Genomic DNA, 144,179 nt, shown 5'->3' with positions numbered 1-144,179 from the left:
CATTATACCTTGACCACACTAAAACACTGATGAATTGGTGATTTTTACTGTGCAAACCAAGTGGAGAGCTGCTCAACGTCAAGATCACACAGAGTTGCCAATTAACTGTCTCACTTTGTCAGATTGTTTGTACTGGTCTATGTCTGATATTTCAAAACTTTCACTGATCCATTTCTCTAATTTTTTATGTTTTCATACAAATCAACATAGTATCGGGTTGGAATTTCCCTCACGGTCAAGCACATCAACAATTAATACTTTACTGTATTTTGTATTTTGTCTTTTACGTGTCTCTACAATCACTTTGCCCAGACAGGCTATGGTGAATATTAGGCACACCGATAGATGAGCTTTTCTAATCAACATAAGATAATAAAACAGTAAACAATTCGATCACATTTCAATGGCAATATCGCGAAAAAGTTCATTTTACACCGTCTTGGGGGGGGGGGGGGGGGGTGGAGGAGGTAATGCTGAGACTAAAGCTAAAATCAGTGTGCCAGCTTTTCTGTAAAGAGAATCCATTTTGATTACATAAGTCCAGTTTGCGCAAGTAACGTTATACCAAGTAATCATCTTCATGGACATTGCATCTGCACTCCTTGTTCAATTTCTTGTTCTGTTCTTGTCTGAATAAAAAAAAAACAAGAAAGAATGATAACAAATTTCAGTCAGATATTCAGACGGACGTGAAAATCAACTTTAAAAGACATTCTGTGACTGAGTTTATCTTAAATTCAAGATTTCCTATTTTGTTAATATTTTTCCCTTTTTTGCATAATATTGTGTACTAACAAGATTATGCATAAACGTGAATTTTTTACTGCTGTTAGAATCGTGGCATGAACGATACGTCATTCGATTACAACAACGCACATTTTAGCTATATTAATCTGACAAGGCCCTTCTTGCGCGTTGTATCCCTGCCCCTCCCGACAATTTGATGCAAGAAGGTACGACGCAGAAATTACATGTAAAAATGAAATTGTAATATGTTTCAAATCAGATTATTTATCGCTTCCAAGAAGAAACGCTGTTTTGCCTCGCGGGAGTTGACATTATGATATTCGTAGCATTTTCTTCGCGATGACAGGCTTAGATTGGATTGTAGATCTATTTGCAGCAACGTATGCGAAATTCCTCTTCTTTGTTTTAGCAAATGTAACTCTCAAAAGATGTTGCCCCTTGCATTCTGAACGCTAATAAAGCTTGTCTTTGAATGCTTTTAATTCGTTTGAGAAATCAGCATCAATTTTTCTCATTTCCTATTATTGGCCTTGATCCTGTAAACGGCATCCTTCAGCAACAAGTGGAGAGGGGTGAGTCTGTAAAACAATACAACTAAAAAAAAAAGAACAAGCTTATCATTTGAGTAAGCCTCTTAAATTAGAGCATCTTGTTTTATTTGTATCACTCATGTGTCATGTCTGTCCCTATTGTGTAAGCGAGTTTTATATACTGTATGACTATGTTCCAATGCTATCATGTGCGCCTTTTTAAACCAGAGGTGCGTTCACACCATGAGCTTTCCCTTGTTTGAGCTTTTTATAAAAATGTATGAGACAGATTAAAACCTGAACATCAATAAGATTTGGCTTCCTCGACACTTTCCTGTCTGGGTTTAAACTAAAGACTTAGATTTATCGACAAATGTGCTTTAGGGAATGTCACCATATACGTCACCGCTCAGTGGTTGGCCAAGGCAGGTTAGCAACCGCAATACATCCTTTGGACTGCATTAATATGCTACAACCAGCTATTGTGAGTGCGTATTTCCTTGCTATATCCTTATGCTGCGCTTCTCACGTAAATAAGAATTTGTACAGGGCAGAAATGTTTTGTGTTTCCAGTGATGATGATATTTGACAATACGGGTGAATCGAAATGATTGGCAGCCAAACGACATAATTTAATATAACCTTTTCACTCCTTTTATTCTTTCTCCTTATCCTTTTTCGTTGTCTCCGTCTGTTTCTTTTCCCATCTTTGTCGCCTTAATATTTTCTTCTTGGAAGTACTGTGGACTCTGTAAAAGAGATCCTAGTACCGTGGACAATATCTATCAACCAGGGTACATATAGGGGTATATACCTATTAAAGATGGGGTAATGGTAATGGTAATGCCCTATTAAAGGAGAGGTTGCCTTTTTTCTTTTTTTTTTTGGTAGGTTAGAAGTTATATAGCCTTAATTGGGTAAACCACTTTGCACCTGCCATTGTTTTCTGTATTCTATTACTTTTTATTATTATCATGGGCATAGCATCATCATTATCATCATTATTACCACTGCCATAATCATCTACTCTCATCATCGTTGTCTTCGTTTGATCGATGCCAATTTCGATTTATGCGGGATTTACGTATATATCACAGTAATAGCTTTGACTCTTGTCAATTGGATTAACATGGTTTATCAGTGCAATTGAAAAAAAAAAATCAGAATTTGTGTTTCAGGAATGTAATCACCATTGTCACCATCGCCATACAAAATTGTAGATTTCATAATTTCATCGTCATCATGATAATTATCATCCTCATGCACATTGTCTTCTCCTTGCTTTCCTCTCAAGAGCAATTGACAGAAGAGTCACTGCAGAAAGAACTACAGGGGTGCCAGAGAAAGATATGCCTGTGCCAGGAGGACAGCCAGAAGAAGATAGCACACTGTACCCAACTGAAAGAAGGTGAGAAAAACATCCAAAAAATACTTGTTTTCATCTCCTCCTCCTCCTCCTCCTTCTCTTCATCCACCCTCAAAAACAGGCGAACAAAGAAAGGAAGTGATAAAGCTTAGCACTTTCAATGTAAATCCATTCTATGTTCAATTTGACTTTGATGAATAGCATAAAAGCAAACAAACGGGATGGCGAAGCTTTCATTAGAATCGGACTAGCAATAAAGATATGAACTTGATTATGGATTTCAGGATTTCAAGTTTTCTGCCTTTACAGTGATCAATCGCTCACATGATGCAACCTTGATTAGGTGATGATCGCGAAGCCTCCAAAGAATCAAATTCGCTTGTACGTATATTTTCACTGAATTCATTTTAATTTCATAGCATATCCTTTGCAGCTCCAAGATTTGTTACAATTCAGCAATTGTGATTTGTAATATGTATATATGCAAATCATTACGATAGTTGTGATGCATCATTCCCTTGTATGATTTGCAGACGTGATCGTAATCAATAATCACCGTTTCGCGAAAAAGTTTGAAACTCCCATATTCCACGACTGTCTTCATACTCCTTTTTTACAGGGATACAATAAAAACTTTTACTGTTCTGATTGTTTTCCTCCTCTCTTTATATCAACGTCACTTTGAACATGCAAATGGGCTTCGTTTTCCGCAAGACGGCGACGTACTTTCGTAAATGTGCTCTAAAAGAAATTAACAATCCATATCTGTTGCAGCTCGTTTGACATTAATGCCACTTTGACTATAATTGATGTGTAACGTACTTTATCTGTGATATGTGGCATTGGTTTAAAATTCAGGCACACTCGCGGGACTATTAATTGTCACAACGACGAAGCGAAAGCCTCTTGACCCTGGTGAATCTCGCGAGTAGGGAACACCAAAAAAAAAAAAAAAACAACTTAGCAACACAAAACCAGTATCAAATATGGTCATTTCTACATTCACCGGGGCATTCCAGTATAGTCGCCGCCGGTCACTTTTGCCCGTGACATCGTCATAGCAACAACAGATAAAAACAGTATATGCATTAAGCATTTCACCTCTACACACACACTTCCGCATATTTCAAGACACTATGAATCTCTCTGCAGTTTGTAGTTAAGTACTGCGTCGGGGAGAAATAGAGTGGTTGGGAGGCCATTGGGGTACGACTGAGGTGCTTGTCACACTTCTTAGTGTGTTGAATATCAAAACTATTGATTTTAGCAGTAGTCGGGATTTCTTGTGGGGGCATGCGGACCTGTCGGGGTTTGTTGTCTTACCTGAGCGGTCATTGATCTATTGATGACCATATCATGGCGTCGTCGTCAAATGCGGAAGCTTTGGAGTCTGTGGATTAGTGGTAACGCCGAGCACTTTGGTATCAGACATTTTCGAGAAGTCTTGCCACAGACATGACAGAACAGAAAGAACAAAGCGAGGAAAGGAAAGGAGGGAAAAAAAATGTAATTTGGTAACACAGAGACCCGACATACTTCTCCTGTTTTCTTTGGCGTCAGATGTCTCCTCCAGGCAACCAAGAATGAGTTCAAAATAAACCACAGTCAATTTCACTTCACATCCATTTCAACTTCCACGTATAAACATTGCACAAAATGAGCACATAGAAGTTTGGAACATAACTGATGATTAACGCACAATAATACAGTTGTATGTAAGACGATTACAGGTCGAGATTATCAATTTAAAGTAAATGCTGAATATACAACCTAATAGATGCAATATGAAGTGTAAATAACGTTTAATCTGACGAAATAATGGGATGGAAAGACACAGAAATTAAAGTGTCTGTGTTATAAGTTAAATCTAACCAAGAATCTCACTATATAAAGTTAAGTGCATTGGACGAACCTTTCCTAAATTGTTAATGAGCCTGTGAAGAGTAGGACACTGGGGAAAATGAAATTTCGCGTACCTTCCCTCAGTGTTTTTGAGGTGTGAAATCTTTCGGAAATTCTGATTGACCTATATTCACAGTCCAATCCTTGTTTCATTTCATTTAGATATTTTCGTATAATGAAAAAAAAAACAACTTTTGAACAGAGGTCTTGCATCACCTTTCATTTTTCTTGTCAGAAATATCTGAGATCGTCAATCAAAATGCCGAGATAAGGTTGAAATTCGAGAGATCGCAAGCCGAATGGAACAAGAAAAACAGGTACACAAACATCGACATTATACAATAGTCAATAAAGTTATGGACTTGAACTGTTTTTTGTAAGCAGCAGTATCAGTTTATTAAAAAAAGAAAATCACTTAAAAAAAAAACATCTCTAAATTACTTTGAATTTAAGAATGTTCTTCTTTTTCACAACCACTAATACTTGTAAGAAAGGAAATTCGCTTTAAGGGATTAATCTTTCACTTGACACAAACATTGAGTTATTCGTTGGGTATTCCTGTATCTTTACATCTTTATCTTCTTTTTTATTTCCCTGCAGACTCATTGCGAAGTACAGGAAAAAAATGGAGAATTTCTCCGAATCTGTTAGAAACATGGAGGCGCTATCTACCGACCACACGGAGCTCAACGAAAACCAGCGAGTTATCGATGACTTAGAGCGCGAGAGTGAGTGTAATAACAGGCGCTACATTTTTTTTTCCTCGCTAAAGTGCTGCATAAAATTGAGTATGATGTGTTCCCCAATGCATAGCGGTCACTTTGATCTATATGCCCAGATGGTGACAGTGTCATTTTTAAGTTTCTCATAGTCTCAAGCGTGTACTGCCTCACATTTCAGTGGGCAACACATGAAGACCTAAAGAGCATATAACAAATGGCTAGCATATAGCATAGTTGCAATAGGGAGCAAAACGTTATTCCAACCTGAACAGTGGTTTGTTTTGCCTTTACAGAATCTGTTTGCCTTTGAATACTGTTTGCAATGCACAAGTTAGAAACTGGACACATATCTTATATACTTGCTGTCGTTTACACATCGTTAAGTTTTTGTTACAGTCAGCAATAATCGCCGAAATCAGTAGTTTTGTTGTTTTAGTTTTGCTTCCATTTTGTTTTACGTAAGCAGTTTTCAAAATACATTGTATGTTCAGTTCGAGTCTGAAAAGGAAATAGAGGTTAATGTTCGAAATGTTTCCCCTATACGTAGTTAAAGAATTCGACTGCGTCTGGATTAGATATCAGAATCAATTACTGGGACAAGGTGGCTTTAGTATTCTATCCCATCCATTCCAAAACAAAAACGCAAACAACAAACAAGACATGCAAAAAAAAAAAAAGATCTGTATAAGCTAACATCAAGGTGTGGTGACTTAATGTGGACTTTATCTTAACCTGATTGTAAAGAATCCTAAAAACAAACAAACAAACTAACTCTATAGCTATTTGATGTGGACTGAAACTCCTGGCACTTTTTTTTTTCGCTCAACTTTCACGGACTAAATGTATACGATTTTCTGTACCTTTACAAAGCTGTGGAACGCTTTCCTTATTTTTTCTCGAAAGGTGTACATGTGTGTGTGTGTGTGTGCGGGGGAGGGATGGGTAGTTCGTCGGAGAGCAACTGTTCCTGAGGAGGAATATTGTTCCGATTTAAGTCTGTTTTAATGTTCTTTCTTTGTGTATGATGCTGATTGTAACGAGTATAATCCTTATCAGGATAATGATTATTATTACTGTACTCTCCGCATAATCGGGTAGGATCGGGCAGCCCGATTAACAGAAGAACACGTCTCATTCACAGTTGACACATGCAATGTGTGTATGTATATTGCATTGAACACTGCACCAAACATCTATATACACTGTATGCTTGAACACGCATGCTTGCACGGCACATTATACATACTGTACCTTACACTCGCTGAGTCACGAGCAATTTACACTCTTTTTACAGACAAATATGTTTTCAGAAAACTCATGTTTAATCACTCCCTAAATGATCGGTCTCCTTTGCAAATTAAGCAGAGAATGTGATTACCTGATACACATACATTAATTGTATTTTCATGTTTAAAGCGATTAGCCATGGAAAATTTGGCATTCATGGTTTCTTAAAGTGTTTTATCTGCGATAAAATGTGGATAGGAAATTATATTAGAAGAACATTATTTACCCATTTATGCGGAGAGGAAACCCGATTATCAGGCAAAGTTAATGTGCATTGGAACTGATTTTGACATTACTACCCAATTAAACGGAGTACCCGTTTAAGCGATACCCGATTACGCGGAGAGTACTGTATTATCATTATCATCATTATTATCATGATTTCCTTGTGGAGCCAAAAGAGCCTTACTCAACATGTCTTAATCAATTGTATGTGTTCGTGAGCGATTGTACATGTTTAAAAATGTAAAAAACTTTTGTTAATTCGACTTTTGGCCGCACTGTCGGCTTGTTTAATGAAAAAAAAAAAAATCAATTGAATTGGATTGACTCCCTTTTAAGCGCGAGAGCATAAAATGCCTGGGCTGGAAATCACTAATTTCCCAACGATGAGGGCAGTATTAAAATTTCAGTGTCACCGTTATTTGCAGGACCGGATAGATCACAGGACGAGCTCGACTCCCCATATATTGCCTCAATTTCCGTCGATTAATAAAGCGGATTAAACTATTCCAAAGACCATGAGGGAAATATTTCCTAATTTATGACTGACTTTCATTCGGTGATTCTGCCGTCAGGTGCCGAGTAGCGGTCCGGGCTGCCACAAATGCTTTTAGAATGAAATGTTATTACGTTCTAGTTTGTAGAGATGACAAGTTCCTCAACTGGCTGGGAGGGAATAAAAGCAGGCAGCAGGGGAGAGTTTCGTTTTGGGGATTAGAAATTATGTAATTTGGTACATACCTGTAATACAACCTTGTATCTATTTACTAGTATTCTGGAAGATGGTCCTAAAAGATATAGCGGGAGACAGAGCGGGAGACTCTAGGCGTGAGACTTGGAGGTCTAAGGGGGGAGGGGAGGTTGTAGTTGATTTTCCTAATGGAATGTAAGTACCTGTTTGTGTGATGGCCCTATTTTGTCTGTTTGTTGTTACTTCCATCCGTATAGGAGATACCCTGAAAGCCGAACTCGTGCTTGACCAAGAGAGGGGGGAACTTCTCGCCAAGGTCCAGATGGAAGAGGAAACTCACCGACTTCAAATAGCCAAGGCTGACCTTCAGCAGCAGGTTAATCATCTTCAGGGGGAGGTGCGTTTACTTTGAATATTGACATAACATTATGTTGAATGTGATGATTATGAAAAATAATAACTCTAAATAGCAACACTTATTATGATAACAAAAACAACGGCAAGTATAACAGCTATCGTTTATCATACCATGTACCTATCTCTGCTGTTTATATTACACGTATCATTATTTTCGTTTATATTCTTACCATTAATATTTACTAATACAAATATGAATTTCATAGGTCCTTTTTTTCTACATTTTGTTAGAAATATTGAACGCATCAAAATGTCTGAAAGCTTTGTATTTCACTCATTCGACACAATATTGTTCATGTAAAACTGCGTTCTTTTGGTCCTTGGAGCCCCCTGTAGACTGAACAATATTTCAATTATTACACATCAGTTTATCCCTTTTACTTTGTTTTTATTTAGATTGATATAAGATCCATTCTGTCATACATTTACCGTTGACTAACTATATCATTAAACCCTCACACTAGATCATGAGGGAGACGTCCAAGCAGACCAGTATCAGACAAGATATCGAAGTCCTGCAGGTATGGGAAAATACATGAAATAAGGACCAACATAAAACAATGACACCAAAAGCAAACTTGCACGTTCATATTCAGGGTCCATATTCCCCTTTACCCTGAAGCTATATTATTAATGGAGAGATGTACCGTTTACACGTCTTTCCGTCACTTTTGTCCAGACGTATCCAAAAAATGATGATATGATGCATCACTTTCGAAACAGCAGAGAGATGACATATTATTATTCCCCTTTCCTGTGAAACATACATGTATGTAGCAGTCTGCGCCTCTTGTGCTGATCGTTGATATACGGCACTGAGCAGCCTTTTTTTACACCCCCCCCCCCCCCCCCTATAAGAATTTCGGCCAAAGTTGGCCAGGAGCCCAATAGGGCTCACACCACAGAAAAGAGTTCTGTGGGCTCACACCTGTAAATATAATGGAATATCCCTACCCGCATCACAAAATTGTATCCAAGATACTAAATTAAATGAAGAAAGCAATTAATTAAAAATCAGAAACGGCAGTTTGGCAAAAAACTGAAAGCTTCAGATATTGAGTATAAATTCTTCTACAAACTGCATTTTGGTTGGAAGATGAAAGCTTTTCTCATGGAATTTGAAGGGACTATAATTGTATATTTGACTGGTTGCATGTACAGAAAATGTGATTTTTGTTGTTGTTGTTGTTGTTGTTGTTGTTGTAAAAAGAACTCGTAGCCTGGCTTTACGAACCCTTGGACAGTGTTTGAGTTGAACAACCCTCTTGGAAATTTGATGGATGAAAGGGTATATCTCACATTTTCAGGGTACCGAAGATAAAACATTTCATTTCTCCCAGGCATTGCCAGGTATTTTACATAATCTTTTTTTTTTTTTTTATTTTAACACACGTCTCTATGAGGAAATATTTACCCGTGTGAGCCCAATACGCCCATTCAGTGTTAGCAAGGGTCTGCAATGACCTCTGGGACAATAGACTACTACGTATGAAAACATGGATCAGTCTTTGTTAACCGTCTGCGTTCTTAATTTCCTGTCCATAGGTTAGTGTGTGAGATTTGTGCCTGTTTGACTCATTAGATTTTGGTCGAAATGAATACGCAGTAAATTCCAAAATGGACCCGGTTCATGTCCAGTAATAGTGCTTTCATGAAGACCTATCCAGGTTTTTCACACTGTACCTCAGTTGCAAGTCCGTCTCAAGAGAAGGTCTGCTATGATCTTTATCTACAACTGCTCAGATTTTATCTGTGATGTCATGTTTGTCCGTGAATGTGAGGCAAGCTTTAAAGTGGTACAATAAGCTATAAAAAATTATGTGATCTTCCATTTTAATAACTCTTAACCCATCAAGTACAAGGCAAATTTTGCTTTCCGACATTATCATGATGTCTTCAAGAGACTGACAACTCTGATTGTGCTTGCATACTCTCTGCTGGAAAATCATTTAATGGAACTGGTCAAATCTATTTGATTTGATCTGCAGAACATCAGCAAGAGACGTTACAAAAAAAAAAAAGCCAATTTGAGACAAAATGTCGACTTTAATCCTTTTGAATGTGTAAGACCATAGTAGGGATCATATGAATAGGGATTTTTTTTTTAACCTCATGAAACACTACGAATAATTTATATTATCAATGATAAGAGAGATTCACCATCAATCCACAGAAACCGAGTTCCAGGACTTGATGGTCAAAATGTAATGTTTGCCTCTGTCTGTCAGTGTTGAACAGTAGAATGAATCGACCGCAGTGCCTTGTGAGAAAATCATGTACATCGTCGGTTGAAATTAATATCATACATTGTATTCGGCGTGTTGAGATTTATACTACGCATACTGCCTATCCAACCAAATAATCTGCTCGTGCCTAAGCTGGTAGGTTTGCGCCCTCTACGAGGACTTTCCGTACAGGCTGACGAAAGCAGAGCGTGCTTCAAGTCCAGACCTAATTTCAACTATTCTCATTTCTGGGCAAGTCCAAGATAACACGCACGTTACGTATGGGACATTCAGAGACTTTTATGACCTGAAAGATAGTGTTAATGGCCTTTGATCATATTGAACTTCATCATGGTGATTGATATCTAGAAGAAGTATAATCATGTAAAAAATTGAGAAAAATGACCTTGACAATTATATTCTAGAAGAGAAAATATGTGCCGTTACGTATGGGACCAGAAAAATTTTGTTTTTCTGAACATTTTTTTCAACCTCAAAACTCTCTGAAAGTATATCATTCTACAACTTGTAACTCACTGTGATGAAAGTCACAACACTCAAGATTATCACAGGTAAGTTTCATGTCATTAGGCAAAAAGCTCTAATTACAGGTTCTAATTAAAGACAGACATGACATGTTACGTATGGGACAGTTACGTATGGGACAGTTTGTCCCCCATTCATTTAGTGTGTGAAGAACCATGTTTATGGGTACTTTGCATAATTATTGAAGTAGAATCAGTTGAAACTACTCAAATACTGATTCAGATTGTCAAGGAAACAATATTCCCCAAATATTCACCATCATAATCATATTCAATCATATTTTTATATTTTTATGACCAACCTGGGTATGCATGCCCTTTGTCCCCCATTCGTTTAGTGTGTGGAGAAGCATGTTTATGGGTATTTTGCAAAATAATTTTGCAAAATACCCATCCATACAAATTTTTGCATAATTATTGAGGTGGAATCAGTTGAAATTACTCAAATACTGATCCAGATTGACAAGGGAACAATATTCCCCAGATATTTACCGTCATAATCACATTCAATCATATTCTATATTTTTTATGACCAACCTGAGTATGTATGTCCTATTTTTATCAGGATAGTTACTACTGAAAAATTGAATACCTGGTAGTTTAAAGTGTTTACTTCCATTGATGAAGGGCAGTTTGCCATTTAGTTTCAATAAAAAACTTGACACAAGAAATATTAAGTTTAATAAATAAGCAATACCTGCTGCGTGGAACCCCAGTGATCGAGTACACCGTAGATATATGATGTCTGTCTAGCAGTCAGGTCATTGATTCGAGTCACACCTCAGTATGTATACCCATGAATTTTGTTGTGGCTACTACTGAAAACTGAATAAGGACAATTTGTGTATCACTTGCAATAAAAGAAAAAAATCATTTTACTTTTTTTTTTATATATATATCACAACCATATGGATCTCCATCACATAAACTTTGAATTCCTCTAGTCTTAGGATTTTATGCTCTTAAGTAATTCATAGAATTGGTTTCCAATCATCTCTTTAAATGTTGAAAACTGAATCCCCATTTCTACAAAAAACATACCATCCCTTTAACCCGTTGAGGACGAGTCCCGAGTATACTCGGGCAGGTGTCTATGGGAAATGCGTGTTGTAGCAAAATCAAACCGTCCTCAACGGGTTAATGCTGATTTTTCATTGTGTATTTTGCCATCTTCCCCTCCCCCTTTCTGAAAATTGTTCAGTCAAGTTCATGTATTGTTTCAAGTGTCTATAACTCAAAAAGTAGCTACAAAGTTGGGATGCTTTCTCCAGGATGATTGACCATTTGTGTACTGAGAGACCTTCCCAGCTAGCTACATGCATTCACATGCAATATGTATGAGGATGTCCCATACGTAACGCATTTGTCCCATACGTAACATTATTTCAATGCCTAATAAAAATTATTTCTTTTACTTTTTTTTTCTTTTTTCCCTGGTATTTAATTTCTCTAAACAATAAATTAGAACTTTCCAAAAGGGCATTAAAATAACCTTAGCAATTTCAGAAAAAACCTAAAAAAATGACCTCATTTTGTTACGTATGGGACATCTCATGATAGGACACGAGCTAATTTGCATAATCATTTGCATAATCCCTAAATTTTCATACCAAGTTAAACTATGTGATGAACTTCTTATGTCCACATATTAATCAAATATTATTTGCTTTCCTTTGAATTAATATGAATTTTTATAAATGTCCCATACGTAACGCTGTGTTTCACATATATGCAAATGAAGCCCTTGAAATTTGCATAAATTTACATAATATCATTTTTTCCTCCATGGAAATCAAAACTTCAACTCATAAGCTTCAAAATGATACCAAACATGTCAATATTGAGCAAAGATGAAATTTTGCCTTCTGAGGGGACCTTATCTTGGACTTGCCCTTCTACAGAAACGTAACCGGGCCCAACTGACACGTCTCAAGTGCCAGCTAAAAGAGGCTCAGGTGAGAAATTGGCAGTGGAGCCGAGAGGCAAGCCAGCTTGAAGCCCAGTTGGATCAACTCACCGCTGCATCGCAGACACTCCACGATGAGTAGAGAAGAATAATTCGAATGTCAAATCGTGCAAAATTCAAGTAGGAACCGTTAACAGATCATCTCTTGTTTTTGGTTTGTTTTATTCTATTGACTATGCTTGTGAGTTGCTTGAGACGGAAAAATGGATACTATGTTATTGTAATGATGTTGGTTTTCCGACTTGTGGGAATGTGTGCGCACGTGGATGGTGAGATCTAGTACACCATATCTTATGCAGATACAATTGAGAATTCCTAGGGATATTACTTCAGACCAATTCAACGCAATGTCCATGTTTGTACGTCCATATTGACTGGTGTATTGATATGTAGCCCCAAAGCCCGTGCGATGGGATAATCAGAAATACAGACAGACAGACAGACAGACAGACAGACAGACAGACAGACAGACAGATCGATAGATAAGATAGGTAGGCAGACATAAACATTGATTGTAGGTTATTTAAACTGATGAATAAAAGATGGATACAGGATGCAAAGTGAGACGGATAAGGACCGATGAAGACACGAATAAAGATGAATTTTCTGATAAATGTGGACAGATAGTTATTGACCGATAATTACTATAGGCACTCTAAAATTTGCTTGCATTATATCACCTATCTTGTTTGTGCACGATGATTATGGTATGGAATATTACTTGTCTTAATGAAAACGGAAAACAACAACCCTAGAACATGTTCGTACATACATTATTCCCAGCATCTGAGCACACACACGCACACACACAAAGAAGAATGAATAAATAAATCAAGAAAAAAGTAAGAAAAAGCGATATTATGTCTGTTTTGCTTCTTTATTTCATTGATAAATATCTTGACGAATCGATGATAGAGTATTATTTGTTGTCTCATTATCGTAGCAAAGAAAAAGTCAAATAAAAAATATGGGCATCACAATTGCCCATTCATGAAAAAAAAATTGTGAATACATACAAAAGGCTGAATACCAAATATTTCCAAAAGAAAGGTATAAAAAAGATAAGTCTGTAGAATATTTACCATTAATAGTATGTGAAATTTCTTCAGATTTAAGGAATATTCCGTGTTGACAAGAAAAGGAAACTTTCTTGAAAGACATTTTAAGAATATAAATGTTTCATTGTGTCCTTTAAATTTTCTTTACATTGCGCAAATTCGCGGAATCAATCAACGTAAAAAGACGTTCGGGTGTAGTTCCTATATATACACATACTGGTTGCAAGGACTAGTAGTACAATGTGAATTGCTTCCATTTTTTAGATGGAAGTTTTAAACAAATGACATGTACAAGCAGGAGTAAAACGAATAAAAACACAACATTTCACATACAAAATTGTTCAAGCTTTCGCAGCTACAATAGAAACGATAACTCGACAATAAGTACCATTGTGACGATTAGTAACAAGCAACCACTTCTTAGTGTACAGTAGCATGTAGTTCATACAATAACGTACATTTGTATAACAAAATCAAATTGCAATTAGAAGCATTTTCTCGCTTCACTTCCTTTACGGTTACAACGTGATTTCCATATGGATGTACACTCTGTTTTTTCCTATCTCTCTCTTTGTCATAACGTAAGCAAATCAGTGAGTATTAGACACTCTACTCGGCGAGTGAAATGTAACATTTAGAGCAGTTTAAGAAGCCTTCCTTCCAAATTACACTTTCGAATATCAGATGCAGCGCCCGCAGCGACGGACACGCGCAAGACCAGCTTGTCACAAAACATCCGCGCTTTTTACACGGCATGCTAGTAATCCAAATTAACGCTAATCATATATTTAGTTGCATAGCACGCTGCGATTCCTTTTTAATTCCAACAAAGCGAAATGCCAGATACTGTCACTGTCAAAAATCAATTCATGAAACTAAACGTATTCACACAATAATCATAAATCTAACGTTCCCAACGTTAAACACAAAATCATGGCAACATCAACTGCGATTATTATCACAAAAATTACATGATGTGTAAGCGCTGCAAAGATGCTTTTGTGCATCTGGGAGCTGTGGACACAACACAAACAGTGAAAGACGAATGGTACAGCACGAGGAAAAAAACACAGATCGTCTCAGCAAAGAAGAAAACTTACGAAACTTTCTATATAAAAAGTGAAAAGTTTGCAATGACATACGTATAAGTTTCAAGTACTGATATACACAGAATAAAAAATGAATATTCAAAACCATTGACCATTCAGTTACAAGGAAAATAGACAATCTAATGTGTTGTGTATCGCTACTGCGGTATAAACAATAAACACTAACAACTCACAACACACACACACACACACACACACACACTTTCTCTCAACAAAGGTGCAAAGCAAAATGGTATAAGCATATCCAGTCGCAAAACTGTGGTGAGTACATAAAACATAGTATAAACTTTTGTTAGTGCAAAGGGGAAAATGGGTGTTAATGTTCCCAGGGGAGTTGTATACATGATAATGTATTGCTAAAAGTAAAATGTTTTTATAGGCCAATGGCTTCATGAAAATTGGCACCCTTAGCAACAAGCTGAGCTTGTAGGGTACTAATAAAACTTTCAGAACGTGTTTCTGGTTTGTTGTCTTTGATAATGAGGCGGGAGGGTACAGAAGAAATTAATGCGAATATTTGCCAGCGCGGGGCAAACATCACTTAAAATGGAGATCGTCGAAACGACAGAGACACTAAAACCACTGGGTTATCTATAACGTTCACCGTGATAATTCACAGCGTTGAAGTACAGTGATGTTCATACGGAAGATCAGATACCTGTGGATCTTAATAGCACAGGTCTATTTACCAAAGTAAAAAATACCGCGTCCTGAATGGACAGCGCAGAGTAGCTGCATGTGATTTTGTTTTCTCTCACTCTCTCATTTTGATTGTTCTTTTCTTTTGGCGCAACTGACATGTGAAGTACTCATCTCACACAAGTACCTGGTGATATAAAAATACTTTCAGGTACATGCCCTATAAAATGATTGTATACTAGTAGATTGTAAACGGTTTAACAATCTTTAGTGTCTCGTACATGGTGAACAAAATGATTCACGAAAAACACATTAACGGTGCCTGGATTAGAGCATCTCAGTGATCCATCCATTTTCTGCTCTTTTATCGAGTCCACTGGCCTATGATAATACTTTTTCGCCAAACACCGAATCACAGCTGAAACGTAGTTCTTCGTCCGCTACTCGTACTGCCGGAGGGGGAAGCACTTCTGGAATTGTTCAGGGATGGAGGCATGGGAGGTTGTGGGGCAACAGGCGGAGGGGGTGGGGGAGGAGGAGGCGCACCGATCGGCGCGGAGTCGTTGACGCTATTAAACTGGTGACCGTTCATCTGGAGAGGTGGTGGCGGCGGGAAGGAGCCTGGGTCGGCAGGGGAGGACTGGGGTCTGGCGGTCGATGGCGGCGGAGGAGGCGGAAGAGGAGCAGCAGCCGCGGCCGAAGGTGGTTCCGAGGCCTTCTCCATGGCCACCCTGGCTGATATACTGTTGATCTGTCCGTTTGCTCTCCTCGGAATCTTCTCATAATCGCTCTTGCGCTTATTGCTGAAGGACGTCACCGGCACTTCTGCGTACAAATACTCCGGGTCGCTGGGGATCTCTATCAGCCGCGCGTCCCCGTTGCTGTTGGGTATGTGACCGTTAGTGGCGTGCCCGTTCGTCTGTAAGGTCCCGTCCCTACCCAGCGTCCCGCTGTATTGCATCTCCCCGCTTATCCCGTCGTCCTCGAACGCCCGGTTGAGGTAGGTGAGATTGTCCACGACGTCTTTTCCCTTAGATTTCTTCGGGGTGTCTTCAGCTTGGCGACAACAGCAGCAGAGGAGTACGATGAACATAAGCACAATGAACGCTCCAGCCACACCGCAGCCGATATAGATGAGGATCCAGTGAGTCTGTGTTAGCTTGATGCCTTCATCAATACCTATACCAATACGGTGAGAAAACGAAAGATAGGACATGGAAAATGAGTGGTCTTTTTTCCACAGCCATAACAGGAGTTCATCGCTGTGATTGACGAATACAGTACAAATAAAAGATACTGTTAAAGGAAAGGATCTTGGAATTCTTCATTGGCAGCTGTGATTGGCCAGGACGATCGAAATACACTATCCTCGATTCATAGACGACAATCTTCAATTCTACTAAAATGTACAGAGACTCGAGAAAGGCAGTATATCAAAGAGTGGGACAAAAAAAAAAACTGTTAACACGCTTGGGCCAATCGTTCAAACATTAATTCATCAACGTCACCAAGGTTTTGATTAAAATGATATCATTAAAGCAATGTTTTCACTTTTCGACAATTGAGAGCATTCCACAAGCATCAAAGGAGTAAATCAGATGGAGACTTACAATCAGACATGGAGGTCGAGCCAGTGGAGTCCGTGTTGCCGCTAGGACATTCCGAGCACGATGTCTGCCTGGTTTGGTCCTGATAGTTTCCCCGGCGACAGTAGACACACACGTTATCACTGTCATCATAGTACGTTCCTCGAGGGCAGGACACTGTAAAGGGAAGAGTTGGAACATACCAAGATGTATTATTTTCATGATTCCATGTGTCATGAATCCTTAACACTGTTTGACTTTTACCGAAGGTATACTTATTCACTGTACTCCGAAATCGTCAAAGACTCAGAATGGATTTGGGTTCAGTTAGTTGTTTATGACATGACTTCACCTTGAAAAAGAGATACACATGAAAGGATTTTGTCCAAGAAAGGGGCTAAGTGAACCAGAAAAGAAGCATTGTCAAGTGGATAATCAAGCAAGGGCTACTATCCTATTCATTATAGAGTGAAGTAACTCTTACAGTTACGTACTGCTTCCAAACTTGTGCGTTAATAAACCTTGCACCTGATTAAACTACATTTCAAATATGATGCATAAAACTTTCATCAGTTGGGGAGATGGTAGAAGCCTGAATCTCCTATTGTACATTTCAGGTCATTTTTCAAACTTGCGAATCATGTCACTGAATAGAAAGGAGTATGATGTTTATCAACGCCTTTCAGAAAGCCCTGGTAGCAAAACTTCAGAGTCCGAACTTTATAGTAGTATTGCATATAATATCGCTTCTCGGACAATGATTGTAGTTCAAACAATTGGATAACGAAACTAAATTTCTTCTTTTTCAAATTATGTTCAGAGTCTTTCACTGCCTGAAGTTGAAGTTGCATTTGTGAGCGATGCATTGAGCTGGAAAAAAAGGAAACAAAGTTGAATTACACATAACCATCAGCTGCATCGGCATTGTAAAATCACGTAGCAACAAACTTACCACATCCAGAACCGGAAGTCACCTGACCGCTCCCACAAGACCACCGGAATTCGCTGTCCACCTGGGTATTTGCTGGGTTATTGGTCACTACTTGGCCGTCGACGGTCAGCTGGAACTCACCGTTGTCTGCGACGTCCATAATCCCGCTCGCTATGGAATCGATGTCGCTCTCGACCTGGCCGACGTCCGACTGGCTCGTTGTCGACGAAGATATACCGATGTCGACGGTTAGAGCCGGTGAGTTTCGCCTCCTTCGAGACAAGATGGCGTCGACCATGACGCTCCTTCTACGCTGAATGCTGTTCTCAAAGCACTGGGAGCTCACGTTGTCACACGCCGTTACTGTTCCACTGGTACAGAGATCGTTTGCCGCGAGGGTGTCGGTCACATTGCTGCTGATAGTTGCTTGCAGTGATTGGTTCTCGCTGGGACACGTTGCCGTTGGCAGCGAAAATGAGATGGTGGCCGTCTTAGATAGACCTGTTCCAACTTCGGCACCTACGACATAATGCAAGTTTGCCAGAAAAGATTGCATTTACCACACTCACGTTGGATCATACAACCACGTAATTAACACAGTCATGCGTTCTGGGCGATGATAAAATTGTGAACCCGAGTAAATTGTTAAAAAGCCCAGTGCCACTCATAACAAGTAAGAAATGGTCATAAAAGTTTCTCGATTTTCAGTTCCGGTCGAGTTTGGATAAAGACAATATTGTACGTTAACAACGAGAAGTTGCGAACATCTTTTATAGTTCTTTGTTTTTGAAAATTCGTCTATTTCTCACAGCGAATGACAAATAATTCAGTAAATCATTTAATTCACATGCTTTTTTGAGTGCCAAAATTCCTCTAGCAGAAAGTGAACGCAGTTCAGATTTTTTTTTTTTTTTTATACATAGTTTTATTTATCAAAAGTTGTGACGAGTCGAAAGTTAAGGCAGTATCAAAGCATACGCAAAACGACTTGACTATAGGGTATTTTATTTCGGAAGTCTCGAAAGAGACTACGATGCATAAAGAGTAATAATAGGAGAGCCCGCACGCGCGTCCAGCAATACGTTCGCGTTCGTTCCAGCCGACAGGAGGTTCTCCTGCATAGCTCCGCGGTTTGAATTTTTTCCATAAATTCATCGCCGGAATTTTCCTTCTCGCGAGAAAATTTTGCTTCGCCGGTCATCCGGAACCTACTGAGAAGTGTTTTCACGCATCTTTCGAGCCTAAACGTCACGGTGGTTCGATAAATATGAGCTCGAAAGAGCAGCACGATCCATCCTTCACTTTACGTGCTACACGTGGACAGGAGGTCTGTGCCACGAAGTCAGAGTTACCACCACCAGCGCCTCCCTCCGGCGATGCCGGTACGGCGCACGTACAGAAGAATGTGAGCATTGGAAAGGCTCAAGATTCAGGGAAGAAGACGATGAAGAAAATTCCCAAAAAAAGCTCCTCATACGGTATCAAAAGCCCCTTCCGAGGATCGGGCGTCTACCTCCGGGGACGTTAGTTCTCGTCTAGACAAACTTGAAAATCTCCTCGCCGAAGTGGTGAAACACCTTCCCCAATCGCATGATAAAACCACTAGCCGTGCTGCTGTGGTACATACAGGCACGTCTACATCGAAATCTACAGCGGAGGATTTTTCCCGCTTGCCTACTAACGTCCGCCATTTTGTTGGGGACGATTTTGATACGTCTACGTCTGAAGACGCAGAGCGTGATGGACCGTTCGATTTTGACGAAGGGGTGGAAGAGGTTCCCCCTGCTGCACAGCTACCACAGTTGGCAGCCAAGTATGCTATCCCCCTCGGGATTGGGGAGGCAGTTGACGAAGAAATCGCAAAATCGGTGAACTACTTTATTGGCAACAAACTAGAAGATAAAGCCATCGAGGAAACGGTTGAAAAATACCCCCCCCCCCCACCGAGCAACTGCCCCCAACTCGATACACCTAAAGTGAACGCTCCCATTTGGGAACACTTGCAGTCCGTCACGCGTAATCGTGATTTGAAACTACAGAGAGTGCAGAAATGTCTGACTCGCGGTATTGGGGCTCTTCTTCGCTCTCTCGACGCGCGAGATTATTATCTCCGAGTCTCAGCAAGACGCACTTGCTCTATTGAGTAATGCGCACTTTGAACTGAATTGCGTGCGGAAGGAGCTGATTAAGCCGGACATCAACTCGGAATACGTGCATCTCTGTAAGCCTTCTACACCAGTCACGCAGCTGTTGTTTGGTGATGATCTCACAAGACAGATGAAAGATCTAAAAGAACAACATAAGACCTCTGCTGGGGTCATGAGGACCCAGCAGAAACATACTTCCCGTCCGAGCGGCTCTTTCCATCCGTACAGACGGCCCTTCAACAGCGGAGCTCGCCGGCAGGCTCGCGATGCGGGCTGGACGGGCTCGCGTAGCGCTGCAGCCTCACGCTTCGTGCATGGAACGGCAAATCGTCCTTTTTTAGACCAGCGCTACCAGGGGAAGTCGCGACCTCCCCCACAGCAACGGCCACAGAGCAGAGCTCATCCACAGGCCAGAAGCAAGACTCCCCACAACAAGTAACCCAACAGCCCGCCTCTGAAGAGGTAGGAGATATAGATTCAACATATTGCTCATTTGACATGTCAGTAACTGACCATGATGCATTTCTACCTTATCTAGAAGAACGGTATTCTAGATCTCCTCAATTTACTAGATCTATAGAATCTAGACCTACCACTTCATGTGTAAATGACCATCCAGTTGGAGGTCGACTGAGGCTTCATGCATGTAATTGGGAGAAGTTAACTTCAGATCCCACAGTACTAGCTACAAGCTGTGAATGGCTATAAACTTGAATTCAAGCCTGAATGTTTTCCACCTGAAAGGGTTAATCCTTTGGTTCAGTTTAAAGTAAAGAATGAAGATTTGGCCAATATCCAAGCTGAAATTGATTCACTGGCAGCCAAGAATGTTATTGAACCTTGTTCACATGAAGTGGGGGAGTTCATCTCGAACATTTTTACCCGCCCTAAGAAGAATGGCAGCCTTCGGGTCATTCTTGACCTCTCAGAGTTGAACAAAAGCCTAGTCTATCAGCATTTCAAAATGGATTCCATCCATACAGCAACGCAATTTATTACACCAGATTGCTTGCTAGCCTCAGTCGACCTTCAGGATGCTTACTATTCAGTACCAGTTGATCCGCAGGATAGGAAATACCTGCGATTTGTGTGGCAGGGCAAACTTTGGCAATATTGCGCACTGCCAAACGGGCTTAGTACAGCACCGCGTTTGTTCACAAAGCTTCTCAAACCAGTTTTTGCTCATCTGAGAAGAGCAGGTCACATGGTAGTGGGATACCTTGATGATACTATCATTATTGGGAAGAGTGAGGCTAGCGCTCAAAGAGCAGTCGATGCTACGACTGATCTCCTCGAAGACTTGGGGTTTCTTGTCCATCAGACTAAATCAGTGTTAAAACCCACTAAAGAAATCACCTTTTTGGGATTTGTCCTTAACTCTGTGAACATGACAGTTACTCTTCCTGAATCTAAGAAGGAAGATATCACTGCTGAGTGCACAAGTCTGTTGCATGCCACAGAATCCTCTATCCGAGAAGTGGCTAGAGTAATAGGGAAACTGATTGCTACCTTTCCTGCAGCCCAATATGGGCCCCTTTACTACAAAATCTTGGAAAAAGAGAAGATTTTGGCATTGAAGGCCAATAAAGGTCATTTTGATAGGAAAATGAGCTTATCTAGTAGAGCCAAACAGGAACTTAAGTGGTGGATTGATCACATACACTACACCTCTAATCCTATCGACAGACCCAGGCATACAATAGAATTGCGCACTGATGCGAGTGGGTCTGGTTGGGGAGCAACAGACATGTGCACAAACATAGGGGGACGATGGAATGAAGTGGAAAGAGAAAAGGCTGTTAACAATGAGATAAATTATCTAGAAACCCTTGCAGCAGGATTGGCATTGAAGTCCTTTTGCTCTAACCTGAGAAATGTTCATGTTCTCATTAGAATGGATAATACAACTGCAGTCTCATATATCAACAATATGGGGGGCTTCAGATCCCAGGAATGCAACAATTTGGCACATGATATTTGGGAATGGTGTATTGAAAGACAGATTTGGATCACAGCCGCCTACTTGCCAGGACGGCTCAATACCACAGCAGACTTCATGTCAAGGAAGTTTAATGATCGAACAGAGTGGATGCTTAACAAAGCCCAATTTACTGAAGTGGTAGAACATTTCGGCCTCCCTGAAATCGATCTTTTCGCTTCCAGACTAACTGCACAGCTACCCAGGTATATCACTTGGCAGCCTGATCCTTCGGCAGAGAATGTAGATGCATTTACGGTGGATTGGGGTCCATTATGGTTCTATGCTTTCCCTCCCTTCTGCCTTATCCCTAAATGTCTGCAAAAGATAAGGGCAGATAAAGCCACAGGGTTGTTAGTAGTACCAAACTGGCCTACACAATCATGGTTCCCAGCACTTCAGCACATGCTGACTGACAAACCACTTGTCCTATGTAGACATGCACAACTTCTTGTTCAACCTGTGTCTTTTATGCCCCACCCCTTACACAAACATTTGGATTTGCTTTGTTGCAGGCTTTCAGCCAACCCTTCAGGTCGCAGGGATTGAGTGCAGGGACCGTCAAGGTCATCGTAGCTTCTTGGAGGAAATCTACACGACAGCAATATCATAGCTTCATCAGCAAATGGAAAGTTTTCTGCACTGCCAACAACATTAACTATCTCCAGACCTCATCGGAATGGGCACTAGAATTTCTTTCAGACTTGTTCCATAAGGGAGCCAGCTACGGTACTATAAACTCTGCTAGAAGTGCACTGGCTTCTTTTCTGACACTCACAGACAGTTCGTTTTCCATAAGCACTCATCCTCTAATAACTAGATTTGTGAAGGGAGTCTTTCACTTACGACCCCCCAGACCACGCTACACGGAGGTGTGGGACGTTAGAACTGTCCTCAACTATCTGAGGAGGAAATCACCTGCAGGCGAATTGGGTTTGAAAGAGCTAACGTTGAAAGTGACAATGTTATTAGCGCTTCTCTCAGCACAGCGGGTGCAGACATTGAATGCTTTGAGAATAGACAAGATGACATTCAAAGACAACTCTGTCAATTTCGTCATTGATGACTTGTTAAAGCACCACAGACCTGGTAATACAGGCCAAGTCGTTAGCCTCAGAGCGTACCCTCCAGACAGACGAGTTTGCATTGTACGATACCTTCGAGAGTATCTGAGAAGGACTCAGATCATTAGGAAGGACCAAAAGTATCTGTTAATAAGTTTTTGTAAACCGTATTACAGGGTTTCTACCCAAACTTTGTCACGATGGATTAAGACAGTTATGACAGAAGCTGGGATTGACACCAGCTTGTTCTCGGCACACTCCACGAGAGCAGCCTCAGCGTCTGCTGCCCAGAGGAAAGATCTGCCTGTACATGAGATTTTGGCACAGGCAGGCTGGAGTAACGAGAAGACATTTCAAACATATTACGCGAAACCTCTCAGGAATGAGAATGGGGGTTTCAGCCATGCAGTATTATCGTAAAAGGTAAAGCCATACATTGTACCCCTTGTGGTAATTATGGTCATTGGCACAGTTCTGTGTGGCCAAAAAATGTGACTACCAGCTTCAAAGTCTCCTATTATTACTCTTTATGCATCGTAGTCTCTTTCGAGACTTCCGAAATAAAATAGAAAATTTAAATGAGAACTTACCTGTTTGAAATTTAAATTGTATTTTATGAGGAAGGCGAAGGAAGAGACTACAGTCCCTCCTCTCCCACCCTTCTTCATAATCTCAGGTAGTTCTCAATAGCAGTAGGATGACTGCTGGTATTGGTATTCACATTTTTCGGAGCTACTAATATTGCTGGACGCGCGTGCGGGCTCTCCTATTATTACTCTTTATGCATCGTAGTCTCTTCCTTCGCCTTCCTCATAAAATACAATTTAAATTTCAAACAGGTAAGTTCTCATTTAAATTTTCTATTTAAGGGAGCTCCGACTTTAAAACAAGATAGCATGATGACTGGCCTCGGATTTGTCATTAAACTACCGGGAAAATGAAAAAAATGCATCACTGTATAGCATCAGCCTTTGTACTCACTTGCACAAACGCCGGACGAGGGTTTCGGGTCCCAGAACGAACCGGCGCTGTCGGCCACGCAGGTGTAGACCAGCTCGCTGCCCAGGGCGTTGACGTAACCACTCTCGCACGACACACGACATTCTCTCGTCGACATCGCATTTATTCGACACGTTACCATGGCATTCTCCACAGTGGGAAGAGGATCGCAGTCATATTCTGAAAGAGAAAGTGATTGTCACAATATGTATATGGATATATTATTACTTGTGACCAAAATATGTTAAAGCTAATATTACTTTCCCCACCCGCATTTGATAGAATTAAGTAGGGTGCTCTTTCATTCAGCTAAATACATGAAAAACTTGTTAAATGTCTTTTATATAATATTTTACACTGTTGCCCTACTGTGACATCATTAATTGCTGTATATATAGTTTTCTTATCCAGCAATGACGCACATAACTTTACCATTACTTAATCTTACTTAATATTACTGTTGAACAGATTATCTGACTTTCCTAAAAACGTCACTGTATCCACATACATATTTATGGTAAATTCCCCTCTAAGAAAGAAAAATGAATTGAAAAGTGCCCTACTATGTTTTCAGAGAGAAAAGAAAAAATTGAACAGATTTGAAAATACATTTTGTAACTTCATTAACCAGGGCCAACCGGTGAAGAGTTGACGTCACTTCAATGACAATGTTGTAAGCAGTCATAGACACACATTCATACGCTTGATATGTTGACCGTCTGCATGCCACATTAATCTCCTGTAAATAGTTGTGTGTTTGAAATTTGTGCGTACTTGAATCACCGACACAGAAAGAGCCAATTACGATGATTACCTCGTTGATACACGGTGACACTGAAGACACACTCTTGGTAGTTTGCAGAGGAGTCGGTTGCCCGGGCGATGACTGATACGCTGGTCCCGTCCGCTGTAAACGTAGACCCACTGTTCCTTGAATAAGTGATTGTTGGATTGGGATCAGCGAAATCGGATGCTTCAGCTGCAGGCCACGTGACTTGCGCGCTGGTTCCGGACGTGATTTCTACTACATCCTGCGGGCAGGTGATTTCTGGTGACTGGCGATCTACAGGGGAAAAAACAAAACAAAACAATGGAAGTCATCCTTGTTGCAGTGAAGCTGAGAAATAAATATGAGAAAGTGTTCCGACAATGTAGAGCAGCAGGCAAGGCAACAGCGTAAACCCCCAGTGAAATCAACTTTTCTGAAACAAATCTGTTCAGATATCGGTCAATATTCATTGCATGCTGCACCACGAGCAAAACAAACTACAACGCAGTACGAAACGGACAAAAGCTATCATAACTTTCTACCTTTACAATACTCTGTGACAAAATACAGCCTTACAAAACGCTTTTTCATCTGATGATGACACATGACGCCTGTTATATGGTTAATATGATTTGTATATTCGAGGAAAGAAAACAACATAGTTTGCTAAACTGTCTTGCATAACAGAGAAGAGTACGGTATGGTAAGATACTTTACCTTCCAGGCGGACGGTGAAAGTACAGTTCCGCACATTCAGCCCGTCGACAGCTTGGGCCACGACTGGTTGGCCCGCCGCGAACTCGGGGGAGAACTGCAATTCCGTGACCGCATTCAAATCGGGCCCGACCACAAAGGACACGGGAAGAGCTTCTCCGCCGATACTCCTCGCTGTGATCATCTCGAGGTCGACCACGGCGATGCTGCTGTCAGTCTCTAGGACATACGTGATGGTTTCTCCCTCAGGACAATTTTCAAATTTGGGTCTGTAATCTGCGAAAAGAAGCAATGACCAGCGGTTGGATTATCACACCACTATGGCCATCTATCTGATCACAAAAAGATGCATCTGTCATACATGGTTTAGATAGTATTACCACGTCTTTTTGACAAACAAAGTTTCTCTTTGAAAGTTAAAAAAAAAACAAGCTGCAGATTCCTTCTTAATAATAAATGAAAAACAAAAATGTTCGGCGTGATATCATACCTTATAACATATGAGCTAGCATGACTGTCAATACTGTTTTAACGAGTCAGGATAGAATTGCCAGTCACTGCAAGACCATGAAACATTATGTCTCCTACTACCATAACTGATAGAAATTGTATTAAAAAACAATGATGATACTGCCATATATTCAAATTCATTAAATTTGTCAATCAGTTGCAATTCTTCCAAATAATTGCAATTGACTTCGAAATGCCGTGGTTCTCAAAATACTTCTTCCAAATTCTCGATGAAGTTAATGGACTATTCTGCAATTAATAGTAGCATGTTTTAAATTTATACTTGTGGTCTCGAGTGAATTAATAGTTTAAATATACAAGTGTTGAACAGTTTTGTAAGGGATGCCATGAATAAACCTACATAACAGACTTCCACAAAGTAGCCGTAGAAAGGAAAGTAACATTTTGATTACACATAGCTAAGAATGATGTCTTACTGTGACTTAGCCAGTATCAAAGAACACAGCGCAGAGAAAATGACAGGCTAATTATGATGTACAAAATACACAATAATCTTACTCCTCTTTCAGCACAGGACTATATTATCAAACAGGCTACTCAGTTAACGAGAGCCTCGCAACCACACTCCTATCAGGTATATATTCGAGAACTGAATCGCATCGCCATTCGTTCTTCCCAAGAACTGTAAGGAACTGGAATTCCCTGTCGTCAGAAATTGTTTCAGCGCCATCTGTGGGATCATTTCGAAACCGTCTAACGGTTGATCACAGTGGCTAGTATTTTCGTCAAATTGTCTATGTGCTTGTAAATATCTGTAAATAAATTGTATTATAATGTAAATAGCACCAGTCTGCAAGAATCTTCAGTCTATTGAAGGAGGCAGACTTAATCAGAAGAAGAAGAAGAACAACAACAACAACAACAACAAATCACGGAAAGCTGGAGAAGATGAAAAGCTATAGGTATACCTTGCTCACAGCTTGGACCGCCATATCCCGGTATGCACTGGCAGACACCATTAACACATGTTCCTCCATTTTGGCACTCCTTAGCAAGACACAAATCTATGAACAAAAGAGACATGAAAATTTAACTGTGATTCATTACTAAGCCCCAGGGTAACGGTCAAGCAGTTTTCTAGAATCCTAACACCAGAAAACGCCAATGAATGTTAATGCTACGTACGGAGAGCCCATGTAACAAATACTTTACTTGCTATGACAATGAACTACCTTTTGGCCACTTTTTTTTTTTTTTTTTCAAAGTAGCCACATAGAGTAAAAAAGAAATCTTACATTATTCGAAACGGATATCAATAATTTAAAGGGGTTCCAAAAGCCATGCCCGACCTTAAGGAAGTACAGTAGATGCATCTCCAGCCCCCCCCCCCCCACACACACACACAAAGTCCATTCTGATTTACAGTAATTCACCCATTGAGGATGGACTGATTTTGCTACAACACTCATTTCCCATAGACACTTGCCCGAGTATATACTCGGGACTCGTTCTCATCGGGTTAAATCAAACGACATAGGGAATCGCATGACAACTTTCCTGTCTCCCTGATAAATCACATAATCATCTGGAGTGACTTCAGAGCCATAAAAGTGTATTACCTGCTCTGGTGGAGGATGGAGCAGGGCCACTGGTGGTGGTAGGTGGACGGGTGGTGGGCGGGGTCGGAGTGGTAGGCGGGGCTGGGGTTGTAGGGGGAGGGGTAACCTCACAAGAGGAACCCGAGTAGCCGTCCGCACAGTCGCAGAAGTGCCCTAGTTGGTCACCTCGCCTGTAGCAAGAGGCCCCGTTAAGACACGGATTTGGATCGCAAGGGTCTATTCCTGCAGGAGTAGGAAATTATTCACATGTGATTTATTTCTACCATAGTTTCTTATAAAATGATGGCTATGATAGCAGAAATATGACATTAGCAAAAGTAATGAAATTTCAATCCTGGCAATGAAAATGATAGTAGGAATGAAAAGAATAGTGATTTCATATAACACAGACAACATTATACCTGCATACTTATAAGAAGACGAGTTTTCATCCAATGAGAGTCATCACGAGTGGTCAATATAAATCTAAACAGATGTACATTGATATCATTACCATAAATAATCTTGGCACAAGTCTCAGAATGAAAAAAAAAAACATAAATAATCTGCTCAGAACCCTGTGTCTATATTCGTCTTTCGAACAAACAGTGCAATAGTCAGATACAGCTGCATATAATTTTGCATGCACTGTAAATCCAGACACAGTCGACGCAGTTGTCTATACACTTGGCGGGTCATGAACAAAGAAACAATGTCAAAACAGCTCAACAAAAAGCTCGTAGCTTCCCAGCAAAATGGGTTTATGTACACGCTTGATCGGGTCACGATATTGGCCTTCGTCAACGTGCGTCGAACCAATACATTTACAAGCACGATACTTCCACTGGCTTGACGTAGGTTGGGTGCGCCGCGCTGTATAGTGATATTATTAATAAAACTATGGCTTTTTTTCATGAATGCAGGGGAGAGTGCATCGACCCATTGCTCGGCTTTTATTTGTTCGCGACATAATATAGCGGTCGTAAATTTCGCTGCAGATATTCAAGTATTCTACAAAACAAGATAAATTGATGACATAGGGCAAAAGCAACATGGGTCTGAAACGAATGATGGCTAATGTGCGTAGCTCGCCCCATTAGGCTACCTAGTATCATTCAGCCCATATTCTAATTTTGTACCAAGGCATCGGATGTATACTAAGCCAAGCTAAGCATGCTAAGAAATCTTCAAGCTGTCTGACTGTTGAAAGCTTGATCCGTGGTCAGACTTTAAAACTACATCTTGGTTTCTTTACTTCATCTCTGTCTTTTTTCTTTTTCGACAGTTTTTCCTTTCGTTCGTTTTATTCCATGTGAGCGAAAGTGCATTAAAATAATACATGATTGGGGTTTAAATTTGAATGTTTAAATAAGATATGAGTAACAGTGATGCAAGAGTGGAGAGGTGTGTGGCGCTTTTACCGACTGTCTACCTCTTGAGGTTATCAGCAGTGTGAGATAATTTCCTCTCCCAACAGTCATCTCGTAATCATTGCATATAGCGCTCATGACTATCGGTACAGCAGTTTATCGAAAATCCAACGTCGTTGTTCCCCAGTACCTTCAAATAGGTGCTGACTTAACTTGCTTATATTGAGTATATTTCAGCACTTAGAATTCAGTATGCATGTGTCTTGGTGATAGTTTAGGATAGATCTGTACAAACATCTCGATTGTCAAGACTCGTCTTTGTTATCCTACATTATGCATAAAACTTGAATATGTCGTCACATTGTGCTATTGATCATTGAGACGCAGTTACCACAGATGTCCAACTTTCGAGCGATAAACGAGCATAGTTACGAAAGCCCCTTCAAAAACTTTTATCCGTTTTCGTTTTTGATTTTTTCAGCTTGTTGATTGGCTTGGGGGTTTCTGTTTTGTTTTATTTGTTTGTTGTTGTTTTGCGAACGCGAAACAATAACTGATATGCACTTACCTGTCTCGCACTGTGCACCCGTGTGCATGGCATCACAGGTGCAGCTGAACTGCGTCCCAAAAGCTCCGGTATTCTCACACTGTCCACCATTCAAACATGGGGAGGAGGAGCATCCCACTGAAGTGAAAGCGATCCGAGTCACAGTTTTAGAAATAATCAAATGTTCAGGAGACTATGTAACGAGCCTTACTAAAATAAACAGACAAAAATTTGATAGCTTATCTATATAGCGAGAGAATCACAGTACGCGTAATATCCAGTTCTGCTTTGTGAGAAAAAGTATGTGTTTGTCTCACCATAATTACGGGTGATTGTGATACCTATTGTTTACGTTTTAAAAGAATATGTCATGGGCATGTAGAGAATGTCAAAAATATTACGATGTTCCAAGAAGAACACGAAGATGGAGGGATATGTGAAATAGATAACTAGTCACGTAAAACATCTTCAGAAACTCACGGGTGTGCTGGCATTCTGGCCCGCTATGAGCAGCACCACAGGTACATAGATAGTTGTAGTCTACGGTGACTGTACACTGGCCACTGTTTTGACATGGAGATGGGTTGCATGGATCTGCAAACACGAAAACATAAAAAGGACAGAATACATTTATGTTTTGAAGTGCCATAAAAGGTTTATAACTTCCAATTCTTTTTCTTTTCTGTCTTTTTGTCACGAACTACAATTATTATAATGTTGAGAGGTTGAGAATGTGTCGCTTCCTATTGGCAATATTGTTTCTACCGATGCGATGCAGATGATAATAAATAATCTTCTCTTACACCAGCTGAAGGTATGCATCACTGTGTCAGATTCATACATCATATCAAATGTGATGTGTTCATCCACTGGATGCGATGACCTCTGGCAAAATTAGCAAATGGGAAATCAGCTTGCCATATCTTTTTTAATCATCTGAATTAATTGCTTTGTCAAACTGGTGTTTAGGTCTTACTCTGCTGATGCTTCTGGTGGGCTTCTGTCGATTTTGTTTTTACTTTGTTTTTGTTTTTCTTTCGATATGTCTATAAACTACAATATGCATAAACTGACATGATTGTAATGGCGTATTTACCAGGAACAATTTTGCAGTATCTCAATAGCAGTACTGTTGATGGGTGTAAAATCATGGCGTGCTTCATTATGTATACATGAGAAATAATACCAATATATGAATAGAAGTTTGTAAATTGCATATAAATGTAACGTGTAAACACACACAAACACACATTATATTCTTATACACAAATAATACAAACAAATGTATAGATAGGGGCCTAACTAAGGTATAGACAAAGATATACCAGGTAGATTAATTATATGCTCTATATTATCACAAATACACTGCACTCACTTTGATATTGGCACCGCTGACCAAGAAACTCGTCGGTGCACACACAAGTGTAGGTGCCACCACTCGACACACACTGGCCACCATTTTCACACGGTAAGGATGTGCAGGGATCTACATAGAGAGATATTACCACGCAAGATGTTCATTAGGTGTGAAGAGATGTCTCGGCGCTTTCCATCATAATTATGATTATCATGATGGTGCTCACTTTTCGAACCCAATCATGTTAATGATGACTACGCTAGAATGACTGACATTGGGATATTTTATTTCATTTCTGTCCCCATCTCCTTCCGATTCTATTACGACAGACTTAGAATACGTTTGGTAAGTAATAATGATACAAAACTATATAATAGACAACTATTACTGGTAGGAGATCAAAAACATTAGGTGATATTTGGAAATCAGTGACCATAATCCTCTGTACCCGTGAAAGTGAGAAAAACCCAACCAAATGTCTCATATTAAAAAAATCAAAAACATCTCACCAACTTCCTGTGATATTGGTAAACTATATATGTCATGCAACCAAGTGAAAACTTCTACCATATCGGTGCTCTTTCACAGGACACACAACCACAAGAAATGGTGAAAAAGTCGATGTGTAAGTTGGTTAAAATGACAGTGCAATTCGCCTTACAAACAAAAAGTTATGTAAATAAGTGAAATTAAAAGGTGCTGCTTAATCAAACTATCGCATGTTTTAGAACTGAGAGACGGCGAATCTCGTCTGATTTGTAAACTGAGACAGCAACTTCCATTATATTTGAAGAAGAAAGTAACAAGAGTACCAATAGGTACACTCTAACACAACGTATGACGTACAAAGAGACTAAAAAAAGTACAGAAAATCTGCACATTTTCAGTTATGCACTCTTTATGCTATACACAGTCTTGTTTTAGTTCGCCAGTTACAGTGACTGTGATAATTATGGTGGTCTATATTTAATCCGTATGAGGATATCTTCAGTCCCTTGAGGGACAACAATGCTAATGCTGAGAATTACCAACGTAAGGGAAGGAGAATAATCATTCTGCGTGATGTAGTATAAATGCTCCAAGGCATATGGCTGAGAAACATTTTAATCGCCAGTATTCTATGGCAATGTTGTCGTCCTACAAAGATTGCGCTGGCAACAGCACCGTGTACTGTGGCTTTCTTGCACTTCCTATTCCAAATCAACGAAGGCCGGTCCGCGGGAAAAGGTGTACACACTTTAACACATCGGAAAATATTGCCCCCCCCCCCCCCCCAAAAAAAAAAAAAGGAAAAAAAAAAGAAGGAAAAAAAAAGAACACGGAGAGGAAAAGTAGACAAACAAAACAATGTAGTAATATTACCTGGTGGAACTTCACAGTTAGTTCCGGTATAACCACCACTGCAGATACATTGGACATTTCCGACCGAATTTAAGAAGCAAATTCCCCCGTTGTGACACGGGTTCGGTGTTACGTGACATGGGTGAACTATGTCGGGTCAAGGAGGGGTTAAAGGTTAGATACAAAGAGAGAAAGAGGGTAAGAGACGTGGGGTGAGTGGTGGAAAAAAACCAAAAAAAAAAAGCAAAGAAAGATTGAGGTTTTGTAACGTTAATCGTTAGCAAAGATATATATCGAACGTCTTTTAAATTTAACATCAGTTGTCGTCTCCAAGAACTCGAAGCATAATTGAATTGTGTTGCTTTTAAGCAAAGATAAATAAAAGTAATTCTCGACTGGGTAATAGAATACTTTACGAAAGCAGAAGGATTTTAGGCGGCTATCTCTCAGCTTTTCCTTTTTAAACTCACACTTTATTAAATATACTCAGATTTTTTTTTTCCAAGAAGAAAGCCACAAGATTAAAGCTGAAGCTACGCACAGAAAATATGAAAATTGCCCCATTTATACGAAAAGGTAAGTGTAATGGTTAAAATAGCGATGCTCGATAAAAGTAAAATGAAAAGATAAAAACTAAAACTAGATGCAGACAATTTGAAAATTGCCCCCTCTATACGCAAAGGATAAAAGTGTAAAGGTTAAGATAACAATGTTTATTATGCTCGATTAAAGAAATACACAGTCGGTGATGATCATAATATCAACAAACACATCCACCATCACCTATGTGTATACTGATACATTAAAATGAAAGCGAATAGTATCATTAATTAAATCTAATTGTCTGTATGCAGTTAGTTCACCAGCAATGCATGCACCTGCCTTGTAACAATTTGTGAGTCTGTATACAACTGGTATACTTGTAAATGAATGAAGCTCTTTTCCAATCAATTATCATCTATTGGGTCAAAAGACAATTTGATTACTTCCTATTAATAGTGGATATTATTTCTTGTCTTGATAGCACTTAGTAAGTATGAGTCAAGTCTAAATATGCGTTTTCTTTGTCTCATGCATATAGCCTGATGTGTCCAAGAGAAAAGTTGTGGATAAAAAGTACATGTACATGTATATCGTGACTAAAAGATGTCTGGGGAAAAATGGAAAATAAGCTCGATTCATATTCCCTCTTATTGAATTGTCTACCCCGTGAAACTGCTAGTCATCATACCTATGCTCTCGGCAGCATCTGCAATCATTTTTCTTTCCTATAGAATCTATCACGTTGCACACTAGTGAAACGGATAATAGTTTATGTTTATATCATTCGGACACGACATGGCTATATAGGATCTTGTGATAGTCCTTCTTGTTTGTTTTGTTCTGTTGTTTTGCTTGTTTATAATCATGTATATTTGTTTGTTCTTTGCCGTTAATACAACTTACCTGGAGACTCCGTAACCGTGGTTTCGACAGTCACATCGATGATAGTGGTGGGTACCGGGCAAGCTTGATTGATTTCATATGAACCGTCCAGACACTGGCAGACGTACGACCCGGGACTCTGACCGGACCGCAAGCACTGGAGACCATTGGGCCCGCATGTGCCTTCCGCACACACGTCGACTTCTGCTCATGCGCAACGGACGAGAGGAAAAAATGCAAACTAGGACTAAAACTAAGCTGAATAAGCTTGAATAAGCTATCATTAGCAAGGAATGTGATTGTAATCGTGTAAAAGACCTATTCGGTTTGGGCGTTATTTTTCATGTTTACGTCTATTGCAGCCATGAGTGGGGGAGGGCATGATTTATTATGCACTAACATCGCAATGCACCTGACTCATTGCACAACCCATTGATTCATCTGTTGTTATTGTTGTTTATTAAGAAAACATAAATGGGGCAATAAATGGGGACTCAGGCTGTTCTTTTTTCTGGAATCCTCGGATCGAACTATGGCCAACATAGTCATAGTATGTTAGCCATTAGTGTTTTAAACCCGAACAATAGGATCTATAGACAAGGAGTGATCTGGGACGCAGTTGCAAGACAGCATGACAACATGACAGCAAGCTTTACAGGAATGCATGACTATGGCCGGTCAATGCAGCGGTGGCAATCATTGAACTACATAGCAGAGAAACATACCAAATCATCAGCTCGGCTGCGGCTCTGTACGGGTCGCTAAATACTAGTACAGGTTAAATTCTACTGCAGGAAACTAAACTGGTTAGACAGTTAGACAGGCAGCCGATATGCACAGGGTTTTTAAAATGGCCCTCTCTAAGGGGGATTTTTCATTCAGTGACTGCATACTGCATGTAGCTCCTATAGACAGGTGGCCGCTAAGGCAGGTTTGATTGAATTCATACGTTTACTGTTTTCCAAGGTATACAGGCGGAGCAACCAAGAAAACCGAATTACTCACCGTCGCACACAGTTCCCGTAAAGCCACTGGCGCAGATGCAGTGGAACCCTCCCGATACCCGATTGCACGTTCCACCATTGTTGCAGGGCGACGGGTTACACGGATCTAATTGCATCACATTTGAAAATAAAACACAAGAAAATGCTCTTACTCTTTGCCGTTCGTTATAAATAAAGGGACATACCATTATAAAGGAATTGGTTTAATCACATCTCGCACGCCATACATACGAAATGACAAGCCATTGCAGATACAATCGATTAAACCTCTCTCTCTTATACAAAAAACAACAACAAACGAACAAACAAGCAAACACACAATCAAACATACAAAATATTCAGAGCGAAGGCGTAGAATATCTCTATATCTCTACCCCCCCCCCCACCAATACACACGATATACATAACAGAAACACACACATGAACCATATCTTTGAAGGAAAAAAAGTGCGGAAAAAAAGGATAGATACTAGGTGTTGAAAATGGCCTCTCAACTGGCAGCCGATATATCACTCGGTTAAATATACTTTTCGGGCGTACCGTATATCATCGTATTGCAGAAGCAACAAGAAAATTCAAAACATTAGCCGTGTGTGAATTCTGCTAAAGATAGCAATGGGGGCGTGAGGAAGAAGAAGATGAAAACACGAAGCTTCTATATTTTCACATTCTTCGTAAGTAAATATCGGAAGGAACGTTCTCTCGGGGGTGTGCCAGATCTAAAAAACACATTGAATCTCTTTGGTCAGACCCAAGGAGACATCATGCGACCTTTGACCTCATATTTGCTTGTTCATGTCTCCGTGCAGATTTCAGTGCTATTCTTTGGGTATACGATTTTCTCTTTATTAACATTACGCACCGGCTAAAGGATGCAACAAAGAATGGCCCACTTTGTAAACATGCCATTCTCAGCCACTCCTTAACTGTCTTTGTTTGGAAATAGGTGGGACTTTCATCGCTTTTTTTTTCGGGGGGGGGGGGTGATTGGTTCTTCCAAAGTACTAGTAGATTCTCATCAGATATGGTGTAAGAACATACTGCGGGGGGGGGGGGGGGGGCAGATGGGTACAAAAAAGTAGCACAGCGCTCTCTATGAAACACAACTGTTGAATAAAGTCTGAACGCGTTAGGTGGTGAGCATCAGCTCTCACAGTTCCTCAAGTTGCCTAAATGTCTGCTAAATGTGCGGCGGAAGGATTATGAAACCGCTCTCTGTTTCTTTGAGAATTATAGAGCTCCTTTCACTTCCCAGTGACTGTCGGAACGAGTTGACTGCTAGCGTCCTGGTGTTCTCACAGAATCTCGACCAATACTGTTCAAGTTACACAACGAGCACGATAGTCATAACGTACAGAGGCATACCAATTGCGTTTTGTTTGCGCGGGGAATCTTATTTTCCTTTCTTTCGATTGAAATCGAAATCAAAGTTTGGTATTTGGTTGCTTTTATTTGGGTGTTTGACAGAGTCGTTTTCTCCTTCCCACCGACATGGACGGACAATCATTCCCCTAGTCGTCTGCGCTCAGCAGTGTGTAAAGAAAATCACTGCAGCGTGAGTTCCGCATTCCTTAAAGACAGCAATGGGAATCAGACCAGCTATAATCGGATTGCGAAGAAGACACGTCCAAATGATGAGTCGAGTTTAAACATGGGCATGCAACCTAAAGGAGAGTTATTTCATGATAGAGGTCATCTAAATCCTATACTCTTTTTCTTCCTTTTGACACTGTCGCTGATAATTGCACACGCAAATGGATTAAACAATAATAATGAACATCTTTTATTCACGTCGATCAATCAATACAAAAAGGGAGAGGAGTGACCCATCGTTTCGATTGGTGTGTGAGAATGCTCGAAATGCATTTATGATTCTCGAGTTCATTCACCTTTTTGATATGTATCTCGGATATTTCGATAAAACTGAAATTAACTTGGAAGAGTCTTTAAAACCGAAACGCTACTGATAATACAACTTTTTGAACAAGAGGTCAAAATGCGGCCGGATCCCTAACAAACCAAAGAACCATTGTCTATATGGACATAGGATTCCCCTTGGTGTTCAAAAACAGACATCTAAGCGGAGTTGCACCGAAACGCATCAAGTGTTTCTTTTTTAACAAAAGAATTGCCCATTAACCACAACCAAACAATACAAGCTTCTAGCAAACCCATTTAAGGACACGTAGAATATTTGCAAATCCTAGATTTCTCTCAATGGGGACGAAAGTAAACTTCACTGCAAACTTGCAGGGTCAGTGTTTCGACATGGCTAATCTACTTCTGCGTTGATGAGGAAATCAAAATGCACAGTTTCTCTCAAAGCGAGGATGAAAAAAGAATCAGTGTTACTAGAAAAGCTGACAATATACTTGAGTTCTTTGTGCCATACAATCCTTAATATTCTTTGATATTCTCCCCATAGTTCCTATCTTCCATGATCTGCTATACGTTCGAATAATCTCTCACATTCATACACACACTGAAAGTCAATCCTTGTGCTTAACAAACGAGGCAAAGAATTATTACATTAAGTATCACTTGTGATTCTAAGGGTAGGACCGGCTTTCGCTTCTATTACTTTCCGTCCACTTACACAAGCATCTTCTGTCTCCATCTTCTTTGTGTACGTGACTACATGGAAACGGAGATGTAGTTGAAAGTAGAAAACACACACACACACACACACACACACACGCACACACACACACACACACACACACATAGCCTATATATATACTGTATATAATGTACGTATACAAAGTTAATTTACAGTAACTACATCTTCCATCGTTGTATGTTTTGTATCTGCCATTTTTGGCAAAAATTGGCAAAATGTATCTTGAAGCAGTTGATGTTGAAATCTCACCTAATTCATTATGTTCATTACTTCGTTATGGTTCGTTATGCTCAAGACTTCTATTCCATCCATGTTTGGATATAAATAGAAAACTGAGGAACACCTAAGGTTGAAAGCTCCTATTACCCAGCTGGCATCGTGCGACATCCCTTGTCTTCATTGTCACAGTTGAATATGTATGTGTATACACTGTATGTATATGTATACATAGTGTAGTATATTCACTATTTGTAAAGCTCACGGAAGGGACACTTACCCGTTAACGTAAACGACCTCACGTTAGTCCAAAATGTGTTGTATCTCTGCACAAATGATCCTCTAAAAGAAAGTAACGTATGAAGAAAAAGGTTATGAAGATAATTATGATAACATGCCATTCGATACTTGAAAATAAACTCGAGAAGGAACGGTTATGAAGCTAACCACGAAAAGGATTTCCGACGGAGATTCCAATTTAGAACGTCACAATATGTGTCCTAGTGGAATTGTATTTAAAAGGATTTTTCTTTTGAGAGACAAAGGAGGAACAAAAAATGGAGGAGAAAAAGGGGGAACAAGATAACATGTCAATTAAAGACTCAGAGAATTCCGGTGTGATATTCACTGCTATGCAGATGAATCATGAATCTTGCCCGGCTGAAATTCATGTTCGATTATTAGGACCTATCACAATATCCCTGATGAAAAGAACATTCTTAGTTTGAAACTAGAAATGGCTGGTTAACCATTACGTTACCATTACTATGGACACATTGTCGAACGCCATGTCATCATCAAAAAGCAGACAGATATTCTTTTTCGTTTGATGAAATAGTCGTCATACCAGACAAACATCAAAACTACAATCCAGTCATTTATCAACGCCTGTAGTTCTTGGAACATCAGAATTCCTGTAGCAGCTGTGCACAAGTAATTGGAGTAGCTATATAATTAGTGTGTCGTTGTAAAGTGAATAACAAATAATCTGTCTTCACCATCATGCCCCTTGTTTTACACGAGACAATGAGTAAAATGAAACTCACATGAACTCAATTTCACCGTCTATGTCATTTGGAGCTGTCCAGGAGAATGTGATACTCGTCTTGGCCCTATTACTGCTGTGGGTTAGGGTATTGGCGCGAAAATCGGCTGGACAGTCCAGTCTCTGTGCTTCGCCCGTGTCGTCTTCACCAAAGATCCCGATGGGTGTGATCGAACCAACCGCACGTGCTTGAATTATAAATCCTTTGAAGGAATTCCCCGTTGTGGCGTTGAGCGTCACTGAAAGAAAATATGATTGATAAAAATAACAATAATCATGATCATATAATGTTGTCATTTCTTTGGACGCGTATTGTAACTGATTTGATCAGATGGGCTTTCTTCATCATAACAATGTGAGGCACGAGCAGGGCCTACATGTATGGTATAGGTTGCGTCATTCTCATCGTTGCTGGCATCACAGGGGGAATTACATGCACCCCAACGATAGAATTGTGTTAATTCAATAAATGAAGCTATGTAAGTAGTATACATCGGTGAAGTTTGAGAAATGTCCGACGATCCGTTCAAAGTTCTGCAAATTTCAAAAGTATGGTTAGTTCCATGTGGCGTATCGCACGACGTTATCAAGGACAACGATGTGAAGAAAATCTAAAGAGAATTCAACTTTTTTTAAATATTTCTAGCAAAATGAAAGAACTATTTACATCTATAGACTACTTCTTTCAGAAGGCAGGGGAATGATCGCCATAACGTGAGCAAATAAGATAGGAAAAATGCAAAAGCGCATTTTTCATTTAAAAATAAAATTTGTAGAGTTCCTATTACTTAAATATGCGTAGGCTACACATGGTATTCTGCATTCACTGAATTCACATGTACAGAGAAATTTACTCCAAATGTATGTGTTGATTCGGTTAATGTAATACTTTGTAACATAGACCAATAATGACGAATATGATACATCCATGATGTCTACATAAATATATGCGCGTTTCTATAAAATAATATTTTTGCCATCACTGATTCCACACGTAATTTGGAGCTACCTAACATTCACGAAAAATACCGAGATCTTCCACTATTCTCGCAGCCCTGAGAATGAAACACTTTCCCTTGCTCAACAGAAAGAGAGTACTGCAACATTCTTATATTCCACAGCTCCGCATAATCTAACGTTCTCAAACGGTCTCCGATCAGTACGTAACCCTTGACTTATTGCCTCCCATTATTTCGACCGCTGCATTCCTTTCTGATGACGTGTCAAGTAAGGTGGTTGTTCGGCAGGTTCGCTTTCCTGTATTCTTAAGCCAGGTAATACACTGTTACGTCCGGTCACTATTTCACTAGCGAGCTCTATCACGTGTCTATGGCAACTTTGTTATGGGCATTACAATATCCAATTAAAGCCACACTACAGTATTTCGCACCTGTTGTGGCGCTCATAAATATTATTGTCTTTTATACTGTTGTTATTCTTGTTCACAATTAATAGATCTTCAATTCTGTAATGCTGCGTTTACACCATGTTCGAAACGTAATGTGCCGCGGGTAGATGAGACATTCTCCTGTTTCCCCCTCTTCGTACTCTAGTCTTGTTGCAATGTTCATTCCAGTCGTCGCTTCGGTGAACATAAAGCTATCAGACGCTGTTCTCACGGAGTCTGGTCAGGCTAGACTATCAATATTTTTTCATAAATACTCCATCGATCCGAATCTACAATACTCAGTAATTTATCGAGATTTCAAGTTGACAAAGACTAGTACACGTTTGTGTCGATAGGGTTTTCACTATCATGAATCATGTGTTCCATACGCGACGACGCTGATAGTGAGCTGTTGTTGACTTCTATACCACGCCAAACAAAAGATAACACTTGTACGTCTTTCATACTGGCGGGATAAACGCGTTCGGTCACTCATCAAGGCTGTCTGAACGACGTTAAGACAACAAGGTTAAAACTAACTTATGTGCGCATCATGGATATTCGTGTGTTTTCGGAAGTACATTTTTGAGTTTATCTTATCACGGACCCTACCACAAGGGTCCATGACTTAATCATGGAGTTATGTTGCTATAGCTCCATGATATTAGACCGTAATGAATAAGTAAGTTAACAAATTAACAGCATGGTTGTTTGTTTTCGTGCCGCCCAGTCACGAACCATTATTTGGTCACCTACTCCCTTCGATTAAGTTTCTATTACGGCAGGAATTCACGTAGTTGTTTCTACTTAGGGCAAACCTCTGGTGAGCTTTGTGGTTGTCAAGGGCAACATTTGTGAACAAGGCACGCAGCGACTTCGAATACATCTTATAACGAAACGGTCCATCTGCAGCTTATAATGTGCATGCAATATTCAAGAGCAAAACGCAGCATATGGCGACGAAATATAAGCCCTTAGGAACTTACATGTAGGACATTATCCCATTTCATAAAGTCTGTGTTTGCGTACTGCTCTTCGTAAAGAGGGTGTAAGCTATCCATTACTTTTGACAGAATTAATGAGTGCAAATTATGCTCTAGTTTATGGACCGATATTGTTCTAACAAGTTTCTGCGTACGATGACATAAAATCCGGTTTGTCATCAGGACGAACCAGGTTATCTAGCCAATGAACCCTTAAAACTGTTTTGACGCGGCTGTCTGCTCGGCAGTATTAGACCCCGTTTACAGTGCGGGGCCGGGCTCGGCCGCGGCTCGGCCGCGGCCGAGCCCGGCCTCAATTGCGCGGCCGAGCCCCACAATTTTGTCCGTTTACACTGCTGGGCTCGGCCGCGCTTTTGATTCAAACCTTTCAATGTTTTGTCGTAGTGGCGCTCTGCTTGTAAACAAATGCAATTTGGTATTGTCTGGTTTTCAGACCCTTTGCCAAATGAATTTCGTGGCGACGAAGTCGCCGTTCGGGCAAAGGCCTTTGCCGAAGGAAAGAATCCTTTGCAGGACAAAACCACCCTAAACTATATTAGTTTTCGACGTTGAGGGGGTTAATATCCTGAATAGCGAAAGATACAGGCAGAGGGTTTGGAAGCCAGACTAAAGTTGGCCGCGCAATTGGCCGCGCATTTGGCCCAGTTTGCGTTTACACCAAGAAAAGGCCGGGCTCGGCCGCGGCCGAGCCGCGGCCGAGACCACCTCCAGAGCGAGGCCAAATGCGAGGCCAAATTTGGCCGCGCATTTGGCCTTTTGCGCGTTTACACCGAAGCGGGGCTTGGCACGGCCGCGGCCGAGCCGCGGCCGAGCCTCGCACTGTAAACGGGGTCTTTGTTTAGGCGCTAACATCAATTTGGACAACATAGCTGGGTGCCATACCATGTCCGTGATCCGCAAACCCATTAATCAAGAGTAGCTTTGAGTAGGGACTGTCTGGTCTCCAAACAGACAACAATGTCAATTACGTGGTGGAAGAAGATAATCATGACCTGTTAGTCTTTTGATGCGGGTATAAGGACACCCGGACTATTATTAAACTGATAAACTGACAAAACACCCTCCGCTCGAACTGGAGTTCAATGTCAACGTCGTACATACATCACGGATGATTAATAGGCACGAGATGGGGAGGTAACCCCGCTGACCTGTGCTGACTGGAGCTGAGACGACACGCCACGTGTGTAGAATATTGAGACATTAATTGATGAGCAGCAATTTCAAGGCAATTAGGACTGTGCATGTCGTGTCATTATACTTATTTTCATGAGGGTATACATGTAATGCAATGTGGATAGGGCAAGGGAAGGGATAGTAATTTTTCCAGACGAGATTATGAGGATGAGGTAGCATTCCTGTTTTAACACTAAGGCAGCAATACCAACGTCGACCAACAACACAGCTTAATAAGTCTACACTACATTCATCTCAACGTGTACAAATTTCTATCATAAAAAAAAAAAACTATTTTGACATTACATGCGTGGTGTCTGTGTTTTTGGTAGCCGTACCTCAACTCCCTTGCAATGTGTTATTACTTTCCCTAACAAAGTTTTTCTTTAGATACATTCTGGTTTGGTGAAATGCTGTAGTACAGGCTGATGATATCACATTAGAAATGAGTGGGGTCGAAACTACAATTCTGTGTCCATCAGGAAAAAAAAAACCAACAGCTTCCTATTCCTACAATTTCTTTAGCTCCGTTATTCTACGAGTTCGTTGCGCGTCCATCATAGGCCTGGCATAAATAAATTGTGGTAGCTGAGACGTCTTGAAATTGAAACTCCAGACATGCATCGTATTCCGTGGCAACTGGAGCTGGGAAACGGTCATCCATCTTTAATCCGAACAGGAGCGAAGTTTGCTGTTCCGCTTTTCTCACAGCATTAAGTCATGAGCAATGGCTATAAGCTGGAAGTAGCCCTGATGTCGTCACAATGCATTCCCTTTTTTCTCATGTCTAAGCGTAGGGTGTCTGCCATTGTGTGTCACGTAATATTAGTGTGTCCTCCATGCCGACGATATAGGCTTACACCTCCGTGTAAAATGTCAACAAAGGACTTAATGAACAATATCGATCTTCATTTCGCGTTCACACACGTACACACACACTTGGTTCTTTGGTTAACTATAAGAAACAAAGCCGCAGTATGTAAATTGTATACTACTATAGTGTTACATTTTGCAGACGATGAGGCGTACATTGTAAGAGAACCGCGCTAAGATGGAATATGATGCTTTATAATCCAAGTTACAGACTGACCCACCGAGTGAGTATCAAAACAATTGGCGTCTGTTGGCTGTATGACTTATTCGTCGGAGCGAGCCGAAGGATGAAAACCCACGGCCCACATTAATAATAATCAATGAATACAGTTCTAATCATAACACACATAGACATTTGCACTCGATGCCTGCGCTCATGCACCGCACGCTATCCTTTTTAACATTTATACCTCTGTTGAGGAAAAAGTTGAAAAAAATGAGGACAGTTTTGTAAACTAACAAGCAAAGCCGCCGCCTCCATTTCAGCAGAGTGCTATGATGAATACGGTATGACGAGACCAATGCGTTGTCGTTTGTGTTTTCTTCTCTTTTTTGTGTGTGAATGCATGATATGAAGCACTATAAGATTTTGTCCCTTTTTAGTATAAGGTGATTCAGGATTGTAACTACGCTTCAGTAGCCAACTCGTCTTGGCGTGCCAAAGGTATTTGTACAGTTTTACTCATACATCGGTTGTTATGAAACATTTTTGTGCGTACATGCGTGTTAGTGTCTGTGCGCAGTGCACCTGTGTTGAGAAGTCACCCCTTTTCATGCATCGAAGCTTTTTACCAATATACACACATGCATCCCTCGCTCTCAGCTGGGGAAAGCTCAACGCCATTGTGTTGATCGTCTGTTCGTTATCGCTTCATTGAATTCCCCACGGTAATGGAAAGAGAAAAAAAGCACCGCACCTTTTCATCATTATACTGGCAGCTTTCTCACAATATGGTTATCTGATGATGTCTGATGCATTACTCATAAAAGGGATTCTCTGCTGCGATGAATCATATGAAAACCACCAGAAAATGGCATTAAAAAATCTGATATAGGCAAAATATGAACACTGATTCTATAAATGCTAAAGCTTCAGCCGCTCACTACTTGTTGATGATCAAGAGTTACAATACTCGAATTGATAATGAAAAAATATGGTAACTAAATAGCAACAGTGCATGGTGAATGCCAACGAGAAAATCATGAGGAATAACTTGCGGGAATTAAAAAAAATGGTTCAATGATATCGAGAATAGATGATCATGACCTTATTTCATATTCACAGAATATGTCATTCATTTGACTAGCCTGGAGACTACTAAATTACTATTGTAAGTTGATGAAAGGTTTATCGCCATAATCGTGGATTAACGTTAAAAAATTGTTAATTATTACCAACGGAGAAAAAAAAGTGAAATTACTGTCAACAGACGGGAGATTTCCATTGTTCTTTCTTTTAAAAGACTTGAATACGCAAATTTCCATTTCGCGTAATTTATACATGTATGTCGTATTGTGTCTTTCACAATTCAGACTCATACAATGTAGAAGGCCAAACCAAGGGTGCTCTATTACTCCTAGTCCTGCTAGGATCCATCACTAAATTTATATCAAATGACATAGAAATTGTGCAGTGAGGTGCATCGTATCATAAATATTTTTGACATATCTATCTCTTCGTCGTTGGATGATGGAAAATGTAATACCGTATACACTGTACAACTGGTATAACGTGAATTCAGTCAAATTGAGGCAGAGGAGGCAAAAATAAAAAGAAAAGCCGTCCAGATATTGGTCCTTAACAAGAAACTCGCCGGATAGCAACATATATTTTAAAGGCCAAATCAAAGAGAATTCAATCGAAGTTTTCGAAATCTAAACAAACAAAAACATCGCAGATAGGCCTATGTACACCACTTTTTAAATTTAAATATGACTAATGAATGAAAACGGCAGGTGACACGGGTGAGTTATCTAAACGCTGTCGTCTATTTAAAGACTAATGAGTAATATCATTGTCTTCATAATTCCTCTCACCTTCTATAGGGGCACTTGGTCCATAATATTGAACCTTTGGGTTGATGGTAAACGGGCTGGCGGCCGTCTGAGGCGTATAAGGATGACCTGGAGTTAGGGAGCTGCATGCACTAATTGGTGCCCCACTGCTGTAGGCCCAACTTTGCTCCGTCAAAAGAAGAACTGACCACGTCAGGAGAAAAGTTCTTTGTACCACGTCCGTCAACATGTTGCCAGCATACATGTTTGTATGGCTACCACCCGCAACTCAAACTGCGGCTTTTTTGCCCGCATGAGAAACTGCTACCAGAACTGAAGTTGTTCGAGGTTGTGTGATACAGTCGGGTGGAATGCAAACGATGCGTTGCGGCGATGGACTGGTGTGGGAAGCGCACACAGGTTGTTCTCCGTACGTCTGTACGTACCCTCAGTAAACATGCGTGCACACACACACACAACCACACACACACAATACACCTGTGTATTATAAGTAATAGGTGTGGTTCGTCCAAACCAACGATGACTAATGCTTCGCGAGAAGGTGATTACGAAAGATGCGCTCTTTCTAAATATTCTGCATAATGAAACTCCTTGATTTTGGTGCTACACATTTCCACACGTCCAAGGTTTGCTCAACACTCCTTGTAGAATCATCATGTAAAATATCAGTCTAAGAACTACTGCATCTTATCCTCATGCGAGAAAGTTTAGTATTTACGACGCTACAGGTTGGTAAATGTACAGCCTGTTCCGTGTTGACGTCGTTAAACTGAGCCAAGTTTTAGTCAACGGTCTTCCTCCCGAGGAAAAGCTATTGTGTTTGATCAGCACGGTGTATGCATGACAATAGCCCGTGAACGCGCTTTCCTTTTCATCGATCCACTCCTCAAGGTACAGTCAGAGGGAGGAACTTTACATCGGGGAATTCAAAACAGGGTTTAGAGGGTGGATGCCCCGCAGACAAAGAAGTCAACAAAGAATAAGAAAAAAAAGGGGGAAAGGGTGGAGTGAGACAAGAAAAAAAAAAGGCTGCATAGCGACAGGCAACGTTTCAAAACATCAAAATCTTTATCATACAAGAAGTATTCCAGAGGCAAATTACAGACTTATAGGACTATGTAAAAACTGGTTATGCCATTTATGGGTTTAATGGTTGGGTTTAACGGTTTGTTTCAAAATAAATAATAATTACAGCCGATCGAGGCTGACGTGCAAGAAAAAAATCATAATTATATAAAAAAAAGTTGAGCAGTAAACGTACGTGATGAAAGTGATGATGATAAAAACGTGCCTTCACACACACGAACACACACACACATCTTTATGAATAATATATTTGAATGTTTATATATATATAAATTATGTATATGTATATATTATTCATAGATTGTATATGTATAAATATACATGTATATTAATACACACATTATTGTTATGAATAGACATCATCATTCATTATAGTATTCATATATACACATGATATAATGCACATTCATAGACACCAAGCATATATTATGCACACTCTATGACATATGTATTGATACATTACCGGCAACATGCATAGTGTATAAATAAAACAAACGCATATAATCTCATATGAGATTATACTTATAGGTGGCACAGGCATGTTGAAAAAAATAAATGATCGTGCAAACCCTTTGTCTATTTCATGCCAATACGTCCGTTTCTCATTTGCCTAAAATCTTCCTCCAGAGACGTACGATATCATGCAACGTTAATGATAGGACCTAGGACTTCAGTTAGCTTGCTTTCTGACGTAGAAGTCGGGTTCACTCTTAAATCAGAACGCGTATATAGGAAGTTGTCTCAGGCCTATAAATAGTTCCTTGTTGGTGCCCGGTGTTTTTTTCGCAGTATTGATTCTTTTCGAGCCTTGTCTGGTCGAGTTTCAAATGTCCACTTGTTTAAACATTTACTTCCCTTGTGGAGAGAAACTGTGAATAGTTGGAATCTCATTATATATGGTAGTCGATGTTATTAATACTTATTAGTGTAATGTGACCATTATAGAGTTAAGCATCATGTCATTTAGGAAATAGTTCTTATATTGGAAAATACTTTGCATGCTATGAAAGCTACTTATGTCTGTTTCACTGAGCACGTGCTTAGGTGGTCTGTGTAGGGGTAAAAGGAATTGAAAAAGGTCCTTCAGTATACCGTTAATTGAACAGGTTTTTATTTCTCTTTCATATCATTCTTTTCAATGTTTCATACTTATGTAAAAACATAAACAAACAGAGAGAGATCGAGACAGAGAAATAGAGAGAAAAATAAGAAGCAGAAATGAGAGGTAATGACACACTAACCCTTCATGACTGTATGAGGCCGAATGGTATAATGAGATGGAAGGCACTTATAACTGTAGTGTGTATAAAATACTCGAAAGTGAAACATTATGTGTATATTGCGAAATCCTCTGTTGTTATGGCGCGATGGAGTAAAGACGAAGATCAAAATCTAATGTGTGAAAAAAAAACCATTGTTTTCTCTTGGTAAAAAAAACAGCTTTTTTGTCAAGCAAATTTGTAATTATGTAGGAAACAAGTGTTATTGTGTTGCTGTCTCGTTTCTCTGCAAGCCAAGGACTCAGTAACAGTTTAGTACAGGAGGAAGTCCCAGTGTTGTTTTGTTTGTTTTTTCCTGTGCAAAGTATAGGTATCATGACATTAATATCGCTCGCGGTGTAATCAATATGGAGTGACACGTGTATCTCTTTCGAATAAGGTGTAAACCTGCAAAATTTACTTAACGGTAGCAATTTTACAATCAGTATTGATGTAAAAGTGGAAATTTTCGCGGTGTTGAAATTTTCGCGCATTTCGCGCAACCCGAAACTAGCGCGAAAATAAAAGCACTCGAATATTTTTGCTTGCCATGTTCCAGTAGTCGAAAAACGATGTCTTGATTCCGCAGAATTAAAAACACGCGAAACTCTTCTCAGCTCGCCCAGCACGAAAAATTAGTCACGCGAAAATATCCACTTTTACAGTAGCTAGGAAGAGGAAATTGGCCTCAAGTTTTAGGTGAATGATGCATTAGCATCTAAATTAACAGTATTAGTTTTTTGCACGTTTGTTGCAGAACAGAGATAAATCACTCGCTTCTTTGAAGACGTATCAGTAATCAGTCTTGCAAGGCAAACCTGCCTATATCTATCAGATCGTAAATAGCCTGTTATGATCGGAAAATACTGCAGTAGTCAATATGTTTGCGTATCATTAGCATATTTCCATGTTGCTGGTTTTTATTACACACAACTCGACTCCAGAGTGGTATAGTGTTGAGGATATCTCAAGAAAGCTGATTCCATGTGTTGAGTGTATCACGTCATCTCCACCTCATGTTACCGGAAGTACTTAGTGTGTGTCCTTGTTGCTGCCTCGTTATGCTACGAGGTCGAGGATCGAGTGGTATACTTATTACCATCTCATACCAAATTTACATAGTCACTTGTCAGGTTTTCTTTTTAAAATATCTGATCTCATGATAGTTTTGAACTGTTTAGACCTGTCGCTGAGAGTTGAGGGCACACCTGCTGTAAGTTGTAACTACTAGACCCTACGTATAATATCCATTATGTAACATTATGATTATTGTTGCTTTCAGCATTAGTCCCTTGTCTAAAATACTGGAATTGTGACTTTTTCATGCACCAGGTATGAATTATGAATATAACAAAACATAGCAAACGATGCTGTACTCGGTCCTTAGTGATTCAAACCCCAGGTTAAACTGGGGTCATGTTGCAAAGTCAGAAATGAAACTATTCTCAGACTTTCCCCTCAAACATTTGGAATGCACGACACGTTTGTGGGTCGTCAAGACATACTATCGCAGCATTTAGGAAATTTGGCATGTATAAATAAGTTCTTTTGTCACGTTCTACATGTTCTACTCTCGTTTCACACTGATCAAATGAGAATAATAGAACAGTGTATTATATACCTTTGAGATGACAGTCGTGGAGGCGTTGTGACGTCAAACGTTTGGCACCCCGCGCACCACCTGCCAAGGTTATCCATTCTTAACCCTTGACCCTGTACTCGCGTAAAACTTTCTCGGTTTTGTTGTAGCAGGACAGCAATTGATGTTGTCGTTGTGATCTTTGACTATCAATCACGAGCCAATTATGAGGAGAAGCCATTTTCGGGCTTGCATTATGCTCCAGACAGGTAACTATGAAATTAAAGGCATGATTTACCATTTGCAGATGAAACAAAAACATAGTTCTACAACGTGAGTTATGGATAGAAACACCCACTGTAAAAGTTTAAACCATGCAGTATAATCAATCTTTAATATTGTTTAATATAGAAAATGTGAACAATAGTTATAATAAAATGCGTTCAAACCATCGTCTACCGTTATGGTTTAATGAGAAAAATAGTGATATTTTATTTATTGCGAACATTTTATATTGTAGGATGTTTTTTGGTACAACAGACCTATGCATATGCATCAAATGGGACATCTTCAACATCTTTAAATCATTACTCCCAAAGGTAAACAGCTCCTTTAAGGGACAGCGGCTCCACCATAACATGTCACTATGGTTAGTTTGTTTGTTTGATTTGTCATGCTCACTTGAAAGATGGTAGCAAGTGTCCATGCAACCACGGTTCATTTTCACTATGACTGTCTAATGACTGACATGTATAAAAAGAATCATTTCGTGACAGTTTCACACGTATGGCATGATTGTGTGTGGTTCTTTTTTTCAATACGTAATATGGTGCATGTCATTTTGATATTGTGATTCACATAATATAATCATGACCTGTTGGGGTATGTTTTAAATTAAGGTATGGCCGATATTTTCTAGATGAAATTTATTTTCTATTTGTAGTTTACCAACTCAAATCCTTAAGTGAACAGATGTAATAAATCATATACATATATACATACAGTGTGTGTCTGTGTGTGTGCCTGTGTGTCTGTGTCTCTGTGTGTGTATGTATATATTGACTTGGATTGGGCATTTCCATGATGAAATCTGCACCATTGTCTAAGTTGCCTGAAATGAATTTAGTAAATCAGACGAACAGAATCGTAATCGAATGTGTGTTGGTATTTTTACACATAAATCCAACGAAAAGGAATATTGTTTCAGGCAATTATGTCATTTGATATCATTGTCTATGCACAAAACCATCATACAAATCATGTTTCGGTCAGTAATGTATCAACTACGACTTTCTCCCCAAGGTTCATTAATGCTATGGTCTATTGCGACGCAACAAAATTCGATTTGCACTCAAAGTTGTGCATTTGTTTACTTCCTTTCAAACTATACGGGAAATCTAATCAACTTTGTGCATATCGGTCAATGGGAGATCCATGAGGCCAATATCGCTTTCTTCGTGAAAATAAGTAAATCTTTGAAATTCTATAACTTTCTCAGTTTTGGTCGAATTGGTATGAAACGTCAACCATTCAGCCCGTTTTACTTTCCTCTACAAAACATGTCCTCTATTTATAAAATCCAACTGTACTTCAGAGTCTTCCGAATATGACCAAAAAAAAAAAATAAAAATCGGTAACAACAATGATTATGTCTAATATCTTTTTTATACATCGCTTTTTGAACAACTTCCTGTTTACTCGAAGAGCCTTACAAACTACTCTGTTCGTTGGAATAAAATCTCCACCTTTATGGAACTAAATTGAACTTCAGATTTTATTGTATCATGATGTTATCATTATTTGTGTTACGTGGCTGATCCGAAAATAATGAATGTTTGTAAGTCTGCCCGGGAGTATTTCGCAAACACAAAGTAATAAAGCGATCAGATACGCATCAAACCACCGTACCTTGATTAATGACTGGTTTTTATATCAGACCTTGTAAGGTTACCGCCGATAAATCATTACATTGTTAAAACTGCGGCCCACAGCGTAATTGTGGAATAAAGCTCTGTGAAATGTAATAACGACTGTGATGATAAAAATGTATTTCATAATGTGATAGGAAAAAGAGAACAATTCTTCGTGGAAACTTCAGGCATTGTTCTCTTTTGTTGCCAGTATGTTGGTGGTGACTAGGATGTATATTTCATTTCATTCCATTTCATTTCATTTATTATATATTGGCCTATGTATATATTATAAGTCGTGACGAAGGAAGAGGTATGGGACGTTGCAGTAGTTCACTTATTACCTTTAATGATGCCGAGCTTTCGACCTTTTTCAGGGTCTTCTTCAGGGCTTGAGATCTGAACATAACAATAAAGCAACCAATTTGCAACAAAACTTAAACAGATCAGGCTAAAACTGAAGAAAGCCAAAAGAAAAATGAATCAGAACATGACATGAGTTGACATTCACTACACCAATATGACATACACTGACATGCACGGCCGTGTGAATACTAGTAATATGACAGCAATGTGACATAAATACACAATAGCAACAGTTAAAATTGCAATGAAATGATTCAAAATATATAAAACAACAAAAATCACGATCATTCTGAAAAAAGAAAGTGTACGCTGAAAGCGTTACATTTTGAAATGTAGACTATAAATAGAAATGAACGCAAACGGAATTACAAGCAACGATAGAAAAATATAATAGTATATGTGTACAGATGACTCAACGACATCTTCAATTACTCCCTGAACTTAATAAGCAATGCTTTCATACCCATGGAATTTAAATTAGTAGCACTTCAGAGAAATATGTCTGTGGTGGGAGACACGGAGTTGAACAAAAAGTTAGTTCACACGGCATTGTCTACGAAGAAAAAAAAAAGAATGATAGGTCAACAGTAAGGTGTAGAAAACAGCACCTGTGTTAAGAGTCACGAAAAACCCAAAAACAGACTGGGGATGCGAATACGCTATCCTTGAACAACGTCATTATTCACACAGCTCGACTCCACAGAGGCCCGGGAAAAGAAAACACACGCCACCTTTGTCTTGCTTTAAATAAAGGCGGTCGACACACATTCTCCTTCGCCAAATGACTCACTTTAAGTGACATTCCTTTCTTGACAGTCAAGTTAACAAAGCCGGTGTTGTGGTTACCATGGTAATTTACCGTGAAATACCCGTATACTTTAAATAATCCCCTCTGAGGTATGAGATTACATCAAGTCAGGCAAGTTTGATGAACTTTCAACAATTGTTTGGGAAGGAGTAAACGATCGAACTCACGAAAAAAAAATATCTTTGAACTCTTGCAAAAAGCTGGTGAAACAGAGTTTCTTTGTACGAGACTTATTGATATGTCGGTTATTACGTACAAAACTTCTTTCATTTGAACTATAGGTCTATTCAACTGATTACAGGACCCGAGCGGGTCGTGCATCTTTCTAGGGGAGAATTAAGTCTACATTTGGTTATTGTTTTTATCTCTGGGACAACGGGATGCTTTTTATATCATAACGACTGTAGAAAGCGCATTTTCAAAGTAGGGCCTACTTATGTAGGTTGGAACTTCTAATGATCTGGTTTAGCAATACCATTGTGAAAAAAAACATTCACATTTGAAAAAGATGAGGCTTCAGGTGTTAAGCTTGTATCTTATGAATTGATGTCAGGTGCCTATACCTATTTTTGAAAACTTCTTTTGAAATCGTTGAAATTATTCTGAATGCAATGAATTATTTCTAGTGTGGAATTTTTCCGTTTTTTCTCTTGCTATTGTTATTCTAATTGTTATAAGAGACTTTCCAACCCGTTTTTGGCAGATTTCCAGGGAAAACAATCATGTTCATCGAAGTTGTCGCTCCAACGTTGGACAAACGCAGATTGCATGATGCCATTAGACATTATCGATGCGTACGAGCTTTACCTAAAGGTCCTTACCTTTGGGAGGAATGATTTTAAAATGTTCAAGATATCACATTTGATGCATATGAGTAGGTCTGTTTTACCACACACACAAAAAAAAATCTACCATATAAAATGATAAATCATGCCTTTAAGAATGCCATGATATTGGTGCTACACAGTGATAGAATATCACTTCCAAATTTGTATTATATAGGCGATAAATTACATCAACATTAAGGATTCATATTGAGATTTAGATCAAACACTCGCAAGCGTTGTCATCCCCCCCCCCCCCCACACACACACATAAATAAACACGTACATTAAAAAGAGGGGAAGGCTCTATAACGTATAAAAGAAGTACATGGCTATTGTTTCGGGTTTCGTATAATTATAAGTCTTCTTTATATCCTTCCTTATCCAAACTTATAATCTATCAAGTCATTCATCTAAGTGTCTATCTATCTATCTATCTATCTATCTATCTATCTGTCTGTCTATCTATCTATCTATCTATCTATCTATCTATCTATCTATCTATCTATCTATCTATCTAGTTAACCTATTTGCCTACATATTCATCTATCTTTCTATCTGTCTATCTATCTATCTATCTATCTATATCTAACCCTCTACTCCCGACCCAACACACCGCCCTGGGCTGGGGCTACCAGCGGCAGGGGATGGCTGGGCTCGCGCCCGGTCTGTAAGACGCGAGGGGATTTGATTAGTGCACTCTTATAAATAGACACACCTGCCACATCATCAGCAATTCATTTAATTAATTTACGGACAAAAATTAAGAAAACGTTACATCAAATTCATGAAATTAATTGCCTTTTATTCAAGGGGAAAATCTCCTCTTGTTCAATCAATTTCTATCAATGATTACTTGACACTGGCGATTCAAACACTATTACACAATGTAACTGGGCATGCGCATCACAATCTCATCTCGGTTATTGTACTTGTTAAACGTACGGCTTCGGGTGCAAGTGCAAAAAGGGGGGGGGGGTTAATTGGGAGGGGAAATTGTCCGTGGATTACTGCAGTCATGTACGGAAGTCCTTCCTTCGCTCAGTCCTTTTCGCTGGCGCTACACGTAACTCTGCTGATGGCTGCCTTCGTCGCCTACGACCCGTACCGCTTCCGTCGCACCGGCGGCTCGTCGCAGCATCTCCCTGACGGCTAGTATGCGGCTGCGTCGATCTGGCTGTCTGGGCTTCGCTTCACTTGCTCCTCGGCCTCATCGGGATATTAGTGGGTATCAGGGGTGGGGGTTGTGCACAATTCACAATCACTTTTTACACGGCAACTCGTCGGACAGTGGTACGGACAGGCGTTCCCATTCGAATCAGATTCCGATTGTTCCGCTAATTATATTGTCATTCGGGATTGCAAGCCGTTCCCCACATCAGAAATTAAAGTCGGCCCACGGCACTTCATATTAATAAATAGTCTGGCAGAAATCAATCATTGTTCAGGACGACACCCCACTATAATTCAATTCAGTCCACCTGTGTGTTGCCAAACTCGGTCTTTTTCCACAAACCTTCAGAAGGAAATTATGCCAACGGCTACATCTTCAATTCTGCTGCTCTGAGGACTTCATCTTTGCTAAACTTTAAATATCTGACAAAGTTCTCTCTCGAGCCGGGCAAAAGTTCTCGCAAAAATTGCTCGCAGAAATCTCTCCAAAATGTGTGCGGAAATCCGGGCGAAATTTCCCCCAAAAGTGGGTGCCGGAAATTGTCTTGAAATGTCTGCAAAAATCTATCTCGAAATGTGCAAAATTCTCCTGAAAATCTAAAATTCTGTCTTCTCCCTACAATGCATGCCCTTTTAAACTAACCCTTAAATCCCTCCTACAATTCCATTATCCAATCATTTTAATTAATTTCCCACACCTGAATTATTGACATCCCTCTTTCGACCAATCCGCTTACCTGTCCCCAACTTGACCCTCTCCTCTCACCTGCGTAACCTACCTGCGTTTCGAACCCAACCTGACACTCTCCCTTCCTCCTAATATTTATAAAACAAAACCTAGCTTCGCTACGAGCCCTTTAACTTACTCCTCCAGTAAAATTCCCAATTTAACTCGCACTACCACAATATTCTCGTTAAACACCTCAACTCCTCGTCAAACATCTACTCCTAACATCCTGCCGGTCCTATCTATTTCTTTATTCCCTTAAAAATCACCTGATGTCTATCAAATGTCCTTCTTCTTTATTCCCTTTGTCTGATTCCCTACAATGTCCTACCATGCCCTAAGCCCGCTGTCTGAACCTTATTCCCTTCCCTTTTATTCTCTTTACTCCTTTACCCTGTGCTTTGCCCTATCTTCTTCCTGACCTTCTAAATTTTTATTATTCTCTTTATAATACCCATCCCATTCGGAAGCCCCCCTATTTTCAGCTCATTACATCTATATCTATCTATCTATCTATCTATCTATTTACCTACTGCTGTCTACCTGTCTATCTGTCTGTCTGTCTGTCCGTCTGTCTATATAATATTTATTCATTCAACTATAGCAATTGCTACTGTCTACATTATCCAGCTATTATTATCATCTATACACATCAATTATTGTTATTCTCATAATCTATCCATATGTCTATCTATCTGGCTGGCAAGCAATGTTTACAGGTCTTTTTGTCTGTCTGTTTGTATATCTGTATGTATATCAATCCATTTATTTGTCTGTCCGTCTGTCTAAATAACTGCTTATCAATCTGTCTATTCATCTGTCTTTCTCGCTTTCAGCATTCCTCTTCCATAATTCTCACGAATTCATGTAATGTAATATTCAAATGATATCGTTCATGAATGTATATGATTGCTATACAGGATGAATTATTATGGCGCGTCTCCTTGTAAATTCAACAATATTGGTGTTCAGTTTTCCCCCGTTACGTGGGACAGTTCTTTATGACGGGTGTTACTATGATGACTGTTGCGTAGGCGGATTGATGAGGGGGGGGGGGAGGTGTCGGGGAATGATAAGGGAAATGAATATGATTAATCAGGAATGTGAACCTCCCTATTTTCAAGGTGGTAACAATCATCCACACTAAACCACTTTGGAATTCATGCACAGATTTAGTCATTGATTGTTTTCCTGTCATAGAGCTTTAATAGCTCGTATAGTCTCCCTGAACGTTTTAATGACAGACTGAGCAGATACAGTTTGCTGTCCGGTTGGTCCTTAATACGACATGATGCGTTCATGAATACAATCATGGTGAATTTTTGTCTAATTCTTCGGTATTCTTCCCCCCCCCCCCCCACTAGGTATCATAACATTCTCTACACTGGCTGATTCTTGTCAACCAGTCAAGGTTTTATTGACATGTTTGGTAAAATATCAGATGCTACGTTTTTTTATGCGCAAGAGAAATAACACATTATTGTTTGTCAGATATACAGTGCATCCTTCAGAGAGGGACAAACCCTGTAAAATCTTTTGAGATCAAGTCGCTAAAAAAGTTCCTATTGTCTGAAATAAGTCAAACAGATAGCGAAACTGTTCGAGTGAATCGGCAAGGCTGAATAATCTCCATTGAGTGTCATAACAACAATCGAGATACTTCTTAAAGCGGGATAAAACGCTTCTTAGAATGGTTCCGCTGAAGAGTTATAGCCTCGTTATGATTGTTGCTGTTGTTTGGTCAGTGATTGCTATGACAAGCTACAGTGTATGATTATACCTAATGAGGTCAAGCGAAATTGTTTCGCGCCCTCATCCAGCTAACGGCTTAGATTCGAACTATCTAAAAATAAGAATAACAGTCGTTTATGTGACATACTCTCTTGGTGTTACATGAGTTGATTACAACATATTCCTGTCCCTTAGCCCAAGCTATTTTGACCCCTCGCAGGCCCAAAGGGGGGGGGGGGGGGGGCACATTGTGCAACCATATAACTTTTTTTATTATTTGATGTAACATCGTCATATTTGGCACATGGGTAGAGTAATTCATACTCTGCATGACCGTACATTTGAGTTTTCTGGAGGTCACCCATGGAGGGCGCTATTTACCAAAATATAAAGAAATATGCTGAAAACATGATTTTTCTGTATAATTTCTATATCCTCATTATATATGTCTTATTATACACCAATCATTTTCATATTTGCCACAAATGATAAGCAAGTGGAATCTTATTATTTGTTATGGTTGGAATTTCTCAAGGTCACCACATGGGGGCGCTATCCATATCCACATAAAGTAGTACATTATGAGACCTGAGAAGAAATGTTTGGGATGGGTACATGTAGTTATGACATTTCATATTTGCATAATAGTAGAAGTTTGAGATTGCCAATTAATAATATGATAAACTAATGATATCAGAGGCATAACTTGGGTGAAGGAATCAAAATAACACAAAATAGAAGGGCAATCTTTAGGCCTATTGTTTTCAATTATCTCTATTATCTCTATTGTTTTACGCCTTTGTCACATAAAAACAAAGGAAATAATAACAAAAAATTTCCAGGACCATAATTACTTCAAATTTTGCTCCTTCAACAAATTTCAGCCAAGAAACCCCCATTTCATACACTGTAATGCTGTTAAATGAAATGGGAACAGAAAAAAGATGCAAAATCTGACCGACATGGTTGTCAGTTTATGGTTGCCATGGCAACCAGCGACCTCAAATATAGAAAAATTATACATCAAAATGTTCGCAATAAGATTTGAGGAAAAGTCACCAAATTTGGTTGAAATCAGATAAAGGGCTAAAGAGTGGCAAATGAAAATTTGGGCTTTACAGGGCTAAGGAATCCTGTTCTACCCAAGAACATATACAAGGACACTAGTATATGAACAGAAGGAGAGAGAGGGGGGGGGGGTGGGGTAGAGAGAGAGGAAGACAACTTTTTTTTTGTTTTTCATTACGGTTCACTGGAGATCGACCAAAGAAAGCAAATAGGGGATAGGGCAGAGCAGAAGTTTACGAACTCTTACGTGACATTTTAGTAATCAAACTTCCTCGTAAGTGGCGCTATTGAGTTTTGTAGGCTTGTGCGAAATCTGGCGATGTGTGACAAGCAAATAAAATGTTTCAACTTTCAGAACATCAGTTATCAATCTTGTTTTAGAATCCAATAGGAACTGTCCTTAAAGCTACAAGCTTATTCTAAAGCAAAAGATAAAATACATGAAAGTATATGTGGCTGAAGTGTAGAGAGTAATCAACGTGGCGACAAATTAATTAGCAATTCCACTTAACATTTTTTTTTCTCGTAAAACAATAGTGCTTCTAACTGTAGATTTAGTAACAAAATTATCCGCTTAAGGGGGTATCTCACTGAGCGGCGAACGTTTGCGAATGTAGCGAATTTGGGATTTCGCCAGGGTTCGTTAAGGGTTGCAAAAGGTTCGTTAACAGTCGCAAGAAAGTTCGCAAACGGTTTTTATTGTCGCAAACAGTTTTTCTTGTCGCAAACAGTTTTTCTTGTCGCAAAGAAATTGTGAACATGTTCAAAATTTCTTTGCGAACCTTTGCGAATTTGTATTTTCGCTAACAGTTGCAAACATTCGCAAAACACTTGTAAGAATTCGCAAACGGTCGTAATACGGTGTCGCTAACATATTTATTTGATTCGCCACTGCTAGCGAACAAGTAACCATACTGGTTCCTATATAAAAGCTTCTGAAACAGACAAGTGTCCACTTTAAGAAAGTTCTTGAAGCTCTTGACATCTCCATCATGTCAATTGCTGCAAGTCTGTCCTCTGCAACAACCACTCTCTGACCCAAACAGTCTTTCTTTTCTTCTTCCTTTCTCGTTTTTCTTTATTTTATTTCTCTTATGCTGCACAATAGCTGTAGCAGAAGCCTGACAAAGCAGCTCTTCAAGGATAGCAACACCTTGAGCCTCTTCTTGGCAGAAATTTATTTCCATATACTGGAAATCCATCTTGAACGGTTGTCACAAGAGATCTGAATTCAGTGGAAGGTCTTACTTTCGTTTTATGGGTCTGACTATACATAATCGCCTGGTACTTTTCTAGGTCCAAGAACATTCGCAAAATTGTCGCAAAGGATTTGCAAACAGTTGCTAATATTTGCAAAACTGTCGCTAACATTTGCAAAGTTGTCGCTAACATTTGCAAAATTGTCGCTAACATTTGCTAACATTCGCTACTAGTCGCCACCTGTGTTTCGCAAACACTTTTGCAAACATTCGCTGAAGTGTTGCTAATTGTCGCTAAGCATCGCTAAAAGTCGCTAACTGTCGCTAATGGCAGAAGCGAACTTTGATTTTTCGCAAACATTCGTCAGAAAAGTTGGCGAATCTCAAATTCGCTACGTTCGCAAACGTTCGCCGCTCAGTGAGATACCAGCTTAGCGTGTAGAATTATGAGTACGTGTCGCCGTGTGTGTATGTGCGTGTGTTTTTGCTTGTTTGATTGCTTGTTTGTAGTTTTCACAACTTTTTCACACATAAACAATGCGTTATACATGACATATAACGTACTATATTATCAGTTTAGTTGCTCATACCGGCATAGATGACCGGTGTACTCTTTCTGTAACAAACCTTCTCGGGAGGTGTCCAAAAATATACTTTACCAATACACGAAATATTAACCCTGAGTGGGAACATTGTTGTCAGTGTCTCCCTGCCACACTTGATGCATGCTATCAATGGAGAGTAAACATAAAAAGGAAATGATGGTAGATAGCGATCTCATAAAATCCGAATGGACAAACTCTGTTATTGCAGGGGAGGGGGTTAGGATTCCGTCGAGCAAACTAAGATCGCTTCAATATTATGTCCGAACAAAATATTTAACCCTCATGCAATAACGATGATAATAATCTACGATATTAGTAGAGCATCTTGTTATATTCCCCTCCTAAAGTTTTTTTTTTAATGTGTATATGTGTGTTTGTGTGTTGTTGTTTTTTTACGTGAGCATGTATCATTTTGCATGAACTATCACTTTGTTATTACAATCTTGCTGTTTCCCCCTGAAATTTCATTTCACAATAAAATAAAGCATGTATAATGTTATGCACGGTCACACACACATGCATGCGAACGAAAAAACCCACAATATTGTTTTTTTCATTGATTATGTTTGCACTGTACTCGTGGACAATCGCCCCCCCCCCCATAAAAAGTGCGTACATGTATTTTCTTATCAGACGATCTATTCTATGATATGAACATCTGTACAAAAAAAAATGTACTCTGTGTAGTTCCCTTATTTCATCTTGTAACCTTTCGTCTGCACACACAAGCTCCCTCCTTCTATCTCTCTACACACACAAACATACAACCACACACACATCGCACACACACACGCTCTCATGTCCGCACGCACACATGCACACCCGCAGTCTACATTTTCCGTTCGAGTTATTCATACTCCCGTCACTTTATGTTCTAATTAGGCATATAGCTACGAGTAACTGGCGGATTCAGAGGGGAGGGGGGAGGGGGGGCGCACCGGGCGCGCGCGCCCTCCTTATTTTTGGTTAAAACAAAAGAAATAAAAAGAAAAGATGTAGGGGGTGCGTGCGCCCCTTTAATTTTTCAAAGGCGCCTCCCCTTTACGGAATTTCTGGATCCGCCCCTGGAGTAAGGTTCGTGCTTCTTTCTATAAAATCACTGTGCTTAAATACATTGCATATTAGAATACTTCAGCAATAGAAACACTTCACAAATGAGGACCTCTGGAAACGTCAGTCTTAACTATGATCATAAAATATCTTGTTTTTATTTTTGTCACAGGACTACATGAACTCTTATATCGACTATTGTGGGCATTATACTACAAAGGGGTGATCCACATGACGTCACAAAAACATATTATTGTATCTTTCATTATATACAGACAGCGTTCATTTCATATCATTTCAATCTTTTGGTAGACTCGCTAAGCACACGTTACAATGCCAAAACATTCTATAGCGTTGCACTTTTACAAGCGTGTACAAATGCGTGTATGCACATGTTAAATATCTACATGCTTACGAAGCTGAGAAAAATGTCATTTAGTTATCAACGCTTCTTATCATACGCATATTTAGAATTAATACCCTTCATGGTACACATTGGTTCCTATTACCATCAGCCCATCCTGAAGCTTCAAACATCATCCTTCTGTGGATTTACAAAGAGCTTATTTACTTTTGCATTTTCTAGATGTATTCTGTATATCTTTGTCTGCAATATCTTGACAGCTGGATTTAACACACGACTAGATCAGCACAATAAGTTATTACTCGAAAATTTACAAAAATAAATTGTCTTTCTCCCTGCGCTATGAGTGCTTGATCGCCAATGGCGCTACAGACTATCAAATACTTTCACTCACACTTCCTTGGTATGTCTGGAATTTATAGACTACGCAACGCGACAAAACAGAGACTCGGAAATGTCGAACAAATCTTTACTGAATTTGCTTTCTCGTGGGCACGAGTTGGAAGGATAATACATCCAAACATTGGCACTTTCCGTGTTTTTACCAACAAATTGCCATGATAAATGAATATCCAAGTCATTTAACGATATTTGAAATTTAGTAATGAAATGATTGTCAGTATTCAACATGCTGATACGAAAAAGAATTGCTCTGTTTGCAGTTTTCCCATTCATCATGATAAGATTTGACATGACATATGTAAATGAAAAATGTCTCGTATCTAAACTAACTGACAAATGTGATGCCGTAGGAGGTGCAAACGACATAATTTGTCCAATTGTGTCTTTTTCTAAACAGTTTATTTAAATATTCATAATGCTTTTCAGAAAAGCATCACTGAAGCTCATGCAATACGGCAATGTGTGGAATAATGTTCCAAGTAAAGTCCTAGAACCCACAACCAGACAATCACATCTAGAGTTTTTACTTCCATCCGCACATGTTTACTCAATTTCAGTTCGGTAACTCTGCAACGACGAAAGAAAAAAGAAATGGCGTCGATCCATACACCCATAAATCTATGTTGGAGAATGTTGTATGGTGGTTGTTTTTACTAAAGATGTTTGGTAACCAGTGTGGGCAGCCGCGTATTAACACATGGTAAAATACATTCTCTACAAACTTGTTGACAATCAGTTTGACTCAGTTAGTGAAAAACTATGAGTACGAACAAAGAAATTCTCCAGGATAGTGAAATTTGATGGCAAGGCATAATTATCGTTTTTGTTTTCTGTTGCGTTACGATTTAATTCTTGTTCTAAGAGCTGTAAACACCCTATGTCAGCACTCAAGTTTAATTTGAATCCCTGTTAAACCACACAATTCTGGAATGTACTCATTTCTGGAATAATGGGAAAATCTTCAAAACAAAAATCCACCGCAGCGGTATCAACGGAAAGCGGTACATGATCAGTCCCCGTCGGCATCGGGTTCTATACAAACATTGTCACGAATAACCAATGGGTGCTGCTCTCGACTTTCAGACAAAACCAAGCATCCTTTTTTTTTCAGAAATCGACTATATTCATATAAGGTATGACGCAACCTAAAATGCACACATTTAAAATGGCTTTAACCCGAATATTGTATTCCAGTGCCGAGTGATGTAAACGTTTTGTAGAAACTCTTTTCTGAGACACAATCTTCCTAATCATCGACAATTATTCCACAGCTGAATAATGATGCATTTACTGCGAACTTATGTATCGCCATCAAATCAAAAGAATCATTCAACATCTCTAGATTATTCTTTATATCTTGTCAATCAATCAATCAATCAAGCTTAGTATTAAAGGATTGAAATTGCATATTGTAACACTTTATGTTTTGCCTCCCTGTATTGTAGTTACCCCTTTTCACAACTGCCAAATAGATGATAAAAAAGAGAAAATTATTCTGAATTGAAGCTTTCGTCGATATTAGTCGTCCATGTTATAAATGTTTTCCCCGATGACATTCGGTAAATCATATTTTTCCCCCGATGACTAATACTATTTTAATGAACAGATTACTAGTCAACGAAACAGAGTCGACGAAACAGTAGAGAATCGTAATAAAAAAAACCTCCAAACTTCTTTCTGATAAAAGAGAAACTACAGGGCAATTATGTGAGTGATAAAAATAAAGAAAATAAGAATAAGGAAATCATAGTGTATAAAGAATTCAATGTTGACAATGAAAATAATAATAATAATAATGATAATAATAATGATAATAACAATGATAATAATGATAATAATAATAATAATAATAATAATATATGACACTAATGATAAACAATGATTAAAAATCAATCACTTCTGTCATGAAAAAATTCATGTAATGCCTACAATATCCCTCCATCAACCACAGACAGAAAGGAATGATAATATAACAAAGCCTTAATTTTGCTTATTCCTCATCTGTTTGAGATTTTCCAAACTGAAAACTTTTAATTCCATCTAAAGAGATCCACTTATCATTTTTTTGTTATTAATAATAATCTTCGTCTCCCCTTTGTCCAGACAAATATTAACTGATATATAATTATTTCAAAAGATATAATATATAACAGTGATTCATAACAGCAATGTCCCTAAGTAGACTTCCACCCTACGATCTCATAGTAACCAGTGTCTGTGATTCTCATTCTGCGTTTTTTTATCCATTCATAATTACACCACCCTACGTGTCATACACATTACTTTTTGTCATTGTATCATAATAATTTTTCCCATTCTATTTGTATCATAATTATTACAGCGAACATCATTAGTGTGTAACCCATCAGAACTAGTATTCTCGTAATCAGTCTTTTTTTTTCTTCTTTTAACAACAGTTACTAAACGATTGTTATGAAAACCATCCTACTCCAGTTCCGCCCCTCATCCCGCCAAGCCCCGCCCTACCCGTCTCCTCCCCCAGGTGCCCTGCCCCATTCAGTTTCACCCTAGGTCCGCCCCGCCCCTTCCCGATCTGCCCCGCCCACCGACACCCAAGATCCGTCTATTCGGTGAGTTTGTGCCACTCTGCGATCTGCTTGCGTGGGTTTTGCATGATATCCTTCCAGTGTTGCGATTCGGCTTCTCCCTCCTCATCGCGTCCGATTACCAGGCGGCCGATGATCTCGTTCTTCGTCACCCGGTCGTGATCAAGAACCTGAGCGAACAAGAAACAAAACAGAAAAGAGGTTGTGAGTTGAAGGCCGGCAAAAGAACACCTGCAATGCTTATGCTCTCCAATAAGGCATTTCATACTGTGAGCTCGTGAACTCGGGAAATCCCATGTTTGTTTTACGATGTTCCTCGAGAACAGAGATACTTTGATTCAATGTAAATTTATCGTCGGTTAATCGTCTTGAAGCAGTCAAAGTATTTGTGATCGCATGGAATACGACATTTTGTGTATGCAGAAACAGTGTGTAACAAACACAGTGATCACTGGTGACACAGTAAACTTTTTGTTAATTGCGCAACTTGTTTCTGAAAATTGAATCAAAATCAAGCAATAAAGAACACTTTACCCGATCAACTCAACTCTCATTTAATACCCGTCTAAAGAGTATCTGTTTTCGAAATCTTTACCCAAACAACACTAATGTTCTGCGAAGAGATTTTCCACTTTTAGTCACCTATCAACTATCATGGAAGAGCCATATTGATTTGAGACATGTACATCTTTCTCCTTGTAAAGACGATAAATGGGCACGTTTGTTAGAGAGGCATAAAAAAAAATCAACATGCACCTGGCACGTTTAATGGCAACAATATCTTCCACTTTGTGTGCTCGTTTCCCCTCTCTTCAATAGCTCATTGCCAGGCCACCACCATTTCAAGCATAGGCTTACGATGCGAGGTCTGAGGTAATTTCCATTTCCGAAATTTCCTTTTATTTGATATTGATTAGTCATCGTTGGTAACAAATTTGCAAGTTCTGTTTACATTTTGTTTTGTTGGCAGTAATGTTTAAGAATGATTTTTTCAAGTAATGTTCTAGAATGACTGTTGTCAGTAGGGAATGTTTGAGAATGATTATGTAAAGCATGTTGTATAAACTGCATTTTTGTAGCGCTCTTGTGTCATTTGGGTATTTTTTTTTCACAACCGTGTAATCTATTTCCGTTTGATTAGAAAGCAGAATAAATACGAACGAATGAACGAACAAACAAACAAACAAACAAAAACACGAAAGAACGAACAAACAAACGAACGAACGAACAAACGAACGAATTTAATAATCAATGATGTGATTTTGCACTGAAATGTTGAAAAAATGCAGAAACATAACCAAACCAAACCAAATTATGGCACACTATCACAGCCATACAGGCACTAACCTTGCACTAAAGATATGAGCATTTAAAATATACACTGCCTTGCTCTATCACACATGCAAACATTCTTGTATTTTAATACTTCACTCGTTCAGGGATTCCATCAGTATCACACAACGCAACACTCATCAGCACACAAAAATATAAACAGGAAGGTATCATCGCACAGTTATTTGTCGCTATTCCCTCTGAACACATATAGTGTTGGTAACGCAAATGTACAAGAATAATTTTCTCTCCTTCATTCTTTCTTTGACCCCATCCAGGTCAAGTTCTTCTTACATGTCTTATGATGTCAACTTCTGTATTTTTTGTTTCTCTCCCTCTCTTTCCTACGACCATAGTATGCATGGCCGGCGGAACCTGGGGATTCCCTCCCCCCCCCCCTCCCCCACTTTTTTGCACCATACATAGGGTGTCAACACTTTGGGTCCCCTCACTTTTTTTTTAACCCCGGAAGTGGAACTAGAGATAGAATGAAACCTTGAAGTGTGAGCGCGGTGAGGCCTTTGTTTTTCTTGTCACCTGAAGAAACCCGGAAGTGGCACCATAAGTTGCGCCGAAGGTTTTTTTTTTTTTTCTTTTTTTGCTTGTTAGCTGATGAAACCCGGAAGTGGCCACCCCCTACACCCCCGCCCCCAACTTCTGAAAACGTGGCGCCGGCGGTGGTATGCAATACCACGATTTCCCTAAATGTTATGTTGCATAGAGCAAGAGTTCCCTGCAAACTTATAATCTTTTGTTACTGAAAATGAAGAAAACATAAACCATCAAGAATTTTAAAATGAAATAAATATGCATATATCCCAAGCCTGCTCTTCCAATCATAACAACCATCGGACTCACCTAAATAAATAACTGAATAGTTAAATATATGCATTTGAAAACAATTCCAAAAATACTTTAAAATCATCATGTTACCATGACAACAACTGCGAAACTGGCGGGCGAATGGTCCCTAGAAAGTGCAATTTTGATATCTTACAACCATTTTGTACTATGAGATGGAATGGACCCCAATTCTACCGCCGAGTTTGATTTCATGTCTCCGGGCGAGGCTCGTATAAAGCTTGAAAAAAAAAAAGGAATTGCGTCGTTTCCAATGATAGGAAAGTTTCAGACGGAACCTGACTACACTATAAAAAACAGTAACAATGCGAAAAGAAAAAAAATCAAGATGTTTGTGTTTGTATGTGTGTGCGTGTATGCGTGTATGCGTGTGAGTGAGTGCGTGTGTGTTGTTTGTGCGTGCTTGTGTGTTGCGATAGGTGTTTCAATGGCATCCTCGGGTGATAATGCATGCAGTAAGATTGCCCTTTCCTAGCTCTGAGGTAGTCATGTACATGATAGGAATGTGAAGGATCGATAGTTCGCCTCGATCGGTTGCACCTGTTTTAATGCCGACATCAAAATGTCACACGGTGCGATGAATGCACGCTTTTCAAACAGATTTCGCGCTTAACAAAGTGGCATAGTGAGTGCTTATCTCCCAGGACTTTGCGGGCGTCTTTCAGCTATGAATGATAAGAGTCGATCTATAACTGCTTCTTCTGAGCAATTTGGAAGTCCTTTCACCTGCTTTGCAGTATTTTTTTAATCCTCTGATAAAAACTGAGTGTGACCCAGTTGGCATTCATTAGATGTCGCTTTGTCGGTTGGAGAGCATTCTAATTGCTGAGGAACATCTCCTGTTCTCAACTTATGAAAGCCCCAGATTTCTTGGCAACGAACACAACATAAAGTCACACACACACACACACACACACACACACACACACACACATCATGCATTCACCTTCACAAAGACGTTCACTCACTCACGATTGCCGGTAGGCTATTGACTGAATAAAAAAATAAACAAACGTCCAACACAAAACAAAACAAAACAAAACAAAACTGCAATGGATGGTTCTTTGCGAAAACAAGTACGGAGCCTAATTGCACCTAGCGGCATTGTGAAGTGCTAAACATTACTCTTTTACACCCACAGAATGAAGCAGCCTATTTCACATACTTTTTGTGTGGATTCACATGAACAGCTCATGGATCAATTGAAAGTAGGCCTAACTATTTATAACAAGGTTTTGCGATATATGAGTCCAGTCTGAGACACCACAACTGAGGATTAATTGCCAATGTCTTAATTTCAGTACAGTACTTCATGCAAATAGAATAAGATAAAGAATTTTGATGAGATGAATTGTCTAATGTAACTGAAAGGTTTTTTTTTCATGTAAAAGGAACGAAATCACTTCCTTTTATATTATGAGCGGATGTAGTAAAAAAAAACAACAGCAAACTTTCAAGCCTAAGTCAGATAAGGCATGAAAATTGATTTTTTTTTTTCAGTTTTCATTCATTGATTTTTATGAAGCCTCGATCATTAGATATTTTCAATATGTATGAAGAATTTATTAATTATATAATACAGGGTCTATTTATATACATATTATGATAATTACCAAACATGTCTGCATTACATGTTGGCATTTCATCGTTCAAGTACTGTATAGTTTCTTAAGATTACTGACGTCTTTGCTTACCTCCTACCGCCTTATTCACTAAGTGATAACATGGTGAAGAGAGCGAGCCATCGTCAGCTGAGAACGCGTGCGCGAGAATCACGTTGTAACCTTTGTAGCTCCCATTGTGTGTTTATACTTGCATGTTACCCATTTTATTCAGATTTGGTGCACGCTTCATTTCTAAAAGGTTATTTGTGTCTATACCTAGAAAATCTTTCACGACTTGCCTTCAAGTAGATTTAAGTGGATTTGAGAAAATGGATGTTGGCAAAACAAATTTCAGCTCCATGATAGGGGAGGTGCAAAAGGGTGCGCTATTCGCTCATTACTGGACGCTGACGCGAAAAACCTCCATGAATATTAACGAGATATTGATAGTTTGCTAATGCGCTCAAAGACAGTAATGCATCTAAGACAATCTGGTTGTCATGGTACCTGGAATTCGATCTTGAGATGCTCCAGTCCCTCCATCGGTACGTCGAAGAGGAAAGACTCGTTGAACACCGGGTTCAGTGTGCGCTTCTTCAGACGCGTTTTCTTCTTAGCCAGACGCTGATTGCGGTACATGACGTAAATCTTCACATACGGGTCTAAGGAGAAGAGGGCAGAAAGAAGATATTAAAGGAGACCTCTGGATGATTTTCAGACATTTACATTTAAACAACTATAAATTAGTCATATACTGAGTACAGGGTTTCAGAATTTATAGTGATTTGGATGAGGAATAAGAATGTTTTCAAGATTTATAACAAATTGCAATGAACAAGGATGATGACATGGCCGCCTCACCATAAGAATGCACGAGTTGGGTCCAAGGAAGCAGAAATGAAGAGGTATACATAGATTCCACACAGGCGAACTTGTTAAGCACGTGGTATTGTAATGGAACTACACTGCTACATTTCTGAAATATGTGAGGCTCTATGTCATCGACACCGTTCAGTGTAATTTGTTTATAGATGTTTCATTGGTTTCTCTTCTCAAGGACCACAACAAAGTCCACAAATCTATACATGGAGCTGTCTATTTATGTACTACATTATTATGAGAATCGTCTGGAATGCCCCTTTAATCAGAGGGTATGCATTATCTACAATAGTAATACATGACCTAGATCACCGTATATGGATCTACGATGGAAGATGCACGAAGAAGAAAACGAACATGAAATAGAATATTTGATATAATTATATTCTCAAATGACCTGACTGTGGGACTTGAAGTAAATGATCACGTGTGAGGAGAAAGAGAGAAAATAACATTTTATATTTATTATAGAACAGATCTTGTCTGATCAGTAGGAAAATCCATCCTTTCTGATCTGTAATATCGAGTAATTACAGTGAACTGGTGACGATTTCATGGAATACACACGAATTCATGTAAACTAAAGCTCTCTTGAAATGTAAAATTTCATGTCAGATTACATGTAAATAATACTGTAGTTTGACGAGAAAAATATACTTCATTATAACTAAGATTTGGGTCTATTCCCCAACTATAAAAGAAAAATATTAAATCTATTTTAAGACACATTGTATAGCAGAGTGGATTACCCCTCACAACGTGTAATATTGCAATCGTAGATGTCTTATTATATATCATAATTATCCAGGCCATTTATTTCGAGAGAATCCATTAAAGAGTATAGATTTCTGCCTTTGGAGAGAAGATGAAGGTATATTCTATTCATAGACAACATTTTGAGGAAATTATCTCCTGTTGTATTCCCCAATTGCTTTCTTCTTTACGTTTTATTATGGTGTCACGTTTTTATTGAATGTTTTGTGTAGGAACCCAAGAATGGAATGCATTATTTCATTATCATTATTTGCTTTTTTGGCAATCCGCAGTTTATTTTCAGTCACCAATGTTGCGGTACAGTGTGGATAAAAAACGAGAAAGCAAAACGAACATGAGAGATCTCGCTGCTTGCATTAGTCCCCAGGGGTGTAATGAGATTCCGCTGTTTTTTGTTTTGTCTTTCATGCATTTTGCCTTCTAGCGCGTACGCCACCCACTTACTCCTGCATTCCTGGGAAAACGAGAGATCTCGTGAATATCTCTCTCTCTCTTGAATATATTACTCTGGATACCTGCAGATCATTAAGCAGAACACAAGCGCTTTTAAACTATTTGCAATTCTATGAGACTGTTCCGGTGGACAGGAACTCGAAAAGCCTGTCAATGCATCTTGGTTAATGCTTGCAATAAATCTACCCAGATATGCGCTTCTAATTTTTTCCGTTGCTATAAAGTCGTTGCCTCATAGACCTATGTGATTTGTAACACTGTTAGAATATTTGCAGTTGGTTCGCTAGCTCTCGCATGTCCGTCATTCTATCAATCAAATATTGTGTACAGAAAAACGTAAATCTATGATACATAAAAAAAATGTATATGCATGAACTGCAATGCACGCCAAAGAAGTACAAAGTATACATAATAAATGGGCAGAATTACTGCGTTAACGTAAGGGATAGTACAGTTATATGGTTGAAATAGGGCTGCAGGTTTCCAACTTTGTGTGTGTGTGTGTGTGTGTGTGTGTGTGTGTGTGTTTGTGAGAAAATGAGAAACCTCCTATGAATTAATATGAAATATCATGCAATTCTTAGAGGAATTCTTAGTTTATTTGATGAAAATTGGTTTTGAAATGGCTGAGATACCCAAAAAGCGATCCTAATAAAATGCGACAGGCCACGACTTTTATTAGGATGTCTTGTTTTTATCATTTTTTTTTTGTATATCTCAGACATTTCAATACCGATTTTCATCAAATGAACTTTCAATTCCCCTAATTAGAATTGTATGCTCTTCGACATAACATAGAATGGTTTCTAAATATCTTGCAAAACCTTGAAAGCTGAAGCCTTACCTCAACCAATACTATACCATCCCTGCTGCGAATATACAATGCGGCAATGTTCCCACTTGCCTGTTCGCGAATCTAACTGATGATTCAGTACAGAGAGCAAAAACTTCATGAAATTGATTGCTCCGAACTTCAAAGGCAAGGAAAAGATTATGAAATTGGCCAAGATATAGTATATCATAACAGGCTAACTGTGTACAGCTTAATTATGCACAACTTAATTGTGATTTACAAAGGTCATCTGAGTACAAGTTAACTGTGTACAGTTTAACCGTGTACAATCTAACTGTAGACAAGTATCCTATTGGGAGGTTAACTTTGTACAGGTGAAGCTGTACGGCTAAGCTGTGGACAGGTAAACTGCATGAACTGTATACAGACTAACTGTGTCTATAAGTATCCTGTGGACATAGTTGAGAGGTTAACTGTGTTCAGATTTGTTGTGAACAGGCAAACTGTATACAGGCTTACTGTGGACAAGTATCCTATAGACAGGTTAACCAGTGTGTATAACGGACTGTTGATAGGTCAAAGGGATAGTACAGTATTGGTGGAGATGAGAATTGTGCTTTTAACTTTTTGCGAGATACCAAGAAAACACTTATGATATAGTACAGAGCATACCATTTTAAGAGGAATTCAAAGTTTATTTGATGAAAATCGGGTTTGGAATGACTGAAACATCCAAAAACAAAGTAAAACAAAGCAATCGTAATAAAGTGTGGGTCCCACACTTTATTAGAATTGCTCTTTTTTGGATATCTCAGCCATTTGAAAACCAATTTTCATCAAATAAACGTTGAATCCTTCTTAAAATTACATGGTCCTTCATATTTCACAAGAGGTTTCTCATTATCTCACTTAGGAATGTTCAAAACATGAACTCCCTCCTCAACCAGTAGTGTACAGTCCCTTTAACTGTGAACAGGTAAACTGTGTTCCAGCTAACTGCGGACAAGTATCCTGTACACAGGTTAACTGTGTACAGGATAACAATACTGTATGTATATATTGAAAACTTGTCTTACCGGCAAGACCGGTAACATCCATCTTGGGTAGGTTTTTTGCCTTGAGCACCACCACGGTGAGACGGTTTGCGGCTGGCTGGTAGCACAGGGAGGTTAGAAGCTCGCCACGCCCCTGAGATTTGGGGATCTAGGGGAAAAGATCATAGAGATATACACGATGCATAATTAGACAGACATAACTATACACGTACACAACGTATATAATAAAAATATATATAATATCTTCCCCTCTCTTTCTCTCAGAAACACACGCACACACACACATACATACAAACATACACTATACAATATGTTCGATCACGTAAACTATGTATCTATTCACTCTAAACTACATGTATATGAAGAGAACGCTTTTTTATGAAATATCAGAAGGTGATCAGGAATAGCAACAATTCACCATTTTATTTTTATCTGCCTGCATCCAGATCTACACGTGGTCCAAGAAAGTTTGCATTAATTCAATGGTAAGTTTCCCAAAATATACATGTGGATTGAGGAATTGCAGCAATATCAGTAGCAGACATCAGTGAAAGTTTGAGGAAAATTGGACAATCCGTTCAAAAAGATAGGAATTCTTTTTAAAGTTGTTATAGCTACAGCCATCGCTGGATGAGAAGACTTCTACAGTTTGTGACGTCACAGAACGATATAAAGAAGATTCAATAGGATGAGAAATATACATATATTTATTACGTAACTGACATGTTAAGGGTAATGCTATTCCCCCTGCTTTCTAAAAGAAGTAAGTTCACTGTTCTTTCATTATGCTAGAAAAATTAAATATTGCGGAATTCTCTTTATACACTGTATCGGTATTTTCATATCGTTGATCTGCAGTGGCGTCACGAACCGTTAATGACTTCTTATCCAGTTGATGGCTACGGTAAAATATTAAAAAATCATAAATTTGAACGTATTGCTCGATTTTCATCAGACTTTCACTGATGAGTTTACTAATATTGCTGCATTCACTCAATCCACAAGTATATATCATGTACTATGGGGAAACTTCCCCTTGTATCGTCAACACTTCCCCTCTCTCCTTACCCCCCCCCCCCCACGCCTCCTTTTCCCCACACACGCACACGACCTACATCCAAACAACACACGATGCATGCTCAATTCGTAATTTCTGTGTGCATTTGGCTTCTTAGAATTTCCACACAATCATGGAGCAGAGACCTATGACATCTCATACCTCATGGTTATGCTTAAGACATATTTTGGCAAACATTATTCAGATAAAGGGCTCTTATGATGATGTGAGGAGAGAGAGGAGTCAATGTTCAGAATGTGAATACGTACATGAGAGAAAGAAAGATTGGGAAGGGTAGGGGGTGAGGGAGAGACAGAAAGGAGAATCGTGAAAAATATTTCCCTGCCACGTCTGTCGCTTACATTGTTTGTCATAACGCCAGAGCTCTGTCCCATTATGTTTCTCCTAACATTGCTATTATTCCTTAAAATGACCTTTATCAATGCCATCATAACCTGTTGAGATCATCGGCAATGCGAACCAAATGAGACAAGAGTCATTGCACGTTATGAACTCATGAAATAACAACAACAGGTCATACACCCACCCCAACAAGGGAAATCCACCTGCTGACATTTCATGGGTTTAATTGTCTAATGTGACTACTTGAATGTTAATATGTTTTCACGTCACTTCTGCTGCTCTGTGTATGGAATATCACCTAACTCAACCCGGATGATGCGAGCCTGACGCTGATGCGTGTGGAGGCCAAATCGTGAGCGACCCTGTTTTTGCATCCAGCTTGCCGATTAGCAGGAGCTGAAGGGAGGGGGGGGGGGGGGGGGAGGGGGTGAGTATTTAGGATTCAAGACAGTAGGCAGCAATGACGTAGTCCCCTATTTCTGCCGGCCATCGGAGGAGCAAATTGGCTTGTAAGTAGACGTGATAAGAATGGATGAGACCATATAAACAACGGCGGGTCGGGCATTACTCGAGTAGGCGCTTTTACATCCTCCACCCTCCCCATCCCCTCCCCCTCCCGGTTTCCCTCCCTCTCTCTCATCCATATCTCTGTGGCCTCTCCTCTCTTTTGTTCATGCATATCATTCTGCATTCGTGTGCATTCAGCTTCCACAAAAATAACAAGATACTAAACAAACTTTGACGTCAAGCAGCAAAGCGCGCGGCCTGGGTCGTCGAAATTTGATTTCTTTGTCAGTTATTTATTCACTTTGCCCATCCCGCATGAGAGAAAGTAGGTAAGCACAGGCAGATATTGAAACGGGAATGGGTCGTTCACCACGTCCATCGCCTTCCTTAGCTCTTATGTGGTTTTTAGCCCTGCGACAGGAGGCAAGTTGGTGGTTTAGCCCCCAACAAGAGTTGGCGCCATGAGACATTTCCATCCTATTTCCTTTCCCTTCCACCAAAAGAACTTTGATTCGGTCTTAAGTGAAATCCGATTTAAAATAAGATGAGATAAAGCTACAATTTTAGTTCTAACTTTTGAAAATTGAGTTATCATCGAGTCCGCTGTGTTGATTTCTTTCATCACTGTTATATTTTATCCATCAGAGTTATGTTCATTGCGTCTCGAAGCGTTTACACGAAGTGTTTTTTTTTTTCTCTCTCGCTTTTTCTAAACGTTGGTACGTTTTAAATCCAAACCTAAACTGTGGGTTGAAATTCCGTACCTATAGTACACTTATTCAAATACTGCATTACATCTTATTTTCACATGTTATCCTGACTTCGTATGCTTTAACATCACGAAGAAAGTTCACGATCTTTTCCTGACACATCATGACCTTTGTCGCTATATTTGATATTGGCTCCGTATCATTACTTACCGGAAAACAATAAAAGTCAGCAAGATCCTGCACTACTGTGTGTGAACGTCCTATGTAATTAGCATCATATAATTTAAGCGCATTAAGGATGACATGATCGGATAGACAATCAAGTTGTCAACGACATGAACAAATAGATAAATCAAGTTAGTGGGCCAGAGGAAATTAGCCAAGACTAGAATAACATCGAGGGCCCCGTTTTAATGAGGGTAACGATCGTCTTGCTAATCAGAGCCATCAGTCAAAGTCTTCCCCTGTTCCGTGTTTATTGGTCTTCTTAAATATTGACTGATTTTTGCTCCTGCTGGTCACTGACTGTCACACACGAATAAGAAACCAAACAACAGACCTACTTTCAACTACCACATTTTTGTTTCTACTTTCACTAGTATGCCTACCAGTACTTTTTTTCTTGTTGATTCCACTTGTTTTGGTTCACATGTTTTGAGGATATCGATAATAATGCTTGTATGATATTGCATTGCCGTCAAATATTGCCATCAATTGGGACATTAGGTAAAACGACTGGAGGAGGAGTCCAGTGTGGAAGGTCTATATTCCAATCTTGTCATAGCATCACTGGGAAAAATTTCAAGTAGGGCTAAGTCTCAATCACGTAATAACTTTCGAATCCCTGACATCTTAAACTATATATTTGTTATAGGTAAAGTCGGGATTGAATATCAAAGAGATTTTAAAAAGCGCTTGTCTAACTAACGTGAATGAATTCAATACTGTAGAACCTCCAGACCTCATAATTGTCCCACGTCTGACTCTTTGAAGTTGTATAAAGGGCTGAAGAGCGTCTAACATTACGACTACCATACATCGTGATCGTCAATTTACCCGGTTGTTTCTTGGTTTAATGTCTCTGCACAGGTTGACGGGCCGCGTGCTCAGGTCGACGTTCGACAGCGGCATCACCACTTCGCCGATGACCTCGTCGCGGGAGAAACGATCGAAACTCATGACCACGAAGTGCAGCGTCACGCCCTGTAAATGGAAGAATTAGAAACAAGTCAAAAAGAAACTTGTCAGTTCTTTTTCTTCAGATGACCTTTCTCTCCACTTCTCATATTCTCTTCCTTTGACTCTTGTTCTTTCTGTCTCTCTTCCCTCACCCTGACCCCCTTCCGCCTACTTTTACTTTTTGTTATCTTAGCAACCAATTCTCAGTGAATTGCAATGTTAAAGATGAAGTTCTTTATGTATTTTTTTTTACCTCCGCAATACTCAAACTACCTGGCCATGTTGTAAGTGTACCGTAATTGTATATTGTGTTATTTTCCTTTAATATGTCTACAATGTATGTATTTCGTGATGTACAGTATTGTATGAGTAGGGCCTCTGAGAATAACAGTGTTTGTAGCCACTGAGAGAGCTACCCTACTAAAACAAAATAAATTAATAAATAAACAAATAAATAAACAAATAAATAAATGAATAAATAAATAAATAAATACTTGAATTAACAAGAGCGCCCTGTTGCAATTAACCAATTCATCAAATTTTAGTTACAGCGTCAACACGTATATGTTTGTTTGATGTGATCGAGTTGAGCCCAATTCTCCTCACTGCATTCTACTTTTTCGTTGCAAGATTAACCTCTCATCTATATCTTTCTTACCCAGATTTACTTTCTTACGTAGATTAAGGATAAAGTTGTATTTTTCTTTCTTTCCTGCTTCATAATTCTCAAATTAGGATTCATCATAAAAAAAAACACAGTTGACAATCCATCAAAAATTAAATCATTCTTTAATATAAATTCGATGCTCAACCCCCCCCCCCCAAAAAAAAAGCAAACAAACCCACACATGACAACACTAAAAGACGAAAATACAATCGTGCCATAGTGTAAGCAGAACGTTATGTATCAATCACAATCCCATGTCCGTACATCTCCTGCTTTGTGGAGTGGGAGAAGGGGGAACAACAGGAAAAGTAACGACGAAGCAGTTTAGTTAATTCACATCTCTTGCTGATTTTGTGAACCTATATCTCCATAGTACTGACATTTGATGAGAATGCGCACATCTTGCACATATCATACTGTTTTGATTCAATCTCAATTGAACTGAAATGAACTTGTATGCTTTTCTCCTTTACGGCCTCTTAAACAGAGAGTTTGGCAAAATATTGTTCCCACATTATAAATTGATGTCAAATAAGTGGGTTTAGCTTACAATGTTACGAGCTTTAATGAAGAAGAATACCATGTCGCGCTTTGCGGAAAGGTTTGCAAATTGACGCAATATGGCAAAGTTTGCCAAATCTGGCCCCAAATGGGAAGATTTGCAAAATGACCCCAAGTGTCGAATCGGCGTACTCTAAATGGTCTTACTCGGTTCTAACAGTTAATACTCACGATTCGAAAACAAAATCGCTGTTGTTATTGTCATGTTATTCTTAATGTTATATCTAGAACGGAAAAATAAATACGTCAGTTGCAATTTCATAACAAATCTGGCAAGAAATAAAAAATGCACCTTATCTAACGCTATAAAGCGATCAATAGATGAATATCTGCATAATTAAATTCACGACACGCTGTTGACAACTCTCCATTTCTTGTCGTAAAATTTCTTGTTCTTAATTGCCTTTGTTCACTGGAATCAAGATGTTTTCTCCATGGCATATTCGAAAACCTATGCAAGCAGGTGCATCAAAAGAAACCAAATTCTAAGTTGAGTCGTTTAGACCGAGTTCCCATTTTCGAAGCTTTACCATAAAAATCATTATCTTCCTGTAAAGACTGTACAAAGTGGTAGAAAGAGTTCACTGACCTGGAGTTGGTTGTAGGCGAGGCCGTAGAAGGTGAAGGTCTCCTCGTAGATTGGGTTCAAGGTTTTCCTCAGTACCCTCGTCTTCACCTTGTGCTTTTTCTCCGGTAGGAGACACAGCTTGACGTAGGGGTCCGAGGCACCTGTCGTTGGGTCCTACCAGAAAAGGATAAACCGAATAATTATCTTCTTACACCCACTTTACTTCACTTCACTTTACTTTATTTGATATTAATTTTCTTTACTTTATATATCACTTACTTTTTTCACAACTTTACCTCACATTACTATGCATTACCCACCAATGGCCAAGGATTTACGGTTGTACATCGATCTAAAAAAAATCACATCCAGTTTGTTGAAATCTGGGGGCTTGTCCGGGGAAGAATTACTGTAACTTTACTTTACACTACTCTGCGTTTACCCACTAATGGTCAAGGATTGACGTTTGCACATCGATCTAAGAAATTCACTTTCAGTTTGTTGAAATCTGGGGGCTTGTCCGGGGAAGAATTACAGTAACTTTACCTTACACTACTATATGTTTACCCACTAATGGCCAAGGATTGACGTTTGTACATCGATCTAAGAAATTCACTTCCAGTTTGCTGAAATCTGGGGGCTTGTCCGGGAACGAATTACAGTAACTTTACCTTACACTGCTATGTGTTTACCCACTAATGGTCAAAGATTAACGTTTGTACATCGATCTAAGAAATTCACTTCCAGTTTGTTGAAATCTGGGAGCTTGTCCGGGGGCGATTTACATGTGCAATCATAAATTATACAAAAAGTGACGGCCAAGAATCTACGCAGATTCAGTGAAGGGGCTAAGATTACTCTACAAGTAGCTGCTGACTCCTTCCTCAAACAAATAGATCGCTGTGGAGCGACTTTATTGGAGACTTTTCCAAAAGAGTGGCCTATGAATTCTCCAGTCTTCGTGTATGATGCTGTTTGCGCACACCATGTTCTTGATACAGCGAAAGTCTAATCTGGATTTCATGCAATCTATTGCAAATATTTGCCCGCACAGGTTGTTTGAGAGAAAAACGAACTTAGAACTACTCCAAAGCTGATTGTATGCTATTTTCTGAGTCATTATTTTTGGAAAGAGACCCCCTCCCCTCTCTCTCTCTCTCTCTCTCTCTCTCTCTTGTGTCCGTCTGTCAGTGTCTGTTTATAAATGTGAACTGACTTTGTCAGAAACTTGCTGCCCACTAAAAGTTTGTAAATGTCACGAGCATTTATAGATACAAGTGGGACGAAATGTCGAAATTTCTCTACAGGTTACTGTCACTCTAAATGATGGTGGTTACAAATTTATAACAGCTGGACCAACCAGTTGATTCATTTGCAATGAACAAGACTGCAAGTCAGCTAATGTTATAGATTGCAGATTTTGCATGTTAACTTCGTAAGAGCTACTTATAAGTAGCAGTAACGGTGAATATTATATCAAAACTGATGTGCAGGCAGAACGTGAAATTTTCACGATGACAACGAAGACATGATTTCTCTTCTAGGTGACTGTTATTGCATGTAAGCTGCTTATATTATTCCACAGTATTTTATTTCTAAAGACAAGACCGGTTACTTCCTCGATGTATTCTACATTAAATTGTGCCTTTAGTATCGACCGATTCAATGGTTATGTTCTGTTTAAGCAATATGAACTAAACCGCAAAGATACCCTAGCATTGTCCTGTATATACAGTATTCTAAAAGTTACCATGTCTCGAAGTTCAGTTAATTTGTCTCCACGACACAAATGTTGTCCTGTTTAATTTTCAGTGAAAGATACAAACATGTCATTCTCGCGGAACAAAATACTTTTATGGTATTACAGTAATGATACCCTGACATCATAATTCTGGGGAAAAAGTTATTGCATAATTACGCCTATATCACTTATCGGTACGAGTCATACTCGGCCAGGGATGCCTTAACTTGGTTTGATGGTTCGGCGTCTTTAGTAGCAATTACATCATTGCCTCTAACAAAATAGGCTAATAGGCTAATTATCTGTGATCACACTCTTGCAATATTGAATTTTTTTCATAAGAGCACAAACTCTCTCTCTGTTTTTTTTTTTTTTAACTGCTACTGGGATTCTGTTTCAGCATGTTTTTAGGAAAGAGATTGAGTTTTCGTACCATGCTTTTCTGTCATTGCTTTTATATTCGAAAGGCATATCTAATGAAGGAAAAAAAATTAATGTTCCATCTTCCTAAAACATGATAGCGAGCCCCTCCCCTCTTTTGTTAGGCAACCCAAAGTCTTTTAACTGATTGCTTCATGGCTTGAAATATTTTTTTTTTCTTCTGGTTACTTTTATACATTCCCGTACGGAGCACCTTGAAAATGATTACTCGATATTATTTCATTGTTCATTTATAATTTCATTGTTTAAAGTGTTTAGTAGAGTAGAACATACTGTTTATCGAAGGAGTGTTGGAAACAATAATATTGTGATTTTATATGCATTATATTTATGTGACTTTTAGAAACGTCATTCTAAAACCAGTGAGGCCGGTTATTTACACTTTAATTTCTTCTCTTTAACCCCCCCCCCCCTCTCTCTCTCTCTCTCTCTCTCTTATTTTGTGTGTGTATGTGTGTGTGCGTGTTTGTGTATGTGTCTCTGTCTCTGCCTCTGCCTTAGGTATATTTTTTTTTATATATTTGATAATCACGATTCCGCACCTATATCGAGTGGCTGGGAGGGCGGTTCGGTGTAAAAATGTCAGAGGTAAAAATGTCAGAGGTAAAAATGGCAGAGGTAAAAATGGCAGAGGTAAAAATGTCAGTGCTAAAAATGTCAGCGGTAAAAATATCAGAAGTCAGAAAAAAATGACAGAGGTAAAAATGTCAGAGGTAAAAATGTCAGTGGTAAAAATATCAGAGGTAAAAAAGCACGGGGGAAACCGGGGAGAAATGGGACACGGGGAGAAATATGGGACACTCATGTAACTTGAAAAATGCTTGGCCAGTCAACAATCCAATTATATCAGTAAAAAAAAAGATGAGCCTCGGTACACCTGATAATGGATATATTAGCCTGCAGGTAAGTTGAAAAAAACAATTGTTTTACAACCCTTTTTTGTTACTTTTTCATTGTTTCTTACTTTCTTGTCAGTAAAATATCAAACTTACTATAGATCTGGTAGGTCCTAAACTATGTTAATTGGTAATTTAATAAGTGTGCAAACTTCTGAAAATGAAATTGCTTGATAACAGACATGCAGGTATGAAAAATTGGCAGTGAACTTTTTATTGTTTCTGTTACCACTGGGAGAAATTTAATAGGACAGTGTTGCATTTCTCCCCACGGCACATGTAAATCCTACTTGTGTAATACAAATTTTATTTCTGTGAAATAGAAAACCCTAGAAAATCCTTGAATTGCGCTCTAAGATTTTCTCCTGCTTAAAGTTCTTGGGGTTGGCCTAATTTTTGTCCCAAATATCAATTTACAAACAAACCTACCATTTCCATTTTCTGTCATAAACAGGCATCTTCAACAATTCATTATTCTATCCCAATACGTCTCTTATAAAAAAATCCTTCTGTTCACAAATTATACCCTTTTTATCGAATATCTTAATTAAAAGGTGTTTGTTTTGGCACAATGTTTTGTCCAAAATGTTTTGTCCCAAAACTCCTGTGCAACATACTATTTTGCTACCCCCCCCCCTTCCCGAAAAAAAAAAAAACATCACATATGTTTGTGAATCTAATGAAATGTTTATAACGATCAGAATTGTAAAATCTTGGTTTGACACCTGGGTATATCCATATTTTTGCTAACAAATATCAACGAATTTTGAGCCTGCATATTTTTGTTACTCCCCTTTTTTAATTTTAACTGAGAGATTCTTATCACTTTTTATTGAAGCTTTCTTACTGTTGTTGTATAACGAGGGAACAACGTCATTTTCGGAGGCTGAATCTAGCAATCTTTAGCAACACACCATTATGATAAACTTACTACGTTTAACATATTGGAATCTGACTTTGGAACAACAGCTAAGTTTGAAAGGCATCAAACATATTTCTTCTGATATTTCCCTTGATACATTCAAAAAAACAACTACATGAATATATGAAATAATTATGAATATAGGATGCGTAACCGGATGGAGTTTAAACCATTCTTTTTTTTCACTCATCAATTCACGGTCAAAATATCTCAGCAATACCGATTCTTTTCTGTATTTGAAATTCAGTGTCACATGCCCTTATTTTTGTTTTTCATGTCGTAATCTAAGGCCTTATAGATATATTTTTTTTCTTTTTTCTTCGTTTGTGTCTGAAACAAGCTATCATGGTGTTTGTACCTTGTTTCTTGTTCTTTGCATATTATGTGATGTATATCCTTATACTGTATGTATAATGTTTGTATTTTTAACCTGTATGTGTGGACCCCTCTGAAAACCAGCCTTTGGCTGACGAGGGTGTTCCACCCCATGAGTGGAAAATAAAAATTGAATTGAATTGAAACATTTACACTTTTTTCGCCTGCGGATTCGTTCAACAATAATTGTTTTACAACACAGAAAATCCCATGGAAAACTATCGGATTTCATTCTCACTAGAACAGTCTATTGCTAAAGTTCGTCTCCAGTTTTAATAGGCATAAGTTTGTAAAGTGGCCACAAAGTGTTCGTTGAACTTCGAGATATCTATATTTACGCCATGTGATACGTGAACCATGTAATAAAATATTTTGCAAGAGCTTTCTTATGTCTTCGATACATATCTACTGTAGTTTGTTTGTTTGCGTTTTGTATTTTTACTTCTACATTTATGTCGTGATCGGGCCTTGCAAGATAAATAGGCCTTTACGAATCCTGAATTTGAGAAAATAACATAGAACAGGTGGAAAATTAGCGGTTTGCTTAGACTATGTCTCATTCACTTCCTCACATTAAACAGTTAAAAAAAGAAGAAAATTAATGACAATATGCTAGCCTGGACGTAAGCGGAATTCTTTTGTGTAAGAGTGTGTATTCGAGTATGTATATCTATATAGAAGTATGTTTATACCAAAAGTGGGTTTGTGTGTGTGTGTGTGTGTATGTGTGTGATAACTTCATTGGGCGTAACAACGTAGAATTATACTGTTTAAGGGGTTCGCAGCATTGTTGGAATCCCCTCATAATGATATCAATGATAATAGTAATTTAATGATAATAATAATATTGATAATTTCCCATAGACTTACTAGGCTCTAAGCTGGTTAGATATTCCTCTGTACAGACAGATTACGCCACTGCACCTGAATCAAACTCAGAATAATGAGAGTGCTCTATTTTTTTTAACAATTCCATAAATATTCTTCAAATGTGCAGATTGGATTTCATAAGTCGGTAAATACAGTTTGCTCTGGCTAGGTTATTGTTTAAAAAATCTTCATATATACGTTTACCTCTGACATAATCGCTGTCATTACTTTTGACTTTTACCTCTGACATTTTTTTTTACCTCGGACATTACCTCTGACATTTTTACCACTGCCATTTTTACCTCTGCCATTTTTACCTCTGCCATTTTTACCACTGCCAATTTTACCTCTGCCATTTTTACCTGTCATTTTTACCTCTGCCATTTTTACCTCTGCGCCATTTTTACCTCTGCCATTTTTACCTGTATGAACACAACAGATTTCATTAAGTGAAAAATGGAGAACGGTGGCACATAATATTCATTTATCTGTCAAATGACAATCGATGAGGAATATTGTACACGTCAGCCATTAGTGGTAAAAATAAATCGGTTGTGTGAGAAGCAGCCTGCTAAATGCAGTCGGCAAAGATATGAAAAAAAAAATCATACTCCATTTCAACACCTACTTACCTAGCCAAAACTCCAATGCCGCTGTTAAGGTCCTTCGGGATTGTGAAGTTGGTATCGAAATTGACACTTGATGTAAATGAAAGGTCAGCTGTCCAGCGTACTGAACATTCTGACGGTAATAGATACTGGACTCTGTCTCCCCTCAGTAACCCATAATGAAGCTGCCGAGCAAATTCTAGACTTGGCAATTTCGGCACAGTTCTTTACCCTGACGATACAGCAATATACAATTCCGAAGTCGCTTCGTGGACTGAAAATATTTCCATACATAATAGTCTGACTTCAAAACTGAGTGTTGTGTCCGTCTTCTACCCGTGTCATGCGTAATTCAGATCATGCGCTAGTCTGGGGAACAATTCTCTAAAATAAGTATATCTCCCATCCCTCGCCACTCTTCCAATATTGCCTGCCGTGGTTTATAGAGTGACAGTTTAAATTCAAGACTAATGCTGACATTTTGGCTGATGGACATAAATGATTCAAACTGTTCTAACACCGTTAGCAGGCCTATGCAGCACAGCTAGAGATGTTTGATGTCTTTCAGAATGCATTTGCCTCTTCCTTGGGACACAACTAATGAAACGAATACTGCGGGTTGATGACTCGCTAATGATAGTAACCTTCTAGAGGTTGTTGGGGAAAGATGATGTTGTACTCCGTAGGTAGCTGGTGAGTGTCCCTTCAACCAAAGCACCGAGCATGAATGCTAGATGTGCATTTAATTTGTCAGATGATATCCTACTTTAGCATTTCTTAGAGACACCATTGTTAGTCCGGATGCGAGACAATGATTCTTTATATACTATGCTTCAAAAAGTCTTGTTTTTTCAGCGTCGGCTCCCTTAAAACGGGTACACATCTCTATCTGGGTTTCTTCTCCTTCTTGCATCCCCTCCCCCACCCCTCCCCCTCTCCCTCTCCCTCCTCCCCCTCTCTCTATCTGTTGAAAAGTAATATCTTGTGACACTCACCTTAGCGGGCAAGTAGCTGGCTCGGTGTATGGTCACCATAAAGACTGCTTTATCTAAGCGGTATTCCACGGTGAAGTTGAGTACTCCGACATTGGGACGGTCTTCGAGGCTCTCCAGGGTTTTATTGTCCACGGATTCGCACTTTTCGTCGCCTCCATCGGAGTACGAATCTTTGTGCAACGTCTGTGGGTCAAGTTTGCCTACAGTGAGCAGCGGAAAAAAAATAACGGCCACAAATACATAGCCATCTGATACATAGTTCTGGGTTTCCCCATTGTGCTGTTGTAATCATTATTTTTGTGTGTGTGTGTGCATAGATCACCACATTCGTGGTTTCCAAATTTTCGTCACTCATATTCTACACTGAATAACAGGAAGCAACAGAAATTAAAGCATGTGTTGTACAATCAAATAATATCAGTATGCTGTACTTTATTAGGAATTCTTCAGACAAAGTGTTCCAAATTCCAAGATAGATTAAAGAAAGTCTTCCTCCATTAAAGCCCTTTCTTCCCATCACATTGTAATCTTTCGTTTGCATTGTCAATCGCTACATTTTATCAACTGATCCTGAAATAATATTTGAAGCTTGAAGTTACCGTTTCTCTCTCTCAAATTGGCAAAGTTTGAATGTTTCTTTCTGATTTCGTGCAGATCAATGATTGCAATACTATTTATTGTTATTTTCTCCAGTGACAGCTATGCAGTGAAATTCAGAGTTGCCAATTTAGTGATTGTGAGATGATAATTTCTGCACCAAAATTCCATCACGGGGGAGAGGCTTCAGAGAAGAAGAATGTAAGTACAGATAAACAAATAAGCAGGTAATTCCTTATGCACCGATTGGCGTGAAAAGGAGATGTTTTCTACGAAGTTCACTCACATCCTCAGGATGGATGTGAAATATCGTCGCAAGAGCACTTTCGAAATGTCAAGAGAATTTGTTTGTAAGACAGAGAAGCTGGAGGCGGCTATGAAATTGACTATTTGCTTAGCTACTTTTGTTATCTTGTTGCACATGCCTCTCTTAGAAAATTGATTCCAAAAAGCTTATCAAAATACTTTGTTGTCATGGTGACAACTAATGAAAGGCGAAGTAGAGTCTGCCTCCAGGATTAGATGAAAATGACAGGCGCTGTTTTCTCCCCCGAGGAATTATCCAGGAAGGAATTCAAAACTTTGAGCATACCTACAAATTGGTCTCGAATGAATTCACAATTTTCTGTCGGTCACGCGTTTTCATGCAATTAGTTATTTTTCAACCGCGCTTGAAGCTTAGTTTAAAGAAGCAAACAATGGGAGGCATGGCAACTCCATTAAAAGACAATCATTGTGTGTGTATGTGTTTGTGTGTGTGTGTGTGTGTGTGTGTGTGTGTGTGACATTTGCTTTTACTTTATGTAGATTACTGTATTTGTAGATACGAAGAAATCTGAAGCCTTATCCTGGAAAAGAGAAAAAGAAGAGGAGAAAGAAAACTCAAACAGGGACTTTTAGGTTGCCGATTTAACCTAAAACAATGTAATAGTTGGTGACTCGTATTCTTTGATTAAGAGATTCCTTATTTTCAAATATCGTTTCAGCCCCTCAAAATGTATTGCAACCGCTCGTTTGTGTATTGTGGAGTCAACGTGGAGTGCTTACCTCCAGTTGAGCCGCTGAAGGTGGAGATAGGAGGTCGTTTCTCGCTCTGGGTAGGGGACGGAAAACCCGTGGACGACCCCCATTTGGTCGGAGTGAGGTGTGGAGATCCCTTACCGGTCGGAGGGAGATGTCGGGACGGGCCGCTCTCGGGTGAAGAGAGCTCGGGACTGCTGATGGGCTTTGCGGTGGGGCGTGTGTAGAATGTGCGCTGTCCGCGCTCCGCGTCGCGCGTCAGCAGGAAGGAGGGTCGACCCGGCTTTCTGCGCATGCACCGACATGCTGTGATGACCACGATGGCTAGTGTCGTCATGATGGCCGCACACACTCCGATGATGGCCGCCTTGGACACTGTGTGGACAAAACGTGGATCAAATGAGTTAAAGGGGGTGTCTAGCAATGTCGGATCATAGCAATCAAAATATCATCTGTATACTGTAGGCTCCCCGGATGAACAAGGACATAACATCAAACGACAAGCACGCTCAAAATGTAAAGTCTCTTCTTCATTGTAACGACAGGAGCAGGATTTTCGTCAGGTGTTTGTGAACGCTGTGATCAATGAAGATTGCTAGAAGGTAACTTCGACGATAAACCAGTCATAACACCCAATACCTTGTGATTCCTTCTGATGTGAGCTTATTTAGAATCGCCGGAGCGATGTTTAAGTTATTCACAGAAGATGGCATCAAAATGTAACGATATTTCTTTCTTTATTTAACCCTAATCAGGCTGGGCTTTTTTGGCTATGCTATATCGGGGGGGGGGGGGGGGCGGATTCCGCCCCCCCCCCTTCAGATCTCGCCTATGGAACGCGTGATCGCGCCGAAAATCGGCACACGCGACGTCCGCGACGTATACTATCAAAATGTATGGTTGCTTTCTCCGAAAAATTTTTCTTATATTTTATATTAATTAATTATTGTAATTTATGCATAAAATCAGTTTTGGGCTCTAAATCACTTATTAATGCTCTAATTAAGCTAATTTCTTTTTTAAAATGTTTCTTGTATCATTCTCCTGAGACATAGGATAAAAAAAAATCTGTATTGAAATTGATTTCTTATGTATTTGATTGTTTTTTGAATTTCTTATGTACTTCGTTGTTTTTCGACCTTTTGTTTTTGTTTGTTTTTTGGCCAAGATTTGTCACAGACATTTTTCGAAGCTTTATTATGCTAAGATAAATTAATTTCGTCCATTGTAAGTCAAGATATGAATTTTTATGTGAATTAATTGAAAAAAACACAATTTGCATTGGATTTGTACACAAAATCACGTTTTGGAGCAATTTTGGGGTTGACAAATTTTTTTCGAACGGGCGTCGCGTCAAAACGGTACGCGCGGGCGCAACAATTTTGGTCTCAAAAGTTGCGCGATACTTGAAAGAAAAAAGTCATGAAACATCGCGGCGGGAGCTTATCGCGCTGCGAAGATATTGCGCGAAACGTTGAGGGGGGGGGGGGGGGCGGAATCCGCCCCCCCCCCCCCCCCCCAGCCTGATTAGGGTTAAGCTGTCGTGGTTCATCTATTGACTTATGTTACGATATCGAAGTTCCTTTCTAACTTGGATTGCATAACGGCAGATAAGAATTCATCTTTTTATTACAGGTCGAGACACCAGTCAGACGGCTCATTTTGTTTATACGACGGGGGAACGCAGAAAAAAATGGCAAAACATAGCTAACATAACGCACACACACGCACAGACACACACACACACATTGATTGCCTTTAGATTAGATAAAATTCTCGGACAAGGCAATCACATTTACCATATTATCAATTCCATTCCACTTGACGACGTCTCTAGTGCGGGTTTACTTCTAGGGGATTCCAAGAGGGACTTAAAGAACTTTTTTTTGGTAAGATTATAGTCTATTGCACACTAAATCTACATTTCCCAAGCTTTGCAGGAAGATTATGATAACATTATGCCCACAAGGTATAGTAAGTCTGTTGGCTTGTAGAAAAGTGCATGAACTTTCTGTCGCTGATGCTGCATAATTTTGTTTATAATTATCTCCTGTAACTATTCCGTTTATCCACAGCAGTTTCTCTTTCAACTGTTATTATGATTTCCCCTTCTATCTCTTTCTGCACATGTTCTGTTTTGTTTTTCACTCATTTTACCACATACGTTTTAGAGATTTTGAGTTTTACTTTGACTTTGAGTTTATTCTATTTATGTACGGGATAAAAGTTTGCTTTCAGCTGGACAGCTGTTTTTCAGCATGGCCGAGTTTAACATTGAGTAACGAAGGACATGCGCAGTGAAATTGCAAACATATTTTGATATCCACTGAATAAGTTACAATTGAAAATGGAGAGTTGACGGACAGAATGAGAAAGACACACGATTATCAATCATCAGCCAAATTCATCTTGTTTCTAGAATAGCGCTTCTATTTTGCAGAGAACATTAGATGCGATGTTTTTCCACAGAATGCAACGAAAGACAATGAATTATATTAGAGTAATTGTATGGTAAACAATTCTTCCATTCTCAAAGATGTGAAAATGATGCCCAACAACCTGCTCTATTGTTTACGGCCAAATCATATTATTATGCAGACTCGGGGGCGCAACAGTGAAGAAACCTTCTACAGACGGCTATATACTAATGTCTCGACTATCATGATGCTCATACACCGTGGTGCCCCTGAAAGTAATGAGGATTGAGCCCGCCCACTCGTATTGTGGCCTTTGGAGAAATGAAGGTGGCACCCTTTTCGTCGGTGTATCAATGCGACGGGACATCGTCTTTCCATCCAAATAGCTCGGGTGTCTTTCAAGGTACTGTGAGACTCCAAAGGTCAAATTTGTCATGATGCAAAAAATGGCCTCGTCCTATTATGGCATTCGGCGCTCATCGGCGCATAGTCTTGAATGATAAGAAAGAGTGGCGATAAATGTGCATCATTACGAACTCAGGTATTGCTTGGCTGCATGAGGGGCACATCGAAAAGGGACTATATTTGTGTTTATTTGTTTTTTAAGACGGAGAAGAAACAAGGCGAGCAGAGGCGGGGATGGGTAATAACACTGATACGACAGTAGATATTTCAGGGTGTCATGTTCAGTTCAATTCATATCATTGATTTCTGCATATGCAACTTCTGCAATTGTGCAAAACTCGAAAAAATACAGTATATAAGAGCGTAATATATATCAAATCAATGAACAATACATAAACGAAGTATGCAGTGATTATTTCAAAGATATACATGAAAATGTCATCATATAGATATGTAATCTTCTTTTCCTAAGCAAATCATGTAAAAGGGTAAATCGCTTAGTTACCATGATATTGTCTAAAATATCTGTATTTTCTCTGGACCAGTGCAGTTTCAGTAATTCAATTCAATTCTATAATATAATAAAAGTAAAATATGTTGCCGAGGACGCCACAATAAGCGAAGTTGGTTGACAAGATGTTCTCCCAACATGTCTAAAAAAATAATGTATATCTGTAGAGATGGGTTATCTATGGATCAAGAAAAAACACGGTGCCATGTTAGGGTCGGGTTCGGGGAAAGGTGACCGAAGGCCTCAATAAACTGACACAGCATGTGGATCGATAAAATCAGATTTAAAGATGATAATAAGACTTTTCTCTAATTTGCCTAAGGCAATGTTGGGTATAATGGACAAAAAACTGACCAATAATAAGCAGATTTATGATTATGTCTGATTAATGAAAACTGTTTGCCATCTCTCTGACCCTGGTCGAAGTTAGATACATCGTAAATACTTTACTGATTCAAAGAGTCAATGACTTTACCCATTAAAAAATGCCGAAAATAAACTGCGTTTTATTTTATTTTCTGACGGTTGGGCATAAGTAGAAAAACTTATAACAGCTGGCTCTTTAGAACATATATATGCAAATACACCGTACATATACTCTTCATAGTTCTTAGATATGAATCAGTACGGCTTAAACAACGGAGAGATGACTTCTTCATGATCGTTTTGAGGAAGCAGACAATCTGCGTAACAATGACGTCAACAGCAGGGAATGCTAGTTGAACCTTCTCAAGTGCGTTGTCATGGTAACTACATCTTCTTAGCATTACCCCGCGCTCAGATGCTGCTCTGTTCTTCCATTCAACACCATTACAGGTTTTTCTCGCTGGAGAAAGAGTTGTAGGTATATTTTAAAAAATGATAGGGATGGAGGGGTGATCGAATGCTTCATGTAGAATCGGATGGTGGAATACAATTATCTTCGTCGTTAGGTGCGACAGTTTCCTCACTGTCTGATCACAGCATCCACCGACTGCGTGCATTACTTTACAAGGTTTCTATCAAATGACATTCTAGGAGCAAGAATTTTCTTCGGGCAGGAAAATGTAGATAAATCTCATATAAATACACGCAATGTGCTAGTATGAATGACGTTCCTGTATATTGCGTTACCTACGTGTTCCTGCGTACCGGTCATTTACCTTACAGGTTTCTGCTGAGCATATCATTTTGTCAACCCTTCTTTCCCTCTCCTCCTCCTCCTCTTCTTCTTCTTCCTCCCCCTCCTCCTTCTTTTGCCTATTGGTATCATTAAGCCCTTATTATTATTAGGCCTACTAATATCATTCATACTTTAACATTTCTATAACATTGAATAATGATAATGATAAATATTTTTAACAATGATATTAAAAACACTTATTGTTATTACTATAATTATCATGATTATCATCATCATCATCATTACTTTTATTGCCCTCCTCTTTTGTCTTTTTTCATTCTTCCTTTCCATAAAAATCATATAAACTAGACTGCAAAATTGATGATATATTGTTCTATTTTTATATAAATAATATGATCTTGAATCAATTATAAGTACCCAGATATCAATCGTATTCACTGTCGCAGAGAAAAAAAAAAATCTTTTTTTTTCTTTGTCTTTTTTTCCACAACTATTGGTTCTCCCTACTTTTCACGACTTCTCTTTTCTGTTGTATGTGAGGTATGCTGCTAAGATGAGGAGATATATTAGGTTCATGTCACTCCGAACCATTACGAAAACAAACCGTAAATAAACGACACGAGGAGTACTGCAACGATCATAGTTCAGCATGCATGTTAAACATTCCCCGATGATTTATGATGCGGTGTGTGTCGTTTAAAAGGCATATATGACGATGCCAATTCGACTTGAATTCTAATTCCAATAGAGCCATATGTCAGCCACAAAGGTTAGAGTTCATACAGGGAACAATTTGGCATTTCCAAATGCACCACAAAGCTGTTTATGTCAAAGGATCCTGGTTCTTCAAGCCATGTAGATCCTCTTAAAGAAAAAAGAAAGGGGGCCACTAAATCGACGCTGATTAAGATTGATTCGAAGAGTCATGCTCAAGCAATTTGGCCGGAGGGATTGGTAACCGTCGGAACATATGGGAGATGCGGCCGGAAAATGCCATGACAAATTGGATGAAAAACATTGGTGAAAGAATGGAAATTGTCGTGTCCGTCCATATATGACCGTGTGTTGAGCGTGTGTGTGAGTGTGTGTGTGTGTGTGTGTGTGTGTGTGTGTGTGTGTGTGTGTGTGTGTCTTTGCGAGTGTGTCTACCCTTTTTAGTATATCCGCTTTAAACGGGTCAGAGGCACACGGAGTTATATTAAGAGTGGTTCTCTATTCTCATTTCGGATGCTATTCAAATGGGTTGCACTGCGGCGGATATAGATTTTCCATTAGCTTTTAAAGATGACGTAACATTATTCAAACTGACAGAATTCGGTCATGTTGTATGAAGGGAAAACATGCTGCCGTGCACACACAATTTACATATTAGCTGCAGTATCATTAAGTGTATCTGTTGGCAGCGTCATTGTTTATTTATATTAATGAGAAATAAGGCCACATAATTGGCGTAAGAGACAACATTATTCACTAGTACCTCACATGAAATACGAGTTCATGGAATGTTTGAAAATTGTTCCATCAATATCAAAGTGTTTGGTGTAAGATATCAATTGAATATCTGAAATCGTCAGACAGTCAAAAATATTTTGAACGTTAACTCTGTAATCATCACTGGCACACAATTTCAGTGATATTTTTGGCAGCTGGTCAAGAGGGGATTGAAGATTGATTTGGTATGAATTGAGTGACGATACAATAATCTGCACTGATGCAGTGTGTCTCCTGTGTCACCGGGGTTTTTACTCATAGAGACCTTCTTGTGTGAATCTATTTCTAACTGTTTCGTCCTTTACAATAATTGACCTATGACGCAACACCTGTCGATCAGAGCTGAAGAGCCGAAGTGCATAATAATCATGACATAACGCCATGTGTTTATCCTAGAGGTGGAAAAATGCTCTAATATTCTACCTAATTTGGCATTAGACAATCAGTTCTTTAAAAAGGAAATCCACCCCCAAAAATAAATGAACTCTAAAAGAAAGAAGAAAAAAATTCCCCACAGAACGCTCCGAAAATGACAAAAATCTGATAAGAAATAAGGAAGACATGACATGATGAAATTTCTTCTTTTTTTTTTGTTGGAAACATTTCTTGACCAGTCCTTGTAAATATTCGAATAAGCGAGTTGATGATGTCATGCCCTCATATTTTCCAATACAATGTATAAAGAAAATATGAGGGCGTGACATCATCAACTCGCTTATAAGATATTATGCTATAATTGAAATTCGGAAAAAGTTCTATTTTTAGCTAACAGGGGTGAAACCATATTCACACACCAAAATAAATCAGAAGCCTGCAGAAAACAGTAGGCTGAAGCTCACACTAGGTAAAAGAGTTTTGATTGTGAACTAATGAAATTCGCTTTTATTAGAGATTTACCAATCAGAACCTCTTCCAAGATCTAAAAAATACATCAGAGTTAACAATAACGTGCTTGTTTGTTTTTTTTTCCCATTTTGGGTGGTTTAAAGTCAAGTTTTATATCAATACAACTGAAATATGAGATATTTGTTACATCTGTATGTGAAATGAATAAGAAATTATGAGAGCATGACATCATCAACTTGCTGATTTGAATATTCAAAACAATTGGTTAGGAAGTGTTTTCTGAGAAATGTTGAAATTTCAAAATGTCATAACTTCCTTATTTCTTATCTAATTTTGATCATTTTTGCAATGTTCGGCAGGGACTTTTTTCCTCTTTGTTATGAAATTGATACTATTTTGGAGTTCATTTCTTCTTTAAGTCAGAATTATTGTTTGTTTCAGTCGTCTGTCTCACTTTGCACTTTTATTCTTAGCTGGAGATAGAAAAAGAGGTTCCCTATATCAGTTTCTTTCAGGTATATTTAGGTCATAAACGTCATAAAAATGAAGCGCACATAAAAGTGGCGAGAGTTGCAAATCACTCTGATCATGACGGGATTGCGCCTTTAAATGGAATCTCACCAAAAAAAATCTAATCTTTGAGAATGAACTTACATACACCACACAAATGCCTTTCAGTTTCTGTGTGCTCAGACAGCGTAAGATGTCGTTCCGATGTGGATTGTAGCAGGCATTGTTACATTCGTAATGGCATGGAGGTAATGGGAAATAATAGACGGACAAAAGAAAAAGAGCCTCAGATATTTTGCGAAAAGAGTCTTTAATTTATTGATAAGTTCCTCTACTGTATGACGAATAGCTCTGACGATCAACGTGTCAAAGAAGTGTATCAGTTTGACCACAGGTATTCCGTTGTTATTCACTCGTTTTGATATCAAATCGCAAATCGGGTGTCCCTTGAAATGTCAAGTGTAGACAAATCAGCGCCCCGGTGCTGCGGGGGAGACGCAGTCTCCAGCCGGAGAATATTCAACTGGGGCCCCCGCAGGGTGGAGAACTCAAGCTCTTGAACACACACAAACACACAAAATATAAAAAGTCAGGTTTATTTTAGGCGCGCAGCACCGAACAATGAACATAAAACGACACTTGACAAGCAAACGGGTTCCTCTGTAGCTCCATGGTTAACCTTAAGTTCTCTACAATGTTGTCAGAGTGTTTTGGCTGTCCAAACTGAGAACGTTTTTGCTATATCCCTTTCATTTTACAACCTCAGCACTTGCTCAGGTTTGTTTGTTTTCTTTCCGTTACGTACAGGAAGCGAGCGAGAGAACAACTCTACAAGAGGCTGTTATGTTAATGAAGACGCATTCCAAGATTTAAACTGGTTTGCCATTTCACTGGTTTGCGTACGTCTTGTGCATTTTTGATCAGGCATATTTCTTTATCTTCGAGTCGAAATTGAGTTAGGCAGTACTGACTGCAGACCGCATGATGGGAGCAATGATGAGATTGCATGTGTTCAATGTATGCGCAGTAAGTAGGTCTTCAAGTTTGTTGGTGCGACTGCGAAACTGCATTGCTTTTTACAGGCTTGAACATCATAATGATATTCTAAATACTTTGCATGCAACAGTCTAGACGTTTAAATCTTAGTAAGATTTTGAGAACTGATGAACCAGAAATTTTACGTAGGTATTTTCCCGCCAACAGAAATGTCATTTTCCTTTGTGATTGTAATGTGCGACAGGAGCACTTGAAGATGTATTTTTGACAAAACAGGAATATCTAGAGATCATGTCGGGGAAAAGAACTTAATACAGGAGCTACGCACCGTGTATTAGCCACTTTAGGCAAAGCTGAATTTGGCGCCGTTTACAGCCGGTGAGTTATCGTCTGCTCCCTCGGTTCCATTTTCCGTCATTTTTGTGGCGCCACTGTAAGAGCGTTGTGAAGAGCAAGTATCATTGACGTGTGTTGGCTAGACTCTTCTTTCAGCTTAATGTGTTGTCTCGCATTCGCCATTGTGTTCCCAGAGGACACTTTTATGACACTTATTTGTCATCTTTCGTGCTTCTCATATGCTTCCAAATATATCTCGACGCAATAATGTTGCTGCTCGAGTACAGGCTTGTATTACTTTCGTGGTGCGCATACATGTAAGCACATATGCCCCTCAGGCACATCTTCACAGGGCTTGCAAGATTTGCCTGATGGCATCGGATACTGTCTGTAGCAAACTCTTCAAGATTTTTCATGTGATTATTAAAATGCTGCGGGACTTTTGTCGTGACCAACAGATAGATTGTAAAAGATGTGGAAATTCGATGACTCCGTTTAAATACTTCTATCCGTTAATGCGTCGCTCACCACACCAGCAGAATATGAATTCCCAGAGAAGTCCATATTTCTCATTGTCGAGACGTGACTCTCACGTCAAGTCATTTTATTTGTATTATATACGCCTGCAGTTGTTTTAGCTGTTCACAAAGCGTTTTCACTCCCTGGATAACCATTCAATTGCAATCAGGGACCATTCCTATCTAATTTGATATGGCGATTTCAATCGGTTGCCATTTAAACCTTTATCGTGCCTCATATAGCTACTACATCACGAGCATTAGGTGAGTCTGGTAGTTAGATTAATAGTAATATAATTTTTTGATGCCGCTTTTTATGTATCTCAATTTGTTTGCTTCACCTGTAGTAAGAAAAGTGTGATTTGATTTTATTTGATTTCTGAATATTTTTATATCTAGGAATGGCATATGCATTTAAATTCATTTAGTCTATTCTGCAAATATTAATATAAATAAGGGGTTTCTTTTTTAAAGATTTTTTTTCTATCTTGTATCCTGCAGTACAAGTAAAGAGAAATAATGAGATTGTTTTTCAATTATGAAAAGAGAATTAACGAGGCTACAATTTGATCAATTAAGGATCCTTATCACGTCTCGCCATGCATATTGCATTATATTGATGACATTACCAGTCTCACTACCATGACTACCAATGGAAGGGGGGGGGGGGGAGGTGGGTGTCATTTTATAATCATTTTGGCTATGTTAGCAAACCTTCTGACACATATAAAAAAACCCGTTACTACGTCTGAGCATGTTCAAGTCAATTATCGTATATGAATGATTGATGTTTTCTTTTTTAGGATGTATATCCCGGTACCTCGGGTTTCGCAGGACCACACATTAACAAAACTTCTCTTGGTCATTTATGACAAAGACGGCATTCATTCACCTCTATCATATCTGAGATGTAAGAGGAAGCATCTAATGGCATCGCACAGTGGGTGACGTACGGTTTGAAATTCAATTCGGGGCAAATTGGTATCGCAAAGCCGGTCTACTTGATGGGACCAAAGTTGATCAAATTGGCCCGTTTCTCAGCCATGCTGAGCAATATTAACCGACGGAGGGTTATTATTGCCTGGCTTGATATACCCCTGATTCTGCTTTCCTTGCTGTATGCAATAAATATTCATAAATATCTATCAATATCTATATATATCTATAGCTATACATAAAACTATATCTATTTGTAAACATATTATATGCACAAAGGTATGCAGGACTACATTATCATAAACAGATTATCAACAAACATTTTATATTAAACCGTCTTACTGCCATAAGACAGCTGTGTGTGTACCAGTAATTCAGGCAAAGTAAATACACATTCTAATGGTCCTTTTCAATACAAATACTGGTATTGTTTTAGTTATGACAGATATGACCTAATTTTGTTTTTGTTTTTTTTTCCTCTGTCGTGTTGTCCTCTTAGATCACTATGGGGGACTTTAATAGGACGAAAATGTTCCTCTTTTGCGGAATTGCCATGAATTCGACGTCCACTGAAATAGTGAGGTGAGTGTTACGTATCTGCGCCGGAACAAGGGGCCAATATAGCGGGCATTCTCCCCCCACGATTTGGCCTAATAAGCCGCTGGTTCCAATTACGTCGCCCGGCTCGTGCAATCAAGATAATGTCAACAGCAAATCTGAACAGCAGCAAATCAATAATATGTGCTCGTTGCTGCAGCTGCAGCAGTCCCCCCCCCCCCCCCCCCGCCCTTTTCACTATTCTCCATTCGTTATTGGAAGCCACTGTACAGTCTTTCTCGTGGGCACAATTATGATATTTCATGTCAATCGTCTTGATACATTGATGAAACAGTCTCCGACACAAAGGCATCTGAAGAACACATTGGTCTGCTTTTCTCTTCCTCCCTCTCCATCTTTACCCTCCCCCTCTCTATTTTTTTCTCTCTATTTTTGTCATCCCTGGTGGATTCCACGTGTAAGCGGTAAAGAGCGCTGAAACACACAGTGCAGTAGATTAGGAAACGCAGACATATTATAATCACTAAGACATCTGTCCGTTTTCTACCGTGCAGTATTAAACCAACAAACTTCGCAGGCAATTTAGGCCAATTGGATTCAATCTCTTGATGATTCCTTTCCAGTTTAAATCTTTCAAACCCTAATTCTTGCTGCCTTCTAGACAATCTCCTACATCATCCTCTAAGCCTTATGTTCGTTTGACAACATTGTGTTTGACACACACAGAAAATCATGGCACCATTTACGAACACATTTAGCGATTTGCATTATCATTGGACGTCTCGCCTAAAAGCATTTTAATAATCGAATGGACAAGATTCATCACATCAGGACCTCTATGCCTACCCCCTGTTCATTTTTTTTTGTTTTGTTTTGCTTTGCTGTGTTTTAGTTTCTATACATCTTCTCTGAAGAGGCTGTATTTCAAAGGTCAAGTGGTTAAACTTGGTGGAAATGAAAACACCATAGTTCCTTGTGTATGATTCGATTAGGTGCGTTCGACTGGCTTCCCACGTCTCCCATAATCCCCTGCGTGCCTCATCTTTCTAAATCAGTGTATCTCCTCTTTTCTCTCTCCCCTCTCCCTCTCTCTCTCTCTCTCTCTCTTTCTCTTTTTTTCCCTCTTATTCTCTTCTCGTCTCTCCACTTCTCTTGTTGGATTTCCCTTCTCTTTTAAGTCCTTTGTTCATTTCTGTCTCTCTCTCTCTCTCGGAGCTTTTTCTTTCCTTCTTTTACTTGGATTTTTTTTCTTGTTTTGTATATTTTTTCTTATCAATTCTCCACCTCTTTTTCTCCTTCTCTCTTTCTCTTTCTCTCTATCTCTTTGTCTGTCTATCTCTCTCTGCCTCCAGTACTATTTTTGTCTAGCTCCCCATTCCCCACTTTCTCTCTCCAGGACTCTGTATGCAGAAAATAACGAGCTCAAAACATAACTACTGTATAAACTCGTTTCATTTCTGGCCCATCTCTTCAAGCAGGATCTAAAAGTAGTCGTGGAATTTGGGCAAATATTCACTAATTGCTTTCGCATCGCGTCAGGCCTGGACATCGAAGCCACAATTCTTTGAGTACCAAAAATTGTTTTGATAGAAATGAGCTGATTTTTTTTTTTTTGATCATACATCTTTTTCATAGTATACAGAAGACGGGAAAACAGTGTGTTACATATCAGCATCGTGTTTCACCGATCCTTGTGCAGATGAGTCATGTGTAAACGCAATACTAAGATTTGACATCACCGGACTAGGTATTTCAGCACATTACTTATCAAACTTAGTTTTTACTGATGCTTCTTACACTGTTTTATGACAGTATTCAATCAATCTGGTACAATGAAATTCTCGTATCATAATCGCACAATTTACGGATATTAAGTTAATAAATTATGTAGTAGAATATATGCCAAAAGAAAACGCAGTTGATGAAGCGTATCAAACCAGTTGAATCCATGCAGTTTTGCTGTTTTTGTTATTACATATAAATGCTCACTCATTATTTTGTAGTCATAAGATAATGGGGCATAGGCAACGCTACGTCAAATTTTACGTGGACATTTAATTATCCGGGCTGTGGGCATTTCCTCAGTGATGTGGTCCGTGCTGTCAGTCAAATAATTGTGACGTCGCCATTCAGGTGTAAAAAAAAAAGGCAATCTCACGTAGAGGTCACTGTTATAAAATAAGGATTAACAAGGGTGAGTCAGTCTTATGTACTCATTCTCATATTCATGACATCCGTTTCAATCGCTAAATAGTGCTAAATTGATTTGTCCTTAGAAGTTATAGATGTTTGTACGTCATTGTCATTCAGGGGAAATCATTGCAACAATGTGTTATATTTCTTCGCTAATTTGTCACACTCACACACACTCACACACACACACACACACACACACACACACACACACACACCACACGTCATACGCACGCAAGCACACACGCACACACATATACACAAACACACACACACACACGCATGAACACACAGGTGTTCCTGCTCCGGGCGTCTTTGCTGCTCATTTACAGGTATTGCGAATATCATCACCCGAAGAATTGAGACATTTCAACTGACGTCTTGGCTTTAGTCGGTTCAAGGTGTGTTTGATTCTACAAAACAGACGACGTTTTACCGAAGTGAAAAGTCAGGATGCACGCGTGGTATCTATGGCAACAACGGGGAGGAATGATTTTTTTTTCCAGATTCACGTCTGCGCTAGCGTTGCAGCGTTCTATATAAAGAACCTCCTTGATTGTTTATTATCCAAATGATCAAGCGTCTTTACCTGTGATTGATACAGTAACTCATGAAACGTGACAGGCAGTATGTGTGTATTGAAATTACATCTTATTCCTGTTTTGTATTTTGTCTGACCAGCAAAAGGGATACAGGGGGCATCAAGGAAAGGGCAACAGCTGCAAGACAGTTTTGGAAAGTTCACCACTTATACATACGGGACCATAAGCTATATTTACACATCGGATGACATTTCTTTTTTGTTTTGAAAAATCTGAAAGCAACTTAAGATACATTGGTGCATTATTTTATTCATATCGCACGTTCTACGCTTTCCATTCTCAGCTGTTGGAAGCCTATCACCTATTCAACGATTATCATTACAAAAATACTTATAGTTGTAGAGATTTATAGAATTATTGACAATCTCTTGGCGCTTTTCATTCAGGAACCAAAAACATCTCTGTAGGAGTGTATGCCAGACTGCCAGAATTGTTGTAAAACAAGGCTAGAACACGGAGGAATACATCAAAACCAACAAGAAATTCTAAAGATCAATTATAACTTAACTATCAATCAAGCCTTTATCGCAACACATAAGCTGATGTTTTCTCAACGACTCCATATTACACAAAGTACGTGATGTTTGAGAAGTCACAATGCGAGGTACTGTGTAGATAAGCGTAGGCAGTCAGTCCTCCCCAACTACCCCTCCCCCCCCCCCCCCATCCCTACCCCCATCCCGCGATACCTGCTCTTTCAAGGTATGCGGCTGTCTAGCACATTAGCCCCTCCCCGTTCAAAGCCGTCGATCTTCAACGTGCGAGGCCGTCGCTGGCATTTCCGTTTTTCTCATCTCAAACACGATCCAGGTGGAAGTGACATTTTGGCAACTCCTCCTCGTTGAATATTGAAAAGTTGCCTCACTATCCATCATACTCCCGGCGACAGAGAACGAACTGGGATTAATGACCAAATTGCACATTGCGAGATGGGAAACAATAATGTCAAAGTGATAAAATTCGCATTTGCGCACGTTTTCAACTTAAATTTTAAAGTTTATGCACTCGCTGACTTGTATCGTTATAGTGTCAAAATTTATGTCGGTATGCGAGTAATTTTTTTTTTTTGTATTGTGTGAAAAGCAAAAATAGAAAGTGAACTACAAACAGATGAGGGGTCTTCAAATTGATTAGTGAGCCAAAGAGAGAAGACATCTAGAACCCATAATCAATATCTATTACTTTATGATCTTTTCATTCAACGATTATTTCCGTTTACTCATAATGATGTCGAAAAAAAAAGATAAACACCTTTACGTATTTTCTCTGATAATATTCCTCGAGGCAATCATCAACGAAAGAATTGCTTTTCGTCCATAACCCCATTTTTTCCAATTCTGTATTATTATTATTATTGTTATCATCATTATTACTATTATTATCATTATCATCATCATCATCATCATCAACAACATCATTGTTGTCATTCTTCTCATTATCATTATTATGTCTAGCTTTCATTATCATCATCATGTTATTGATACTAAAATAATTATCATTATTACTATTTATTTTTCCTTCGTCTTCTTCTAGGTTTTTGGACGGAGGAGACACAAAAAGCATACTACAAGGGAGCATTGTAATAACGCGACTTGAGAACGACCAACATGGCTGAAAAACAGCTTCCGACTGAGTTCGGTTCCGTGACAAAATAAATTAAATGAATGAAATGAAATGGAATGAAATGAGCATTTACACTAATAGTAGGTACACATCTACCACTGATAAGTAATTCATGCAATCATTCCCTATACCAATTCATTACGTAACAGAGAAGGCGTGTAGTATTTCGTCTACTGAAAGTACTCTCTTTAAAAAATCGAGTGAAAATATTCACTCTTAAAAGAGTGAATACAAAAAAGAGTGAATCCAGAGTGAAATTGGAGTGAATTTTGAGCGAATATGCTATTTTCACCCCTATGTACTCTCTTAAAAAAAAATCGAGTGAAAATATTCACTCTTAAAAGAGTGAATACAAAAAAGAGTGAATTTAGTGTGAAATTGGAGTGAATTTTGAGTGAAAATGTTCATTTTCATTCATTTTGGAGTGACCTCAGGGATCACTCGAAGATTTTGGAGTGATCCCTGAGGTCACTCTAAAACGAGTGAAAATAGCATATTCGCTCAAAATTCACTCCAATTTCACACTAAATTCACTCTTTTTTGTATTCACTCTTTTAAGAGTGAATATTTTCACTCGATTTTTTTTTAGAGAGTACATAGGGGTGCAATGGTGTCAGCCTTTCAGGTTGCAAGCGTTGCGTATGTGTGTGTGTGTGTGTGTGTGTGTGTGTGGGTGTTTGGGTGTGTATATGTATGTGTGTTTGTGAACAAAATGATAATCAGCTCAAAATAAAAGAAATCAAATGATAGGAGGGGAACAGTAAGCGTACGGAGTGTATGTATGACACATTATATAACAAATTCTGACATGAATCTGAGACAGTGTTTCTTCTCCTTTTCCTTTTCTTCTTCTTCTTCTTCTTATTTTCTTCTTCTTCTTCTCCTCCTCCTTCTTCTTCTTCTTCTTCTTCTTCTTCTTCTATTTCCTCTTCTACTCCTCCTCCTTCTCTTCATCCGTATCATTTCCCTTCTTTTCTTCCACCTCTTCTGTGTTTGGGATGATTTCATACGGGGTGACACACATGACACGAAATGATCATTTTGAAGGGAGGGGGTTGTCAATGTGTTTATTGATTGACGGCTTACTCAACACACAATTCAAGAATATGTTCTTTCTTCGCTTATTTGAGTTGTGGGCGGGTTTGTCAGTGATCCAGTGTTGTTGTTTGTGTTTGCGCAGTTAATATAGAATGCTTTTACATCATCATGTGAAATGGGTCAATCTATACGTATACGTCCGTTGCATGTGAAGTGGGTCAAACTGGGTAAAACTACGTATACTTAGAGGCGTTGTCTCTGTATGAAAATAGAATGTGAACAGTGCCCTGTTTGGAAAGGTTACGTGGAATGTAACGTTACGGTGGTTAGTGATTCTATACTAGTATAGGGAAATGCAGTTCAGTTTTTTCTGTGTGTGTGTGTGTGTGTGTGTGTGTGTGTGTGTGTGTCTTTTATTTCTTTTTGAATCATGAGCTGCTTTTATATTGCCGAATTTCACTTTCAGGATCTAGCGTAGATCTGATTTAAATGTCTCAAGAATCGGCGAAAAGTATGCGACTAATACTGCAAGTAGTATGTGCTTATACTAAGAAACACTCACACACACTCTCTCTCTCCCAAACACACACATACACACACACACACACACACACACACACACACACACACACACACACACACACACAAATTAAATAGATATATTCAACCTTTGGGAAACCTTTCAAACTACACGTACCAATGCAGTAGAAGAAAAAAAAAATCAATAGAGATATCAAAAAGCTATCTCAAGATTTGACTTCAAGGAGCGTTCACTAAAAAGGGACATAAAAAAGAATCAAAATAATGGCACAAAGTAAGAGTACTAACAACAGCAAGTTTGTTTGCTTAGATTTGTTCGAGTACGTTAATCAGCAGTATACAGTATACGAAGTTGTATAGCCACAATGTGCAACATACATTATCTCAACAGCATTATTCTTCGTCACTTTTTTTCTCTCTTTAACTTAACGTGCTGGAGCACGGTCGATGGACCCTCTATACCCCTCCCCCTTCCTCCATCATCCCCGCCGATCCTACGCAGTAACCATCACTTCTCATTACCAACCACACTCTGCCATCGGTCATAATCTACCACGGGGGAAAAGGCTTTATGTCTACGCAATTGTGTTGCTATGGTGACGGCCGGTCAATCGAGATAAGTTACCTGTTGACAATCAGCCGCGCTCACTTCTCCAGTTTCGGGCGCCATTTTCTTAGAATGGTCCTTACCCACCGCCACTGTGTGTATCTATAGAAACTCCACATCGTCTTCTAATTGTTGCCGCATAAAGAATTACAATCGGGGTTGTTGCTCGCCGTTGCATGGGTGCTGGGCAATGAGGTACTATTCATTAATTCATGAGGAAAAATAATGCGTGAAACTTTTGTAACCAGTCACTTTGGAGCAAAACTCTGCAAAGATTTGCTTCATTCAGTTTCTGATTTAGATTTATACAATGCCAATAATGACACTTGTGTAATACGCCAGGTAAAACAGATAAGAAAGTAGAATGCATAACTTACTGCAGTCATTTAGGGGAGGGGGATTACATAAGAGCATAACAAGATTATAGTTCATATGCAATGTGTTTTTAGATAAAATAGATAAAGTTTTGAAAGAGTCACACTTGAAAGCAAAGGGCTTGTACATACTTGTATAGCACAGCACAAGAAGTGAAGTACTTGAAGAGTTTTATCGCAAAGTTAGTTAAACGCCATTATACATTTTCAAGTAAGCTCATCATCAGATGGAGCAAATCATGGCCTTTTCAGTAATACCTCATTCGTTACATAACAAGGAATGCTCTTAAAATTATGAATAAGAATAGCCCATATTTTCTTATTAGTTTATTAATTTTTTAGAAGCTTTAATAACAAATTATCTTAAATTAACAAGAATGGATTTGACTCGTTTTGCGATTAAACTGTTCACTTTTGATACTCACACACATGGCTGACACACGTGGATGGTAATGGAGCACGTGTTTGATCATCTGGAGACAGGGATGTGTCCTTCCAGTGATGTCTGGGTTGAATGACCAATGCCATTAACCCCAGTACCTGCCGATGCGGCACATGATGGACCTCGTATATCCCTCTATGCCCCATACAATGCAAGCCAAGACGAAGTGTGTTTCAGTTAAAAATTTGATGAGGCTAATTTGATTGCTTTGGAGCTATCATCGGTGAGTGAGACTATTAACCCTGATCGGTGTCGGCAGAAGCCCGTTTAATCACTACTCCCAAGTTTTCAAAACAGGTCATTGTACTACGGTGATGTCGTGGTCTAAAGGATTGCGTACTGCGCCTAATAGAGGAGATTCAGAGTTCGTCGAAACCAAGGTGCTTGTGACCGTCGCTGGGTTGGTCATACTGGTCAAGCTGCAATGCTGTTTTTTAGTTTGATATCAACAGTAATAAGTCGTATTACTGTAGCGCTCCACTCATTTGTGTTTGCAACTTTTAATCTAATCATTATTATAGATATGCCACCAGCAGAAGAGAGAGAGAAAAAAAAAACAACTAAATAGTTTCCATTTCTAGTTTTGGAAGCAAAAGAGAGGTCTTGTAAGATTTTCCAGTTGCTTCTATGAACTACTTCCACAGCAAGAGAATAGCACGATATGTAAGAATGTATGTTAAAAAAAAAACAGAAATCAATTTCTGTCTGTCATCTGCTGTAGAATTATCAATGGAGTTACCACAGAGAGAAAAAAAAAATGAAGCTATGTCCACAGAATAGCCTGCGTGTATATCACGTGATCGTTAGAGGGAAAGCTATGCTGCATGATTATGTCCAATTTGACTTCAGTCAAATAGATGTAAATAAAATTACACAAATATGAATGACATACAACAAAAATCTAATGAAAGATATTCAAAGGAGTTTCGAAATGTTGATAGTTTTCACTCCAAGTCATAATAAAATATGCAAACTATATGCAGATTAAGTAAGGCAATGATGTCTTGACCTTACAGCCATCCAAATGTCTGTTTCTTCCATTTTTCTGTTTTCTTTCTCTCTGAACAAGGAGTGCTATGTCACTCTGCAGGGGTGCAGCCATCTCTACTCCAAGGTAGATGAGAGGGCGTCAGATTGTTGACAGGGAGCAATCTATCTAGGCGTGCTGCAGACAGCATCCAAGACGCAGGTGGTAATTGCATGAATGAGATGGATAATGGCTAGTGGATGGATTGCCCAACGCACCCCGATATCTCCCAGGACTCTTTAATCATATAACCATGGCTTACTAATGCAGCGAGGAGAACGAACCCAAAATGCGGCGGGTGCTCTCGGCTGCCGTCAGATGGGTCCACGTTCACACGCTCTGGGTGCGTGAACGTCCTTTCGGATGCTGTTTCTTTCTCGTCCAATTCACGTCGCCAATGAAAATTAAGCTGGCAACAGCTCGTTGGTGTAACCGCCGTGAAAACCTCATTAGAGTTATGCCTACATTGATACCAGCAACAACAACAACGTATGCAAACATGAAGTGAATGATATTTCCGATTTCTCTTTAACATATGTTGGAGAAGCTCCTCTGTGTCTCCTGGCAAAATTGCTTCTGGATTGTTCAATTTGAAGATTTAAATTGCCTAGAACAAACCACGACTCAATCTTATGATTGGAAAGATAAAATGGGGAAATTAAAACGGCCTACAAGTCTTCGCCACTGTTAGAACGGGGAAAAAGAAAAAAAAAGAAGAAGAAAAGGAGACGAGACAAAAATGATAGTGACCAAAGAGAAAATGACTTCAGAGTAGACAGCTGGTTGCCATGGAGACAATCGAAAAAGTTGCAGGTATCTATTTTAGGGCACAGCATGATGGTCGTATCATATATAACCAATCAATCAAAATTCCTGCCATTGGAACCCTTCAGTTTTTCGTTGCTAATCTCTGCGCTTCTACCTTTAAGCACGTTTCACTGAGAGACGGTGAGAAACAAGGCGAAATGATTTGTCTGTATTAGATCATAACATTAGGCAGACATGTTTGGTTAATAGTTGTATCGATAAAATATACAAAAGAGAGGTCAACATAAGGTGATCCTAAAATAAGTTCTTTTTATGTATGTGAATAGTGAAAAAGTAGGGGGTTCCACATATTATCCTGGCTACAGTCTACAGTCCTTAATTTTTCCGTCAACCTCAGTGAAGACTGACTGCATCAGGTCGAGTGGCCTTTGACGAGCAGAAAATGTCAAATTCTGCTTCCATATGGTTCAAGATCTGTCGTCTTGTTTCCATTTTAGTCTGCGCTGATGCAATCGTTCCCGCGAAATGCATCTGAAATAGATATGTTCTCGCTTGCGGGCGCACATGCGCGTACGATGGCCATAATACAACATAGAAGGGAAAAGAATACAACGCACGGGTCACCATTCTTAAGGCTGGAATTAGAATGTCAAGTGCGCATGCGCCCTCAGCCTGTCCCACTAGAGAAGCATCTACTGTGTAATATGCCGGATCAAGGGGTAAGGGCAGGTGAAGGGAAGAGAAAATAAAGATGGGGGGGGGGGGGGGAGGAATCAAAGAGAGAGGGAGAGGAATGAAATGTATGACGTCTATTCCTAAAATAGATCGAAGCAGAATTCAACTGGAGATTACAAGGAGGCGCATGGTGGTGAAATCTCGGGACTTCATTTCCTGAAAGGCGGAATGAAATTACACCCATCCCCAAATTTCCTTCCCTTCGGAAGCCGGCCTTCCAAAAGTCCCGATGAAAAGTCCTGGAGGTCTTTGTGTACCTGATGCGCACCTAGCTCTTGGGTATCTTTGGAAAAAATACTCAGAATAAGATGATAGAATAAAAAGCTTTCCCCGCCAAATCAACTGGCGAAACAATTGTTTTTGATGTCCGATTCTCAACTCTGATATTTTCGCCCTTTTCAAATATAATCAAACGAAACAAAAAGAATGAAAAAACGAGATAATTCCCTTGATTTGAAGAACGAAAATATCAAAATTAACATTTTCAACTTCTTCTTTGTTTTCAAAAATCTAGTTGTTATCCAAGTTAGTTTTCTCTGATATACGTTGATGTCAGAGCGTAGCAGAAGCCATTGCTTCTATGCATGACTAATTTATTCATTATCATTGGTGCATACAGGGCTCACAGATTATATCAAGTAAGCTGAAAGGAGGGGTCTGGAAAATATATGAGAACTTTTTCGGCATCAATCCTAGTGATATAGAAGTGCGCTTAATGTTTGATGTTGACTGTTTGATTCACAGCAAATACGCGACCCTGTTTTGGTCCTTGTGGCGGTTCGAGTGCCGGCGATGAATTGGCCGAACAGGAATAGCCCGTCTCGACGGGGGGCGTACATTAGTTTTATGACGCACTCCCGATGTTTAATCATATTATCATCGACCTCCTATTAAACCTCCGGAGGGTCGAGGCAGCCCGAAATCTCGCACCACGAGAATATTGATCAGACGTAGAAATTCGCCTCGCCGCATTGCCTCCTTATATCCTTTATAGAGTTGACATTTGCATACATTCTGCCGATGAATAATGGCGGAAAATGAAGCTCTTATACAAACACAAAGCCGACTGAATCCCCAGGCATACAAGCGAGGGAAGAAGACTGATAAACACTTAAAACAAACCTTAAAATTTTGTCATGGCACTGACAAAACAGGCGACTGAGTAGTTACAAACAAAGATAGTGAAACATAACAGTACATCAAAATGTTATATAGTATTTTCAGCAGTCAATACAATAAGCGTGACATAGAGGTGAACATAGATTCCACAAAACAATAAGGTCATGGCACAGCCACATAATAAAGATAAAGAGAGAAAAAAAAGAAGGAAAAAAGAGAAAGAAAGAAAAAGAAAAGGACAGGGATAGAGGGTCATATACTTTGAATATTCTTAACGTTAATATTTTTTTTGTGGGAAATGCTAGCTGAGCTAGAAAATCAATAAATGATAGAAACAAACGCACATGCATCAAGATTTAATCATCTGAATTGTATAGGTGAGTGCATGTGTGTGTGTGTGTGTGTGTGTGTGTGTGTGAGCAGAGACAAAGTCAATATGCACATTTGACACACTAGGAAGCACGGAATAATAACGGATAGAATACAAAAACCTGAAAAATGCCAACTAGATAAATGTGAGGTATTCAAAAGTTGTTTTTTGAGGAGTTTTTTTTTTCTGCCTCTACTTGAAATGTTCGGCTGGAATAAAGAGAAAAATCATGCTGGGTTTTTATTTTCTCAGAATTGGCCTGTAATTGACCGTTACAACTGATGTGTCGAAATTGCCTAATGCATGAGTGCTTGCAAGTACGGTTTACAAGAAGTAGTAATCGATTAAAGGGATAGTAAAAAAAAAATAATTCCAAAGATAGTTAGAAAATCTCTCTCTCTCTCTGTTACATACCTAGTGGCTCCACGAAGAAATGAAAAAACAAACTGGTAATGCATTTTTTGCTTTGTTTTGATACCATCATTGTCAAGACTCTTGAAGTAGGCGTAGGACGCCGAAAATTTGAGTCGAATAAATTCATGCTTTATTTGCCAAAAATGCATTACCAATTTGATTCTTCATTTAGCAACGTATATATATATATATATATATATATATATATATATATATATATATATATATATATAGAGAGAGAGAGAGAGAGAGAGAGAGAGAGAGAGTCACTGAGTACTAATGGTAAAAGAATTCAAAGATGCTATTTAAAGCAGGTGCTTTAAGTTATCCAACTATTGACTTTTTAAAGAAATAGCAAATGTCACGTCAATCATCTTTCGCTTGTATTTTCGCTGTTTTCTCATCACAATGCGCCAAGGTAACGGAGTGAGATCAAAGATTAAAGACACACGCGTACATTGTACACATTGCTATTCTTAGCACAAGTTTGCTTATGTCGATTTTTGTATTTTCAGGCGACATAATATATCAGTTGCACAAAGGTTAGGGGCTTTGTATGATAATTGTTGCTCTCTCTGATGTCGCTTGATATCACTGTACCTTTGCCTAATGCCTATATGACATTAATGTTGGCCGTGTCTCTCCTTTTAATCTCTCTTGATATCTCACGTGTACTTTTTTCACTGTCATAAACAACAACAACCAGAAAAATCATCCTCCGAGAATTTAAAAAAAAGAAACTTACTTTCCCTATAGAGCACAAAGTTGCGTCTAACAAGCCCTCCTTGGCATTAAGACATTTGAGAAACACTGGTTTCATATCTTCACCAGATATGAGTCATGACTGTTATAATGCTTTTGGCGCCATTAACGATCATCTTGGCCACGCCCCTATCTTGCAACTTAGATACTGTCTGGCAAAGGGCTCTGGAAATCTTCGTTTCCAAGGCAGCAACATGCCCGGTAAATTTTACACTCGAGGGCCCTGTAATGGTCATCGGTGCATTTGACGTGCGTGGAGCAAGATAGGTTTACTAATGCCTGCGCATTAATGTACCTGCTTGATTTTGAAGGTGGAGGGCGACATGCGAGCTAAAACCTTTGTCCTTGAACGAGTAATGTTTAAAAATACTTTTACATGAATCACACATTGGCACATGATCGACGAGTATAAAGCATGCCCATAGTCCCCCCCCACCAAAAATACTGTAGTTGAAGAGGAATAGGAAGAAAGTAATAAAGGGCTTTTGAATATCTGTCAAAATTGGCGCTGTTTTTGTGGAAACAAGATGGACCTTTACGATGCTATTTTTGTTTCAGACGGCCCACACTTTTTGTTTGTTGTTTGTTGTTGTTTGTCTTCAAAACGTCTGAAAAACATGTGAGAAAAGTACTACTAGTGTTGAATATAAAAACAATCAAAAATCATGTGTCCCACAACAGCAGAGATACTATGTCCTAGATCGCTGATTGTGTATATAATTTGGTTTGGCTAAATTGCAAAGCAGGCCCGGTGTTTGAATACAATTTTGTAGTTGGGTGCAGTATCTTTTTGATTATAATTTCCTTTTTTTTTTTTTATTCATTATAAGTAGTTAATAAGGCAAACGAAAGAAAAAAAAGTGCTTAAAATTGATCCCTTGTTGTTTTATATTCAATTATTTTCGCCTGCAGCATTTTTCAAAAAGCCTCTATATAGATAGCTGGATCTATGACTGATTTCTTGAATTAGCAAACATGTTTTTAGAAACATCAAAAGTTTTTTTAATTTTTTAGAATTTACACTCTATACTCTATTTTACTCTATACATTTTCTTTTTCGATTTTTATGCAGACTTTTGATATGTTCCACAAATTCAGTTTTAATTTTCTCTGTCATCATGATCAGTCTTGTTTGTAGCAATCGTTTTCCGATTTCTAAAACTGAAACAAAAAAAACTGCACAGAAAAAACTTAAACAAGATCACGGTTTTAGGTGATTTTACTTTTACACGCACGTTATTCTACGTGGTTATTTATTTTTTTTTTTTTTTTTTTGCTTTTTTGCTCACAGGAAGTTGGATTTCTTGTCGTTTTGTTTGTTTTGTTTTGTTTTGTTTTGTTTTTTTGATTGTTTTGTTTTGTTTGTTTTGTTTGTTTTTTTTTGTGTCTGTAAATAATACTTTTAGCTACCCCAGGGTGACCCTACCATGCAGTGTGGATAGGTAAGGTTTTTTCCCAGATGACCTTCCCGATATCACTGCTTCATTTATCTCCATAGATTTTAAATCAATATACACACTGAATCAAAAAGTGACATATTGGGTAATACCTTTTACATATAAAAACCCACGACCTTTTTGCTAATAACTTAAAAAGCTCTAGCCAAAAAAAAAAAGAAAGATATGTTTGTTTCTGTAAAAACCAGAGCCCTGGGTCTACAAGCTAAAACTTAAGGGTTTTTTTTTTTGTGTGTGTGTGTGTGTGTTTATACGTTGTTGTTGTTGATTCGGTTTTTTTTTTTGCTTGACTTTCTGGCATGCATCCAAATCTGCAAGCAGAGCGATGCAATCAAAAAAAGTCTTACATGTTTACGAGTCACAAGCTATTATGTCTGCCTGCTGTTATGTCCTTTAATCATGGTGATCATCATACGGTTTGAATCAAAACTCAGCACAAGGTTTGGATCACAATGGCTATGGATTATGGCCTTGGATGCCATCAATTATCTCGTCCGATATTTATCATATGTTTCAAATTCTAGATGAATCCATTCAACAAAACATCTCCCCCCCCCCTCCACACGCACACACAAAGTTAATGACTTCATCAGAATAACGGCCCTGTGTTAAATATCTTTCTTCTTTGAATTCATTGTAGTTTTGGCTTGTTTTTCTGTGTGATTTCTCCTGTCGTCTTTTCAACACATTCCCTATGCTTAGCTGTCTGTCTGTCTGTCCCGTCTGTCTGTCGCCCCCTCCCCCCCCCCCCCCCGATTTGGCTTCAGGCGCTCGAAGTATATGGGGTAAAGATCTGCATTACAGGTTGCTAATATGGAATGGACGTGTTTTGTTGTTGCTGGTGTTGTAAGGCCATAATAATCGTTTAATTACCAAGTCTTCTCACAGCTGAGGTGCTTCACTGTGAATTTATCGATTTAGAATTAAAGTTCATCATGGCGGGAATTATTCATTATCTATGCCAGTGCAGTGCGTACGCAAGACACTCCATGGGTGCGTCACTACTTCACTTAACAGCCTATAGTTGCCCTACAAAGCAATCGAAGTCCGCGGTAATGAGTTGACGTCCCATTATACGGGGCTCAGTAAAAGGGTGTCAAACCAGCATACTCACTTAGGTATACACTGTGCTATATGTAGAAAGAATGCGACGGGGTAAGTTTCATACACACAGCTAGCTGAATTCAGTTATCATATCGAATCACTCAGGCAGCCTTCGGGTGGTAATATTTTTCGATTTCTGCCAATTACGTTCATTCGGGCAAATAATAGTCGATATTATCTATTTATAGTGATCCCGCTCAGGCTGCCACCTTTTATCTTCAGTCGGCATCAACAATGCGATGAATGTTTAAGCTCTTTAAACTTTATGTTCTCTTCTATAATATTATCAAAATCTAATTAGGAGTGTTAGTTTTATGGACACCATTAATGCTAAAGCTGTAAAAAGTGATACACTTTTGGTTTGCCGTATACAACTCGTTAAGATGATAGTCATGATATTTCATCTGCACAAAAGTTACTCTGCATATTTTTAATTTAGATCATAATTGTATGTATATTATATATATATATATATATATATATATATATATATATATATATAAACATATACACTATATATAATACATATATATATATACATATACACTATATATAATATATATATATATATATTATATGTAATATTACATTATATATATATATACATTATGACCATTATTCTTACACACAAATTCTTAGCACATCACAAATATTCGCGTAGAATAAATTGATATCATTATACGCATACATTCTTATATTCCGTTCTGTCCAATTGTTGACAGCACGCAAACTTTAAAGAAAGGCCTAGACCCATAATTTGCAATACAAAGAAAACCTTTGTATAAGTTCTCTCCTAGGATACCTCTCTTGCCTTGTAAAGGTTTATTGATGACACACCTGACATCTCGATACAATGAAAGTCTTTATTCTTAATATTCACGTATACAACACAAAATCTGTCCTTTTTTCCTCTCTGTCTTATTTGTTTGTTTTAATTCAAATAATTTGAATTTAATTTTAATTTTAATTTAGATATGCTATGGAATACAGTGACCTTCCCATGGATATTAAAATTTCCCCCAGTGTTCATATATCTAAATCTAAAATAAGTATGTGTAAGGTCACTCCCCCGTTGATTCATTTTTTCTTTTTTTCTTGTTGTTGATGAAAAAGAGTTACTACTGAATTATTTGAATTAGTACAAGCTATGATAGATTATGATTTATTATTTTCCCTCTTCTCTTTCCCTTGTATCCTTTTCTCTTGTTATTTGCTTGTATCAGCTGGAATATGCGATATTGTGGTTGGGTTTTTTTTCTTTCTCTCAATTTATGTATTTCAAATATCTCCATGTTTACAAGTTATGTATTTCACAATTTCACATTGTATTTGTATAACTTCCATGTTCTGGACCCCACGGAAGACCAGCGATGCCATGTTGGCATCGCTGAATATGGGCCATCCAGCCGTTGTTGTTTTTATACGGAAAATAAAATTAATCAATCAATCAATTCAGTTATACTTTGCTTTCTTGTATAAGCACTGTATCCAAATCAAGAATATATCATTGTCCATTACACTTAACATAGAATTAAGCATGATTTTCAAATGCCAGAATATTTCATCTTTAACTGAAATCCAACTTTTTTCAACTGAAAAAAATGATGCAAGATGCCAGAATGTGCTTATGTAAACAGACGGTGAAACTCGATACAAAACACAATACTTAGAAAACTACCGTGTTTCCCGATTCAATTAATTTGACAATCGCAGCAGCCAAGTCTGAGAGAGCGTTGACAAGAGTCTTCGCGCCTTTTGATCATCTACTCTTATCAGAGCAGACGATGAATTCTCCATTTATACAGAATTGATATTATTCATTCCCTCGCTATAGCTATGGACTTGTCACAATAACAGCGCAGACGTGATGCTAGACGTTATCTTTTGGCGCTCTCAATTTGCTGCTCGCCGATCGAAACGGTTTACCCCCACCGCCATCTTTGTTTACAATAAAATGTCCTCGCTTCCCCTATTCTTTTAATCGGACGCTCTTTCGAAAGCGGGTTCACACTAACCCATTTGTTTGCTCACCTGATTTACACTAAAAAGGAGAGAGTGAGATTATCACTCCAGTGATAAGAAGAAGTAGAAGGAAACAGGTCGCTGTGATAAGACTCTGGAGAAGGTTTTATTGGCCGTACCATCTGTAGACAATTCCGAGCAGTCTTTTCCTTTCGCACATTTAATTTTGCAGTACTTTTTGTCCTGAATAAACATGACTTATAGACTTATCTAGGCTTTAAAGATCACGAAATTCCTCCACAACTCAAGGAGCATCATCATGCGCTTACACAAAGAAAGAGGATGAAATTCGAAGGGAAATAAACAAACAACCCAAAATAATACGCCCCACTCGCAAGGTGTCCATATCCATGATATCAGCAAACCTTGTTTCCACTCCGTAGAAAAAGACAGCCAATGAATATGACAGTTGACTCTGCCATTTGAATGCGAGATAAATGAGAATTTCGAATCCGCGTGGCCTCATTAGCCAGCGCTCATCTCTTTATGATAGCACACAAAGCAAACTGACGGCGAGAAATCCTTCACTGTGAAAACATCGGTGTTAGATTTAACACCACGGGTGTTAAATCTAACACCGATCAAACTTCAATAAAGGACCACACCCACAGGTGTTAAAAATGCACTGTGATGGTGTTGAAAAGTGTTCACCTGACACTTCGTGGTGTTAATTTGACACTGTACCTGGTGTTATTTTGACACTGTACTGGTGTTAATTAAAAAATGACACCACATGGTGTTGATTTGATATTTGTTGGTGTTAATATCAATGGTTTAACACCCGTCCAGCTTCAATAAGAGACCACACCAGCTGGTGTTACTTTGGTGTAAATTTATTTTCACATTTTTTCAAAAATCTAGTATTTTAATGTAAAATTGTTGATCGTCTTGTTCAAATTAAAAATCAACAAGAAGTGCAGTTACTAAGAAACTCTTCAAAAAACAGTTTAAAATTTGGAAATGACACCCGGAGGTGTTAAGCGCCATGAGCATCATCATTGATGGACTTTCAGCGCTTTATAAGAGGCCACTATTATTATTATTATTATTATTAATCTAACACCACAAAAATGAGCACCGAAAATTTAACACCAGCTCGGTGTTCACTATTTAACACCGGACTTTTTGCAGTGTTGAAACATATAGCTGACTCTGAGAAATAGCAGTGCATATCCCTTTGGGGACACGCGTCATTAAACACATTTTGATCATTTCATTTGATCAATTCTTCGTAGATCGCCTTCTGATGGCAGGCCTAATAAAAGTTGGCCATTATAGATCCATCATCGTTAGGATGAACCTGTTGAGGGTGCGCAAAACTAACATTGCATTTATGGTAGTTTTCGTTTCTATCTATCTGACATTTGTTATCGGCAAAATGCGCTTCTTTGTATCCTAAAGCGGCGTTGAAATCTTTTGATTAATTAATTGATTGATTTGATTTGATTTCTGAATTTCTTTTTTATACATAATGAAATACAAAGTCAATTGAACGAGCTAATTGAGCACAGAAGAAATTGAATCTGACAGTTACAACAGACAAATGATTAATTCAAATATCCAACATTTGTTCTAACACAGTACAAAGTTGAAACAAACAAGCATTATTTTATGCATATTTTTATGCAAATTATCATGTGGACGGAAGTGATTGCACAAAACAATTTTTAGAATGTAAGAGGTGATACTTTAGCAGAGAAACTGTCTTGTTTATAAGTTTGTAGTTGAAAGATGTATCCTCATAACAGGAGGTCGCAGATAAGACAGGAGCAAAGGCAGATAGACGACACATAAGAAATATTGAGATGCCGAAAAAAAGAAAAAGTAATAGGTCTAAACGAATCATTAGCGTGGATTCAGTAATCTCGATGAGCGAAACAATTTCGAAGATTGACGAACGTGTACTTGTTACATAACCATTGTGATGTCGTATTGTCATTAATCATTATTACTTTGACCATTTGTTGTGTAAATTTTGTTATTGCTATTTATGTCTTGGTATTGTCATCATTGTGACCATTATCGTGGTTTCGTCTGTAATGCTTTCATTATATATATACATATATATATATATATATATATATATATATATATATATATATATATGTATATATATATTTGCTATCACTAACTTTGGAAAATCAACTGCGTTTTTTAAGAAATTCAGTTTCCTCTTCTACAATGTCTCGATACAAAGTATTTTAGAAGATGTGTATTTGCATTAAAAAAGTGGGATGAACTGTATCTGGTTGATATGAAAAGAACGACAGGTATGTCAGAAGGCATCATAATATGATATTTTTTGACATTTATGTACGAAGCTATAAATAATATAACTTCATACGTGAATACCTTTAATTCTGAAAGCTCGCATATTTACACAGACACTAAGTTACCATCTTATGCTGACGAACTCCTCTTCGTGTTCAAGGAATGGTATCACTACGTATCTTGGTGTTCGGATACTAGTATATATTAGGTTGTGTGTATATAATATATGCTTGTATATTTGTGAGGGTGTTTTGTTTGTGTGTATGTCTGAAGGGTGTGTGTGCATGTATGAAGGGGGGGGGACTGCATGTATAGTGTATGAGTGTACAGTGTATTGACTGCAGGGATGTGAGTGTGCGCGCTTAAACGTGATGCATAATTGAGATATAGGGGCAAAAGCACCCATCGAAGCGGAAAGCGTACGTCATGAGGCTTTGGAGGCTCGTACGGTAGTCACTCGTGTGCACTCGAGAGCACACAAAGTGTTCTCTCTCTCTCTTTTCCTTGAAGGATTTCAATTTGAACCATGGCTCACTGAATCCCGGTCGTATCTCTCTCTCCGTTCTAGATTCATATCGAACGAGGGATATGCGTCTCGAACTGCATGGTGCCAGATGTAAATCAGAGCTTGTGGCTACTAGGCCTACATGTACAGCACATACCCAAGAGATCTATCTGTATACGCGCGACGGGTCCTGTTTGAGTTTGAGTCAGGGTGGATCTTGGCGAAAAACCTGGCTTTCAGAAAAATATCTTATTTTTCCTAAAAGAGCAAAAGAAGACTATTGCTTGCAGAGACTTCAGAACAGGATTCTCTGGGGAGACATGTCACATATTGCGAAATCCAAATTCCCTCTCTGTCACAGACCTCACTCTAGCAAAGAGGGAAGGAGACAGACAGATAGATAGATAGGTAGATAGATAGATAGATAGACAGATAGATAGATATAGATAGATGGATAGAACTAGTAGGTAGGTAGATGGAGAGAGAAAGGGGAATAACTATACGATTGAGAATGTTCGCTGCTCACATGCAGTTGCTGTGTCAGGTTAAATGCGAATTAAGAATGTTTTATGAAATATCTTACGACCCTCTGCAGAAAACAGATGGTGTCAAGTGGCTATTTGAATTTTCGCCGTGATTATTTACACGTCTTGTTACATCTAATCTAATCAGAACTCGTTGAAAGAATACGTGACTTTCTAAGTTTCCCTATATAAGCCGAGAAAAAGTCTCATGTCAAATTATACGAAAAACATGTCGCTTCTGGCAAATTTTAAATTTCGATCTCTAGCGCAATCTTTCTGGAAGAGGGAAAACAAAATATCAAGGATATAAATCTCCATACGTGTTTCGTTTCCGCCTTTTACATTGCAATCTTTGTAAGATATTTATCATTTTTCATTTTCCGTGTCTTGTCGGAATGATAAAGAATACATTCCAATTTGCGGAGTAAGACCTCTGTAACAAAACCCACTTTGTTACCAAGGAAACACGCTTTGTAGTCTGCTTCCGAAAATGTACTTGGCCTTTCCGAGAGAAACAGATGTCCCGCCTAAACACGGCTGTAACTTAGCGCCAGGAAACAGAAGGAGCCGTAGTGTCTTTGAGAAAATAAAGTACAAAGTGAATATGACCAAAACTGGAAATCTGATGTAGAATCATCCTAGCTGTTCGAAACAAAATATTATGAAGTGCAAGATTATCATGCTTCTATACTGCGTGGGTTGGAGACGGGTTGTAATGTCGCCAACTGAAATTCAAGAGTCATCTGTCTAGATCAAGGTTGGCCCACAGTGGCGCTGAGTAACATAAAAAAAATAGAGAAGTGAGGAGTGAAGATGAAACACGAAAGAAGTAAAACCAGAAGGAAATTAAAAACAAAAGAATAAAGGGAAGTCGCTGCTTTTTTCCAGGCATGACGCAATGATGTATCATCTTTCTTCGAGAACGAGATTTAAATCCTCAGCATACTTTCCGCGAGGCCGAAAAGACGGAGCTAAAGTGCAAATGACTCAAGACGGCTTGTTCAGCTGTTGCTCATTATGACCTTTGCAGAGTCAAAGGACAGTTAGTGAAATGTGGACATAGCATTTAATGAAAATTAAAATAGATAGATAGATAGATAGATAGATAGATAGATAGATAGATAGATAGACAGACAGACGGATAGATAGATAGAGAGAGATAGATAGATAGATATAGATAGATAGATAGATAGATAGATAGATAGATAGATAGATATAGATAGATAGATATAGATAGATAGATATTGATAGATAGATAGATAGATAGATAGATAGATAGATAAAGAGATAAGCAGAAGTAGATGAATGAATGAATGAATAAATAGATAGGTAAACTATGTATATTGCAACAAATTTCATCTATGTTTAGAAAAAGAGAAAATACAAGGACCTAATGTATCTTGTATCTAAACGATTCATTGAATGTTTGTGAAATATTTTTTTTTTCAGAAAATTTATTCTTCTATATTGTTATTGTTGCAAAATTCGCTTGTATGTTGCATTCTTGAAACATTGCCGATATGAATTTGAATCAAATTGAATTGATAAGAAATAAATTGATTTAGAAATAAGTAAGAATATACATGAATAAACAAAATATGAATTATTAATAGGTAAACAAATAGATACGTAGAAAATACATAGAGAAAGATGAAAAGAGAAAGAGGAAAGTCAAGTACATATCATTATGATTGTGTATAGCTGTCTGTTTGTGCACAAACGTGTATCTGTGTTTCTGTGTATATGTGTGTATGTATGTGTTGTGTGAGTGTATGCGTGTGTGTGTCTGAAAGAGAACGTCAACGAAAGAGAGAGAGAGGGAGAGAGAGAGAGAGAGAGAGAGAGAGAGAGAGAGAGAGGGCGAAATAGGCAAAAGAACCTCATCAAGAGCATTTTTCCGCTCAACAATAGCTCTATACAATACCAAATCAAATTAGCACACTGCGTTTCTAGTGGCTTTATTACATAACAGACGACCATGAATGACGATGGCGCTACTACACCGGCACGACTACAACCTTGAATCGATGATCTAAAGAAATCCCATCTCCGTTGCGTTTGTTTTGTTGTTGTTGCTTTTTTGTTCGTTAAAGTCTCTTTTTCGATTTAAATTGTAATGATGGTTCTCCCGAACGAATGGACTGGAAGTAATATCCTGTAGGGGATACTCTATGATTATCCCGATTATCTCCTTGCCAATTTTGACACGCCATTATTAATGAACATCAGGCACAAATAACCAATTCAAGAGATTTCTCTCTATTTCACGTTTAAACAAGAAAGTAATACCAACATAATTATGGGAGAGGGTGTTAGCAAATAAGGAACGTAAGGGTAGAGTCAGCAATAAACATAGGGAGCCATTAGCTGAACGGATGCTGGCTGTTGTGTCATGCAAACATTCAAATATGAATAGAACATGATGCTGCAGAGAACATTCTCTCTCTCCCTGTATCAATATATCTATCTACATCTTAAGCTTTCCACGTATCTTTCAACGTGATAATTCATCTGCCATTTTGTCTATTGACGAACCTATCTTATCAAGCTCTCTCCACCTGAACTTTAATAGACTATGATATAGCATTTACGAAATTCAATCTCCGTTCTCCTCTCTCGACTCCATAAATTTCCGGAAAAAAAAGTCTCTCATCCTCCTCGCGATCAGCATTAAGGTGAAAAGGAAACAATAGATGTTGCAGCAAATTACAAGGCTCCTCCAGAAATTAGACCTACGCCGCGTATCTGTTCCCCGTTCGAGAGGAGAGAGCGTTCTTCTAACAGTGGATGCGTATCCATGGAAGAGAGAGGAGGGTTGGGAAAGAGGGGGGGGGGGAGGGTATGTCCCTCGCTTTAGTCTCTTTCACGGCTGCCAGACAAATTGATGAGCATGGTGATGAATGGGTTGATGAATATTTCACACCATGGCAGCCATGTGGAAGACATCACCCTTTTCCTCAGAAATATTAAACAACAACACTAAAAGCAAAGGCCCAAACAGGAACTCTACGGAGACGAATCGCTGGAACACGAGACATGACACTAAGAGCATGTGTGGCGATCATGCTTCAGTGGTTTGCACGCCTGGTCAGCAAAATAACGGCCCTGGAATCGAACCCTGGCTAGGTATGTTAATGATATCCACTGCAGGAAACCCACCTGTCCAAACTTCTTCCCAACTGGATAGCTGTGAGGGTTGAAAAGGTTAGCTGGATAGGAATAAAACATTCCAAAAACAGAAGTAGTAAAAGCTCGGGCAACTCGCTGGACAAGTCATTTCCATGCAACCGTAGGAAGTGGATGTGGTGCACAATACAATTCAAATATGGTTAATATATTAATCAGCTCATGAGTTTCATCCTGTTCCAGCATTAGCAAAGACTCGTGACCAGTGGCTGTCTATTCTATATCACAGCCCAGATTTAATTTCATACACAATGCAAAAGATAAAGCGTGAATAATACACTAGACAAAGAATCACGCCGAACACGCAATCTGAGTTGACCCATAAAATTCTGCTGTAAAGTTTATGGTTTGTGCTTGCCTGCCAGACGGCAATTCGACAACGTGGATGATGCATGGTTGCTAGGCAGACTTGATCGGCCAGGAATGAGGAATACATTATGCATACCTAGGGGACGACGCGGATGAACGGTTCTACGGCCATCTTAACTCATCCGTCACGGTTGCCTGGGAGCGGTTTCCTCACCACATCCTGATGTTCTTGTTGTGTTTTATAATTACACCATAATAGTCTTATATAAACCAAAATTTTGATAACGACACATTCTCATCTCGGCAAGTGACACATTCTGGTGTCCATCGTTTGTCATGTTGTTTTGTGTGTCAGTGCAATCCTCCGAGCAAACTTCAGAGAGGCCTACTTCTCCTGGGTCTTTTAACGTTTTGATATTTTGCTCTGTAAATTGTTCTGGTGCTGAGTAGGGAAAAGCTTCATGCATTTTTTCCACTTTATGTTATACAATTCTGATGTCTGGGTCTGGACATCATGGACATAGAACTCTCGTTCAGTTACCTCTTTTTTTTTGTTGCATTACATTTTCCTTTCTTTGTTTTTCAAAGTGAACTTCTGGTGTGTTTGTTTTTTCTTCTTTTTTTCGGGCTTCATAAAGATGATCCGTTTTGGGCTGGATGTTTTCTCAACCTCTGATATCTGATTGCGTCTGCGACATCGTGCATGTCGAAACCGGACTCGGTAAAAGCGTCCTTGGGACCGTGCTGGTAAGCTCTTAAAATGCTTGCTGAAAGAAACCCAATCGCATCCACTAAAAAAACATGATGAATGACGTGTTGGTTTCCGCGTCTCCTTTTAGACAGGCAAGATGGTCGTGATGGTGGTCAAACCTGGAAGTAAACACGTTATTTATGGCACAACAGAGTACCAGCATTCTCGACCATCTCCTATTGTATGATATTTGCTTGGAAAGAGTCGTCAGGCACATGGCAAATCATATTTTATTTGTGTATTTTCTAACACGACAGAATGTTCGATGTAGACATGCTGGCGTAGACGCGATTCCCCATCTCCACTTACATGTCTTAAGAATGGTTTCTCCAGCATGGTCTAGAGGTTATGACTCTAAAGTCCAAGCAGAATAAGGACATCGGTTCGAGTCCTTCGGGCATATTCATCCTCGGACAAGTCATGTTGTCCATAATGTCTTACTGACTCAGGTGTATCTAATGGTTACCTGATTACACTGGGGAAATAAATGATGTCAGGAGGTACTCTGGTAGATAAAAACACGGCGATCCTGTACAGACGAGACCATAGTGAGGTTGTTGCGATGATTAAAAATGATGATGTTCATTACTAAATGTTGTAATATTTCTGGTCAATTTTAATCTCTTTCAAAATCAAATTCCCATAACCTTCATTGAAACGAAATTATATTGCGCATGTTGTGTCTATCGGTCATTCAAAATAATGAACACAAACAGCAAGCAATTTTATCTTAGGTTAAGCAATTTCGTTGCTTAAAACCGTGAAACGTTTTGATAGGAAAACAATTAAAAACATGCAGTGGAATTTTGAAGTTTCTGCAACCAACTTGACAAATGACAGCTGACGTAGCTGATAAGCTTGTTTCCAGCATTAAATTTGTTTTTAGGTAGCCTTTTTTTTCTACTTTATTCATTTAATGTAAAACCATTATACAATCAGGCATTGTATCCCCTCCCCCCTCTCTTTCTCCCTCTCAGTCCCTTTTACCTTGGTTCTCTTTTTATACCCTATTCAACCAGGAACCTGATGGACGGACGGAGGGCAGGTTCAACTGTAACAAATGTCGTGCGCTCGTGAGCGACTCTCTTCCGCTAGACCATTATCAATTTGACATTGATGGAAGATAATGCGATTGAAGAATCACCAGCCTCCAGAGCTCGCGAGGTAAGAGAGAAGGATGTTATTACGCGAGGCAGAAAACAGTTATATGATGTGCGCTACAGCAAAATATTGTATGCACACGACATTTTGTATAATATTGTAAGCGATATCATACAATTTGGCAACAAAGCCCGCCGAATTGAGGTTGCGCAAACAATGGTTGCCCCTAGGATTCCGACATTAGTTGTCAAGGGCATATCTAATGAGCCAGAAATAAATCGCCTCGGAAAATTGCAAATTGACTTGGTTCATGCAACGATGCTCTAATAAGTCAGGTACGATTCGCTCAGAGCTGCCATTCGCAGCAGCCAACAGACAGCTAGATTATTGTAATCGAGTAAAATCCGCGAGTGGGCTCACAAAACACTAACTTATCTACCAAGATGGCTGGCGATTGGACTATTGTTTACTCATGCAATATTGGACGCGTATAGTTTATGACTATAATTCCCGGCGTATATGACTAAATCGATGATCTTGACAACGTGGTTGATTTAATCTGAAGTGGAAAGATGAAAAATAAAAAATAAAAACCTTTCCAATCACTGTGGAGTCCCTGTCAATCATTTTCCAATGCTCCGATTGACTTCTCTTTTTTTTTTTTTGGTTGCCCCTCTTCCCACAAACTATGTCATCAGAGGAATATAATCATGACACTGATTGCTGAAGAAAAAAAAAGATAAAAGAGAAACTTGTGATGGACAATCTACGCACAAGTTAACACTGCATCACGCGCTGCTTTAAGTTAGAGAAAACTTGTGCTTTCTCACACACCTTCGAAAATCTTCGATTTTTTTTGTCGTGTTTGGCACATGTCGATTCTTCTGCTGCTGCAATTTCATTGTGTTGAAAAGTAAAAATCAGATTCAATCACATTGCCAGTGAGCAAATTACAAATCAAACATGATCATTACACGTCACTTTTTCACCAGTCCATTAAGTGCGCCATAGATTGTCCTCCGATTTAAACTGGGCGTTCACATAAATAAATTTTGATGAATTCAGTATAATCTATTTTGATATACTTTTTAGATTTGGAAAGCATGATGATTGGCTCTTGCTTTTCGCTCGGAGAATGCAGGTTATCACTCTCTTTGCCACATTCCAAAAATAACCTTGTATGACCAATTAAATAATAATTGTTTTCTTTCAAACCAAGTCATGGCTGGACACGATGATTGCCAACATATCGATTAAATGCACTCCTGAAACACTTTTGCGCAACAAGGATATTATGCAATGATTAAATTATGCTTGACTTTTAAGAAGTCCTATCATTTTATGAACAAACAATTATCACCTGCACAACGATTCGCACTGATACGAACCCATCTGCTCTTTTATTCTTCAACTTGACCTTTACCATTTCATACATAAAATGCGTCAATCCGCCACACACCATCATGACCATGGCTAACCGACTCCCGCACAGACAAATTCAGATTAGCAACAACCTACCGTGTGATATAGACGTGACTATTAGATTCTCGGAAAATGAACGCCATATAGCTTTGCAAATCGGTTTAATAGGAGGAAAGGGCGCTAATGAATATTGACCGATCCATGAGAGGGAGGGGGGGGGGGGAGAGACGTGCGCACGAACGCACTGGGGCATTAGAATGAAAGCCACAACTAACTGATGCCTGCATATTACACGTCATGGTCGTAATTAGCACAAGGTGTCAATGTGCACGCGTCCGTATAGTGTTCAATATAATAGGCGACAAGAGAGCAGTAACTCATGAACATCGTAATAACCCTGAACTTGTCGCCACATGACGCCTCCGTGAGGAAAGATTCATGTAATACGAAGACGAAATATATGACACTCTTGGGCACTATTTTGTGTGTGTCTATTTCATTATCAGGTTTAGTCTTCAAAATCTTTTTTTTTTAATACGATGTGTCTGCAAAGGATTTTTGTTTGTTTGGTTGTTTGTTCAGAGATTGCCACTTCTCCTTTGACAGAAAAACAACAACAGTGTGTTGATGAAGATATGTTGATGAAGAAATATTAATGAAAAATATAACAAATTTACCCTTTAAATTCTAATATTTCTCTGTATTAAATCATTAACAACTTAACGTAAGGCCTACGCCATATATTACGGCGGAAAGGTTACAAGGCACGTACAAACGTATCAAACAACAATGTATTTTAAAATGCCTTTGTTTATATACCCACTTGAGATGTATGTATAATATGTATATAGATAATGATACACATACACATCATCACCCACACACATAATACCTTAACACACACACGCACACACACACACACACACACACACACACACACACACACACACACACACACACACACACCTACGTCAGTAGATAACTTTCCTCTTTTAACCTTGCTCTCTCCGTCGCTCTCAATTTATGTGTTTGCACGTTCATGGCCGATGCGTCTCGCAGTTGAACCGCCATATCCGCTCTTTGTCCTTTCCCGGAATCTCTGTCACTGTTTCTGTACTGGTCTAGAATTGCCAGTTATATTATTTTCTAATATTTTTCTGACTCATTTTTTGTCATCCAGTTAACCCTGCGCACACAATGAGTCGCTTACAGGTATACAGAAACCGCGTTGAAGAATCTCGCTGTGTCGTTTCTTTATCTGTATGTATGTTAGCAAGGTGAATGTGTTTCACTATCATAATCTAGTCTTATGATTTCGCAATCCAATTCAAATCATGGTATTGCCAAATTTACATAATCTGTAGGGGATGAACAACAATGTTTGAAATAACATTATCATCAAACTTGACATGGACACATGCATTCTTCAGTTTGCTGCATTATTATTATTTAACAACTAAATGACTAAACGAGGTTAGATTTCTGGGTAAATTTAGTCTGTTAGACACTGCCACAATTATTCATTGTAACAACAGCACAGTATCATTAAAGTGTCACTTTGTGATTGGTGAGGTTGTGCCTTAAATGACAACGTGACTGTGCATAATCTATGAAGCAAGACGAACAGTAATCCGTGAGCAGCGCCGCTCTACCGTGAACAATATAGTTTGCAAGCACATGGCAACAGTATAGCCGGATATTATAAGACAAGAAAAGAGAGGAAAAGCCTCATCACAATACACACGGCACCCAATTACGGGATTGAAAAATTGCAGGTGTCCCCCGAGTAATTCTCAATTCAATTTGACACTCTCCGTGCGCGCCTTGTTCTCCAAGACACAATCCGGAGCGATCTAGCGATACACACAGTAAGAGCCCGCGCAATCTTACCGCAATCTTGCTCGACAGGCGATCCTATCACCCAATCAACCCGCCTTGCCTTTTCCAATACCCTGACTAGGTAAAGAGCTTTGTCAACTTCTACGTTATTATCCACGTTCCCTTCTTATATCAGACTTTCTTATACCTCTGTCTCCTTATATAGACTCTTACTCTCTAATGCGTTCTCTCTTTCTCGTTATTCTATCTCTCTCTCTCTCTCCTATCTATATTATGTGCTAGTATATTTGTGTCTCCATCTTTCTCTCTCTCTATCTCTCTCTCTCTCTATCTTCTATCAATCTATCTATCTATCTATCTATCTATCTATCTATCTATCTCTCTATTTATATCTGTAATATATACATGGACATAACATAGATAGATATTTCTATATATTTTTCTCTCCCGTCTTTTCCTCATTCGCGCTATCTCTCTCACGTATACCCGCACGTACGCACGCACACGCACCACACACACACACACACACACACACACACACACACACACACACACACACACATTGGTATACAACATCGTTGCCGCATTTTTTCCATTTTGTCCGTTCTCCTTTTGAAAAAAAAAATAGTCATGGCATCATGCACAGTAAAGCATTACGTATGGTAGTTGTAGATTCTCAATATTATTCATATCCCTTGATGAATGGAACATTTCCATGGAATTGAGAATTGGTTTCCTGTAAAGGCGGTAACAGTGGATAACTTATTGAATATAATGGATGTTCTCTCACATAATCGTCGTGTGTAATCAATATGTTTTATATATAAGATTAATTGTGGAGAGAGAGGAACAGCCAGGTGTATACAAACAGAATACATAGCGGCGATAGCGGATCAAGGAGGTATCTTCTTGAGCGGACGCATTCATACTTACACTCTATTCAATAACTGTTCAACCAAATTAATAAGAAATCTCTAGATTATACAATTTATGCATGGACAAGGGATTTCATTTCTATTACTTCCATTACTCGAAATCATATAATATCATGGCTGAACTACCCTGAGGCAATGAATCGGGAAACGTTTGGCTAAAACTCCCGTACACGAATTATGCTATGGTCCCTTTTATTCGAGCTATAGTACAAAAATGCACAGGTATGAGCTCGTATAAATTATACTCTGGTTATATTCTTCATTTCACTGAAAACATGAAAACCGGTCCATGGCTGACGGAAATGGAGAATGATAAACGTGGGTTGCTGTCTGTGCTTTTTGATACATATCATGTATCATGACATATCGGGCAATCAAAAATGCCTCAAAAAGCTAAGCTTGTACATTCCCCCATTTGTTAGGTAAGTCATTAAGCATATAATTATTATTCCACGACTTTGTTCTGTTACGTCGTTCCCTATACTATACCGATGATAACCATTAGTAATGAATTGTGCTTGCTGAACATACTAGTAATTGAAAAAAGTAAGATATCATTAAACGCAAATCGTGTATTACATTCCGCTAAGTCATCTTTTTTTTTAAATAAATGCAACAGAATTACGGCTCAGCTGATAATCAGCTTTTTAACTCGTCTTTTCTGTTTTCTCTATTTTTTTTTTTTTTTGGGGGGGGGGGGTAATGATTTACCTAAGGTCTAATATTGCATGGTTAATGAGTAACTACAACACGACACAACTGGGCATTTTGAGAGAAGTGTTTTCATACTGAACTACACATGAGACAAGAGACTACATTAGACCGTCTCTGGAAAAGACGCAGGGCGGGATGTGCGTGTGTGTGTGTGTGTGTGTGTGTGTGTGTGTGCAGTGAGAGGCACCATCGTACTGCGCACGTTCTCAATTTCCGCACCTATATATGACTCGGGGAAAAAAGACAAAGAGCAGAAAAGAGAAAGGGATTGCTAGGGGATAAAAAGTTAGGGAGAGAAAGAGAGATATCTTTCTTTGGTATTTTTTTTTTTCAGTTGCAGCCTGGCAATGACGTCATCAAGTCGTAGGAGATATCTTGGCTCGATCTGGGCAAGCAAACCCGAATTCTCTAGCAGCCGGGAATGAGGTTCAAAGTCGCTTGCATAAGACGCCCGTGCATGCAAAGAGGAGCGGTGATGCGTTCTGCATGAATATCGACAATTGAGGAGCTCGGGCAGCGGGACACATCCGTGTGCAGAATGGAAAGAGAACCCAATTGTTCATGCCCCGTTTGAGATGGACGGCTATTTGTTTTTATCTGTGTACACAAATTAAGACACAAGACACGCACGCGCGCGCACACACACACACATACACACTCTCTCACACACACACATACACATGAGGATGTCGACGTTTTGCTTTTATGTCAGGTCTTGGTATTTTTCTTTCTCACCCCCAGTGTTTTGCTTTCAAATCATGACAACGGAGACCACCATCCGGCGACAGTGCCCCTAGCCGGTCCCACCAGTTTAATAGAATCTCTCTTATCGGTAAAAGTGAGAACAGTCGGCTGGACTCTAGCCAGCGAAGAGAGACACACAGCATCCCTGATGTGTCTACGCCACATTATTACTGACATTTAGTTTGGCTCTTTGAGACGCAGATGAGCGCCTCTCTAGGAGGTTTCTTCTGTTTTTCCATCGGTGTTTGTCGGAGACGGCAAATTATGATTCATTCCTCTCTGCGATATATACTTAACCTGCCTGATACGATCAAGTTCATCTTATAAGACAGAGAGAGGGTGAGGAAGAGGGAAGACTACAAAACAGAGGAGGGGAGTTAGGAGGGGCAGGGAGAGAGAGAGAGAGAGAGAGAGAAAGAGAGAGAGAGAGAGAGATAGGGATGGAAGGGAGGGAAGGATGGAAGGAGAGAGAGAGAGGGACAGGAAGGAGAGGAAGAAAACATAAAGACACAGACAGCGTATTTTACTGAAGAAGTTGCGAAATAGGAGCGCGCGGAGTGAAAATGACGGTGTAGCATAAGAAAATGAATCTGCATCAGAGAATATCGCCATCGGCCATTTTAATTTCATGAATGCCACTTGTTAACTCTAGAGTGCGAACCAACAACCAGAAATTCTTTGCTTCCCCCGCAAATCTGCCAACAAAAGAAATTTCTCAGTGCAGCTAGAAAAAAGAAACGTGCCAAGCAGCAATACCTTGTGAATTAATTGAATTCGCCCCTTGCTATTTCACCACGGTTCTATCTTTTCATAATTCTTTTACCTTGGCTAAATACGCAAAACACCTTGTTGAATACGTGTTTGTATGTGTTTGTAGGGGGGGGGGGGTGTTCATGTGTATCGTAAGTGTTATGTGTGTGAAAATGTGTGCCTGTGTGCGAGTTTTCTGAATTCATTTATGTGTCTTAAGATAGGTTCCATGGCATTTGCTCCTGCGACAATTAATCCCATGAAATATCTGCATGCGAAGCCAAGTATGAATTCTCTTATACCCTTAAACATAACCCTAACCCTAATCCTAATCGTCACATCAAACCAAACCTCAAACCCTATCACAACCCTAACCATAAGTCCTATGAGAAAATAAACAAACGTCGTGTCTCTGTGAAATAATGTGTGCGTGTTTTAGGCCTACATGTATCATACTGGAGAATTGCCCTCAAACAGCAGTCGACGTCCATCTATTGTTCAACCAAACTGATTACTGGAATCAAAGGTGCGAGCGTCACGTTTTTGAACAATGATCAGTTCGTAATGGAGGCTGGCAAAAGGCGTTGTGAAGATGTCATTCCACATAATGGTAATGCATTGAGTGTGAGGGTGGAATACTGGTATGGTCTGGCTCCCTTGTAGCTTTAGGTCAACAAAAACAGCTCGTGTCAAACACTGCCCATTGAGCCAGCAGTATGGAACAACTCTGGAGCATTCAGCTATATGCACGGCTATCTGTCTTAATCTCATAGAAGATTCCGATCGCTCATCGCGATACAGAAAATGCATAACAGATTGATTTATCACCGTCATTGCGACCTTCTACGACGAAATAATAATCTGAATGGACTGCACAATTATTACCATGGCCCCTTTAAACTTTCAAGTGTAATAATACTCTAAACAGGCTTTCATAACCTGACGTCTTATAAGACCTTTTCATTCATCAGAAGAGGAAAGGGGAAAAACATGCACCGTTACATTCTCTAGACAAAGAGCGTTGTATCAGGGGCTCTACTCTGGCTACCGAAGTTTTAAACTGTGCTTTACTCTTATATTTTTGGCAAATTCATCAAAATCTGAGAACATATCTAAAGGGACCATCTGGACGAAATCACATGAACGTTCAATTTCACATTGAATGAAACAGTAGAATTCTACATGATACGTGCATATACGTATAATACGTCCACATCAAGAGTAGATTAGGGCTTGGGAATAAAGATAGAATCTGTATGATATATTTCTGAGTTAAGAGAAGGGTATAATAAGTGTGCATACCTCTAGGTGTATACACATGTGCGACTGTGTGTGTTTGTGTGTGTGTGTGTGTGTGTGTGTGTGTGTGTGTGTGTGTGTGTGTGTGTACCTGTGTGTACCGAATGTATCATTGTTATTTATGTGTATTTACTTCGATGTTTTATTTTTATGGTTGCGTGTATGTCCGTGTAGCTGTGCCTTTACTAGGTATTCTCTACCCAAACCTGATCTTAATAAGTTGGCATTTTTTATTGTGAGTCCACAGAATGAATTTGAAATCACTCCGTAATTCCGCAATGCTCCTGAACACTCCTGTTGTCCCCGGTCCGGCCTCCGTCACCTCTTCAATGGTTGTCTACATCATGCCTTTAACCTTTGTGTTGAGCACGTCTAGTCAATTTCGATCATAATATCACAAGCAAATTCCTGATAGTAGCCTTCCAGCTGAATTTCCATCGGGATTACGGTCTGCGCCGTCCTCGTCTTTGTGAGAAAATTTGATTAGGGCATGAAGAAGAGAAAACTTTGCTCCGAGATATCAACGCAATAACAAGTTTGTCTCTCCTTCGGGGGTATTCTTCCCTCTGGGTGTGAGGGAACACAAAGACTGACAATTTGGACAGACCAGTAGGGGAGGGGGGGGGGGGAGATTGAATTGATTGATATGCTTACAAATTTTAACCCGAACTTGACTCCGACGTTCATCCACTTCCATTCCTCTTCTCTCGTTTTTAATCTCGATGTTGCCAACGAGATGAGTAATAATATGCTAGAAACAGCACCAACAAGACTCGTGAAGATTATAGAGTGAGAGACAAAGGGTAGCTGTGGAAGGGGGGGGGGTAGAAAATGGCAATACAGAGTGATTATTTTTTAATGTTAATATCACATCATAGAGAGGATCATCATTACACATGCATCAGACTTTTTCACATGACACGTGTGGGATCTCTTTATTAGATAGGCAGATGCGCTTGGCTGCAGATATTGTGTAATCAGGCCGCGAAATTACTCACACGACTATTTATTAGTAAAATTTAACGAATAACGATGCTACTGAACAATGTGTCTGATAGTCACTACGGCGCCTCTTCTGCTCACTCATCGGAAAGTAAAGTAGTCTGAGAACTCAATCTACGTTCTAATATATTTGTAAGTGTCCCAATTCTTTGAGAAAGTCCTCCAACTGATGAACGATCTCCGATCTCTCCGAGGTGTTATCTTGAAAACTAATCAACCATGTTCTGGAGACCTTATCAAGCTTGCGAATTTCGATTGAACTGTGTGGATTAAGGCCCAGCAAGTTATTACCACAGAAGCCCTAGGGTGGGGTCTCTCTCCATATGGCTCGCTACACACCAATCCCCCTCCCCCCCCCCCCAAAAAAAAAAAAAAAAGAAAAGCGTCGGAAAGAGTCTCTTTTTAGCAACGCCGTGTTGTTAACAGTTTCCTTGAATAAAGGATGTTATTCATTATTTAGAAGTATAAACACAAAATAAGCTTTCGACATTCAGGTATAGATGGATTCTAAATGAATTCTAATGGATAATAAGATTAATACAAGGTGTACAACGCGTGTTATTAAGTTTCACCTCTGTTTAACAGATTTACTTATGATATTTCAGGAAAGTTTTATTTTGTTGTTATTTGCCATATAGGGAAGTGCAATTAGTACCACAACAAAATACGTCGTTTAATGTATATGTCATGCCCCTGATGACGCCATTTAGCATGTGTTTGACATGTGTGGCGCCGTAATACATTTTAAGGTTGATTTCTTCAGACGTGTATGGGTATAAAATCACCATTTGGACGAGAGCGAGCACCCCCCTGCAGAATCACGTATACGTCGTATTTGACATCTTAAGGTGAGAGTACGACAAATCTAGCACTGGGTACAGTCGGGGTCATGGCGATCTGGTTTCCCTTGCACTTTTGGTATGAACGTCATAGAAGATCCAGACATTATTGATATTTTATAGAATATTGGTGATGTTACCGCTTTACTGCTTTTATAATATTATCTTATACACAAGGGCGGTGAATTGGCTCAGTCGGTAGCGCGTCTGCCTCAGAATCCTAAGGACCCTGGTTCGATACCCGGGTCCCACTGAGCAATGCTGTGTGTAATCATACCGTCCCCTCTAGTATAAGATGCAAAACACTCTGTCCCTCGGGTAGGACATAAAATGGAGGTCCCGTGTTTGAGAGAGTCACAACTCATGCACGCAAAAGATCCCACTTCATTTATTCATCGCAAAGAGCAGGGTGTTAAACCCGGTGAAGTGGAGCTGCTTTACATCCAACTGGACCCCAATGGAAGCTATCGCAGCATAATATGGGCTATCCAGCCATCTTCTTAGGTTGAATATGAAACAAACAATTAATTATTCAAAGTCTTTATCAAGTTGACTTTATTGTCATTGTGTTTGTAATCAGTGTCAACGCAAAAGTCGTTATTCTCTGCATACGATTATCTTCCTCATCATCAGCTGAGAATGATATGAAACACCATGAAAACAAAGCGTCACAGAACCGATCGGTATCGGGGACAAAAAAAAAACAACAAAAACGTACAAAATATCCTGAACAGGTTTGTCATCATTCACTGTAGCATCATGCCTTGCGCGCTTCTTACATGCAAGGCGTCGGCTCTCTGTGCTTCGCAATAAAGTAAGTAATATTTCTAAGGTCCCGGGAATATTACCCTTTCCCTTTGCAATATCATGCCGTGTCCCGTCTAGGTAATCAGGGTTGATTTGCCGGATCTTCTCGTATGCTTCGTGACGAGGTCCCAGACGTTGTTTGTGTGGAGATGAGAAGAGGTTGCTCCTTATCAGACGGTGCCGAATTCACAAGCTGTAACAAGCGAGATCAACAACCCCTATACGTGCATGGGGACATGCATCTAGCAGTCTTGTGTTATTGAGATAGCCTCTATGTATCGCTGCATCGGCTGAGTGACATGAAGGCTAATGAAGGACATGAAATGCAATCACGACTTGCCTCGAAGCAAAAGGACTATAACCCATCGTTACCACGCCCTGCCACAGCACATAACGGAGGATGGATCGACGGCAAGGAAGATGTGTGTGTGTGGGGGGGGGGGGGGGGGGGGGGGGGGGGGAATGGGGTTGGAGGGGGTGGAGGGGGTGGATGGGGGTCCCAGCTCGGATCAGTATTCAGCAGAAGCTGAGTGTGATGTGAGTGTGTATTACGGACCGTATGGGGATGGTCTGCATGGTAAGCAGTGCATGTCGCAGAAATCAATGCAAAATGGCGCACTGGATGAAAACAACAACTCAAGCTTTCTCGAGTTTCACCTCCCACCCCCCCCCTCTCTTTCTCTCTTTCTCTCCGTCTCCATAACCAGGATAACATCCAACTATAATTGTCTTACCCTGTGTCTTCTATACACCGTATAGGGGCAGTGTTTGATTTTTGGAAAACAGTTTCAATGTTGGTCTGCCGGTTAGTCCCTATCAAAACCAAAAACTGTTGATGATAATGATGATGACAATGATGATTATGATTGTTGTTATTGTTAATTTCATTGCCATTACTATCATAAGCAACTTAAAGTGGCTTATTATATCTCGTGTAAACTTGTAGCAACATCAACGATTGTCATAATATAATACATTATAATTGTTATTGGAGACATTACTCATTATCATTAGTGTCATTATTACTTCCGTCTCCATCAGTGTTGCTACCACTATTATAGTGTTATGCATCGTGAATATTCCCCCTCCCATAGGAACAACAGTGGCCCTCACAGCTTCGGCTCAACGTGATGCGTTTACGGTCTGATATACTGCGTTCATTACTTTAGTGTCTTTTGGGAGATCTCGCAATTAAAGAACAATTTGGAATATGAGATGCTGATGGCCTTGATATTAATGGGAGTATACATCTTAAGTTCTTCCTTTTTTTCCATCGCGCCTTATATAACTAGAGATTCATGCAAGAAGTCGAAAGCTATTCTCCTTTTGCTCTTCCAAATCTCATTTTAGGGTAAGTGACTTCGATTGTATTTGAAAACATCATTCCCTAAGAGAGAAGAGGCTGAATCCCAAAGGCATAGATACAAAATATCAAGAACACGAAGAAATGTCAGCAGAAAAAAAATGACGTGACGCTATAGGGGCTGTACAACAGGAAAAAATACTATACGGATATAGACAAATTGTGTTCAGTATTGTCAATGTAATCAAAATAATGGGCTTTATACTATGGTTATTCTCAGTTTGAGACACATTTTTAGCCCCTTATTTTGTTTTAAACATTTTTCATTTTTACTTGTAGCAGTTTAAAATTTACGAATGTCATGTTAGTAGAGCACTTCTAAACCTCTTGATTATGTATAGATATTGTGAGCTGGCCATTAAAATAACAAGCTCAGATGATAGTCAATGTATCAACTATTTTCAAATGTTCTGGCAACACTTTCAAAATGTTCAAGCTGTACACAGAATTCAGGAGTTGATGTCACGTGACCTGCAAATATGGTAACCTGCCATTTTAATGATGTTACGGTACGTATACCATTTTAAAAGCAAACGATAATGGCAGGCATACGATATGAGGTAGGCCTACCTGTCATTCAAGAGTTTAAATTTCTGATATTCTACTTCGTTTTACCATACCACAGCAAACTAAATAACGAATCGAAATAAGAACCAACTAAAAACAGCAACAACAACTGTAGAGTTTTAGCGGGAATCTGAGAATTCGAGTTCGTTGTGCCTATGGTAGAAACATCATACGGGCAATGCAGGAGTGCTCGCAGGGTAAAATACTTTCCGAGACCACTGTGACTGGGTATTCTCGCTTAAAACCGTAGGGTGTAAGGAAACTCGACTCTGCTCGGGGGGGGGGGGGGAGGGGGAGGGGGAGGGAATCATAGTCACTGTGGAAGAACGATAAACCCCTCCCGTGCCCGACTCCCTTTGGCTAGAAGGATCTGCTAACGTGTTTGTGTCTGTGCGTGTGTGTGTGTGTGTAGGAGTGGGCCTGTATATTCTTACTTACCTTTTTATCATCTCTTTCAGAAATATACATCAGCAGAACATACTGGGATATTCTACCATATTGCTATTAATAATCTGCTTGCCTTATTTCAGCAATTCATTTTTTATACTCCTATGACTCACAGTTTTTACCAGACCGGCAACAATTTTTGATGCAACTGGTGCATTGAAATAGTACTCATTTCTATTGCCGCGACATCGAAACTCCACTTTGTTATTGCTGTATGTGCGTTATGGAGTCCACGTGAGTATAATCTTCATAGCACTGATATCTTTCTTTGCAACTTGATTTCAGTTTGCGAAAAATGCTTTCATCCGCCTTCTAGCCAGATTTAATCCATGATTTCGCGTGGACTCAGTACTTTTTAGAATGAATTACAGAAATGTCAGTGACATGCTGCAGGTATTTCGTTTCCTGTGTGTTCATAATGCACTATCACATGCAGATTCATCGAAAAAGTTAATCGAGAAAGATTAGAAATATTCTTAGCGTGTTCTGGAAATGTAATAGTAATGCATATCTGTATGCAAACATATCCCCTCCATGACTTTTCGATGGAATAGCTCACAAAAACTTACAGTGCATAATTATAGGTCTACTTTAAATACCATTTACCCCCTCTCTATAGAGAAGAATAAGATTATGACGTTGCGATTTATTGTTTTCATATAAATAGATCTCAGTGGGATCTATTTGTTGCACCTGCGTCTAGATTCAATACATCGGAACTTCTAATCATAAGAACTTCATATCTTCCCACGTCAGTGATTATAATCCGAATCATCTCTCTCTTTCTCTCCCTCTCTTTCTCTAACTCTTCCTCTCCTCTTTCACTTTTTCTATCTCTTCTTCTTCTAAAATAGATCAGGACACTCCGGTCGAAAATCAATGTAACGATTGCTTGGATCTGCTACTTACGTGTGTAGGCATGGGCCTCGACATCTAGCTGGGAGGTCTCTGCCGGCATCTTGGCCGGTTCGTCCTCTCTTCCTCCCTGGTGATGTCCGCCAGATGGAGTGTGATTTTTGCGATTTGCTAAATCCCTAGAGTGATTCCGACAACCAGAGTGGCTTCCCAACGCGGTGAAAGTGATGTGGTGGCCCACAAATCCGTCCGATTATGGATGTTTTTACTTTTCGCGTTGTCCAGGTGTTTACCAAGGTTGGGGATATGATGTAAAATGTTACCTTATCGGCATTCTGGCGAGTCGATGCGATATCGGCGTTCGGTACTGCGTGCAGGCTCGGCGTACATTGAATGCGCGATTGCGTGCGCGCCGCCAAAATCAACTTCCGCCAGATCCCTTGTATGCGTCTACATAATCATTCCCTCGCGCTTGCTCCCTACACTGTGCTTGTCAGTTACTATTTTCACTATTCACATCGTCACGATATGCCTGCCATCTCGAAACCATCAGTTTTGTTCAAGACTCAACAAACGTCACTCTGCACACTTTACGTTTAGTGAGGGTGTAGGCAAGCGAATGCTTCGTAATTTATTGGCGTCAATTTATGCTCCTGGATTTCATGGAGAGTTTGCTGTTTGTCCCGCTATTCCGGGTAAATCATTATGATAATCAGTTGCATTCGAAAGGGGGAAAAATCCTTGGTTGTCACTGCGCTTGCTCACATTGTCAATTAACCATGCTCTGTGGCCTACAATTCTGATAATTCAGACCCTGTACCCAAATTGTCAATATGCTAGAGGAGTTTCATTATAAATGTCCGCGTTGACCTGTTTGATTTCGCCATGACAAGTAATCGTTACAGAGGCCTCGTAACGTTTTTAAGAGTGGTGAGAGGAGTTGACAGTCATATCTTTCAGCGGGCTTATAATTTGTTTTCAAATCATGCATTATATGAGTCAAACTCACTAAATTCTTAAATTTTGACGTTGCTGAGTCTTCTTCCTACATTTTAAAGAAGTTAAAGACTGCAGAACCTAATTCTTGTATCAAATCTATTCAGTGGCACGGGTTATTAAAGCTCATTTTATTTCCATCATCAACAAAAGTGATACATAAAAGTATGCATTATTTTGTCGGTTCATGCTATTGAACAATTACTCTCTAAAAAAATCGAGTGAAAATATTCACTCTTAAAGGAGTGAATACAAAAAAGAGTGAATTTAGAGTGAATTTGGGGTGAATTTTGAGTGAAAATGTTCATTTTCACTCGTTTAAGAGTGACGTCAAGGATCACTCCAAAATCTTCGAGTGATCCTTGAGGTCACTCCAAAATGAGTGAAAATGAACATTTTCAATCAAAATTCACTTCAATTTCACTCTAAATTCACTCTTTTTTGTATTCACTCTTTTAAGAGTGAATATTTTCACTCGATTTTTTTTAGAGAGTAAAAAAAAGAAAAGAAATAAAGACCATGACAAATGATCTATGATATCATTTATTAAGAAGCAAAGCTTGTACATCGTAGATGACTTGAGAGAAAAGAAAATAGGAGCAATATGGAAATAACATATACATACAAATTTAATATAGATATGTTTCTTTAAAACATTTGAGATATACATGTATATGATATGATGATACAATGATATACAGCATTCATAAACAGTACTTGTGCAAAGTGCAAGAAAATAAAAACAAAGTATAGCATGATACTGTTATTGTATACTGACACTGCTCATTACGCCGTGTGTATCACGAAAATATAGTGACAAAGCAACACTAACATGCGGTGCACAGAGGTTGGCACGCAAAACAATTAATATAAGTTGAAAGTTGAAGGAATATTTACAGGAAAATAAAGCCGGAAAGATGTATGAAGTCCCGCTGAGCGAGGGATACATGTTAAAAGAAAAAAAAAAATGTTTAGAGGTGGGAAGAAACTCTTCCCACCTCCCTGGACAGACAAACGTTGATCATATTATAGTATGATATACTATTTTTCATCATTTTAATGCAAGCAATGAGTTTTGACATTGGTGGTTTACGCGTTATGACATTTGCAGTAAAAATGGAAAATTTGACATTTGTGGTCGACGTGTTATGACATGTGTGGTTAATCAGATTTTGACACTTGTGGTTGACGTTTTATGACGTTTGTGGTAATTTTGACATTTAATTTTGTGGTTGACGTGTTATGACATGTGGTAATTTTGACATTTGTGGGCTCTACGCCTTGTCACTATGATAGAAAAAAAATGATAATCTTGTCAGTGTAATGTATTCTTAAGAAAAAAAAAATCAACAGATGTTCTTCTAAAAAAAAAAACCCTATATGTTTACATGTTCACTGTTGATTGTCCATCGCAGATATGAATGAAAAATATATTGCCTTGTTCGTGCTTTGAATGCTATTTTTCAACATTCATAGCTTGTATCAAATTGTCTATTGATGTTGTAAGCTAATATATTCAGATATTTTGCTTGATTAACCGTTTTCTATTTCACATTAGTCATAAAGATGCTACAACCGATTACAGCAGCATGGATAAATTAGAATATTTTCCGCCACGTACTAAAATTGTTCACTTACAAAATTATTTAACAATGATTATGAAAACGTATTTTTAAGCCGTGTACCATACATTACTGTCCGTGGTTTGTGGGGGTTTTTTTTTAAAGAAGAGCAGGTGCATTTATAGAAGGCAACAAATAGCGAAATAAGGAAATGTTCACCTTTTTACTTAGATATGTGACATTGAATAAATATTTCGTAACATATATCACGTTACGTAACGTATGTTACCAATATGATTTACATTCTTTCCTGGAGTTAAGACCGTGCACAGTACAATGACCTCAAAATGACACTGCAACGGCTTCAGTCACTGTGGCTGTTATCGTCCTGCATTATGTAATTTCGAGTTTTTGAAAAATATCTTTTGAACATATGAAATTTGTACACTAAATTGACGATATTTTGTACGTTGCAACAGGGTTTTTTTTTCATTATCCCTGATTCTGAGGTCGAAATACATTCTTCCGACTTAGTTGCCCTGCAAATCTGTTTCAAATTCAATAGCACTCACCAATGAATAGAAGAGATGAAAGAATCGTGTTCTGCAATGTCTAATTTCCTTAAAATCTGGGCAGAATAGTCAGAATTGCTAATATTTCAGAATATCGCCGATTGGTGTATATTATATATATATATGTGTGTGTGTGTGTGTGTGTGTGTGTGTGTGTGTGTGTGTGTGTGTGTGTGTGTGTGTGTGTGTATGTCGATGAAGAAAAAAAAGGAATCATATGTGTGGGTAGGGGTAGCAGACAGAGCCCTCCCCCCCCCCCGATTCCGAGGTCGAAATACATTCTTCCGACCTTATTTCCCTGTAAATTTGTTTCAACCTCAATAGCACTCAGCACTAAATAGAAGAGATGAAAGCATCGTGTTCTGCAATGTCTAATTTCTTTAAAATCTGGGCAGAATAGTCAGAATTGCTAAAATTTCAGAATTTCGCCGATGGGTGTATATATATATATATATATATATATATATATATATGTGTGTGTGTGTGTGTGTGTGTGTGTGTGTGTGTGTGTGTGTGTGTGTGTGTGTGTATGTGTATGTGGATGAAGAAAAATAAGGAATTATATGTGTGGGTAGGGGTAGCAGACAGAGGCCCCCCCCCCCCCCAAAAAAAAAAAAAATGACATGCAACGAAACCCATGTATTTCCTCATCATCTTAACTTCCCCATCGTCAAGTTCTTAATCAATTTGTGCGTCGTATCGTTCCTGTGCCAGGCATCATCAAGGAAAACTCTAAAGCATGAACATCCCTTTTGCATTTTTAATAGCCATTACATTTTTTTGGCGGGTAACTGTCTCTAATCATGCATTTTCATACGAAAAGAGGTTAACACAGTGTGTAAATATCCAGGGTTTGGTTGAACTACCACTGACTATACGTCTCGGATCATTTCTGATGTAATGCTGACCTCCAAGTCATCCAATCAAGTTTTATTCAAAAATGAGTACCGCCTTGTTTAGATTCAACAGAGTTTTCATTTAAAACTGTACTTCTTTGTATTGTTGATGTCATCAAAAAACATTCCATAATAAAAACAAAACGAAAACATGTAAACAAACTATGTATTTTACTCATTGAAAAAAACAAAAACAAAACATTGATACCCTGATGTTTCCCAGCTAAGTAAATCATCAAGTATATGGAACGAATACGTACAGGCTATAATACACCATTCCAAGTGATGTTCATGACGTGATGCATTTTCTACAGGTCACTGTCAAAGACAGTCTTGCAATATGGGTATACGGTCTGATGGCTGAGACTAGCAGCGTCAAATCGCAAGGCCGTGGCGCCTCCCGCACTGTACAGATTGATGGAATAAATGTCTTACGTATATTTACGTCACAATTTCCAGATTTTTTCCACGTCTCTATTTGTTAAAGCGGTCGCTTGAATCCCATACTGAATGAGTTCATCCTACTCTGTATCACATAGTTACAACGAAACCATGGTATTACTACATCAAGGTTATGTTCTGAACACACGAGCGCCTTGCAATTATGTACCGGAGTACCAGTATATAATATTCTCGTGAAAAGTGCTGCATTTAGTTCCTGTGAGAAGGGGGAGAAAATAGGTAATACCTAAGGCTTTAAGCCGCTTCGAAGAAAAGTGCTGATGCAAGGAAAGACTGGAAATGTTTAGAAGGGTAAATGTATACAAACAATGATAAATCAAATAATTTTGCATTGGGATATGTACGCCGGTCGATTTTTTTTTTTCAGAGGCTTCATTTTATGGCAAAATGGCTCTAACGTCTTTAATGCACTGCTCTTGACTTCAACTGCAAATAGCAGCAAAAGCATCAGGAAATCAAGGAAAATCTGTAAGATATTGTAGGCGTAAACATAGATAAGATGTGATGGAAATAATCTTATACACTGTATATACTATTATTTGAAACAGCAAAGAAAAAAATACTGGTTCGTGATTAGGACACTGATAGTACACGCTGAAATCTGTTGGTTCGAAAAATGATGGAAAGCAGCATGAGTTTGTGACGAAAAAAAAATTAGTAAGAAATCACAACGAAAAACAACAAACTTTATTACGGACATAAAAAAATGCAGGCATGAGAAAAACTGTCACAATTGAACAATGAGTTTATAACTATTTTGCGGTAAATTAGTTATTAAATCAAAGTAGAGATATCATTGGTTTGAATTTACTTGTAATCATAACTTGACATAGACCTTTGATGTCCTTCATGCATTTGAATGCTATATTTTGTCAATATGGCCTACGTAATACATATTGCCACTTTAACGGCAAGAGACTAAATTCATTTTTTTTCAGTGAAAATGGGGAAACGGTCATTCTACATAATCCTCCAGGAAATGTAATTAATATGCCCTGCCTATAAATATTGACTAGATCCATGCCATCCGGTTTGCCATCGTATAGAATGGTTGACTGCCATTTTCTTGTTTGCATAATTTCAACTTCTTTTCTTTTCCTTTTTTTTTGTACATGACGAGCACCGTAGTTAATATGTATACAAGTATCCAATCATTATACTACTCATCAATGTATTTAGCTACCAACACCTTCCAAATATTTCCAGCTGTAGGTAAATGTATATCGACCAATATAGTATATTTTTACACTCCTCTAATTTTGATTTCCGAACAAAATACGAAAACATGTATCAAATTAGTATGTGTTCTTGCCTGAAGTAAGCACTTAAGAACATTAAAAAGGCCGCAATCAAATAGTTTGAGGTACGTGCATATCGTAGGCGGACAGCACAAACCTTTAAAAAATCGAATGATATCTTATTTTCTCGAATTGTGACAACCTTGAAGGAAGGAACCAATTTGGAAATGCAGCGACCTTCACGAAAGCTGATAGACCTTTCAAATGATGTTAGTCCCTCCAATGAGGCATGCAAACAAACCAACACATACATTTACACATAAATTATCACACATGTCCGATTTCATTTCATACAAGATATCGAAGTTAAAGGGAGCGTACAGTTTTGGTTGAGACCTAACTTCAGGTTTCTAATATTTTTGGTGAGATAAAGAGAAACCTCTCATGAAATATGAAAGAGCAAGTAATTCCAAAAGGGTTTCAACGTTTATTTAATAATGAAAATCGGTTTTAAAATGGCCGAGATATCAAAAAAGAGCATTCCTAATAAAAGGTGCACGGGACTCACTTTTTATTGGGATCGCTTTGTTTTCCTTTGTTTTTTAATGTCTCTGCGATTCCAGAACCGATTTTCATCTATATCTACTAAACTTTGAATTCCTCTTAAAATGGTATGCTCTGTATATATAAGTGGTTTCTTGGTATCTCGCAAAAAGTTAAAAGCCCAATTCTCATCTCCACCAATACTGTACAATCCCTTTAAGGTGGACATCGAGTCACACAGACTGCACTTTGAATGATTATGATTACGTACAATGTACTTTACTTTCGTGCAAGTTAATGAACATTTTCAAAAGTTTTCATATCTTTTCAATCACCAAAGGGAGGGTCAAGATCTCGAAGTACATGTGAATTCTTTTTGCAGGCATAGTCTCGTATATCAATAGTTATCTGCTCTCCTTGTGCTTAGAATAAGAACGTTGTGTAGAACTTATGCCGGAAATGGTGAAATTCAAATGAAAGGGAGGTCACTTCATTACAGACAAATCCCATTCCACTTTTACGATTTCCCATCCTATCACCTGCCTGCCCTTATATACACTGTGGCAATATGAAGCAAAAACTTGCCAAAACACTCAGGCGAAAGAAATATTAGAAATTTGAAACACCCGACCAAATTGTTAAGAGATGAATTACATAATCCTGATACGTCTTGAACTCCATATCAAAGGTGATTAAAGGTGTCTGAATGTTAGAAAGTATACCCCTTCGTTACACAGTTGATGGGTTTTAGGCATTTACGATCAGAGCCCTTTTCATTACAATCAGACTTGGTGCCGTATGTATTATTTATGATACGATACGACACGACACGACACCGAGTGTAATCAGAGCCGTATCAGAGGTCTTGGCGCCATCTATAGGCAAGAGTGAAGGCATGCCGAAGTAAAACGAACGTACCTTTAGTAAACGTTATGTATTTCATATTGAAAGATGAATTTTTTTAAATTAAAATAAGTGAAATGATTACTTGAATGGTATGTCACTGTTTATCAATTCAATAGAAAAAAACTTCTCCAAGATGTGCGCATTCGCTCTCTGAATGTCTCGTGTCTGGGATGAAACGAAAACGATTCGCTGTCAAACGTTGAGAGCGAACCATAGAGTTTGTGTTTGTTTGTTTGGTTGGTTGGTTTTATTTCTGCATTTTTCATCATTTCGATTCAAAATAACATAATGAATATTTTTTTAACATTTTCAATACAAAATAACATCATCAACAATATTTTTCAACTTTGCAAACGAAAGAAAATACAGTGCAAACATAGCGTACAAATCAATTATCAACGATGATGATAAACGACGCCATATAATAGGGAATGTTTATAAGATGAAAAATGCATCAGACCACATATCGTAAGTGTGTGCTTGAAATGATAGCGGCCTGAGGAGGTGGTAGTGGAAAAAAAATCGAAAAAGAGTGGAAGTGTTAAGTCTGATATTGTGCAAGGTGCATCGTGCTAAGTGCGGAAGTACATGGACCTCAAAATAATGGACAACTGCGAATAAAAAGGATTCAGAAATAAGTACATTAAGACCATAATGCAAATGAGATACTTGAAACAAGTTCCGATGTCAGACACAGTATCAATTTAATTGGTATATCTAGACAATAAATGTTTTTTCTAGGGAACGTAGGGCCTACATACTTTCATCACAATTATGAAGTTTCTGATCCACATGCAAATTCATGCTCGATTATCGTACACCGAGGTGCTTGATTGATGGTACACTATATACACCGCCGCCGGCGCCACGTTTTCAAAAGTGGGGGCCCACTTCCGGGTTTCATGAGCTAACATGCAAGTCTTCAGCGCAATAACTTCTGGTGCCACTTCTGGATTTCTTCAGCTGACAAGCGAAAAAAAAACAAAAAAAAAACAAAAATGTGTGTGTGTGTGTGTTGGGGGGGGCAAAGTGGTGACACCCTATGTATTCCATATAGTACGGGTGCAAAAAAAAAAGTGGGGAGGCCCTCACCCCTCCCCCTCCCCCCCCCCCCCCCTCCCCCGGTTCCGCTCCGCCGGCCCTGAACTAACAGTTCATAACCTGGCCCTGCAACAGTGACTCAGGGCTGCATCACAGTTACTAGTACTAGTATACTTGTCTCCCATAGAGCTCCATGCATGCGGATATTTAAAGAGACATAGCGCCCTCTTACCTTTCCTGTTCTTGCTTTGCCCCTTTCAATAATTCCCTGTCTTTTTCACA

General features: G+C 38.9%; 3 protein-coding genes across 3 annotated transcripts in view; 1 reads left to right on the top strand and 2 right to left on the bottom strand.

Annotated features, from left to right (window-relative positions):
• LOC139729589 (uncharacterized) overlaps positions 1–12,702 on the top strand; it is a 13,099-nt gene extending 397 nt beyond the window's left edge. Inside the window, exons 2-6 of the mRNA XM_071640512.1 lie at positions 2,572–2,685; positions 5,146–5,273; positions 7,725–7,864; positions 8,349–8,405; positions 12,556–12,702. Coding sequence (XP_071496613.1) covers positions 2,572–2,685; positions 5,146–5,273; positions 7,725–7,864; positions 8,349–8,405; positions 12,556–12,702 — 586 coding nt within the window. The remainder of the gene's footprint in view (positions 1–2,571; positions 2,686–5,145; positions 5,274–7,724; positions 7,865–8,348; positions 8,406–12,555) is intronic.
• A 3,136-nt stretch (positions 12,703–15,838) lies between these two features.
• LOC139729588 (uncharacterized) lies at positions 15,839–45,380 on the bottom strand. Its single transcript, XM_071640511.1, has 17 exons — positions 45,083–45,380; positions 38,610–38,847; positions 37,844–37,905; positions 34,729–34,833; positions 33,745–33,927; positions 32,320–32,445; positions 30,976–31,086; positions 30,081–30,194; positions 29,622–29,738; positions 27,705–27,926; positions 27,054–27,149; positions 25,618–25,890; positions 24,946–25,194; positions 24,114–24,311; positions 17,965–18,462; positions 17,037–17,189; positions 15,839–16,605 (listed from the first exon to the last, which is right to left on the bottom strand). Exons 1-17 carry the CDS (start codon positions 45,303–45,305, stop codon positions 15,839–15,841), a joined length of 3,735 nt encoding a protein of 1,244 aa, XP_071496612.1. The 5' UTR covers positions 45,306–45,380.
• An 18,416-nt stretch (positions 45,381–63,796) lies between these two features.
• Positions 63,797–135,991, bottom strand: LOC139729578 (synaptotagmin-4-like). Its single transcript, XM_071640501.1, has 8 exons — positions 135,736–135,991; positions 85,635–85,982; positions 83,991–84,190; positions 77,164–77,316; positions 75,224–75,370; positions 71,552–71,678; positions 68,084–68,238; positions 63,797–63,949 (listed from the first exon to the last, which is right to left on the bottom strand). Exons 1-8 carry the CDS (start codon positions 135,782–135,784, stop codon positions 63,797–63,799), a joined length of 1,332 nt encoding a protein of 443 aa, XP_071496602.1. The 5' UTR covers positions 135,785–135,991.
• Positions 135,992–144,179: the final 8,188 nt, after the last annotated feature.

The sequence above is a fragment of the Diadema antillarum genome, unplaced genomic scaffold (genome assembly GCF_040938485.1).
Source record: "Diadema antillarum isolate AM-2024a unplaced genomic scaffold, OU_Dant_1.0 seq00000247_RagTag, whole genome shotgun sequence".
NCBI classification, from domain to species: Eukaryota; Metazoa; Echinodermata; class Echinoidea; order Diadematoida; family Diadematidae; genus Diadema; species Diadema antillarum.
The sequence above is the reverse complement of the archived record's forward strand: the minus strand, read 5'-3'. Positions and strand labels throughout refer to the sequence as shown.

Bases quoted from the DNA above. Each gene is read 5' to 3' on its own strand.
- LOC139729578 (XM_071640501.1), bottom strand. From the start codon at position 135,784: ATGCCGGCAGAGACCTCCCAGCTAGATGTCGAGGCCCATGCCTACACA. The intron at 71,679-75,223 runs GTAAATTGACGA...CTTTTCCCCTAG, and splicing joins TTAAACCAAGAAACAACCGG to ATCCCCAAATCTCAGGGGCG. The intron at 63,950-68,083 runs GTACCATGACAA...TTGTTCGCTCAG, and splicing joins ATCTCAAGATCGAATTCCAG to GTTCTTGATCACGACCGGGT.
- LOC139729588 (XM_071640511.1), bottom strand. From the start codon at position 45,305: ATGTATGCTGGCAACATGTTGACGGACGTGGTACAAAGAACTTTTCTC. The intron at 34,834-37,843 runs GTAAGTGTCCCT...TGATGCAATTAG, and splicing joins GAGGTCGTTTACGTTAACGG to ATCCGTGTAACCCGTCGCCC. The intron at 32,446-33,744 runs GTAAGTTGTATT...GACCCGACATAG, and splicing joins CACGGTTACGGAGTCTCCAG to TTCACCCATGTCACGTAACA.